At 43.1% G+C, this 144,179-nt stretch overlaps 2 protein-coding genes across 3 annotated transcripts; one reads left to right on the top strand and one right to left on the bottom strand.

The window, feature by feature from the left end:
* Nucleotides 1–35,279: 35,279 nt before the first annotated feature.
* On the bottom strand, nt 35,280–99,155 carry uri1 (URI1 prefoldin like chaperone). Of its 2 annotated transcripts, none has more exons than XM_085991550.1 (11): nt 98,697–99,155; nt 87,737–87,771; nt 85,076–85,154; nt 83,166–83,301; nt 71,707–71,795; nt 69,811–69,886; nt 65,664–65,844; nt 50,923–51,211; nt 45,828–45,970; nt 45,468–45,714; nt 35,280–35,977 (listed from the first exon to the last, which is right to left on the bottom strand). In XM_085991550.1, the coding sequence occupies exons 1-11, from the start codon at nt 98,781–98,783 to the stop codon at nt 35,783–35,785; spliced, it is 1,557 nt and encodes a 518-aa protein (XP_085847676.1). In that variant the 5' UTR covers nt 98,784–99,155; the 3' UTR covers nt 35,280–35,782. The 2 variants fall into 2 exon arrangements, with proteins under 2 accessions (XP_085847676.1, XP_085847677.1); XM_085991551.1 differs by having other exon boundaries at nt 87,737–87,833; nt 98,697–98,783.
* An 8,482-nt stretch (nt 99,156–107,637) lies between these two features.
* Nucleotides 107,638–137,501, top strand: LOC147116524 (uncharacterized). Its single transcript, XM_085991545.1, has 3 exons — nt 107,638–108,191; nt 112,293–112,381; nt 135,543–137,501. Exon 3 carries the CDS (start codon nt 135,547–135,549, stop codon nt 137,086–137,088), a length of 1,542 nt encoding a protein of 513 aa, XP_085847671.1. The 5' UTR covers nt 107,638–108,191; nt 112,293–112,381; nt 135,543–135,546; the 3' UTR covers nt 137,089–137,501.
* Nucleotides 137,502–144,179: the final 6,678 nt, after the last annotated feature.

The following is a 144,179-nucleotide window of genomic DNA, read 5'->3' as shown; positions in this document are numbered from 1 at the left end:
ATTTATGGGTTAATCAAGAAGATACATGTATGTTTGGAGAAATCTATAGGTTGAGCCATCCCACATTCTGTTTGTGGAGAGTCATAAAAATATGTGGTTCACTTTGAAGGGAAAGGTTAATGCACTCATTTTACATAATCTTCTGTAACAGTAAAGAAGACAACACTCTTGATTTGTACAAATTTGGTACGATTAGTGCTGTGTGTTGTAATTGTAAGAATACACAAGTAAAGCATACCTGATCCAAAAACAGAATTCTTATTGTCAGTCACTAAGAATTCTTTATCCAAATATAAAATGTTTCCTAATTATTCGTGTGTTCATGGTCAGCGCAACAAATAACTGTCATTCATGCATACTCATCATTTTTTGCACACTAATATCTATTTTAAAAAATATACAATACAGTGGTGTTTTGTTTGAGATTCAGTTAAAGCATGATTGATTAAATGAGTTGAAGTACATATTATAAATCTGATTCACGGTATATGCAGTGGCACAGTTCAATGTGTTGTGCCACACAGTGGAAATATATGGGTTTGCAGTCATAATCTCTAAATAGTGAGTTTCCAATCTCAGAGGTGCAGGGTGGAGGAGAAGCATTTGCACACAGAGAAAATTAGTTTGTGAGCAATCTTGGGTGATACTTGTATATTTCCTAGCAAGCAGTTACAGAGCAAGAGAAGCCTAGGAGCACATTAACTGCCTGCTACTCAAATGAGAAGTGCTGGATTTTAAATGGCACAGAATTTTTGCTGTTAATTAGACTATTTCTACAATTAGTCTATAGAAATTGTGATCCTGTATTATATTTCTTCACAAACTACTGTATGCCTTTATTAGGATTCAGCTGTATAGATCTCCCAAACACTCAATCTGCTGTTAGGTTAAGTACAGAAAATTGTTACCAGATTTTTAATGGACAATATTTCTCATTATTTTAACAGAACATATATGGAGCAGATATGTTTTGATAAAACTTAAAAGTAAACTATATAAGGTACAGCAAAATGACTGTTGTTAGATTATGGAAACTAGACAACCGGAACAGCCAAGAGATCCAAAAGTTGTTCAACAGGTGTATCTACTATGCTCTTTACACACTACAATATGATTAGCTTTATTTATATCGTATACTAGGCAAAGGTCAAGTCATTTTTAAAATAATATTCTACATAACCACTTACTAGATCTGCAAGTCTCTCTCTGAAAAGGTCAGTTGGAAGATTGCATTTTGACAACCTCAGCCGACCCAACTCTATGCTGTAGTGAGCTTACCTACAAATAACAACTTCTGGTACAAATGAGAGATAGGTGTATATGGCCTACGAAGCTAAATGCGTTTTACAATGTGGAAGCTCAGTGAAGTTAATGTAGTTTGTACTGTCACAGTTATCATTATCCATCATGGGACACTTAACTATCTGCAACTAATCTGGATCAGTATACCATCAACAACTCACACCTTTAAGGAGAGTGATCACCATCAAATCGGCTCTACTCAGAATGGGTCCAGTCTTAATGTAGCTTAACAGTCCTGTACAAGTGTGTTGACTGACTTCATAAGCATTTAAGCATAGAGTCAAGTGTGCACAAATATTTAGACTGCAGCAATAATTTCAACCATTAACAGTTATAACAGTATTCTTGCAAAAGGCTTAATTTAGTTGTTGATTTTGAAAAATTTTTAGAACCTCAGTGTGCAATTTTTCAGACCATAACTACATCAAGGAGTCATATAACGCTTTGAAAACACTAAATTAAAAATTAGGAAATTGAGTAGATAATGAGCAAGCAAAATCATGGCTGCTTTCCTCTGAACTCTATTGCCTTCAACTGACTATTAGAATGCACTCGGTCATGCTGTACACCTAATTTCACCCTCCGTCAATAATGTGAAAATATTGCAAAAATGCATATTCTTTGGCTTTTAGGTTCAGATTGGAGGTGTGAAGCAAAAGCATTGATTGGTGGTTTTATCCCAGCCTGAGCCTTTTATGCTTGAGTGCACCTTATGGTGTTGTCACTAACCTCAAACCTGCAGTAGCAGCAGTGCAACAAACCTTAGAATATAATTGTGACAGTTTACAGGAGTACAATCAAGAAGAGCATGAATGAGGCAAGAAAGGTTGCCTAGGAAACGACTCAGACTAGACAATTATTACAGTAATACATTCACATATCATGCCTAGACTGGAAATGGACAATGAATTGTGACACTGACTGGTATCTGTCGATGTTGCAGTTACCCACTGCTGCCACCTAGCAGCAAAAGGAGTAAGCTGCGGCGTTTTTAAAAATGCAGAGCAAATTAATCTTTTTAAACAGAAATATGTGTAGAAGGTTGCTGAATTGATTTTAATATATCAGTAGATTTTAATGTGGGAAATAAGGATCACACACAGTCTTGCAGTGTGTTCCATTTACAGAATGCAAGAGTGCCATAAACGACATAAGTGTCAGCTGTGGCTCAGTTGGTAGCATCCTCGCCTATGAGTCAGAAGGTTGTGGTTTCAAATCTCACTCCAGAGACTTAAGCATGAAAATCTAGGCTGACACTCCAGTATGAGCCTAGATTTTCATGCTTAAGTCTCTGGAGTGGGATTTGAACCCTCAACCTACTGAGGGAGTACTGCACTATCTGTCTTTCGGATCCAGTTGTCGTGGTCCATGTTGGTACAAACGACGTAGATAGGACAAGGAAGACGGTTCTGTTAAAGGAGTATGAGCAGCTAGGGGTCAAATTAAAAAACAGAACCTCAAGGGTAATAATCTCTGGGTTATTACCTGAGCCACAAGTGAATTTGGCTAGGATAAATAAAATTAAAGAGTTAAATGCGTGGCTCAAAGACTGGTGTGGGAGAAATAGGTTTTTCTTCCTGGGACACTGGCACCAGTACTGGGACAGGAGGGAGCTGTTCCGTTGGGATGGACTCCACTTGGCCAGTGCTGGGACTAGAGTCCTGGCGAATCATATAACTAGGGCTGTAGAGAGGGCTTTAAACTAATTAGTGGGGGGGAGGTTTCTAGAGAGCAAATAATAGAAATGACAACAGAGAAGGTCATAGACTTCGGTAGCAGTGGGGGAATTAAAAAACAGAACATGTCAGGAAGGGACAGAAGGTATGGAGTAAAAAGTAAAGTACTAAAAAGGGAAAAAACAGGAACTAAGTGTTACAAAACATATTTGAAAGTTCTTTATCTGAATGCACGTAACTTTCGTAACAAAATGAATGAGTTAACGGCACAAATAACGACATATGGATATGATCTTGTGGCCATTACAGAAACATGGCTGCAGGGTGACCATGACTGGGAATTAAACATACCAGGTTATTTAACAATCAGGAAGGACAGGCAGGAAGGGAGAGGAGGTGGGGTGGCTATGTTAATAAAGGAAGGAATCACTATAATACAGAGAAATGATATTGGGTCAAAGGAGCAGGATAGTGAAACAGTTTGGGTGGAAATAAGGAATAATAAGGGGAAAAAAACACTAGTGGGTGTAGTCTATAGGCCTCCGAACAGTTGCAACTCTGTTGGACGGAGTATTAATCAGGAAATAGTTGAGGCTTGTAATAAGGGAACAGCTATAATTATGGGGGATTTTAATTATCATATTAACTGGACAAATCAAATTGGGCAGAGCAGCCTTGAGGATGAGTTCATTGAGTGTATTAGGGATGGGTTTCTTGAGCAGTATGTAACTGAACCGACCAGGGGGCAAGCAACCTTAGATTTGGTCCTGTGTAATGAGACAGGATTAATTAAAAATGTCCTAGTAAAGGATCCCCTTGGAATGAGTGACCATAACATGGTTGAATTCCATATTCAAGTAGAGGGTGAGATGGTTGGATCTCAAACAAGCGTGCTGAGCTTGAATAAAGGAGACTATGAAGGTATGAGAGCGGAATTGATTAGAGTGGACTGGGAAAATAGATTAAAGGGTAAGACGGTACATGATCAGTGGTGTACATTTAAGGAGTTATTTTACAACTTCCAAAAAAAATATATTCCACTGAGGAAAAAAGGGTGTAAAAGAAAAGATAGCCATCCGTGGCTAAGTAAAGTAATTAAGGATAGTATCCGACTAAAAACAAGGGCATATAAGGTAGCCAAATCTAGTGGGAGGATGGAAGATTGGGAAGTCTTTAAAAGACAGCAAAAAATAACTAAAAGATTGATTAAGAAAGGGAAGATAGATTATGCAAGTAAATCAGCAAAAAATATAAAAACAGACAGCAAAAGTTTCTATAGTTATATAAAAAGAAAAAGGGTGGCTAAAGTAAATGTTGGTCCCTTAGAGGATGAGACCGGGAAATTAATGGTGGGAAACATGGAGATGGCAAAAACACTGAACAATTATTTTGTATCAGTCTTTACAGTAGAGGACACTAAGAATATCCCAACACTGGACAAACAGGGGGCTCTAGGGGGGGGAGGAACTAAATACGATTAAAATCACTAAGGAAGTGGTACTTGGTAAAATAATGGGAATCAAGGCGGATAAATCCCCTGGACCTGATGGCTTGCATCCTAGGGTCTTGAGGGAAGTGGCGGTAGGGATTGTGGATGCATTGGTAATAATTTTCCAAAATTCCCTGGACTCAGCAAAGGTCCCGGCAGATTGGAAAACTGCTAATGTAACACCCTTATTTAAAAAGGGTAGTAGGCAGAAGGCTGGAAACTATAGACCTGTTAGCCTAACATCTGTGGTTGGTAAAATGTTAGAGTCCATTATTAAGGAGACAGTAACGGGACATTTGGATAAACATAATTTAATAGGACAAACTCAGCATGGTTTCATGAAGGGGAAGTCATGTTTGACAAATTTACTTGAGTTTTTTGAGGAAGTAACATACAGGGTGGATAAAGGGGAACCAGTGGACGTAGTGTATTTAGACTTCCAAAAGGCATTTGACAAGGTGCCACACAAAAGATTATTGCTCAAGATAAAAAATCACGGGATTGGGGGTAATATTCTGGCGTGGGTGGAGGATTGGCTCTCTAACAGAAAGCAGAGAGTTGGGATAAATGGTTCGTTCTCAGATTGGCAACCAGTAACTAGTGGTGTTCCGCAGGGGTCAGTGCTGGGTCCCCAACTCTTTACAATCTATATTAACGATTTGGAGGAGGGGACCGAGTGTAACATATCAAAGTTTGCAGATGATACAAAGATGGGACGGAAAGTAGTGAGTGAGGAGGACATAAAAAACCTGCAAAGGGACATAGACAAGCTAAGTAAGTGGGCAGAGATTTGGCAGATGGAATACAATACTGGAAAGTGTGAGGTTATGCACTTTGGCAGGAAAAATCATAGAGCAAGTTATTATCTTAATGGCAAGAAACTGGAAAGTACTGTAGTACAAAGGGATCTGGGGGTCCTGGTGCATGAAACTCAAAAAGTTAGTATGCAGGTGCAGCAAGTGATCAAGAAGGCCAATGGAATGTTGGCTTTTATTGCTAGGGGGATGGAATATAAAAACAGGGAGGTATTGCTGCAGTTGTACAAGGCATTGGTGAGACCGCACCTGGAATACTGTATACAGTTTTGGTGTCCATACTTAAGAAAAGACATACTTGCTCTCGAGTCAGTACAAAGAAGGTTCACTCGGTTAATCCCAGGGATGAGGGGGTGGTCATATGAGGAGAGGTTGAGTAGATTGGGACTCTACTCATTGGAGTTCAGAAGAATGAGAGGCGATCTTATTGAAACATATAAGATTGTGAAGGGGCTTGATCGGGTAGATGCGGTGAGGATGTTCCCAATGAAGGGTGAAACTAGAACTAGGGGGCATAATCTTAAAATAAGGGGCTGCTCTTTCAAAACTGAGATGAGGAGAAACTTCTTCACTCAGAGGGTGGTAGGTTTGTGGAATTTGCTGCCCCAGAAAGCTGTGGAAGCTCCATCATTAAATAAATTTAAAACAGAAATAGATAGTTTCCTAGAAGTAAAGGGAATTAAGGGTTACGGGGAGCGGGCAGGAAATTGGACATGAGTCTAGGTTCGGAATGGTCATGGCCCTGTGGGTAGTGGAGTGGGCCCAGGGGCCGTGTAGCCTGGTTCTGCTCCTACTGTGTTCTAATTCTGTGTTAGATTTCAGGAGATGGTTTTATTCCTGTTCCTGGCTGGGGTGGAGATCGCCTTTACAGAAGGTAAGTACTGTAGAAAATATAGGGACAGAGTGATCTCCTGGAAGAATTTCGATCGCCTAGATGGGTCGGAGAGGAATTTCCCAGATTTTTTTCTCCCAAATTGGCCATTGGGTCTTTTATCTGGTTTTTCGCCTCTCCCGGGAGATCACATGGGTTCGGGTGGATGCAGAGTAATAGAAGATTTGAGGTTAGGATCAGATCAGCCATGATCTTATTGAATGGTGGAGCAGGCTCGAGGGGCCGATTGGCCTACTCCTGCTCCTATTTCTTATGTTCTTATGAGACATTAAACCAAGGACTTGTCTGCTCTCTTGATCCGTTGCAATCCGTGTGGTGAAGATGCGCTCCCACTATGCTGTTAGGTAAGTAGTTCCAGGATTTTAACCCAGCAACAATGAAGGAACAGTGAGAATTATCCAAGTCAGGATGGTGTGGAACTTGGAAGTGATGGTGTTCACATGCATCTTCTATCCTTGTCCTTCTTGGTGGTGGAGGTCACAGGGTTGGGAGCTGCTGCAGTGCATCCGGCAGATAGTAAACACTGCAGCGATGGTGGAGGAAATGAATGTTTAAGCTAGTAGATGGGGTGCTGATCAAGCAGACTGCTTTATCCTGGATAGTGTCTGTTATGTTCATTAATAAATAGACATTCTTATTATGAACACAGCTAGCTTTTGTTAATTACTTTATTGAGCCATGTGGACTTGGTACAGTATCTGTAGCGATGCAGCATTGTGCTCCTGTGTGCAGGCTGCCATCTTGACTGTTGCCTTGTGGGTAGCCTAGCCTCATGGGTAATGTAGTCTTAATGTATGTATAGCTGGGTAGTGTAGTTTTATACATATAGCTATATACAGCTCTACTGCTCCACCTAGTGTCCACCACAGAATGACATGTTATTGATCACTACATCCCCCTTTCTTTGGAGGTTTAACAAAATCAATATCAATCAACTTTCAAGAAAATAATAAAGATAATATCAGTAGCACTTTTATTAGTGCTCTATAAACAAACATTTTCAAAACAGTCAACACATTTTCAAAGCTTTACATTGTACTCAAAGATTAAGTCTATCAGGCTCTTTTACTTCACGTGTGGATCTTCTCAACACGGGTAAGTCTGATGTGTCTTCATGAGATTGTTCTGGCGGTGAATGACAAGATGCAGTTGCGGCATTGTCATCAATCTGCTCTTGTATAGATCGAGGTCTCCTTGCGATCTTTGCTTGGAGAGGGTTTCAGTGTTTCCTTCACTCTTCATGCCATAACTCTCAATGTAGTCAATGCACTCTCGAAAAACTGCTGGCAGCTGGATCCCATCATACAGCATAGTCCTCTCAGCAGCCTCGGCTAATGGAACACCAAAGATTGGCCTGAGGGAAGAAGGAGTATCCACCGGAACTGCTTTCTGCTCTGGTGCAGGCTTCTTCTTTTTCTTTTTCTCTTTCCACTGCTTAACAACATCTGCTGCGGTTATATCTTTGGACTTTTTCTCCTTGTGTTTTTCCTCTTTGTGCTTTTCTTCCTTTGGCTTCTCTTTGACCTTGAAGTCTTTTTCTTTCTTCTTGGAGAAACTAGGCTTTTTGAAGACATGGATACCCTTTGGCCTTTTCATCCTTGATGGGCTCTCTGCTTCATCACCTGAGTCATCTGGTCTGCTTATGGCACAGTTTATACGGTAGACTCTCTTGACCAGTTCTAAGTCTTCACAAGCTTTGTCACCTAGTATCGAATCAAGTCTTTCAGCCACAACAGAAAACATGAGATGATGCACTTTGTCTTTGACTGTCACTTTACGTCTGCATACACCTAAGCTATCTATTTTCTGTCCATTATAGTCCTTCAGTAGTACTGACTTTTTCTGTATTTTGGGCTTTTCTTTCATATTGTTAATGTCACTCATACTGATTAAGTTTGCTTTTGCCCCAGTGTCCAGTTTCAATGTAACTAATGCTCCATTTATCTGCAGTGGGATCATCCATTTGTCCACTTTTACTGCATTGACTTTATATTCAGCATTGTCCATTTCTGAGGGCTGCACATTTTCTGTATCTTTTTTGATATCATCACATGACACCATTCCTACAAAAAATGTCTCACTTAAATCAGTGTCCTCAATCACATTAACTCGTTGCCCTTTCGTCGTTTTTACTTTTGAAAAGCATTGTTTGGCAAAGTGATTCTTTCCATTACACTTTGTGCACATTTTTCCAAACGCTGGGCATTGTCTTAACTGGTGTTTGTAACCACAGCGTTTACAATTAAAAATTTCATCCTCCGATTGCTTTTCATTTCTGTTCTGCCCACGTTTCTTCCCCTTGTAGGACACAGCACCGACAGCAGCATTATCACTCATTACATTTGCATCATTATTGATTTCACTGAAAGTCTTCGCGTGCTTTCGAGCTAGCTCGCTGGCTTGGCATATTTTCACAGCATTTTCCAATGTTAGTTCGGTTTCTCTCAACAGACGTTCCCTGACTTTTTTATCATGAATACCAAACACAATCTGGTCACGAATCATGGATGCTTTGAGCTCAGAGAAATTACATGTCTGTGCTTTCAGTTTCAGATCAGTTATAAAGCTAACAAAAGTCTCATTTTGTTGCTGTGTCCGAGAACGGAAGATGTATCTTTCATACGTCTCATTCTTTTTGGGAGAGCAATGTGCATCAAATTTTTTTAGCACATCTTCTAATTTTTCTCTGTTCTCTGCTGGATTAAATACAAATGTATTAAATACCTCTATCACCTGTGGGCCTGCAACCGTAAGCAGCAACGCTATCTTCCTTGCGTCTGGCTTAGTACCGAATCCGATGGCTGCAATGTAGAGTTCGAATTGCTGTTTAAAAATCCGCCAATTGTAGTCGACATTTCCCTCGAGATTCAAATGCTCTGGTGGCTTCAAATTCTCCATGTCGCTTTTCACAATTTTCAGCAGATCTTCACCACCCTGGTACCATGTTATGTTCATTAATAAATAGACATTCTTATTATGAACGCAGCTAGCTTTTGCTAGACCTTTTATTGAGCCATGTGGACTTGGTACAGTATCTGTAGAGATGCAGCATTGTGCTCCTGTGTACAGGCTGCCATCTTGACTGTTGCCTTGTGGGTAGCCTAGCCTCATGGGTAATGTAGTCTTAATGTATGTATAGCTGGGTAGTGTAGTTTTATACATACAGCTATATCCAGCTCTACTGCTCCACCTAGTGTCCACCACAGAATGACATGTTATTGATCACTAGTGTCAAGCTTCTTGATTATTGTTGTTGGAGCTACAACCATCCAAGCAGGTGGAGAGTATTCCATCACACTCCTGACTTGTGTCTTGTAGGTGGTAGAGAGGCCTTGGGGGGTCAGAGGATGAGCTACTCGCTGCAGAATATCCAACCTCTGCCCTATTGTAGCTACAGCATGTGTGTGGCTGGTCCAGTTCAGTATTTGGTCAATGGTGATCCCCATTTACAGATAAATATTGGAAGTGTGAGAGGCAGAAGGGTATGTTGCGGCATCAATTAATTACCCATGCTTAAAAGATTTCTTAATGGCATGTTTGATATACATTTCAAAATGATACAATGACTGATATTGGATGATGTGGCACTTGGATTTAGGACAAACCCTAATTATAATCTCCCACCCTTAAGAGTAAAGTCAAGCTGCTTCTAACATTGTCAACAAAGAGGGCTATAATGATTGAGGGATCCTGACTCCGCTTCAACCCAGAATTGGGCATTCCTGCTGTCAAAAACAGTGGCATGTGACAGACTATTAGCTCAAATTTTGTGCAGAATACATACAGTTGGTGTAGGGGTTACGGGAATCGGGTGGGATATGTGTCGGTGTAGGCTCGATGGGCCGAAATGGCCTCTATCTGCACTGTGGGGTTTCTGTGATTACTGCCTATTACACAGAGTGGGTAAATCAGTCTGCAGTGAGATACTCATTCCACTTTGCATTAAGTCCAGACTCCTTTCTACATGACTAATGACTTTTGTCAGGTTCCAATATAAGAGCACACCTACTTGTATGTGAGTAGGAGGTACCAAGTTAATATTGATAGTTTAATATCATTAAGCATCTCTTGCCTAACATGGTACTCAAATCCATAACTGTGAGACTAAGGGAAGGATTTTACCAACCTCAGCGGGTCAGAGGTGGGCGACTTCCATGGCGAGTCTCCACCCCACAACTGTGTCGATCCGGGCCTCTGACATGATTTTACAATGATTGGGCTCGTTAAGCCCGCCCTGCGAGGTTCCCAGCCAATTAAAAGGAAGCGGGCCTGATGACATCATCATATGACTCATCAGCTGATTTCCTTAAAGGGACCATGTCCACATTCATTTCGACAGTTGTGCTGTCAGTGTTCTGCAGCATTGATGTGCTGCAAACACTGACAATAACTACACAAAGGTGCACAGCTGCACCCAGGCTCTCCCATGACTACCTCCATATGCTTATGGAGAGAGTCACAGCACGCAGGGAGGTTCTCTTCCCTTCCAATGGGCGGAAGAGACCTCCCCTCCCCAGGAGGCCAATGCAGCCTGGTTGCACATTGTATAGGACACAAGCAGGGATGTCGTCAGGAGGACCAGGTTGCAGTGGCGCAAACCTTTCAATGATCTCAGTAGATCACGAAACGTTACTGCAAAGCCACACTCAACCTCATCCTGCTGTGCCACTCATCACATCCCCATCACTCTGCCTTCCCTACCATACTCCTGCACATCCTTACTCACACCAACTTACCTTGCACCTCCACCCATCCCTCTATCTACATTATCACATCCCCATCTCACTAGCCACCCCTCACACTCACCTTCATCCTAGTGCAATCATATCAACTAACAGCACACAAGTGTAAGCACTTGGGTGTTTTATGCACTGTTCATGTAAAGTTTCTGTTAATGTGCTGTCAAACATTGAAATCTTTATTTTCAACACTTTGCCTTCTTGGACAGATCTATGTGCACCTTTGGAAGTGGCTTAGTGAGTTGCAGTGAATGATGAGACATAACAGTACCCCCGCACTGGCGATGAGTATGAAAGGAATGACTTGGGCATTGTAGGGGTGCTTTATGGTGTTGGTGTAGGGTGATGCCAACCTGGCACATCATGCAGCAGGTACAGTGTCAAGTGAATGTTATCCCTGGCAGCAATGTGCTTGGGTGCTGATGCCCTGTGTCCTGTGCAGCATCAGGTGCTGTTTTTGGTGGTGCTGGTGTTGGGGCTGAGCGTGGTGGGATTCTGAGGACCAAGATCAGATTTTTTCCAAGGGCACCGATGATGATGGAATAGATAGCAGCTGAAGTTGAGATGACTGAAGTGATCTGTCAATGGTGAGAGAGCTTGCTCCAAGGAGGTGACACTGGATAGAGAGTCTGCTCCAAACACTTCAAACCTCCATAAAGCTGAAAAGTTTATTCCACATCCTGAAGGCTCCAGTTTCTAAGACTGGAAATTGAACACTTTTGCAGCTGTCAACTATTCACAGCAATGGAGTCATTGAGAACCCGACACACTTACCAGACGTGATCCCCAAGCACCGGGAACCTCGTAAAAATCGTTAGGACCTGGTAAAGTGCTGCTTAAATACCTTTAAGCAGTTTCTTAAGTATCTCAATTGCCTGACCCGCCACTTATGCCGGGATGGCAAACTGCAGGCAGATCTGACACTGGGGAAATTTACAAGGAAGCGGGTTTTTTGATTTTGATTTTGACAGTGGATCCGCCTCCGAACCTGCCCCGAGCGCTGGCAAAATTCAGCCTAAGAGTACACTACTAACTGAGCAGGCCAAAGTGGTCAGGCACTGTGGCCTAATTACTCTGTTACAATTGATTATGAGCTAGTATGAGTCAAGAAGCAGGTTAGATCGAAAGTCTTTAGTTGGTCAAACTATATGATTCTATTTAGATCAGCTATGTAATTGGGTAAATTAATTTTAACTTTGAGAAATGTTTGTCTAAGTAAAAGGTGCTGCACTTCAAAAGGAACTATTTGTGTATGAAAAGTAATTGTGTGTGTAAAATACCTTGAGATGTTTGAATGTGATAAGGTTCTGTAATCAATGGAAGTATTATTTATTAAAGGTAAAGAACATAAAAGAAATAGGAGTAGGCCATCTGGCCCCTCGAGCCTGCTCTGCCATTCAATAAGATCATGGCTGATATTCTACCTCAACTCCAATTTCCCACCATATCCCCATATCCCTTGATTCCCTTAGCGTCCAAAAAACTATCGATCTCCATCTTGAATAAACTTAACGACTGAGCATCCACAGCCCTCTGGGCAGAAAATTCCAAAGATTCACAATCCTCTGAGTGAAGAAATTTCTCCTCATCTCAGTCCCAAATGTCAACCCCTTATCCTGAGACTACAACCTCTAATTCTAGACTCTCCAGCCAGGGGAAACCGCCTCTCAGCAGCTACATTGTCAAGCCCTCAAAATGTTATACATTTCAATGAGATCACCGCTCATTCTTCTAAACTTCATAGGTCCATTCTTACATAAAATATACGGCATAGAAACACGTCATTCGGCCGAACCAGTCCATGCCGCCGTTTATGCTCCACACGAGCCTCCTCCCATCCTCTCATCTAACATGATCAGCATAACTCTCAATTCCCCTTCTCCCTCATATGCTTATCTAGCTTCCCCTTAATTGCATCTATACTAGTTGCCTGTGGTAGCAGGTTCCATATTCTCACCACTCTGGGTGAAGAAGTTTCTTCTGAATTCCCTATTTGATTTCTTGGTGACCATCTTGTATTGATGGCCTCTAGTTTTGTTCTTCCTCACAAATGGAAACACCCTCTCTGTCTACTTTATCAAAACCTCACAATTTTAAAGACCTCTATTAGGTCACTCCTCAGACTTATCTTTTCAAGAGAAAAAGCCTGTTCATCCTTTCTACTCAATCTCTCCTCATAGGAAACCCTCTCAGCCCAGGAATCAATCTAGTGAACCTTAGCACACCGTCCAAGGCAAATTTATCGTCCCTTAGGTAAGACGACCAAAACTGTACACAGTACTCCAGGTGTGGTCTCACCTAAGCCCTATGCAATTGTAGCAAGACTTCCTTACTCTTATGCTCCAACCCCCTTGCAATAAAGGCCACTCGCCTTCCTAATTGCTTGCTGTACCTGCATGTTAACTTTCTGTGATTCGTATACAAGGACACCCAAATCTCTCTGAACACCAACATTTTACTCATTTATCACCTTTTAGAAAATATTCTGTTTTTCTATTCTTGCTACCAAAGTGGATAATTTCATATTTCCCCACATTATACTCCATCTGCCACCTTCTTACCCACTCACTTAATTTGTCTATATCCTTTTGCAGCCTCTTTGTGTCCTCCTCACAGCTTAATTTCCCACCTAGCTTTGTATTGTCAGCAAACTTGGATAAGTTACACTTGGTCCCCTCATCTAAGTCCTTGATATAGATCATAAATTGCTGAAGCCCAAGCACTGATCCTTGAGAGACCCTACTGGTTACAACCTGCCAACCTGAAAATGGCCCGTTTATTCCTACACTCTGTTTTCTGTCCGTTAACCAATCCTCAATCCAAGCTAATATATTACCCTCAATCCCATGAGCCATAATCTTGTGTAACAACCTCTTGTGGCAACTTATCGAATGCCTTTTGAAAATCTAAATACACTACATCCACTGGTTCCCCCATATCTACCCTGCTAGATACACCCTCAAAACTAATACATTTGTCAAACACGATTTCCCTTTCATCATAAATATAAACAGAAAATGCTAGAAATACTCAGCAGGCCAGACAGCAACTGTCAAATATTTCTAGCATTTTCTGTTTATATTTCAAATTTCCAGCATCCGCTGTATTTTGCCTTTCCCGTTCATAAAACTGTGTTGACTCTACCTATTATGATTTTTCAAAGTGCCCCGTTACCATGTCCCTAATAATAGATTCCAGTATTTTCCCCGTCAGGCCAACTGACCTATAGTTCTGTGTTTTTTCTCTCCCTCCTTTCTTGAATAGTGGGATTACATTTGCTACCTTCTAATCCACAGGGACCATTCCAGAATCTAGGAAATTCTGGAAGATCAAAACCAATGCATCCACTATCTCTGCAGCTAGCTTTTTTAAAAACCCTAGGATGTAGGCCATCAGGTCCAGGGGATTTGTCAGCTTTTAGTCTCATTAATTTCTCCAGTAATTTTTCTTTACTAATATTAATTACATGAATAAAAACAGAAAATACCGAGCAGGTCAGGCAGCATCTGTGGAGAGAGAAACAAAGTTAGCATTTCAGGTCGATGAAGGTCAACGACCTGAAACGTTAACTCTGTTTATCTCTCCAGAGATGCTGCCTGACCTGCTGAGTATTTTCAGCATTTTCTGTTTTTATTTCAGATTGCCAGCATCTGCAGTATTTTGCTTTTGTATTAATTACTTCAGGTTAGACCCTTGGTTCCTCACTATTTCTGGTATGTTATTTGTGTTTTTGTACTGTGAAACATAGAACATAGAAAAATAGGAGCAGGAATAAGCCATTCGGCCCTTCGAGCCTGCTCCACCATTCAATATGATTATGGCTGATCCTCTATCTCAATACCATATTCCCGCTCTCTCCCCATAACCCTTGATGCCTTTTGTGTCTAGAAATCTATCTCTCTAGCTCCTTAAATACATTCAGTGACATGGCCTCCACAGCCTTCTGTGGTAGAGAATTCCACAGGTTCACCACCCACCGAGAGAAGAATTTTCTCCTCATCTCAGTCCTAAATATCCTGCCCCGTATCCTGAGACTGTGACCCCTCGTTCTAGACCCCCCAGCCAGGGGAAACATCCTCGCTGCATCCAGTCTGTCTAGCCGTGTCAGAATTTTATACGTTTCATTGAGATCCCCTCTCATTCTTCTAAACTCTAGTGAATACAAGCCTAGTCGACCCAATTTCTCCTCATATGACAGTCCTGCCATCCCAGGAATCAGTCTGGTGAATCTTCGCTGCACTCCCTCTATGGCAAGTATATCCTTTCTTAGGTAAGGAGACCAAAACTGCACACAGTACTGAAGACAGATACAAAATATTTGTTTAATGACTCTGCCATTTCCTTATTCATCATTATAATTTCTTCTGTCTCTGCCTCTAAGAGACCCATGTTTACTTTCACTAAACCTTTTTGCATAGTTGTAGAAGCCCTTACAATCTGTTTTTATAGTTCTTGCTAGTTTACTCTCATTCTATTTTCGCCTGCTATCAAATTCTTGGTCATCCTCTGATTTCTAAAACCCTCCCAATCCTCAGGCTTACGACTCTTTTTGGCAACATTGTAAGTCTCTTCTTTTAATCTAATACTATCCCCCCTTAACTTCTCTAGTTAGCCATGGTTGGACCACTTTTCCCATGGATTTTTTATTCCTCAAGGGAAAGTACTGCATGCACATTGGTTGATAAAGTGTGCATAAGTATATAATAAATTTAATTGAAGTAACAGAAGGAAACTTAGAAAGGAACTTGAGAGTGATGGAAGACTCATCACTAACTTTTTTAGATAATGTGCAGATGAAAAAGCTGAGAGACACAACCAGAATGGTAGAGCATAAAAGGAGAATTTAACTCTCTCTGCCCAGCAGAAACTAGGTGGAGCAGGAGTTAAAATGAAGCAGGCCAATTTCTGGCTCCATTCTCACCCTGCGGTGATTTCAATGCCACTATCTTTTCAGGCGGCCATGCGCCTGCCTGAATCAGGTGGGAGCTTCGTACATTAAAGTACTTTGGGCTCCTATGGCATACATTGGACACCAACTGCATTTTAACATCTGACTGAGAGGGGGTGCCTACTGCAGCTACAGCTGCCCTGCTCAGTGAAACATGCTGGTGAAATGCAGGAGGGAGAGGTCCTGTAATGTAAGTCTTAAAAACTTTCCTTTGTGCAGCCAGAAGGAGCAGGAATGCCTCTCTGGATCTCGGAAGGAAAGACTGGTGTCCCAGGCTCCCCCCTTCCCATCCGAGACACTGCTGAAACCCGTCCCCCACAACTTACCCAAGTGCCAACGGGTGGCCTCCTGGCTACCCAATCTTCAACTACCAGCAGCCGGCCAGCGGCCTCTTCCCACTCCTTTTGGGCGGGCATCTGGCCAGCAGGATGTAAATAGGCCCGGCTACTGCCACTGTCGCCCAAAGTTAAAATTTCCCTTCAAGTCTCCAGAGGTAATGCTAAGGTTATGCAATGCTTTGCGAGACCACACTTGGGAGAAGTGTGTGTAATTCTGGTAACCATACCACAATAAAGGGTAGCCAATTGGGTTTTAAAAATGGTTAGAAGGGAGGAGTTAAGGACAGTTTCTCATAGAAACATAGAAGATAGGAGCAGGAGTAGGCCATTCGGCCCTTCGAGCCTGCTCCGCCATTCAATGAGATCATGGCTGATCATCCAAATTCAGTACCCTGTCCCTGCCTTCTCCCCATATCCCTTGACCCCTTTAGCCTTAAGAAATATATCCAACTCTTTTTTGAATATATTTAATGAACTGGCCTCCACCGCCCTCTGTGGCAGAGAATTCCACATGTTCACCACTCTCTGGGTGAAGAAATTCCTCCTCATTTCAGTCCTAAATGGCTTACCCCTTAGACTATGACCCCTGGTTCTGGACTCCCCGGCCATCATAAACATCCTTCCTGCATCTAGTCTGTCCAGGCCTGACAGAATTTTATAAGTTTCGATGAGATCCCCTCTCAATCTTCTAAACTCCAGTGAGTATCAGCCCAATCGACACAATCTCTCCTCATACGTCATTCCTGCCATCCCAGGTATCAGCCTGGTGAATCTTCGCTGCACTCCTTCCATGGCAAGAACGTCCTTCCTCAGGTAAGGCGACCAAAACTGCACACAGTACTCAAGGTGCGGTCTCACCAAGGCCCTGTACAACGGTAGCAAGACATCCTTGTTCCTGTACTCGAACCCTCTTGCTACGAAGGCCAACATACCATTTGCCTTCTTAACCGCCTGCTGCACCTGCATACTTACCTTCAGCGACTGGTGCACAAGAACACCCAGGTCTCTTTGCACTTCCCCCTTCTCCCAATCTATTGCCATTCAAATAATAATCTGCCTTCCTGTTTTTGCCACCAAAGTGGATAACCTCACATTTATCCACATTATAGTGCATTTGCCATGTTTCTGCCCAATCACCCAATCTGTCCAAATCGTACTGGAGTTTCACGACATCCTCCTCACAGCTTACCCTCCCACCCAGCTTTGTTGTCTGCAAATTTGGAGGTATTACATCCAATTCCCTCGTCCAGATCATTAATATATATTGTGAACAGCTGGGGTCCTAGGACCGATCCTTGCGGTACCCCGCTAGTCACTACCTGCCACTCGGAAAATGACCCGTTTATTCCAACTCTTTGCTTTCTGTCCGCCAACCAGTTCTCTATCCAAGTCAATACCTTGCCCCCAATCCCATGTGCCTTAATTTTGCACGCTAATCTCTTATGTGGGGCCTTATCGAAAGCCTTCTGAAAGTCCAAATACACCACATCCACTGGTTCTCCCTTATCTATTTTACCAGTTACATCCTCAAACAATTCCAGTAGGTTAGTCAAGCATGATTTACCTTTTGTAAATCCATGTCGACTTTGTCTGATCCTGTCACTGCTTACCAAGTGCTCTGCTATTACATCTTTTATAATAGATTCTAGCATTTTCTCCGTTACCGATGTCAGGCTTACCGGTCTATAATTCCCCGCTTTTTCTCGACCACCTTTTTTGAATAGTGGGGTAACATTAGCTACCCTCCAATCCATGGGTACTGTTCCAGAGTCTATCGAGTTCTGGAAGATGACCAGCAATGCATCTACTATTTCCAGGGCCACTTCCTTAAGTACCCTGGGATGTAGATTATCAGGCCCTGGGGATTTATCGGCCTTTAGTCCCATCAATTTTCCTAACACCATTTCCCTACAAATACTGATTTCTTTCAGTTCCACCCTTTCATCAGGCCCTATGTTCCCCGGCATCTCTGGGAGGTTATTTGTGTCCTCCTTTGTGAAGACAGAACCAAAGTATGAATTTAGTTGGTCTGCCATTTCTTTGTTTCCCATTATAAATTCCCCTGATTCTGACTAAGGGACCTACGCTTGACTTCACCAATCTTTTTCTCTTCACATATCTATAAAAGCTTTTACAGTCAGTTTATATGTTCCCTGCTAGCTTACTCTCATTCTATTTTCCCTTTCTTAATTAATCCCTTTGTCCTCCTTTGTTGAATCCTAAACTGCTCCCAATCCTCAGGATTATTGCTTTTTCTGGCCAATTTATATGTCGTCTCCTTGGATCTTATGCTATCCCTAATTTCCCTTGTTAGCCACAGTTGAGTCACCTTTTTTGTTTTATTTTTATGCCAAACTGGGATGAACAAATTCTGTAGCTCATCCATTCGGTCTTTGAATGTTTGCCATTGCCTATCCACCGTCAACCCTTTGAGTGCCATTCCCCAATCAATCCTACCCAACTCGCTCCTCAGACCATCGTAGTTTCCTTTATTTAAATTGAGGACCCTAGTCTCTGAGTCAACTACTTCATTCTCCATCTTAATGAAGAATTCGATCATATTATGATCACTCCGACCCAAGGGGCCTCGTACAACAAGATTGCTAATTAATCCTTTCTCGTTACATAATACCCAGTCTAAGATGGCCTGATCTCTGGTTGGTTCCTCGACATATTGGTCCAGGAAACCATCCCGTAAACACTCCAGGAATTCCTCCTCCACAGTATTGTTACTAATTTGGTTGGCCCAATCTATATGTAGATTAAAGTCACCCATGATGACTGCTGTGCCCTTATTGCACGCTTCTTTAATTTCCCTTTTAATGCCATCCCCAACCTCCGCCTTACTGTTGGGAGGTCTATATACCACTCCCACTAATGTTTTTTTCCCCTTAGTATTTCTCAATTCTACCCATAAAGATTCCACATCATCAGAGCTAATATCCTTCATTACAACTGTATTAATCCCTTCTTTAGCCAGTAATGCTACCCCACCTCCCTTTCCTTTTTGCCTATCTTTCCTGAATATCGAATACCCCTGGATGTTGAGTTCCCAGTCTTGGCCGTCCTTGAGCCACGTTTCCGTAATCCCAACCAAATCATATTCGTTTACCTCTATTTGCGCAGCCAATTCGTCCAGCTTATTACAAATGCTCCTCGCATCAAGACACAAAGCCTTGAGGCTTGTTTTTTTAACGTTCTTAGACCTATTAGAATTATTATTTACTGTGGCCACGTTTGATTTAAACCGTTGATTTCTCTGACTGCCACTTTTGTTCTTCTCCTTCCTATCTTTTGCTTTTATCCCTGTTTCCCTTTCCTCTGTCTCCCTGCTCGGGTTCCCAACCCCCTGCCATTTTAGTTTAAACCCCCCCAAACAGTGCTAGCAAACCTCCCCGCAAGGATATTTGTCCCGCTCTGGTTCAGGTGCAACCCGTCCGACTTGTACAAGTCCCACCTTTCCCAGAAGCAGGCCCAGTGAGCCAGGAAACTAAAGCCCTCCCTCCTGCACCAACTCTTTAGCCACGCATTCATCTGCTCTATCCTCCTATTCCTATACTCACTAGCACGTGGCACCGGGAGTAATCCAGAGATTACAACCTTTGAGGTCCTGCTCTTTAATCTACTACCTAGCTCCCTAAATTCTTGCTGCAGGACCTCATCCCTCTTCCTACCCATGTCATTGGTCCCAATGTGAACCACGACCTGTGACCGTTCACCCTCCCCCTTCAGAATGCCCTGCAGCCGTTCAGTGACATCCTTGACCCTGGCACCAGGGAGGCAACAAACCATCCTGGAGTCACGTCTACGGCCACAGAAACACCTATCTGTACCCCTTACGATAGAATCCCCTACCACTATTGCTCTCCCACTCTTTTTCCTCCCTTCCTGAGCAGCAGAAGCACCCCTGGTGCCAGGAAGTTGGCTGCTGGTGCCTTCCTCTGGTAAGTCATCCCTCTCAACATCCACCTCTCAGCATGGTTGGGTAGCCATGTCCTACAGGATTCTGTTCTGGGACCACTTCTCTTCACTCTGTACATCAATGATATGGATATAGAGCTAGAAGGAAAGAAGTGTGTCCAAATTTGCAGATGATACTAAAATAGAAGGCACAATATGTAATTCTGAGGGCTAAATGGGATATTGATAAGCCAGTGGAATGAGCAAAAAAGTGGTAGTGGTTGAGGGGGCCTAGAATGAGGGGACATAGATATAAGATTAAGTGTAAAAGATTTAGGAGAGCAGGAGAAACATTTTTACACAGGATTGGGAGGCTGTGTAAAAGACTACCAGAATTAATGATTGAAGCAGAGATAATGTCAACATTTAAGAACAGGTTAGATAAGTGGTTGAAAGACAGAGAGATAGAGATATTTGAACAAGGCAGGCACTTGGGTTTAGGACTAGTGCTTATGCTTGACCATGAACTGTTGACTTATGCGAGGAGGAGGAACAACTTTGTTACCATCAGCTATTCTGGGACATTGTTCCAAAAGAAAATCATAATGGACACAGATACTGCCAATGAAGGCAACAAGCCAAGGATGAATATGTAGTTTTGCTTAATTTTAACACACTTTCCTAGGACAACATAAATAGAAAATTGAAAGGTTTCACCAATCTTTACTTTTTCCCTCTAATCCCACTAAATTGTTTGACAAATTTAAATACTGAACCATCCAGCCAAGTAACAGCACAAAAAAAGGATTGCCTTTGCTTTCAGGTTATCAGATCTCAACAAATCATAACCTTTCCCTAAAGCTTCTTCAGCACAGAGCTCCTCTTCAATGATGCAAACAAGTTAGGAATATGGACTAAGCAATATATATTATATTCAATATAACTGGTCTTAATGCAAGAATCATTTAATATTTTTGTTTAACTTCTTTCAGGCTGAGGATTTCCTTCAAAGTTTAAGGAGGCCACACCAGACCTATATACTTTCACCAGCAGTTACCCTAGAATATCATTCAAAAAGAAAACATGTTGACAATATTGTTGAAGCACTCTGTGGAAGCTTCAACCATTATATGATTTTCCACTTACCTCTGATTGTTAACTTCCAGGTTAAATCATTTTTTGGTTTGCTACTTTCATGCACAAAAAAGCATTGTTATTTTAAATGTATGCCCAAAGCTATAAGATCTTGTTGTCTATTTCCAATTCTCAGTAGAATGTGATCCTCTACAAGATTGCTTACAACAGATCAGCACTAGTTTAAATGACAGTTTATTTTCACAGTACAGTACAATACTGGTTCAAATACTAGCCATTATATACATTAAGATTTTGAGTGGGTCCCTTCAGCTCTGATGAAGGTTCCCATCCAAAATTACAACCTGTCTTTCTCTCTCAAACACTTGACTGACCTGTATATTTCCAGCATTTTCTGTTTTTCGATCAGATTTCCAACACTTTTTCTTTTCTTCCCTATTTTGAGGTAGTTTTTTGTCTTCACCGTTTGGAGAATAATCTAGCAGAGCTCATTATCCACCCTTTATAAAACCAACCCCATTTTCATTCCATTGGGTGGGCTCTATGAAGGGCGGGCAATCCGCTCCACCAGATTACCACCCAGTGAATACAGAAATCTATGCCATAGGCCCCAATATTGACAGGGGTGTTGTGGGGGGGCGGAAGAGGGGGTGGAGTTCATGCGTGCGACTTTTTTTTTTTAAATAAAGAACAGGATCCCCCCCCCTCCCAAGATCAGCCTGATTTGCAGGCTTGGCTTCCAGTCGGACTACTCCAGAGCAGGCCACAGCCACAGGTAAGGAGCCTGCAGCTGCTAATTGTAGCTTGGGAGGGGGGTCTGATCCATGACTCCGGGGGGAGGAGGGGTCCGACCCCCAACCTTGGAGGGGTGGTCCAATCCTGGGGCAGGGCGGTCTTTGGATGGGCCCCATCCCAGGGAAGGAGGTAATCTTAGGGGGGCAGGGGGGAAGCAGCCCTGCTCCGCCTGGCCCACAAGCAGTGCTGTAAGGGCAATTAACTTTTCCCCGAAGCTGTCTATGCCTCCCTGGAGCTGCCGGGTTACCCAGAGTCCTAGTAAACCTGGCTGGTCAGGGTTAAACCTGTAAACCAGGTTAAATACGAGGCTCCCAGCCTCATACTTAAATGGCCAATCCGCCGACTGCGAGCGGGTTGGCTGCCCACCCTGTCCCGCCTCTGTTAAACCCGACCCCAACCTACCCGTTTTCGGGGGTTAAAATTACCTCCATAGTCTTCATGTTGCATGAATTACCATTTTGTAATTTTTGTACCGTTTATAGTCAAATTTGGTGGGAGAAACTATTGATATAGCTCCCATGGCATGTTAATTGGCATGTTATACCAATGTCATTAGCTGCTTCCTTTTGCTTGAGATTTGTCTGACTTGCTAGACAGCTACTAACTCATTTTCAGTCCTGTGGGAGACTAAGCTAAGCTAATAAAAAAAATCATGTTTTTTCTTTGGAGGTCGTACCAGTGGTTAAAATAACTGAACTGGTGCTTTGGTCTGGAACATTGCAATTTTAATATAGATTTAATAGTCAAACTTTCATACAGTTATGTCCTATTAGAAAAATTATTACTTTGTTCCTAATCCAGTATCGGAACAGTACACAGCGGGTGGAGGGAGGAATATTAACATATCCCGCCTAGCCGGAACGGTGTTTGGGAGGGGGGGGGCTTTTGAAAATGGAACATTCAGCCTTACTGTCCTGCTCCTGCTGGCCACCATTTTAACTGCTCTCTGCAGTTAGGTGGCTGAGGCGCCTGCTGAAAACTGGTGGGAGCCACATAAACTGATGCAAATTCTGGTCCCATTACATCAATGGGGCCCCAAATGTAATTTAATCTGGGCCTGAGTGGGGAAAGCCACCATGGCTTTCCAGCCAGGTGAAGGCAGATTGGTAACTGTCATGAAGACGATAGGCGCTCCAAGGCAAGTGAAAATCTTTCCTCGGCGTGACCAAGAGGAGCAATAATGCCCCAAACTACCCCCCCACCCCCCCTCCCACAAGACCTTCCCGAAACCCCTTCCCCATGACTCAGGCTGTCCAAGCTTCCACTCTCACCCAATGGTCAGCTGTTGCTTTCCACCTGCTTCAGTCACGCAAAAGAAGTCCAGGAGTTAAAATAGCCCAGGTCTCAAACTTAGGCCTGCAAATGCATTTTTCATTCACCTGCTCGCCTGATACCCACTGGGGTTAAAATTTACCATAAATTGAGCATATTTGGACCAGGAAGCCCTGCCATTGCCCTCACCTTAATCAACATCACAGCCATTCCCTGTAAATGACCTGAAAAGAGCCTTACACTTTCAATAAATGACCAATAATCACACCCAAATTATTTCCCTTTTTCTCTCAAACCCCAAATAAATTCTTATCGTACATTACTACTTTATACTATTGTACAATCTACTTTTTCTTACGTTCACCATTAATTCCATGTGCCTTGAATATATTTATGAGCCCTATACGTCAAAATGTATTCACTAACTACTGAACACCCAAGCAGGTTATTGTATATACACTAGATTGTTCTCATCAATAAACTTAGTTATTTCCTCAAGTAATTCCAATACATTGAGGCATCAATTGCTACTAGGCCTATGCTGATTATTCATAACAGTAATATTTTGAACAGAAGAACATTGGGCCACCTAGCCCACCCTTGCAAACCACACATCAGTTTCCTTACCATAATTTTGAAATGCGTAGCCTGTATCCTCTTCCTTAATAGAAATTCATCCAGTCTTAAAAAACACACCTGTCCACCACTGATCATCTATTCTGTAATTCTATCACCCTCTTATTAAAAAAAGTTGCCTAAATTTCCTATTTTCTTTTGACACCCTTAACTTTAAACTGTGTCTTCTATTCCTTGTATCTGGTGCCCGATATAACAACTTTCTTGGATTCAAATTCTCCATACATGTAAAAATCTTAAAAGATCCCTAAAGTCTCCTCTTCTCCAGAGTAAAGTCCACCGAAGACAACCTTTTCTCACAACTCAGCCTCCTTTACACTTCCCCCAATAATTCTACATCTTTTCAGTAACAAGGAGACCAAACTGAACACAGTACAGTACCCCAAAAGCAGACTCATCAAGGCCAGACACAACTTCAACATCAACTTAGATAAGGGAATATTTTTGGAGTCCTGACCTGTGATGAGGTACCTATCCAGTTGCGAACATGGATTAGAAAATCACATACATATGATCTAGCCTATAAATCATACTCTTAGCTATACATCCAAAGGTTTTATCTAATTTCATTACCACCTGCAAAATTTATGGTTTTAACAACCGATCCGCCAAAACCCCGATCTCTTTGCCGCTGTTACCTCAAGTACATTACCACTTAATATGTAATCCACATTCTCAGTTCTTCAACCTAATCTCACGTCTTTACGCTTATGCACGTTGAGCTCCATCTACCAGCTCTGCCCAATGAACTAGCCTGTGCAGCTCCCTTTGGATTCTTACACATTGGTTAGCATCATTAGCCACTGCATCCAATTAGGTGCCATCCACAAACTTAAGTCACCTAGGATAATATTCCATCTTCTCAGTCATTAAAAAAATTACATAGTACTACATAGTATTTACAGCATAGAAACAGGCCATTTGGCCCAACAGGTCCATGCTGTGTTTATGCTCCACACCCTTCTTCATCTAACCCCATCAACATATGCTTCTATTCCTTTCTCCCTCGTGTGTTTAGCATAGATGCCTTTAAGGGGAAGCTAGATAATCACCTCAGCTACTCCTTGTGGTAGCGAGTTCCACATTCTAACCACTCTCGTGTATGCGGTTTCTCCTGAATTCCCTATTAGATTTTAGTGACCATCTTATATTTAAGGCCCCTAGTTTTGGTCTCCCCCACAAGTGGAAACATCTTCTCTACGTCTACCCTATCAAACCCTTTCATAATCTTAAAGACCTCTATCAGGTCACCCCTCAGTTTTCTCTTTTCTCGAGCAAAGAGCCCCAGCTTCTTAGTTTTGGTGTCATTCCAGTAAAACTTTTTTGCATCTTCTCCACTGCCTCTATATCCTTTTTATAATATGGAGATAAGCAACAGCAGCATCAACACCAACCCATGGGACTCCACTGGCAACCGGTTTCCACTCCAACACTTCCCGTACATCACCATCCTTTAACGTCTACCTTTAGCAACATATAAATCTAGCCTGAGTTCTGATGAAGGGTCCCAGACCTAAAACGTTAACTCGGTTTCTCTCTCCACGGATGCTGCCTGGTCTGCTGAGTATTTCCAGCATTTTCTGCTGTTATTTCAGATTTCCAGCATCTGCAGTATTTTGCAATTGTATAAATCTAGCCTATTTCTTTGCCATCTATCCATGGACATACACCCTGTGAATCAGGATGGTTTGTAGGACAGGGTCAAATGTCTTCCTAAAATAAAATTCACTGCCTCACCCTGATCCACCAGATCTGTAAGCACCTCAAAAGAACTGCAATAAATCACCCCATCTGAATCCAACCCGACTCTAGAGGGATATTATATTTCCAGATGATTGCATTATTCTATAATGTCTCAATCGCTCCCCTCACAATCAGGTAAGGCTCACAGGTCTATCATTTGAAGGTTGATCCCTTGCTTTCTTGTAAAGAGGTCAGGTTAACATGTCCAGGAGGGGAATTTTAACTTCCTCAACCAACTCCACCAACACCTTTGGATGGAAATTGTCAGATCCTTGAGCCTTGATTACCTGCAGTTTCCTAAACGTTTCTATGATGCCGTGTTGGAGGCCCTGGCCCAGGCGGTGGACAGAAGGGAGAGCCTGTCTTCCTCCCACTACCCCCCCATCCAGGGGGCAGAGTCCACGAGGCAACATATCCACCGCCAGTGGAAAGAGGTCGCTGAGGAGGTCAATGCCAGGAACTTGGCTGCAATGCCAAAAGAAGTTCAATGGCCATACCAGAGCGGTCAAGTTAACAATACTGCTCTCTTACTCTCTGCTCCCACCTCCTCCATCCACACTGCTTGCAATACTCCCCTCCTTCCCTTCACTCTCCTACAATCATTGCATGACACTTCATGCTACTCCCGTCTCCTAATACTCACCATTATTGCAACCCTCACTACCCCACACCTCACATCTTACACACTGCATACCAACTGTTCTAACATGACCAGAGCATTCTCTAAACACCTCATAAGGGTGCCACTAACATATTCCCTTCTTTCTTGCAGGAGATGGTCACTTACAACTTCAGACAAGAGGCTACCACCTGAGGAGACCAAACCCGTCTGCCCATCCTTTCCCCTGTAGAAGTAAATGTGCTGGTCATCACGGACAGGGCAGAGAGTCATGGCAGAGGTGAGTGGCAATGCTGGCGGAGACTCAATAGGTAAACAGTCAGTTAAATGACTTAAAACCTAGAAGCGGACTTAAAAATCCGAGAGAAATAGTCGGTGAGAATTCCGCTCAGGGTTTCTTCACACCCTTATCCTCTTTTTTGTTTCTTACTTCTCACCCTGCACACTCTACATGACAAAGTGCAGCTGCTTTCACCATCTACTTCTTCCTCTGCGCTCTCTTCACACTAAAAGCTAACCCTTGTCCTTCTCTTTCAATTCAGGTGCTGAAAATGTGGAGACACCTCTACCATTTCAGGAAGATGGGACCACTTCAGGAAGATGAGATCACTTAATCTGATCCTAGCGAGCACCAGCTCGGAGATTGGCACCACATGTACTTGAAAGGCTAGGCAACAGGAGGGGACCTTCCACATTGTTACCTCGTGTCCCCCAAGGATCTATCCTTGGCCCCCTCCTATTTCTCATCTACATGTTGCCCCTTGGTGACATCATCCGAAAACACAGCGTCAGTTTCCACATGTACGCTGACGACACCCAGCTCTACCTCACTTCTTCTCTCGACCCCTCCACGGTGTCTAAATTGTCAGACTGCTTGTCCGACATACTGTTCTGGATGAGCAAAAATTTTCTCCAATTAAATATTGGGCAAACCGAAGCCATTGTTTTCGGTCTCCGTCACAAACTCCGTTCCCTAGCCACTGACTCCATCCCACTCCCTAACATCTGTCTGAAGCCGAACCACACTGTTCGCAATCTTATGTGTCATATTTGACCCTGAAATGAACTTCCAACCACATATCCACAGCATAACAAAGACCACCTACTTCCACCTCCGTAATATCGCCTGTCGCCGCCCTTAGAGTCATAGGCCTAGAAATTCACTGGCCTTAGCGCCGCTTTTGAGGCGCTAGAGGGCCTAGCGGCGAAGTTATGGCCAGTTTTGAAATTGACAGGGGCCCTAAATCGGCGTTAGGCCGGTAGCGCTGCGCCGGCACCGATGACGTCATCGGTGTGCGCAGCGTCCCGGTTGCCATGGTAACCCGCCCGAACTCGGAAATTGAGTTGCGGCTGCCTCGCCCGTGGCAGCCGCAAGCAACGTTCTGGCAGAGGTGCCTTACAGAACGTTGCGCCGGCACATTAAAGGCCCCGCGGCGGCCGGCCGCTTTCCCGCCGCCCGCCTGGCCGCAGCTCCCTCCCTGGACTTCCCCCCCGGAACAGAAGCAAGCCCGGCACTTGTCCGAGGTGCCGGGCTCATTTTTAAAAAGATTATCGCGGGCCGCGGCCGGGTGCAGGCAGCTCCTCCTTAAGGGAAGGAGGAGGCCTGCACTTCCCGAACCTGCCGCACCGCAGCGGGCGCCGCAGCGCCGGAATAGCGCCGAAATTCAGCGCATAGCGCCAGTTTTCAGGCGCTAACAGCTTTCAGCAGCGCCGGCAGCCGTTTGGGCGCAGAAGTAGTGAATTTTTGGCCCGCCCAGCGCGACTTAGCTCCGGCACTAACTTCCGGCGCTAAAGCCGTCGCTGCGCCAAAACCCAATTTCTAGGCCTTAGAGTAATACAGCACAGAAAGAGGTCCTTCGGCCCATCGTGTCTGCGCCGTCCATCAAGCCCTGTCCAATCTAATCCCATTTTCCAGCATTTGGTCCATAGCCTTGTATGCAATGGCATTTCAAGTGCTCATCCAAATGCTTCTTGAATGTTATGAGGGTTCCTGCCTCTACCACCCTTTCAGGCAGTGAGTTCCAGACTCCAACCACCCTCTGGGTGAAAAAGTTCCTCCTCAAATCCCCTCTAAACCTCCTGCCCCTTACCTTGAATCTATGCCCCCTTGTTATTGACCCCCCTACTAAGGGGAAAAGTTCCTCTTTATCTACCCTATCTATGCCCCTCATCATTTTGTACACCTCAATCAGGTCCCCCCTCAGCCTTCTTTGCTCCAAGGAAAACAACCCCAGCCTGTTTAGTCCTTCTTCAAAGCGGAGGCGCTTCATCCCAGGTAACATCCTGGTGAATCTTCTCTGCACCCTCTCCAAAGCAATCACATCCTTCCTATAGTGAGGCGACCAGAACTGCACAGTACTCCAGCTGTGGCCTTACCAGCGTTTTGTACAGCTCCATCATAACCTCCCTGCTCTTATATTCTATGCCTTGGCTAATGAAGGCAAGTATCCCATATGCCTTTTTAACCACCTTATCAACCTGTTCCGCTGCCTTCGGGGATCTATGTACATGTACACCAAGGTCCTTCTGACCCTCTGTACTTCCTAGGGTCCTACCACTCACTGTGTATTCCCTTGCCTTATTTGTCCGTCCAAAATGCATCACCTCGCACTTTCCAGGGTTAAATTCCATTTGCCACTTTTCCGCCCATCTGACCAACCCGTTTATATCGTCCTGTAGCCTGAGGCTTTCCTCCTCGCAATTTACCACCCCACCAATTTTCGTGTCATCTGCGAACTTACTGATCATACCTTTTACATTCTCATCCAAATCATTTATGTAGATCACAAACAGCAAGGGACCCAGCACCGATCCCTGAGGTACCCCACTGGACACAGGCTTCCAGTCACAAAAGCAACCTTCGACCATCACCCTCTGCCTCCTGCCACTCAGCCAGTTTAGGGTCCAACGTGCCAAGGCACCCTGGATCCCATGGGCTCTTACCTTCTTGACCAGTCTCCTATGCGGGACTTTGTCAAAAGCCTTACTGAAGTCCATGTATACCACATCCACAGCATTTCCCTCATCCACACACCTAGTCACCCCCTCGAAAAATTCAATCAGATTGGTCAGGCATGATTTACCCTTGACAAAGCCATGCTGACTATCCCCGATTAATCCTTGCCTCTCCAAGTGAAGACTAATTTTGTCCCTCAGAATTTTTTCCAATAATTTCTCTACCACAGATGTTAGGCTCACTGGCCTGTAATTCCCTGGTTTATCCCTGCTACCCTTCTTGAATAATGGTACTACGTTAGCTGTTCTCCAGTCCTCTGGTACATCCCCTGTGGCCAGAGAGGTTCTGAAAATTTGTGTCAGAGCCCCTGCAATCTCCTCCTTTGCCTCACACAGCAGCCTGGGATACATCTCGTCCAGGCCTGGGGATTTATCCACTTTTTGGCCTGCTAAAACAGCTAGTACCTCCTCCTTTTCGATGCTAATATGTTCAAGTATATCACAGTCCCCTTGCCCGATTTCTATGTCTACATCGTCTTTCTCCATAGTGAACACAGATGCAAAAAATTCATTTAAAACCCCGCATACATCATCTGGCTCTACACACAGATTGCCACTTTGGTCCCTAATGGGCCCTACCCTTTCCCTGGTTATCCTCTTGCCCTTAATATACTTATAAAACATCTTAGGATTTTCCTTTATTTTGCTCGCCAGTGTTATTTCGCTCGCCAGTGTTATTTCATGGCCCCTCCTCGCTCTCCTAATTTCTTTAAGTATGCCCCTGCACTTTTTATACTCCTCTAGGGCTTCCTCCGTCTTTAGTAACTGCCAAAAGCCCCCCTTTTTTTCCTAATGCATTTTTGTATATCCCTTGTCATCCAAGATTCCCTTTGCTTGTTGGTCCCACCCTTGACCTTTACGGGAATATGTTGGCGTTGTACTCTCTCTATTTCCCTTCTGAAAGTCTCCCACTGCTTTGATGTGGATTTTCCTATAAGTAGCTGCTCCCAGTCCACTTTGGCCAGATCCTGCCTTATCATATTAAAATCGGCCTTCCCCCAATTTAGAACCCTTATTTCCGGGCCGTCTTTGTCTTTTTCCATGACCACCTTAAATCTCACCGCATTACGGTCACTGTCGCCAAAATGCTCTCCTACTGACACTTCCACCACTTGCCCGGCTACATTCCCTAGAATTAGGTCCAGTACCGCCCCCTCTCTTGTAGGACTTTCTACATGTTGGCTCAAAAAGCTCTCCTGGATGCACTTTAAGAATTCTGCACCCTCTAAGCCTTTCACACTCTGACTATCCCAATTAATATTGGGGAAGTTGAAATCCCCCACTATTATTACCCTATTATTTTCGCACTTCTGAGATTTGCCTACGTATCTGTTCCTCTATCTCCCCCTGACTGTTTGGGGGCCTATAGTACACTCCCAGCAAAGTGCTTGCCCCCTTTTTGTTTTTAAGTTCTACCCATATGGCCTCATTAGAGGAACCCGCTAATAGATCATCCCTCCTTACAGCAGTAATTGACTCCTTAATTAATATTGCAACACCCCCTCCCCTTTTACACCCCCCTCTGTCTCGCCTGAAGATTCTATACCCCGGAATATTGAGCTGCCAGTCCTGACCCTCCCTCAACCATGTCTCCGTGATAGCAACAATATCGTACTCCCATGTGTTCAACAGCAACTTCAGTTCATCCATGACTCCTTGCATTAAAATAAATGCCTTCCAGCCTTGCCATATTCCCTTTTGCCTTCACATATTTGCTCTGCCTTCCCAGCTGACTTGTTTTTTCCTCCGTATTTGGCTGTAAATCACCCCCTACTATAGCTCCACTCTGTATCCCACCCCCCTGCCAAGTTAGTTTAAACCCCCCCCCAAAACAGTGCTAGCAAACCTCCCCGCAAGGATATTGGTCCCCCTCTGGTTCAGGTGTAAACCGTCCGACTTGTACAAGTCCCACCTTTCCCAGAAGCAGACCTAGTGATCCAGGAAACTAAAGCCCTCCCTCCTGCACCATCCCTTTAGCCACGCATTCATCTGTTCTATCTTCCTATTCCTATACTCACTAGCACGTGGCACCGGGAGTAATCCAGAGATTACAACCTTTGAGGTCCTGCTCTTTAATCTTCCACCTAGCTCCCTAAATTCTTGCTGCAGGACCTCATCCCTCTTTTTACCTATGTCGTTGGTACCAATGTGGACCACGACCTCTGGCTGTTCGCCCTCCCCCTCCAGAATGCCCTGCAGCCGCTCAGTGACATCCTTGACCCTGGCACCAGGGAGGCAACAAACCATCCTGGATTCACGTCTACGGCCACAGAAACACCTATCTGTTCCCCTTACTATAGAATCCCCTACCACTATTGCTCTCCCACTCTTTTTCCTCCCTTCCTGGGCAGCAGGAGCAGCCCCAGTGCCAGGAAGTTGGCTGCTGCTGCCTTCCCCTGATAAGTCATGCCCCCCCAACAGCTCATCCACTGCCAAAACCCTCAGCCATACCTGTTATCTCAAGACTTGACTATTCCAACGCACTCCTGGCTGGCCTCCCACATTCCACCCTACGTAAACTAGAGGTCATCCAAAACTTGGCTGCCCGTGTCCTAACTCGCACCAAGTCCAGTTCGCCCATCACCCCTGTGCTCGCTGACCTACATTGGCTCCCGGTTAAGCAGCGCCTCAATTTCAAAATTCTCATCCTTGTTTTCAAATCCCTCCATGGCCTCGCCCCTTCCTATCTCTGTAATCTCCTTCAGCCCCACAACCACCCCCACCCCCCGAGATATCTGCACTCCTCTAATTCTGCCCTCTTGAAGATCCCTGATTATAATCGCTCAACCTTTAGTGGCCGTGCCTTCTGTTGCCTGGGCCCTAAGCTCTGGAATTCCCTGCCTAACCTGTCCGCCTCGCTTTCCTCCTTTAAGATGCTCCTTAAAACCTAACTCTTTGACCAAGCTTTTGGTCACCAGCCCTAATTTATCCTTATGTGGATCGGTGTCAAAATTTTTGTCTTAAAATACTCCTGTGCAGCGCCTTGGGACGTTTTACTACTTTAAAAGGTGCTATATAAATACAAGTTGTTGTTGTTGTAGTAGTAAGGAAAGACAATGGCTTCAGCCTAGTCATTATTTAACTGGAGGAAACTGCAGCTCATCCAGGACTAGAGGTCAGAAAATAAGTCTCTCAACACAGATGCAGGGTAGTGCTGGAGAATGGTGGTGTAAAGATCATGCTGGGTGTCAGTGTACATGTGGAAACTGACCCGTGTCTGCCAATGATAGCGGCAAGGGGAAGCATGTAAATGAGGTGGGGGGGGGGGGGGGGGGCAAGCATAGTGAGCGACTTGAGGTAATGGTACAGGGGCAGGATAGGGACGTGTCAAACCAAGTGAAGGCAGTCCCACTGAGCTGGACAACGAAGGAGAGGCATTTAAGGAGGATAGTGTGATCGGCTGCAAAGAGGTCGAAGACAACGAGGAAGGATAATGCACCATGGTCACATGTTTTGGTGTTGCGACAGGGATGGAAACCTGATTGGAGTGATTCAAACAGAGCTGTGGGGAACATAGGCAGATTTGCAAGGTGCTGTGTTCAAGGAATTTAGAGAGGAAAGATAGGTTGGAGATGGGGCGGTAGTTTGCAATGACAGAGGCATTTTTAGAGAGGGGTTTTGAACAGGAGGGAGACCGTACTCGAGGAGAGGGAACCATTTACAATGGCAGCTAGCATGGGGGACAGGAAAGAAAGTTGGGTGGCCGGCAGTTAAGTGCAAATGGGATCAAGGGAGCAGGAAGTGAGTCTCATGAACAAGATGAGCTCTGAAGAGGACATATGGGGAGATAGGAGATAAACTACAGAAAGATGTAGGCTCATGGCTAGGACAGGGGGGACCCCGGCACCAAGTTTGGCTTGGTGGGCATGGGAAAGGGGGGGGGGGAAGGGTAAGCAGCATGGTCCCAATCTTAGTGTTTATATAAAATTAACTGCAAGAGATTTAGGACAGAGTGCAGGAGAAACTTTGCACAGATGGTTGTGAGGCAGTGGAATGCATTACTGGAGTTGGTGATTGAAGCAGAGACCATGTTAATATTTGAGAATAGGTTAGATAGGTGGTTGAAAGAAAGGGAATGAAGGGACATGGGTACAGGGCAGACACATGGGATTAGGACTACTGCTCATGTGGAGGGTTGGTTGGGCCAAATTGTTTCCATATTGCATTTTCCAAGTAATTCTATGCTACCTTACCAAATACTATGCATGTAAGGTCACACTTTCAGTTCACTGGAGGAGAGATGGCTTACTGCAATGGTCTTTAGCTGTGAGCACAAGAAACAACTGGTGCAAACCAGAAAATCATAACATGCTCCATAGTTGTACTTGACCAGAAGGCACCTCAAGCAATGGTTGTGGGCATCAGCAATTGCAAAAGCCTGATTACATATCACAGAGTGACCAGAGAATTATAGCATCAGTGCTGGGTGGAATCAATCAGGTCATGGAATGAAAACAATATTCCACAAATTTGAATTTCAAATTTGATTCTACATTGTTCAATGCAAAAACAAACAGCACCACAATAAATAAAATTCACTCTGTATTGAAAAAAGGTTTTTCATAAATTCTGAGGAGAATGCATACAAGAACAACGATAAAATATTTTCTCTATTATAGGGAACGACTAACTTACCGTTTGGGTGGCCGCTCCTTTTGCGGTGAGTAGGAATGGGAAGGATCATATGGGTGATGTTCCAGACATAACATCACATCTTAAAGGGGAACTGCTCTGTGATTTTTCTATGCCTAAATGCACTTACCAGTGGAACCAATAGCGTGGTGGAGCATCCCTGGATTAAATTTTGTTTTTAATTAAACATACGGTGGTAGAATTTCCACTGGCAGCCCCTGAACCTCAGAGAAATGGCAGAAGCGGCTGTTTTGACCATTTCTTTGAGGTTTCTGCCAATCACCCGCCGAAGTTACAGTGGGAGACTGGGGAACTCACGCAGCAATTCCACTCTATTGTTTCCACAACAATTTAATTTAAATCCTTTAGTTAATGCTTTATAGTTCTTATCAAATTCTTATAACCAAAAGAAAAAGTGGCCATTGATCATAGCAGTTTCCCAATGGCTTACGCCCATAGGAGCATTTACTAGCTGATGTGTTTACCAATCACTGAATTCCCAATTGATGGAATGAGCCCCTGACAGCAGCATTTCATTTGATGTGAACATTAAGCAATATAATTTCCAAAGAGGATGCACCTAATTAAAAGCATGTATTGGGGAAGTACTTTTTAAATAATAAAACACTTGTCGACTTTGCAATTTCAAAACAACGGATGAATCCACACGAAAAGGTACGAATACCCCAGCAAAGTTGATATAGCATTCATAATACATGGCAGACATAGAATTTCCTTGGGATTACTACAGGTTTATCAAGAATAATCTGATATCACAATCATTTAGTGCTGTATTATTAATTAACTTTTTGTTGAAGGCCATAATTCCAATTACTGTATTGCTTTAGGGCATTCTGAGGAATTCATCAATCTATTACACCACAGAAAGATGCAACACAGGTAAGCACCCGCAACTCCCTTTAAAGTGAGACCCTGATTTGAAATGCGCCACCCAACTACCCATTAGATGGTAGGCCAGTTGTTTTATTTTACCATGTTCCCCACATGGTAAAATAAAACTGGACTAAAAATTCCATTAAGATGCAGCAAGACCTATTGTCTTAACATCCCACAGCCAGGTGGTTGCGAAAGGAGACTGGAGCAGCAGCATAGATTGGGTCTTGGGGAAATGGGCCGCAAGTGACCTTTAGCTGCATTAAGAGCCTGCCACTAGTCTAATGCACTCTATGTCCAGAGTTGGCATCTCACTGGCACCTGCTACTGCTATAAAAAGCAAAACCCCACATAAAATGGGAAGAGATACAATTATATATTGTAAACAGTAGCAAATCATACCCAAGTATTCAATATGGTCTATAGTTGTAATATCTCAACAAAATAACACCCAACTATTTTTTAAATGAACCATGGTATACTTTGTCATGCAAAAATTTATTAAAATGAGACTAATGCACAACACAATTTTACAAATGTTTTTGAACATGGAAGCTTATCAATTTCCAGTGAACACTTTTACAAAGACCTTTTAAGAATTGTACACAAAATAGGACGTTTGCAGTTTGAGAAAAGATAGTTGCAGTAGTTTTTATCTATTCAGTATGTCAAAATAAACACAGCTAATTTATAAAGAAAAAAAATATGGCTGCAACTTGCTTTATTGGCCAACTAACAGAACTGAAGAATGGCTGGAAAATGTTGCATTGTGGAAATCTTATAAAATCAGTTCCACATTCAGATTTCTTTTTCTGGAAACAAACATTCAACTTATTAATGTACTGGAAAAAACACAAGTCTTAAAAAGATGTTTCAACAGGAAATCAAACAGGACTTTGTGCAAACCTGGATTGTGCAAAGATCCTGTTTATCAAGTTTTACTTCAGCCACAAAACATGAAACAGTCGGTATTGAAGAAAGTTCATTTTCTCTGCTGCATCCTGGCAGCTTTAAATTTTGAAACCCTCTTTGGAAGCTCTTGTGGAGTTTCAAGAAAACTTTCCTCCTCAGACACTTTCTTCTCAGGAATTGTGGGTAAGATAGGATGAGCAATAGTAGGATGTGGAATTAACATAGGTGAAATAGGCTCCTTTTCCACTACAGTGCCTGAAAATGCCTATCAGAAATAAGAAATATTAATTGTGTGTATATTCAATTTAGTAAGATGTTTTAATTAAGATTTTACATACAATAATTACAGCTGACTATGACATGCAACTCAAGCGCCAACTATTCAAAAGTTGAGATCATAGCTTTCATTATTCTGGTTGCAGATCTTTGCTAATGTGTGAAGGGAAAGATTCATACAGGCCAGCAATGCAAAACTATACAGGTGAACTGTGTGCCGCTAGAACAGTATGTCAGAGTTGTTGGAGGCAACTATTTAGATTTGTCTTAGTGGTACAAAAAACACTAATAATTTTGACCCATGCTTATGATGGCAGCACCATCTCCAATGGCCGCATTAGCACACAGCAGCTTGTCGGAAGAACCAAAAAACATGACCATTGATGGGCTTAAGCCCTCCTGCCAGCCTCTGTACATAGTAGCAAAGTAGCTTCACTTCTGCTTTCCCATATGGACCTTCCCCAACCACTGGATAAGGTACTGACATTAGTAGGACAATTGTTGTTTGCAACTTTAGATTGCAAGGTAGTTTTGAAGTAGAAACGATCCTGCAATATAACCTGGGTGAGTTTCAGCAATGGGACTGGAAGGGAGTATTGTGTCAGGTGGTTCAGGGTATAAATTTGCTCCTCAATATAGTAATAAGCCTTACAGATCAGGAAAGTCCCAGGCATGATCCCTGGTCTCTGTTCAGTGTTGGGTGATCGGAGTCAAAGTAATGTATGGGGCACCTTATAATTGGCTTCAAAACCTTGAGCTAGGCAGGGAGGGAGGCTGGGGGAAAAAGGTCAGCCTTTCACTCAAGATTGCTACCAAGTAAGGAAGGAAAAAAGGAAGGGTGGACAGATTACGACATGGACCGGATCAGGCTGTTATGATCCCTTCCCCACAGTTCAACAGGTAGTCACTATCTAAGTTCATACATGAAGAATGTGCCACTTGGGTGACATACCCAAGGGCTGCCAGCACTCATGAACTGTACAGCGTCTTTTCCTCAACTGGTGGTTCACAAGAGGGTATTAGTCAAGTTTGAATCTTACATGCATACAGTAATTTCTAAACTCACAGAAATCAAGATAACAGATCGCATAGAATCAGAATGATACAGCACAGAAGGTGGCCATTTAGCCCATAGTGCCTGTACTGGCTCGGTGAAAGAGCTATCCAATTAGTCCCACTCCCCTGCGCTTTCCCCATTGCCATGCAAATTTTTCCCACTGCAAGTATTTATCAAATTCCCTTTTGAAAGAAAATGCTGAATCTGCTTCCACCACTCTTTCAGGCAGTGCATTCTAGGTCATAACAGCTTGCTGCGTAATTTTTTGTTTCATCATGTTGACTCTGATTCTTTTGCTAATGACCTTAAAACAGTTACCAACCTTTCTGCCACTGGAAACAGTTTCTCCTTATTTACTCCAACAAAACCCTGCACGATTTTGAACACCTCATCATATCTTCCCTTGATTTTCTCTGCTCTAAAGAGAACAACCATAGTTTCTCTAGTCTCTCCACTTTCATCCCGGGTACCATTCTAGTAAATCTCCTCTGCAACCTCTCCAAGGCCTTGACATCCTTCCTAAAGTGTGGTGCCCAGAATTGGTCTAACCAGTGTTTTATAAAAGTTTAGTATAACTTCCTTGTTTTTGTACTTGTTTTTACTTGTACAGGAAACTTTTTGGTATCCGGCACCGACGGGACCGGCGTGTTGCCGGTTTATCAAAAATTCCGGATGACTGAGGGGGTTATCTACCCAGGCTATTTTTAACAAAGAAAAATTAAAAAATCAAGAAATGTGCAGTATACAGTAATTGGGTACTCACCTACAGAATGTTGTGTTAAATGGATGGTGAAAGATGCTTGATTAAGTACAGTACTGCCAGTTGATGGTAATCCATAACTCTTTAATTACTTAACAGTAAAACAAAACTTATAAACGATTGTACAGTACAGTATAAAGTACGGTGGTTGACTGTACACTTATTGCAAGCCAACTGGTTCATCAGGAATATCCACGTCAGCTGGGTCATCAGGATCATGCACTTCAACAGATTCTTCAGGCACTTCCACTGCTTCAACTCTTTTGGAAGCTTTCCTAAACATGTCCCGGATGTCTGCTTGCTTAGTGGACTCTTGCCTTCTTTGTAGAAAGGTGGAATGCAGAATATGGAGGTGCATAACTTCTTAGGCAGAATAGCAAGAATGGCTTTCAGCAAATTTAAGTAATGAAACAAAATCTTCTGCAGCTTTAGCCCAAGAAATCTTGTTCTCTTCAGAAATCTCATCCTCTTCAGTTTCCATCACACTTTCCTTTTCTTTCTTTGGATTCAAAACATTCTCCATTATTTCATCATCACTTAGCAAATGCACAACAGCAACTTCTCTATCTGCATCAACCCACTGCTCAATATCACGTTCACTGAGGTGACGTAGAGGGTTTGCTGGGCCTACATTTTTCACCATGCCAGCCATTTCCATTACTGTAGTCCTCCTCGGACGAAGATTGAACCCTTGAAATTCCTCCTCTGAAGAAGAACCTTCAGCAAACATTACAGAAGGCCACAATTTGCACCAGGCTTGTCTCAAAGTGTGACCTTTCACCAAGTTCCAGGAACATGCAGCATTAAAGATGGCATCTTTAAGATTGTATTCCTTCTGAAATGCGTGAATACCTAGATTGTCATCTTGGCTTATCAGTTTACGTAGGAAGTCTTTCTTGTAACGACACTTGAGATTTTGGATAACGCCCTGGTCCATGGTTTGTATGAGAGAAGTTACACTTGGTGGCAAATAAATGGTGAAAATATTTCCAGAAACCAACTCGGATTCATGCAGATGGGCTCTACAATTATCAAGCAATAAAATGCATTTGCTATCTTCAGGTTTCCCTATCCTACGGAAATGTTCCCTCACAGATGTAACAAAAATTTGATGGAACCAATTTGAAAAGATTTCCTTATCCATCCAAGCATTGCTTTGAGCTTTGTACTCAACAGGTAAGTGCCTCACATTCTTAAATGCACAGGGATTTTTATACTTCCCAATGACGAGAAGTTTAACCCGGTGTTGTGGTGTATGTGCCTTTAAGAGCAATTATGGTGTATGTGCCTTTAAGAGCCCCAGGTGTGCGTAATGCCGGTAATTGCCACTTGGGCTATATAAGCCTGTGTATTGTGTATATCCTTTAGAAACCCCCCCCAGACTTGCTTAGTAAATACCTATGAACCAACTCCTGTCTTCAGTGTCTTTATCTACACACGGGCACTACAGTGGCGACGAAGTGGAAACGGACTTATCTGCAATTCGGCAGCACCTCAAGGACATCGATTCCTCCAGCGTCCAGAAGACTCAAGGAAGTAAGAGAAACTGTGGTTTCACCAGCTGGCCAAGCTGGTGACAGGTACTGCGCTAATCCTTCCTGGGCGTCAGGCTGGCGCTCCAGCGGTGGGCTCTACAGCTGAGACAGGCAGCGAAATCGGAGGCAAGCAATAACGGACTGGGAGGGTGCACTCGAGAGACGGCCGGCGCGGCAAGCAGGTCAGCGTTTAGACCTCCGTCGGGAACGAGTCTCCAACAGTGAATAAACAGCGTTGTTATCGGTAGCAGCGGCGGGAAAGCGCGGGAAGCGCCATATCGTTACTACAGAGAAAAAAAAAGCGCGGGAAGCGCCATATCTTTTCTGAAATGCCTAAATCTGGTAATATTGAGGCTTTTGATGGCGAAATAGAAGATTGGACCACATACGTGGAAAGAGTAGAGGTTTATTGCACTGCAAATGGAATAACAGATGAAAAAAAAGCTTCAGTACTTCTGAACTTAATGGGCGCGAAGACATACGGGCCGTTACGAAATTTAATCACTCCAGCCAAACCAAAGGACAAGACTTTTAAAGAAATTGTTGATACCCTGCAGGAGCATTTAAACCCAACACCGCTGCTGATAGTGGAATGATTCAAGTTCTTCAAGAGAAATCAACACAAGAATGAAAGTAACGCTGATTACCTAACCGAATTAAGAAAGCTATCAAAGTACTGCCAATTCGGAGCAGGACTATCGGATTATCTTCGAGACAAATTTGTTTGCGGTCTCTTAAGTGAAGGAACACAAAAAAGACTGCTTTCTGAAAAAGATTTAACATTGGACAAAGCTTTCAGTATGGCTGTATCATACGAAGCAGCAGCAAAAGGAGCTGCAGAGATACAACAAGAGACACAGGACTTCGGCACCCATAAAATGACACAGGAGTTCGGAAGATGTTATCGCTGCGGCAGATCCACCCATAACCAGAGGGACTGCTGGTTCAAGGGCAAAGCATGCAGGCAATGTGGTAAGATTGGACACATTGCACGGGTATGCCAATCTGGACAAAATAAATCCACTGACAGAAAACAAAAAATCAATAGAGAAAAGTACAGGAAGGTACAAATGATGGCGGACAGTAGCTCCGAAGACCAGAATAGCGATAGCGACTCCGGAAACAAGAGACTAAGCTGTCTCAAATTATATAATGTACTTGCCAAAGAGGATTACCAAACCATTTGGGTTACCCTCACAATAGCAGGGTCCCCAGTTAAAATGGAGCTAGATACAGGATCAGCTCTAACCGTAATAAATCGACGAGATTACGAGAGGCTATTTTCGCATATACCTCTAAAAGACACATCCATTATCTTAAAAACATATACGGGGCAGAAAGTCTACCCCAAAGGAAAAATAAGGGTGCCTGTGGTATAAAACGGCAAAGAAATACAAAAGTTGTATTTATACATTCTACAAGATGGTGGTCCACCGTTGTTGGGACGTGAATGGATAAGGAAGATACGTTTAGACTGGCACTCCATTCAGGCACTGACGGTGACCAGTAAGGAAAAAAACAATGATGACATCATACCTGAACGATTAAAAGACATCTTGGCCAACGCCAAAGAAGTGTTTCAAGAGAAACTAGGAACCTTGAAAGGCATCACCGCCTCAATAAAAGTGGAAGATACAGCAATTCCAAAATTTTTTAAGGCAAGACCGGTGCCATACGCAATACGTCCGGCAGTCGAGGCAGAGCTGAAGAATTTGGAAAAGGCAGGCGTATTATCCAAAATAGATTGGAGCGAATGGGCAACACCCATCGTTCCAGTCATGAAAAAAACATTGAAAAATAACTCTGAGGAACAGAAAAAAATTCGCATCTGTGGGGACTTTAAGGTGACTGTAAACCCGGTCCTTCACACGGTACAGTATCCTCTTCCGAGGATAGAAGATATTTTCGCCTCACTATCCGGAGGGAAACGTTTCACAAAAATTGACTTGGCACAGGCATATCTACAGATGGAGGTTGAGGAGACCTCTAAAAAGTATCTCACAATAAACACACACAAAGGCCTGTACCAGTACAATCGACTGGTTTTTGGAATAGCATCAGCTCCAGCTATCTGGCAAAGAGCTATGGAGCAAGTCCTGCAAGGGATTCCGGGGACTCAATGCTACCTAGACGACATCCTTATAACAGGAGAAAACGACAACGAGCACCTTGCCAATTTGGAGCAGGTGCTCACTAGGCTGAAAGAACGGGGCCTACGAGCAAATCGCCCCAAGTGCGAATTTTTCCAAAATCAGACATCATATTGTGGCCACATAATTAATAAGGAAGGGTTGCATAAGTCACCTGAAAAAATTGAAGCAGTTATAAAAGCCCCAGCACCTGAAAATGTTTCACAATTAAGGTCATTCCTGGGATTAATAAATTACTATCATAAATTTTTACCGAACTTATCAACTATTCTACACCCTCTTAATGATCTTCTACAGACAGGAGTGATTTGGAAATGGAACGAAGACTGTAAACGTGCCTTCCATAAATGTAAAGACTTAATCACATCCGAGGAAATTTTGGCTCATTACAACCCATCACTACCAATCAGACTGGCGTGCGATGCATCCCCTTACGGCATAGGAGCGGTATTGTCCCATAGATTCCCTGATGGCTCGGAACGGCCGATAGCTTTTGCGTCACGCTCATTGAACTCAGCTGAGCGTAACTATGCCCAGATAGACAGGGAAGCACTCAGCCTGGTATGGGGAGTGAAGAAATTCAACCATTACCTACACGGACAAAAATTTACCTTGCTGACTGACCATCAACCCCTCATCTCCATATTCAACCCTAAAAAAGGTGTCCCCATTATGACGGCACAAAGACTACAGAGGTGGTCCCTTTTTCTAGGGGCACACCAATACAACATTGAATACAAAGGGTCAAAACAGCATGGGAATGCTGACGGTTTATCACGCCTACCGTTGCCAACGATAGAAGAGGCACCTACAGTAGACCCAGTAGAGACATTCCACTCTACCATAGTGGAATGTCTACCGGTGACAAATTCTGCCATTGAAAGGGAGACCAGAAATGACCCTACTCTCTCACGGGTCTACGATTTAACAATGAAGGGATGGCCAGCACATGGCGAACCACTGTTGCCAGCATTCTCGCAAAGAGGAGAACAGCTGTCAGTGTGCCGAGGAACCTTGATGTGTGGATCCAGAGTGGTGATTCCACCCAAACTCCAGGATAAAGTGCTAAAGGAGCTTCACGAGGAACATCTGGGTGGAGTGAAAATGAAGAACCTAGCTAGGGCGTTTGTATGGTGGCCAGGTATCGATGGAGACATCGAAGACATGACCAAGAGCTGCCTAGGATGTCAGAAGGTCCAAAATGCTCCGCCACAGGCCCCTCTACATCCATGGGAGTGGCCCTCATCTCCCTGGCAAAGGGTGCACATCGACTTTGCTGGTCCATTTATGGACTCAATGTTCTTAATCGCAGTTGATGCACACTCCAAGTGGCCGGAGGTAATAAAGATGTCCTCCACCACCACGGAAAAAACCATCACAGTATTAAGGACCATATTTGCCAGGAATGGGCTGCCGGAGCAGATATGTTCTGATAATGGACCGCAATTTGTGTCCGAAGAATTCAGAAAGTTCTTAAAGAACAATGGGGTAAAGCACTACACGTCCGCCCCATACCATCCCGCCACCAATGGATTGGCTGAAAGGTTTGTCCAGACCTTCAAGAAGGCCATCAAGGCCATGGGTAATGAAGACATAAAACTTCAGCAAAAGGTGGATAACTTCTTATTTGCATATAGGAATGCAACGCATATGGTTACTAACCAAACTCCCGCCATGATGTTCTACAATAGAAACCCAAGATGCCGGCTGGATTTGGTCAAGCCCAACATCCGAAGGGACGTGGAGAACCGGCAGTTTCAGGGCATGAATGAAAGGCCAACTAGGGCCTTCCAGATAGGCCAACCGGTTTTGGCCCGGGACTACTGTACCGAGAAATGGCAGCCTGGAACTATCTGCACACGATTAGGACCACTGATGTATACCGTGGACATCTGAGACAGCATAATAAGGCGCCATGCTGACCAAATCATCAAGTCATCTGAAAAGGGACAACCTACACCACCACTCTATACATCTAACGATGAAGTAGAGATACCCATATCTACCTCCGATCCGGTGATACTGGAGCCCGATGAACCCGACACTGGCCTTCAAGCCGAATCAGCCTTGCCAGAAGAACCTACTACACCACCAGAAACTACTACACCCCCGAGGCGTTATCTGGACCGAGTCAGGAAGCCTCCTGAGAGACTAACTTATAATTAATTAATACAGCAATGTATATTATTTTGCATATAACATGTAATTAATAATTACTTAAAATATGATGTACTAGTTAGCTAGAAGGGGAGGAATTGTGGTGTATGTGCCTTTAAGAGCAATTATGGTGTATGTGCCTTTAAGAGCCCCAGGTGTGCGTAATGCCGGTAATTGCCACTTGGGCTATATAAGCCTGTGTATTGTGTATATCCTTTAGAAACCCCCCCCAGACTTGCTTAGTAAATACCTATGAACCAACTCCTGTCTTCAGTATCTTTATCTACACACGGGCACTACAGGTGTGATCCAGCAGCGTTCGCACGTTAGCACGGTTACACGATCTTTATTTTTCTTGTAACCTGAAGCACTAGCCTCACTAGCCGCAGCAAGCATTGATTCTGGCAAAAACCTCCAAAATAAGCCAGTTTCATCGGCATTGTATAGCTGCGCTGGCGACAAATCATGTTGCTGCACAATCCGATTGAAATAATCGCAGTATTCTTCTGCGGCGTCGTGATCAGCTGATTTCTTCTCCCCGGAAATATCAAGTCGTCGTATCCCGTGCCGTACCTTGAAGCACGTTCGCCATCCATCAGAGAAAGCACACTTGTCAGTGAGCTCCATCTTTGCGTAGAAATCCTTCGCTTTTTCGATTAGCATGGGTCTGGAAATCGGAACACCCTCTGAACGCTTAAGAGAAAACCACTCAAAGCACGGTATCCAGCTCTTCAAGCTTAGGCTTACGAAGCGTACACCATTTCTCTACACTCTTAGATGTCTCCGAGCTTGAATAAAACTTGAGCAGCTTATCCTTCTGCGATTTGATGTCGTAGATTGTTGACGAACCGATTTTGAATTCATTCATGTTGATACGCTTCTCTCCCTTTTCTAGTCATTGGCATACATCGATTTTCTGTTTTAAAGTTAACACCACTCTCTTCCTTTTGGTTGGACCAACTTTTGGGATTTCCACAATGCAATCCAATGAGTACCAGCAGCGTGGGAGACACACAGTACTGTACCCCTGAAAAATGGCGAATCAGAAGAGACTACCGGCAGCGTGGGAGAGTCAGACTCCTGTTGCAGGGTTTTTGAGGTGTTCCGACTTCCGATAGCGCCAAGAGGCCGAGTAGTGACAGTTTGGAGAACTACCCCCACTGACTAACTCGGCCACCGCTGGAGACTCGGACTCGGCAACATTGCCGGTTATTGAGGTGTTGTTTTCGGAGCGAGAATTTTGCCGGTTAATAGAGGATTCCGGATATTTAGATGCCGTTTAAACGAAAGTTTCCTGTACCTTATTTACAAAGCCAAGGATTCCCTATTCCATTTTAACAGCCATTTTAACTTGTCCTGGCACCTTCAAAGACTTGTATACGTACACCCCCAGATCTCTGTTCCTGCACTCCCTTTAAAATTGTACCATTTTAGTTTACATTGCCTCTCCCCATTCTTCCTAACAAAATGAGTCAATTCACACTTCTCTGTGTAAAAATTTCATCTGCCATGTGTCTGTCCGTTTCACCAGTCAGTCTATGTCCTCCTGAATTCTGTTACTATCCTCCTACATTTCCGACATGGTGCTACTGGCCACTAATGTTACATATGTAACATTGCTCATTAGGAAGACCGTTGCATTACCAGATCTTTACTTATTCATGGCATAAACTCTGCAGTGAACCAGCACCTAGGGACAGCCTTTATAGATACATAAATATTGTGGTAATTAAGTTGCAGGCAAGTATACTAGTAGTAAGTTCGCCAAGAAAATTGAGCAAATCATGAAAACAAAATACAAAACAAGCATCACCTCTTACCTCAAATGAGCTAGACCAAGGAAGAGGTTTACTAGAAATATTTTCCTCTTCTTCCAAAATGCTGCATTCACTAGCATCACTGTGTATTGCTTCTTCATGACTCAGAGATCGTAAGGTACACCGCCTGTCTTCAAACTCTGTTGTGCTACTCTCACTTGTATCACTACATACACTGTTCTCTCGACTGCGTGACTTCAGAATGGATTTACGAGGAATGTATTCTCCATTTATAACATCAACAAAAAGTCTACAACAAAAATAAAGCAACTGAGCTTATGATATAAAAATGGCATAACAAATTAAGAAAAACTAGGCTAAAATGAGAACTTGGCATTTAGAAATTTGGCAAATTAGAAGTACCTGTAAATATCCGCAGGAGTTTTGATATTTGGCAGCTCTGGAGTGGAGTTTCCATTGCCAGTGCTGTTTTTCCTTTTACGCTTGGCCTCTTCCTTCTTTTCACTGAATTTTAAGGTTGTGTTCTTGCCAGTGTTTATTCTTACCTGGAAATATACAATTTCAAAAGGTACATGGCTGAGAAACCATTAAGAACATAAAAATAAGACCTCAAGGCAAAATGTAAACTTAGTGCGTCTACATGAAAGTACAACTGAATAATTAATGTTTTTAGATTTCCATTGAATTTCCTAAATATTAAATATATCTGTGTCAATAATATGGTGATAATGGTAAAGGAAACCTGTATAGAACACTTCTTTCTCTGTATTAAAAATCCAATAAAATTTACAACAATTCTCAAAGTATTAGATTATTTAAATAACTGCTATTTAGTAACTATTCTCAGACCAAAATTACAAGCAGCATTTGAACTGGCTTTACCTTAAGATAAAGAAAAAGTACAGTAAACACCTGTGGGCTACATCATACTATTTTCAAGGTTTCTGCTGTTGCTTCCCTGGCTTCCCAGTTAAAGTCACATAACAATAAATCACTGGATAAAACCAAGGAAGTAATAGACTGCAAATTTATACTGAACTTGAACTAAAAACACACTAAGCACTGACTCAATTGGCACAATTTTTGAATCGATTTTGTTTCAGATTGTGCTCGTGCTTTTTTAAGTGATAACAGAGGAAAAAATATTGGATCAGGATCTATAGTTTACAACAATTAACTGAAAAGCAAGATTTTGCTTCTTTAGAAAAAAAATCGTTATAAAATCAGAACTAAAAAATTCAAGAAGGAATTGAACAAACACTTGAAGAAAAATACAAAAAGGACATGGTGAAAAAGCAGAGAAGTGGGATTAGAGTAGATAGCTCTAATGTAAAGTTAGCACCAGCACAGACCCAATCGGCCTAAAGGCATCCTCCTGTGCCGAAACTGCTAGGATTGTATTACTATCACAATTCTTTGCATTCAACTGAGTAAATACTGGATTTATATTAACTAAACACACACTTATCTCAGGTATTTTTGAAGACTAGCACCACACAAAATGTTCTTGAACTCTCCTTAAAACAGCTTTTTTTAATGTGATGCTGGACAGGAGCATAGGTATGGCCTGGGTGGCAACCCCAGGGCAGGGCCTGGGTGGCAACCCCAGGGCAGGGCCTAGCGCTAGGAGAAGGGCACAAAATTTAAGCTTCTCGGGCCGCGGAGACTGGAGCCTTCTGGCTCTATTTGGCCGGCCCAAGAATGCGGGAATCTATGGGGCAGGCCATAAGAACATAAGAAGTAGGAGCAGGAGTAGGCCATATGGCCCCTCGGGCCTGCTCCACCATTCAATAGGATCATGGCTGATCCGAACTTAAGCTCACGTCCACTTCCCTGCCCTCTCCCCGTAACCCCTTATTCCCTTATCAGCTAGGAAACTGTCTATCTCCGTTTTAAATTTATTTAATGTCGCAGCTTCCACAACTCTCAGGTAGCAAATTCCATAGATTTACTACCCTCTCAGTGAAGTTTCTCCTCATCTCAGTTTTGAAAGGGCAGCCCCTTATTCTAAGATTATGCCCCCTAGTTCTAGTCTCACCCATCAGTGGAAACATCCTCACCACATCCACCCGATCAAGCCCCCTCACAATCTTATGTTTCGATAAGATCGCCTCTCATTCTTCTGAATTCCAATGAGTAGAGGCCCAACCTACTCAACCTTTCCTCATAAGTTAACCCCCTCATCTTCGGAATCAACCGAGTGAACCTTCTCTGAACTGCCTCGAGAGCAAGTATATCTTTTCTTAAATATGGAAACCAAAACTGTATGCAGTATTCCAGGTGTGGCCTCGCCAGTACCCTGTATAACTGCAGCAAGACTTCCCTGCTTTTATACTCCATCCCCCTTGCAATAAAAGCCAAGATTCCATTGGCCTTCCTGATCACCTGCTGTACCTGCATACTAACCTTCTGTGTTTCATGCACCAGGACCCCCAGATCCCTTTGTACTGTAGCACTTTGCAGTTTCTCTCCATTTAGATAATAACTTGCTCTTTGATTTTTTCTGCCAAAGTGCATAACCTCACACTTTCCAACATTATATTCCATCTGCCAAATTTTTGCCCACTCACCCAGCCTGTCTATGTCCTTTTGCAGGTTTTTTATGTCCTCCTCACTCACTGCTTTCCCTCCTATCTTTGTATCGTCGGCAAACTTGGATACGTTGCACTCGGTTCCTTCCTCCAAATCATTAATATAGATTGTAAAGAGTTGGGGTCCCAGCACTGACCCCTGCGGAACACCACTAGTTACTGATTGCCAACCCGAGAATGAAACATTTATCCCAACTCTGTTTTCTGTTAGATAGCCAATCTTCCACCCATGCCAGTATATTGCCCCCAATCCTGTGATTTTTTTTATCTTGTGCAGTAATCTTTTGTGTGGCACCTTGTCAAATGCCTTTTGGAAGTCCAAATACACCACATCCACTGGTTCCCCTTTATCCACCCTGTTTGTTACGTCCTCAAAGAAATCGAGCAAATTTGTCAAACATGACTTCCCCTTCGTAAAACCATGCTGACTCTGTCCGATTAAATTATGCTTATCCAAATGTCCTGTTACTGCTTCCTTAATAATGGACTCCAACATTTTACCAACCAGATGCTAGGCTAACTGGTCTATAGTTTCCAGCCTTTTGTCTGCCTCCCTTTTTAAATAAGGGCATTACATTAGCAGTTTTCCAATCTGCTGGGACCTTTCCTGAATCCAGGGAGTTTTGGAAAATTACCACCAATGCATCCACAATCCCTACTGCTACTTCTCTCAAGACCCTAGGATGTAAGCCATCAGGTCCAGGGGATTTATCCGCCTTTAGTCCCATTATCTTACCGAGTACCACCTCCTTAGTGATTTTAATCGTGTTTAGCTCCTCCCCCCATAGCCCCCTGTTTGTCCAGTGTTGGGATATTTTTAGTGTCCTCTACTGTAAAGACTGATACAAAATATTTGTTCAGCGTTTCTGCCATCTCCATGTTTCCCACCATTAATTTCCCGGTCTCGTCCTCTAAGGGACCAACATTCACTTTAGCCACCCTTTTTCTTTTATATAACTGTAGAAACTCTTGCTATCTGTTTTTATATTTTTTGCTAGTTTACTTTCATAATCTATCTTCTAGTTATTCTTTGCTGGCTTTTAAATGCTTCCCAATCTTCTATCCTCCCACTAGATTTGGCTACTTTATATGCCCTTGTTTTCAGTCGGATACTATCCTTTATTACTTTACTTAGCCACGGATAGCTCCAACGCCACCACTTAGGAAAGCCCCAGATATCCTGGGGAAATATATAGTGGGGAGACCCAGAAAATCAGGACTCTCTCCCTTTTGCCTGATCTTTGCGCCCAGGGAAATGGGAAGATTGAGGAAAATCAGCCCTATAGGATTTACTTCAACCTTTTAATTTTACTACATTTTTGATTTATGAAATTGAATGCACAAGAGAAGCCCATCCAGAAGGCTGGCATCCAATTAGTCTATACACAAGGTGCACTCGATAATGTAAAGCAAATGGAGCAGTCAACTTTCTCCTAAGCCCTCAGCTGTGTTGTTCTTTGAAGGGGAGCGTGAGCACTCTTTGGTGAATTAACTATCTTCCCTCCCATTTCTAGGAAGGTACCAACTGTTCAACTGGTGCCACTTCATTAAAGCACAGCTGAGTTCAGTAACTAACTGCGTGGGGAGTTGCAACTGCATATCCCAATCAGTGCTGATAGTTTCAATTCCAATGCACTGCACCACATTCAAAAACATTTATAATAGAGGAAGAAATTTCATGAAGCTCCATGTGAAATGTTACATGGACAGTATTTTCCCTCATAAAATAAGCTTTACTTGATATTGCGATCCAAGTAATACATGTTTCATGGGGGAAAATAAATCAAGTTGTTACTTTAATCAGTCCTCAAAGGTAGGTTTGATGAAAAAAGTGTGATGAGAAAGTTGCAGCACAGCAACCAATAAAACAGGGAAATAAAATATATTACCCTAGTCTCCAAAAACCTGCGAAACAGATGTATGTTTTTGACACCAATTGTGCTCAACTTAATGGAAATGTTGTACAGGTAAATGAGTTTTCAGCTTGGTAACAATTCTGATGCTTGAAACCATGTTCCCACTTTAGAATAAATTGTGGCATAATAAATAAATAACAGAAAGAGTGTCCTGTTTACATACAGTTCTGCTCTGTAATTTTTAAAATTCCAAATTGCTGGCTTTACCAATAGCTTAAAAAAGTGCATTCAATGAAATCATATAACGGCATGTTGGCCTTTACTGCAGGGGGTTGGAGTAGGTGAGGAAGTCTTACTACAATTGTACAGGGCTTTCGCGAGACCACACCTGGAGTACTGTGCAGTTTTGGTCGTCTTATCTGAGGAAGGATATACTTGACTTAGCGGCGGTGCAACAAAGGTTCACTAGATTGATTCCTGGGATGAGAGGGCTGTCCTACAAGGAGAGAATGAGCCTATGCTCTCTGGAGTTTAGAAGAATGAGAGGTGATCTCACTGAAACGTATAAGATTCTGAGGGGGATTGACAGGGTAGATGTGGAGAGATTATTTCCCCTGGCTGGAGAGTCTAGAACTAGGGGCATAGTCTCAGGATAAGGGGTCGGCCTTTTAGGGCTGAGATGAGTAAAAAAAATTCACTGAGGGTTGTGAATCTTTGGAATTCTCTGCCCCAGAGGGCTGTGAATGCTGAATCGTTGAGTATATTCAAGGCTGAGATAGATAGATTTTTGGACTCTAGGGGAATCAAGGGATATGGGGATCGGGCAGGTAAGTGGAGTTGAGGTCGAAGATCAGCCATATGAGGGGCCATATGGTCTACTCCTGCTCCTATTTCTTATGTTTTTATATTCTCTTATATTTCTATATTATGTTTAATGAGGCTTTTGAAAATAAATGGTACAGGCTTTTTTGAGCTTTTTAAACTGTCTAATGCTGAAATGAACACTAAAGGAGATTAAAAATTTGAGGCTGAAAAATTATAAATACTAACTCTTTTTGGTTCCACGGTGTGTGTGAAGTGTATGGTTGGAACACTGTCATCATCTCCAGTAACTTCCTCATCATAATCATCATCTTCATGACTATGCTTGTGTTCCAAGCCATTAATATGGGTAGCAGGTGGACTCAATTCTGCAGTTTCTTCATCGTCATCATTTTCATGTAGAGCTGGAAGATTCTTCCAATCAGGTCTCCCATCTATGTTGGGCTTTATGTTTCTGTCTTTCTCTTCTTCAGAGGAGCTACTTTCTTCACTATTTCCGTCAGCGGTGTCAGACATTCTGATTTAAAAATCACAGATTACTACAATAGCAATAACTGGCTTGTTCTATTGAGTTAATTTATTCAAAACTTTTGTCACAATATAGCGATAGACAGCATAGTTGACAGTACTCTCAGTTAGCGATCATTTTTTAAAAACAGTATCAGACAGCTAGTGACATCACGTACAGATGACAGTGAAGCAACAGATATCTGTGAGGATTTGCTAATGCACTAATACTGTCAAAAAGAATATAATATAAAATCAACTTTGGTTTGTTGGTCTTCAATCCCAAAGGAATTTGGACAATAAAAGGACTTTATGTTAAACATAGAGGTTTTTTCCCCCTTTGTAACCCTGCAATGGAATCAAAGTCATTTTAAATCAGGGAGTGGGCAAGGAAATAATTCTATCACACATGAAGCATCCTTATCTTTGCATAAGCTTTGAGGCTCCCTGGTCTCTAGGGATGTTTTCTTCTGAATGATGTATCAATTTTGAAAAGTTTCCCGATTGATGGTCCGTAATTTGCAGTCAGCGACGAAGCAAGGTGTTCGCCACCGGCCCCGAACTAAGCTTCCCACAAGCATCTCGCTATCTCTGTGGCGAGAGGTTCGGCTTTTCCGATGCATAATTGAAATCCATGCAAATTAATGGGGATTCCCAGCGAAGAGCTGCTGTGACGTCAACAAGCTGTCTAAGCAGCCAATCAAAATGCAGAATTGTCAGAGACAACGAACCAGGAAGTGGGTAAGCTCCTTTTATTCTGACCTTTTAAAAATGTTGAGAAAGCAAAACAAAGATTGGGGCTCTCACATGGGGAAAAGGCAAACCTGAAATAAAAGATCAACAAACTTAGAAAAAATTAATTAAAAAAAAGTTTAAATTTTTTTATTTTAAAATAGATAAATTTGAAACACCACAAAATTAAAATTAGTTTTTCAGGGCCATAATGTTTGTTCAGCAGTCAATACGCTGTTAAAACCCCAGTTACACCTAATCTAAAAGGGTCTAACTTTTAATAGGGTTTTTAAGAGCAGTGTTATTGGGGAAGAGCTGAAGTTTGTGTCAATTTCCATGATTTGACAGATTACACCAAGTGCTGGATGTGAGGCCGGGGGGGGGGGGGGCGGGCACAGGACAGCCAGTGTCGGAGCAGTGAATGACTGACCGCAACTTCATGATTTCCACGTTAGGATGCACATGTGCTACATCCTGAAGTTGCGGTCAGTTTCAAAGGGGTAATAGCGCCCACCGCAAATTCCGGGACGAATAAGTGTGAACATTAAAACTCTGTGCCCTTTAAGTTCCATGGCTTTCATACTCTTCACTGAACAATTATTTTTCATTGCAATAAGGCCATCGCTTCTGTGTTCAGCTAATATAACACATTTTGGACACTAAGGGAATCAAGGAATATGGGGATAGGGTGGGGAAAGTAAAGTTGAGGTTCAAGATCAATCACAATCTTATTGAATGGTGGAGCAGGTTTGAGGAACCGTATAGCCTACTCCTGCCCTAATTCCTTATGTTCTTATATTTCAGACCTACAGCAGTTCTCATGAAGTGATTTTGATGTATTTTATTCTTCAGTAGAGTACCTTTATTGCCAATTTCACTCCAGAACATGACATGCAGGGAATTACATTAGATGACCTTTGTTGGATTTACTGTATGAGAACTATAACAATTCCACTCAACTTTTACAAGATGGACTTTGCTCCAATAAATAAAACAAATATATAAAAAGAAAAAACACTTCTCAATGACTGACCCTATAATATTGTGACATTTTTAGCTATTTCTTAGAGGGAACTACAATACTTGCATTTGACTGATTAGGCAGCAGCACAACTGAATAAAACAGATTCAAACTTGATTAAAGATACATACATTGCATTAAAAATTGTGAGCCAACCATAAATACCAAAAATGAAAAACTGATCAGTTGTATCCACTGTGCAACTTGAATGTCAATACTTCACATTGAATATCCTCAATATTTCTGAAGATTTGATAATAAATCAGGAGTGAAGGAAACGCTCATTCATGCCTTGCCTGCAAGTCTCGATCAGCAATAATTTAACATGTCTAGGTCAAAAGTTATTTGGGTGAATGAAAGTTGAGTACTTTAATTTTACTTAAAATAATGAATACTTAACAAGTTGGCTCCACTGCAATTACAAAATCTTGTAAATCTATACCAATGGCAGATAAAGAGCAACAGATAAATGACAGTAAAGGCTGTCATTCAATCTAGACATTCAGACTTCATAAATCACAACAGCAAAAATTCGAGATTTGTGATGTGAAATTTGACAAATTTGACTCAACCCTTGAATTTCTCTCCGTGTATTTTCTTTTTCGTAGTACATGTACCCAATTGTTGTTTTAAAGCAAATTTCCTTACTGCTGACTATGATTACCAGGTGGGGCAGCATGATAAAATTTGATACTGTCTGAAGCGGTACTTGATAGGCACAGAATTACAATATTTTCTGGCCATTTACATGTTTTTATTATATACAGTATCACATTATAATGCACTGTTAAATGTACAACTGGTTTTTGACGCCAATTTTATTTCTAATTTTACCAGCATTTAAAGAGTGTCGATATGGGCAATGGGGTGGTAGACCACATCAGAGTGGCAGGATGTGGGTTGGCACCCAAGACCCTCCATTATAAAATTCTAACAGGACTAGACAGACTAGATGCAGGAAGGATGTTCCCGATGGCGGGGGAGTCCAGAACCAGGGGTCATAGTCTAAGGATAAGGGGTAAGCCATTTAGGACTGAGATGAGGAGGAATTTCTTCACCTAGAGAGTGGTGAACCTGTGGAATTCTCTACCACAGAAGGCAGTTGAGGCCAATTCATTAAATATATTCAAGAAGGAGTTAGATATATTTCTTAAGACTAAAGGGATATGGGGGAGAAAGCAGGGGAAGGGTACTGAATTTGGATGATCAGCCATGATCTCATTAAATGGCAGAACAGGCTTGAGGGGCCGAATGGCCTACTCCTGCTCCTATCTTCTATGTACCGAGTTGTCATTCAGCAATATCAGGGAAATATTGACTGGAGGACAGGCAGTTCCCCACAGATAGAGGAAGGAAACTTAATCCTAGGCTGTTCTTGCATACCTTCTTGTGGCTGGTTTCAGAGTGCCAGGGGCCTGGGAGCAGATGGTGTATTGCAGGCAAAGACATTATTTTGGGTGAGGGGAGAAGTAATAGGAGGAATTTTGCTGACAGTAACTTTATTTTGTAATATAAACTGCTTTGAGGGCTTTGACTAGGATATCTTCACAGGTTAAATTTTAGCATATAAACATAGCAGAAGGCACTTAAAATTAAATCACCCATATTATAGCCTTAGTTGCTATAGAAATGAACTGAGGGAAAAGTTGCTTTATTCTTAAAAGTCAAGTTAAATCATGGTGAATTTTTATATATATTATATTCAACTTCCCTACATTTAACTGCTGTGAATGTTTCTCAGCTATTTACCTCCTCTCAGACAGAGTATTCTGTTCCAACTTAATCAACCAGGGTTTCCATGCTACAAAAATATATGGATAAATGATACAACTATAAAGTACTAGATGTGGCAAGATTTCAAGGTGGCTTTTAATGTGTCTTTAAAACGTTTCATCTGTCTCACTTTTGTTGTGATATCCGGATTGCAGCTCAGCTTTGGGAATTCTGTAAGCAGGCATGCGAACGACGTGTCGCAACTGGACTTATTTGACCATGGCCTCAATTCTAGTTATATTGTAGTATTTGAAGAAATCAGTGTTAGGTACCCTGTCCTGCCACTTGGTGCCAAATTTACATTGTAAACAACGCAAGTGAAAATGATCAAGTTGCTTGATATGATGGCGGTAGCAGGTCCACAACTCCAATCCATATAGTAAAGGTGGTGAGGACAACAGATTGGTATACAGCAACTTTTGTTGGCGGACTAACCCCTTGTTCCTGCCAGAGTCCCTGCAACAATCTCAACACCTGGGAAGACACAGCCACCAACAGCCCATAATGCCAGCATGTGTGCCAGGTCAGTTTGAGTGAGGTTCCAAGGTTGCGAGATTTGGCTGCTGAATGCCTGGTACACAAGGCAACTCATCCAGTTGCCTCATCTGGATTTCAATGAGATAGGTGTGGCCGTATATGTGCGTCCAAGATCATGTTCTTCTCGCATCAGCGCAACCAGAAAAATGGAGACTCATCCGTCGATTCATTATCATGCACCAGAAAAACAAATCCCTCCCCCGCCCCGTTTTTCGTCGTGCTGGGTTCCTCAACCTACATGCATCATGTGAGCTGAGAACACAAAGAAATCTCACAATTGCATTTTCAACAGCAACTTAAAAAGGCGAAAAAAAGTCACTCAGATTGAATATTACTACAATTTGTTTGGACAACTTCAAATCTCACTGCCCCCCTCTACTTAGTCAAGCCATTATTTCCTAGACTTGAGCTGGAGCTCTTCTCCTCAATAGAGTATATTTAGCTCCCAAAAGGGTCACTTGAAGGCAAAATTAAATTTCACCATATAGACCAGAGGACCACAAGTTCAATTCTCAGTCTGGGTTGAGTTAGCTGATCTCAGCCAGGGTGGCAGTAGGCATCCTACAAATAGCCTCGGCCTAGGAAGTGGAAATCCATTCAGGTGCCTCTTGATACTATCCAGTGACATTTGCTGAAAAGGCGTGCACGTGTGCATGCCAGGTGAGGATTGAACTGAAGACATGTTGTTGGGCAGGTTTACGCTTCATCTGACCCAGGCTTGAAAGCATAAACTGAGTGCAAAAAGTGGAAAAGTATTCCACTCTACAAGAAAGATTACCCTTATAAAATGGACAGAAGAGGAATGTGCCCTAAAATCCATTGGGGGTGGGGGGTGGAAATGGTGCACGGCATTCCAAATTAAGTAAATAAATGCAGAGAAGCACCACCCTCAGACCTCTGTCGCTGACCTCGCCAAAGTTCGCAGGGCTGTGGTAGGCCTCTTCATTTGCCTATCATTGACGGACGCATGTGCCACTAGAAGTGCAACAGCAGTAAGGCTGGACGGTTTGGCAGAGGTAGCCTGGCTGGGAGAGGGATCGCGCCCCCACCCCCAGAAACAAGTTGCAGGTGCCACTGTGGCCCCTGTTGCAAGGAGCGTACTTTAAAAATATATACAAATTCCAGGCCATCATCCCAGCCCCACGGCTACCAGTGGTCAGGGAGATCTGTTTGGTCTAACCATGATCCCTCTGAAGGCTTGGGAACTCCTGACTTATGTCCCAGCCCTTGGCCCAGCTGTCACCATTACAATGATGACCTTATTTGGGCGAACAGAGGTTCTGCTTCCACAAGGCCATCTGGGTTTCTTGGCGCAAAGCTGGAATCTGGTGTCTCCCGGTCCAGGTCTTCTCCTACCCAAGTTATCAGAATGCTGGCTGATTTTCAAGATGCATAATCCTCATTTTTAAAACTTACACTGTTCTCCTTTCATCTACATCATTTTCACAATGTCCCAGAACACACACATCTATAACACAGGCATGGTAGCATCGTGGTTATGTTACTGGACTAGTAAGCCAGAAGCCTGGACTAATGATATGGGGAACAGGAGTTCAAATCTCACCACAGCAGCTTAAATTTAAAAAAAAATCTGGAATAGTATCAGTAATGGTGAAAATGAAACTATGAAAATGTCATAAAAACCCATCTGGAAAGGAAATCTGCCATCCTTACCTGGTCTGGCCTATATGTGATCCACAGCAATGTGGTTGACCCTTAACTGCCCTTTGCAAGTCACTCAGTTGTATAAGGCCATCATCCCAGCCCAGTGATTCCCACATCGTTCCCGAGATGTGGGCGTCACTGGCAAGGCCCAGCATTTATTGCCCATACCGAATTGCCCTCGAGAAGGTGGTGGCAAGTCGTCCTCTTGAACCACTGCAATCTGCGTGGTGGAGGTTCTCCCATAGTGCTATGAGTTCCAGGATTTTGACCCAGCGATGAAGGATCGGCGATATATTTTCAAGTCAGGATGGTGTGCAACTTGGAGGGGAACTTGCAGATGGTGTTCCCATGGGCCTGCTGCCCTTGTCATTCTAGGTGGTAGAGGTCCCGGGTTTGGGAGGTGCTGTCAAAGAAGCCTTGGCGAGTTGCTGCAGTGCATCTTGTAGCTGGTACACACTGCAGCCACAGTGTGCCAGTGGTGGAGGGCGTGAATGTTTAAAGTGGTGAATGGGGTGCCAATCAAGTGGGCTGCTTTGTCCTGTATGGTGTTGTTGGAGTTGCACTCATCCAGGCAAGTGAAGAGTATTCTATCACACTCCTTACTTGTGCCTTGTAGATGGTAGAAAGGCTTTGGGGAGTCAGAAGATGAGACAGTCACCGCAGAATACCCAGCCTCCGACCTGCTCTTGTGCCATAGTATTTATGTGGCTGGTCCAATTAAGTTTCTGGTCAATGGAGACCACCAGGATTTGATGATGGTGGGGGATTCAACGATGGTAATGCCATTGAATGTCGAGGGGTGGTGGCTAGACTCCCGCTTGTTGGAGATAGTCATTGCCTGGCACTTGTGTGGCACGAATGTTACTTGCCACTTATCAGCCCAAGCCTGAATGTCGTCCAGGTCTTACTGCATGTGGGCAAGGACTGTTTCTTTATCGGAGGAGTTGCGAATAGAACTGAACACTGTGCAATCATCAGTGAACATCCCCACTTCTGTCTTTATGATGGAGAGAAGGTCATTGATGAAGCAGCTGAAGATGGTTGGTCCTAGGACACTGCCCTGAGGATAGGTGGCCCTGAACTCCACCGAATAACTGTTGTCGCTGCTATATCTAACCCTCAACTTAACCTGTTCTCAGGAATATTCTCTTTCCATTACCAGGAACTGACTTGAGTGTTTTTAAAAAAAGCATTTAACCAACCTAATGTGCTGTTTTTAAAAGCACTTGACTAAATTTAACCCAACATTTTTTATTTTAAAAGAACCTTTGGCGAAGGGGGGGGGGAAATTATCATTCAGTTCTCCCACCCCCAGTGACACCATATTTCAAGTTCCCTCTACTGCCAATTCCCTGCTCCAATGTTCCTGTTTTTTCTGCAATCCCATGCCTTCCTGTCCTGAACAAAACATTTACCATCATGCTTTTCTCAGCAACAGCTCTTAACCCCCTTCCCACTGATCACATGTCTTTAGGACTCTCCTTCCAGGCAGAAAAAACAAACGAACTTGCATTTATATAGTACTCAATATCACACCATTTCATCACCGTCATACCCCGACATGTTACTCCCACACTTCAGAACCCCCTCTCCAGTGCTCCCCTCCCAATTCCCTCTGTTCCTGCTACTACCCCAAAATGTAGGACTACTCTCCCAAAACTGCCTAACCACATGGTTCCCACTACTGCTACATGCAGCACTTGCAACCTACCTGCATCCTCAAACATCTTTCCTACCATCTTCCTCTGCATCCTGGGCTTTAAAAATCTTAGCGATAAAATTAGCTTTATATTAAAACAGATAATAAATCAATGGTTGACAATGCCTACATGAATAAACGCATAAATGATGAAGTTAGACCTGAAAATACCAGTAACACTCCCATAATGCAGTGTAATACAATGTAACTTATTCACTCACCGTATATCAGTAACCCAGAGAACATATTGTACGTTACATGGGAGAGATATCCTTTGACTATGAGAGCAATGGCATTGATTGATCCACTAATAAGGAGGATAAAGTATGGATGTTAGTGCATGCAGGGAACGGTAGCAAAGTGGTTATGTTACTGGACTAGTAATCCAGAGGCCTGGACTAATGATCCAGAGACGTAAATCCCACCACTGCAGCTGGGGAATTTAAATTTAAATAAATCTGGAATAATGGACCAGTAATGGTGAAACTATCGGATTGTCGTAAAAACCCATCTGGTTCACTAATGTCCTTTAGGGATAGAAATCTGCCGTCCATCCTTGGTCTGGCCTACATGTGACTCCAGACCCACAGCAACGTGGTTGACTTTTAACTGCCCTCTGAAATGGCCTAGCAAGCCACTCAGTTGTACAAAAACCGCTACGACCGCCTGGCATCGACCTCAGCACAACAACGCCTGACGACTTGTGCCAAAATTGAGACAGCTGTCCCACAGAATCATACCTTTCAGCCAATGTCCCAAACTCCTCCATCACCATCCCTGGGTATGTCCTGTCCCACCAGCAGGACAAACCCAACAGTGGTATACAGTCGGGAAGGAGTAGCCCTGGGAGCCTTCAACATTCAGGTCAAGCATGGGCAAGGAAACCACCTGATGATTACCTACCTCAGCTGATGAATCAGTACTCCTCCATGTTGAACACCACAGAGAGTAGCAAGGGCACAGCATGTACTTTGGATGGGGGACTTCAATGTCCATCACCAAGAGTGGCTCGGTAGCACCACTACTGACTAAGATGGCCAAGCCCTAAAGGACATAGCTGTCAGTCTGGGCCTGCAACAGGTGGAGAGAGAACCAACACGAGGGAAAACCTGCTTGACCTCGTCCTCACCAATCTACCTGTTGCAGATGCATCTGTCCATGACAGCTTGGTAGCAGTGACCACCGCACAGTCAGTCATTCACACTGAGGACACCCTCCATTGTGTTGTGACACTACCACTGTGCTAAATGGGATAGATTCAGAACAGATCTAACAGCTCAAAACTGGGCATCCATGAGGCACTGTGGGCCATCAGCAGCAGCAAAATTGTATTCCACCACAATCTGTAACCTCATGATCCGGCATATCCCTCACTCTACCATTACCATCAAGCCAGGGGAGCAACCCTGGCTCAATAAGGAGTGTAGAAGAGCATGCCGGGAGTAGCACCAGGCATATGTAAAAATGCCTGGGGAAGCTGCAACACAGGACTACATGCATGCTAAAAAGCAGAAGCAGCATGCTATAGACAGAGCTAAGCGATCCCACAATCAACGGATCAGATCACACCTCTGCAGACCTGCCACATCCAGTAGTTAATGGTGGTGGACCATTAAACATAGGAACATAGAAGATAGGAGGAGTAGGCCATTCGGCCCTTCGAGCCTGCTCCGCCATTCAATGAGATCATGGCTGATCATCCAAATTCAGTACCCTGTCCCTGCCTTCTCCCCATATCCCTTGATCCCTTTAGCCTTAAGAAATATATCCAACTCTTTCTTGAATATACTTAATGAACTGGCCTCCACCGCCCTCTGTGGCAGAGAATTCCACAGGTTCGCCACTCTCTGGGTGAAGAAATTCCTCCTCATTTCAGTCCTAAATGGCTTACTCCTTATCTTTAGACTATGACCCCTGGTTCTGGACTCCCCAGCCATCAGAAACATCCTTTCTGCATCTAGTCTGTCCAGACCTGAGAGAATTTTATAGGTTTCGATGAGATCCCCTCTCAATCTTCTAAACTCCAGTGAGTATAAGCCCAATCGACACAATCTCTCCATGTTGATTTTGTCCGATCCTGTCACTGCTTTCCAAGTGCTCTGCTATTACATCTTTTATAATAGACTTGAGCATTTTCCCCACTACCGATGTCAGGCTTACCGGTCTATAATTTCCCGCTTTTTCTCTACCACCTTTTTTGAATAGTGGGGTAACATTAGCTACCCTCCAATCCATGGGTACTGTTCCAGAGTCTATCGAGTTCTGGAAGATGACCAGCAATGCATCTATTATCTCTAGGGCCACTTCCTTAAGTACCCTGGGATGTGGACCATCAGGCCCTGGGGATTTATCGGCCTTCAGTCCCATCAATTTTCCTAACACCATTTCCCTACAAATACTGATTTCTTTCAGTTCCTCCCTCTCATTAGACCCTATGAGCCCCGGCATCTCTGGGAGGTTATTTGCGTCCTCCTTTGTGAAGACAGAACCAAAGTATGTATTTAGTTGGTCTGCCATTTCCTTGTTTCCCATTATAAATTCCCCTGATTCTGACTGTAAGGGACCTACGCTTGACTTCACCAATCTTTTTCTCTTCACATATCTATAAAAGCTTTTAGTCAGTTTTTATGTTCCCTGCTAGCTTACTCTCATTCTATTTTCCCTTTCTTAATGAATCCCTTTCTCCTCCTTTGTTGACTCCTAAACTGCTCCCAATCCTCAGGATTATTGCTTTTTCTAGCCAATTTATATGTCCTCTCCTTGGATCTTATGCTATCCCTAATTTCCACGGTTGAGTCACCTTTTTTGTTTTATTTTTATGCCAAGCTGGGATGAACAAATTCTGTAGCTCATCCATTCGGTCTTTGAATGTTTGCCATTGCCTATCCACCGTCAACCCTTTGAGTGCCATTCCCCAATCAATCCTACCCAACTCGCTCCTCAGACCATCGTAGTTTCCTTTATTTAAATTGAGGACCCTAATATCTGAGTCAACTACTTCATTCTCCATCTTAATGAAGAATTCGATCATATTATGATCACTCCGACCCAAGGGGCCTCGTACAACAAGATTGCTAATTAATCCTTTCTCGTTACATAATACCCAGTCTAAGATGGCCTGATCTCTGGTTGGTTCCTCGACATATTGGTCCAGGAAACCATCCCGTAAACACTCCAGGAATTCTCCTCCACAGTATTGTTACTAATTTGGTTGGCCCAATCTATATGTAGATTAAAGTCACCCATGATGACTGCTGTGCCCTTATTGCACGCTTCTTTAATTTCCCTTTTAATGCCATCCCCAACCTCTGCCTTACTGTTTGGAGGTCTATATACCACTCCCACTAATGTTTTTTTCCCCTTAGTATTTCTCAATTCTACCCATACAGATTCCACATCATCAGAGCTAATATCCTTCATTACAATTGTATTAATCCCTTCTTTAACCAGTAATGCTACCCCACCAACAGGAGAAGGAGAAGGAAGCTCCATGAATATCCCCATCCTCAAAGATGGAGCCCAGTACGTGAGTGCAAAAGACAAAGCTGAAGCGTTGGCAACCATCTTCAGCCAGAAGTGCCGAGTGGATGATCCATATCAGCCTACTCCTGACGTCCCCCCACCACAGAAGCCAATCTTCGGCCAATTTGATTCACTCCACGCATTATCAAGCAATGGATGAGCGCACTGGATACAGCAAAGGCTGTGGGCCCCGACAACATGCCGGCTGTCGTGCTGAAGACTTGTGCTCCAGAACTAGCCGGGCCTCTAGCCAAGCTGTTCCAGTACAACTATAACACTGGCATCAATCCGACAATGTGGAAAACTGCCCAGGTATGTCCTGTCCACAAAAAGCAGGACAAATCCAATCCAGCCAATTACCGCCCCATCAGTCTACTCTCATCAGCAAAGTGATGCAAGGTGTCGACGACACCTTCCATCAAGCAGCACTTACTCACCAACAAACTGCTCAATGATGCCCAGTTTGGGTTCCGCCAGGACCACTCGGCTCCAGACCTTATTACAGCCTTGGTCCAAACATGGACAAAAGAGCTGAATTCCAGAGGTGAGGTGAGAGTGGCTTCCTTGATGTCAAGGGCGCTATTTGACCGAGTGTGGCATCAAGGAGCCCTAGCAAAAATATCTATAGATTTCTAGATGCAAAAGGCATCAAGGGGTATGGGGAGAGAGCAGGAATATGGTATTGAGATAGAGGATCAGCCATGATCATACTGAATGACGGAGCAGGCTCGAAGGGCTGAATGGCCTACTCCTGCTCCTTTTTTTCTATGTTTCTAACGGAAGTCAATGGGAATCAGGGGGAAAACTCTCCCCTGGCTGGAGTCATACCTAGCACAAAGGAAGATGGTTGTGGTGGTTGGAGGTCAATCATCACAGCCCCAGGACATCGCTGCAGGAGCTCCTCAGGGCAGTGTCCTAGGCCCAACCATCTTCAGCTGCTTCATCAATGACCTTCCCTCCATCATAAGGTCAGAAGTGGGGATGTTCGCTGATGACTGCACAGAGTTCAGTGCCATTCACAACTCCTCAGATAATGCAGTCCATGCCCACATGCAGCAAGACCTGGACGACATTCAGGCTTGGGCTGATAAGTGGCAGGTAACATTCGTGCCACACAAGTGCCAGACAATGACTATCTCCAACAAGCAAACATCTAACCACCGCCCCTTGACATTCAATGGCATTACCATCGCTAAATCCCCCACCATCAACATCCTGGGGGGTCACCATTGACGAGAAACTTAACTGGACCAGCCACATAAATACTGTGGCAACAAGAGCAGGTCAGAGGTTAGGTATTCTGCGGCGAGTGTCTCACCTCCCGACTCCCCAAAGCTTTTCCACCATCTACATGGCACAAGTCAGGAGAGTGATGGAATACTCTCCACTTGCCTGGACGAGTGAAGTTCCAACAATGCTCAAGAAGCTTGTAGGGGTTTTGCAAAATCCCCTATTTCCCTGAAGATTGAAAATATTGGTCCACATCGTGGACGAAGAATTGGGTGATGTGACTTGTCTACAGTGTTTTAAAATGTGCCTAGAACCGCAAAGGACTGCTCAGAGCTGGGCTGCGCATGGACTACAACACGGAATCGAGGAGGTTTGTGGAGGTGTTCACACACATATCTTAATATAAAATCGTTCCCTGGAGTTTGGGCAATCACAAAAGGTTTTAAAATGGCCACAGAAAGCTTGGCCAAAAGGACAAAGCAGCAAAACAGCTCGCAGCGAGTTGTCTGTGAAAAAGTGGGAGGATACAGGGGCTGTGAGTCAGACCTGCCATCAAAGGGAGGTTCCCTTCGAAGCACTTGAAGTTGTTTATTGACTTAAGCAATTGCCCACTTGAGAATTGACCGCAGGACAATCGATTTGAAACTGCTTCTGTTTACACAGCCATTCAGAGCTCTCTCACAGACAATGAGAGACTGAAACCCTGAAATGGACTTTTGAAAGGCAACAGTTTAAGCATTGAATGTGTTTAAATCACCCATCATTCTGGACAATAGGGCTGTTGCATTCTCTTTTGTTTTAGCCCAGGTGAGCTCTGGATGTGGGCGGGAACATTTCGGCCCCACAGTGCAGACACACTAACCCAGTCCAACCACTTTGAGTTAGCCAATCACAGCTTTTCTCTTGTGAATTTGAACTTTTTGGGCACGAATCTTCCAAACAGGCAAACAGCAAGGGGGGGCTTACCAGGTATATATGATAGCTCCTGAGAAGCTATCGCTCTTTACTTCCTGGGACCACAGGGGAGCCTCTCTCACTTCGCTGGCCCACATGTGAGCAGAGTTTCTGACTCCTCAGCAAAGCAACCTAGTAAGGAGTTGGGGGATGGTAATTAAGGGGATATTGCTAAGATTGTTTAATCAACATTGTAGCCACTTACCCCTCGTTTTTGCCGTCTGCATTCCCCCATTTAAGCAATTTCACTAATTTACTGTGTTCGTGTGGTATAGTTTTATATTTGATTATAGTTTCTTTTAGTTAATAAAGCTTGATTTTTCTCTCATCCAGACTACTTGTCCATTTTAATATCATTAATTATAAGTCCTTCGGTCAGAACTGGAAGGTGGGGTAGCGATTCGAAACCGCGGTTTTAAAATTGGTTTATTGGAAATTGGTTTACAGTGTAGCAGCAGGCTGCCTGACCAGGTGAATTACTGTAAACCAGGTAAAAGATTGGAATTGGTCAGAATGCAGGCAAAGGCTGCAGACCAGGTGAATTACCTTAAACCAGTTAAAAGAAGCCCCTCTACAAGCTCAACACCATCCAAGACAAAGCAGCCCACTTGATTGGCACTCCATCCACCACCTTAAACATTCACTCCCTCCACCACCGGCGTACCATGGTTACAGTGTGTACCATCTACACGATGCACTGCAGCAACTCGCCAAAGCTTCTTCGGCAGCACCTCCCAAACCCGCAACCTCTACCATCTAGAAGGACAAGGGCAGCAGGCGCATGGGAACACCACCACCTCCAAGTTCCCCTCCAATTCACATACCACTCTGACTTGGAAATATATCTCTGTTCCTTCATCGTCGCTGGGTCAAAATCCTAGAACTCCCTCCCTAACAGCACTGTGGGAGTACCTTCACCACACGGACTGCAGCGGTTCAAAGCGGCGGCTCACCACCACCTTCTCAAGGGCAATTACGGATGGGCAATAAATGCTGGCCTTGCCAGCGACGCCCACATCCCATGAACAAATTTTTAAAAGGCTCACCATTTCATGAAATGAAAAAGGTGGCAATTACATTTTTTGCATAATTTCTTTCCCAATATAGCAGATATTCTATGGCGTTGAACCATGCAGAACAGGTGGCATTACTGAAAGAATAGGAAACATTTAGCGATAATGAAAACACTGATAATATGAATAAAGAAATGACCATGGCCTTACTGCCTTTGGTTAAAAAAATGAATTAGATTCAAAATGCTTAAAAAAGCTTTCAATGTTTGTGACAGTAAAATTTCAGTCACCATTATTTAATCTGTGAACAGATTACCTATCGATTTCGTCCTGTATCTCTTCCTGTTGCTCCAGCTCATCCAGCCTGGCCCACAATTCCTCCTCCGTTAGCATACTTGACTTGCAGTCACCGCCACCGTCACCACCCTCCAAATCTACCACAAAAACCTCTTTGGGCTTGGGGTTTTCTTTTCGCTTGTGAGCTTTTCTGTGTTTCACTGCAATATCAGCAAGATTTTAAAATATGTTGACAATTGAAAATTTTAATTTTGATCAAGTATTTACTTAAAACCACTGTAAATGCTTCTTCACTGCAACAATGGACCAATGCACTTTAGGCAACATAAACGCTTCAGTGATTAAGGCTTGCACATAGACCTTGAAATAATTGTTCCACGAAGAATAAACATACAAGGAAAGTAGGCCATTTTCACATTCAGTTCTATTTTTAAATAGTTTAGATTGATGGCTATAATCAATGCATCAACAGACAATGAAAATATATTTTGAGCTATGCAAATATATAGGAAACAATTCCAAAGTTAATTCAAAGTGTGCATAACTTGAATGTAGCACTGCAGATACGTTAAAAATTAAAGGATGCAAGTTGTAATCAGAAATTTAAATCAGATATTCTTGACTGAAAGGTCTCCACTCCCTTGACTCAGAAATCACCAGTATTTCCATCATTTTTAATGGGGATTTTACAAAGTGGGAAAGGGTTAATGCAATTACTGAAAGATTCTGTGCATTACAAGGGCTTGAGGATACAGGCTGATGCTGACGACGAGTTTTGAAAAAAGGTTAAAAAGTTATGAACCATGAGAAAGAGATTACGATGTAGAGCCTAGGTTAAAACAAAATCACCATTTAACTTTGGAATCTGTGGTGCAAAATAGGTGCTTCAGGTGCATTTCTTCTGATTGGTAGTGGCATCACAGGAGTTGTTGCCCAAATACAAGGTTACTATAACATTAACTTTTTCTGGGGGGTGAAGAGGAGGAAATCAAATTTGGAGTTACACCAGTAAACAACAGTCACTATCAGTTCATAGTGTCTAAGCATGTGATTTATTTTCCTGTCAACTTCATTCAATCATTCGAACATAATTAAATTAACTACAAAAAATGAGTATAAAATGCTTCCCCCTCACCTCAAGAGCATGTGCAGTCCGTTATTTTTTTTTATTCGTTCATGGGATGTGGGCGTCGCTGGCAAAGCCAGCATTTATTGCCCATCCATAGTTGCCCTTGAGAAAGTGGTGGTGAGCCGCCTTCTTGAACCGTTGCAGTCTGTGTGGTGAAGGTACTCCCAACAGTGCTGTTAGGGAGAGAGTTCCAGAATTTTGACCCAGCGACGATGAAGGAACGGCAATATAATTCCAAGTCAGGATGGTGTGTGACTTGAAGGGGAACTTGGTGGTGGTGGTTTTCCCATGCGCCTCCTGCCCTTGTCCTTCTAGATGGTAGAGGTCGTGGGTTTGGGAGGTGCTGCCGAAGAAGCCTTGGTGAGTTGCTGCAGTGCATCTTGTAGATGGTACACACTGCAGCCATGGTACACCAGTGGTGGAGGGAGGGAATGTTGAAGGTGGTGGATGGGGTGCCAATCAAGCGGGCTGCTTTGTCCTGGATGGTGCTGAGCTTCTTGAGTGTTGTTAGAGCTGCACTCATCCAGGCAAGTGGAGAGTATTCCATCACACTCCTGACTTTTGCCTTGTAGATGGTGGAAAGGCTTTGGGGAGGCAGGAGGTGAGACACTCCGAATACCCAGCCTCTGACCAGTATTTATGTGGCTGGTGCAGTTAAGTTTCTAGTCAAATGATGACCCCCCAAGGATATTGATGGTGGGGGATTCGGCAATGGTAATACCGTTGAATGTCAAGGGGCAGTGGTTAGACGCTCGCTTTTTGGAGATAGTCATTGCCTGGCACTTGTGTGGCGCGAATGTTACCTGCCACTTATCAGCCCATGTCTGAATGTCATCCAGGTCTCTCTGTATGCAGGCATGGACTGCTTCATTATCTGAGGAGTTGCGAATGGAACTGAACACTGTGCAGTCATCAGCAAACATCCCCACTTCTGACCTTATGATGAGGTGAAGGTCATTGATGAAGCAGCTGATGATGGTTGGGCCGAGGACACTGCCCTGAGGAACTCCTGCAGCGCTGTCCTGGGGCTGTGATGATTGACCTCCAACCACCACAATCATCTTCCTTTGTGCTAGGTATGACTCCAGCCAGTGGAGTGTTTCCTCTCACCCAATTCCCAATGACTTCAGTTTTACTAGGGCTCCTTGATGCCACACTGTCAAATGCGGCCTTGCTGTCGAGGACAGTCACTCTCACCTCACCTCTGGAATTCAACTCTTTTGTCCATGTTTGGACAAAGGCTGTAATGAGGTCTGGAGCCGAGTGGTCCTGGCGGAACCCAAACTGGGCATCAGTGAGCAGGTGAGCAAGTGCAGCTTAATAGCACTGTCAACGACACCTTCCATTGCTTTGCTGTTGATTGAAGTAGACTGATGGGGTGGTAATTGGCCGATTGGATTTGTCCTGCTTTTTGTTGACAGGACATACCTGGGCAGTTTTTCCACATTGTCGGATCGATGCCAGTGTTATAGCTGTACTGGAACAGCTTGGCTAGAGGTGTGGCTAGTTCTGGAGCACAAGTCTTCAGCACCACAGCTGGGATGTTGTCGGGTCCCACAGCCTTCGCTGTATCCACTGCACCCAGCCATTTCTGGATATCACATGGAGTGCATCGAATTGGCTGAAGACTGGCTTCTGTGGTGGTGGGGACCTCAGGAGGAGGCTGATATGGATCATCAACTCGGCACTTCTGGCTGAAGATGGTTGCAAACACTTCAGCTTCGTCTTTTGCACTCATGTGCTGGGCTCCACCATCAATGAGGATAGGGATATTCATGGAGCCGCCGCCTCCCGTTAGTTGTTTAATGGTCCACCGCCATTCACGACTGGATGTGGCAGGACTGCAGAGCTTTGATCGGATCCGTTGATTGTGAGATCGCTTAGCTCTGTCTATTGCATGCTGCTTCCACTTTTTAAGCATGCATGCAAGTCCTGTGTTGCAGCTTCCCCAGGTTGTCACTGCATTTTTAGGTACACCTGGTGCTACTCCTGGCATGCTCTTCTATACTTATTATTGAACCATGGTTGGTCCTCTGGCTTGATGGTAATGGTAGAGAGGGGGATATGCCAGGCCATGAGGTTACAGATTGTGGTGGAATACAATTCTGCTGCTGGTCCACAGAGCCTCATGGATTCCCAGTTTTGAGCTGCTAGATCTGTTCTGAATCTATCCCACTTAGCACAGTGGTAGTGCCACACAACACGATGGAGGGTGTCCTCAGTGTGAAGACGGGACTTCGTCTCCACAATGACTGTGCGATGGTCACTGCTACCAATGCAGTCATGGACAGATGCATCTGCGACAGGTAGATTGGTGAGGACAAGATCAAGTAGGTTTTCCCTCGTGTTGGTTCTCTCACCACCTGTCGCAGGCCCAGACTGGCAGCTATGTCCTTCAGGACTCAGGCAGCTTGGTCAGTAATGGTGCTACCAAGCCACTCTTGGTGATGGACATTGAAGTCCCCCACCCAGAGTAAATTCTGTGCCCCTGCTACTCTCAGTGCTTCGTCCAAGTGGTGTTCAACATGGAGGAGTACTGATTCATCAGCTGAGGGAGGGCGGTAGGTGGTAATCAGGAGGTTTCCTTGCCCATGCTTGACCTGAAGCCATGAGACTTCATGGGGTCCGGAGTCAATGTTGAGGAATCCCAGAGACACTTCTTCCATACTGTATATACCATGTGCCACCACCCGTGGTAGGTTTGTCCTGCTTGTGAGACAGGACATACCCAGGGATGATGATGATGGAGGAGTTTGGGATACTGGCTGAAAGGTACAATTCTGTGAGTCTGACTAGGTCAGGTTGTTGCTTGACTAGTCTGTGGGACAGCTCTCCCAATTTTGGCACCAGTTCCCAGATGCTGGCGAGGAGGACCTTGCAGGGTCGACTGGGCCATGTCAACCACATTGCTGTGGGTCTGGAGTCACATATTAGGCCAGACCAGGTAAGGGCGGCAGATTTCCTTCCCTAAAGGACATAAATTTAATCTCAGGTAAATACTTATGAAAAATAAACAGCAGAAACAGATGCTAAATACCTTCAGAATTTAAATCTTTAATTTCTAGGTCTTCAGTCTGAATTTTCTCGTGTATTTCTACAGTATCTTCCTTTTCCTAATTAGAAAAGAATGCAGTATATAATAAAAGTTCAGTTTGATTTATATGCTCATTTTACTCAAATATTTTGAGGAAAATAAATAATTATACAATAGATTAATTGTAGTCTATTTATACATTCCCCTTCAGTGGTTCTAGCCATTACATGCAAGCTACAACAGCTGGAAAGCAAGACAATCTGTACTGCGTACCTCTCTACAGATGGCATCAATAGCAGGAGGATGAACTGTTTGCAAATTCCATTCTACAAAAAAAGGATGTGGCTCATAGAACTCAAAAGTTCCCATTGTAATGAAGATGAGATACAACAGTTACCCAGTGTGAAGAAAGCATATTGGCAAGCAAGTTGTTATCTTTTACCTGCGAACAACCGGATACATTTTGTGGGCACCAGTTCACAGTTCTATTGAGAACAATATCGAGTATTTTGCAAAAGCAGAAAAAAATGACCATTTCCCTCCTGCATTCATCCTATGGTTACAAGCAAGTACTCATTACAGTTTAGGATTCAGGAATAACACTTGCTTCTGGGATGGGCGTGCTTATGAGATTGGCAGTAAGTAACAAGTGGCTACATCATCACATTAGTGGCCAAACTATTTCTGTAAAGTGTTGTACTTTTCAAAGTCTGAGCCAAGTGAAAATTTTGGACGACTTATTTGTAGAAAACAGAAATGTTTAGAGGCTGAGCCCTGAACTAAAGCAATTAGGCAACACAAGGAAACAAAATTAAAGCCTTCTGAAACACCAGAACATGAAAAGTCCAGCATATTTCAGAACTAACATACTTTGTACAGTTCCTCCCATAATCTACATAAAATGGGAAAATGCCATCTTTAAATATATGGTGCTTTTAAAATATATACACACATTTTGATTATATAATGCACCAGCAGAAACTTAATATTTCTAATAACATTAGAATGGACAATATGCATCTGCAGTCCTTCAAGAGTTGTATCTTGTTAAAAATTATAATTCCTCGTGTGTATTTCCCCACCACACAGGACTGGGCAGCATATAAAGAATCAGGAACCATAAAAAGTAATTCGACCCACCTTGTTAATCTTGTCATTTAGATTCACAGCCAGTTCAGGCCTCAGCCTCAAATCTGTATCCTTGTACTCCTTTTTGATTCAGGATCTATCAATTTATTTTAAATATTCCACCAATATTCATTCATTATCCAGGTAGTTATCTATTCCATAAATTGGCAGCTCCATGTCACTACTTCTTAGGTCACGTTGATGAATCCCTAACTCCTAGTCAAGTTGTTTCCCACATACATCTCACCAATTCTCATGATTTTAAACTTTTCCACCCACCAAGGTGATTAGAACAAATATCTCCACTTCTGAGTCAAAGCCACTGTACAATTAGCCACCAAAAAGGGACAATTCAAATTCAGATTAATTTAACTTTCTTTTTGAATTTGAAAACCACTAATTGTTTCAATTCATTATTGCTACATTAGATGACCAAATATTGCCTTGAAGATGCTTTACCAGTTTAGGTTTGCTTGCACAAATTTTTCCAGATCAGAAATTCACCGAAAGAAATATAGCCAATCGCTTCACAATGCCCTCACTCAGCATGGAGATTAATGCATTAATACATGAATACGTTGCTTCACCTTGCTCTAAAACACTAGCTGTAATTCACTTCCGTGTTTCAGACCTGGCCGCTCAACATCACTGCTTATTTATAATATAACCATGCTGGGCTCTCTTACAATGCAGAATATATCCTTGTAGATAGGTTCAACAACGTATTTGTAGTTAACTGGGCCAAAACAAAAATTGCAAAAAATCACATACATCAACCAGTTTCTCCATATCAGTGAACTCAACCCTGGATTCAAAGTCGTTCATAACTTTGTGAAGATCATCCAGTGCTTTTTGTACATCTGAAATAAAAATATGATTGAATAATAAACATTAAATCCACTAAGAAAACTAGTGATTTTTTTAAATCTATGGAAGGCTGGTTAAAAATTTAGAAGATACACAGTGATTTATGAAAATGATCATCCAAGTAATGGGGCCCTGGCTTAAATGACAGAGGTTAGCATGTTACAAAGTTAGTAGCTCCAAGGTTTTTATGTACACCACTTGCCAACTACATAGAATTGCAAAGCATGTACAGCACAGAAACCGATCACTTGGCCCAATCCAGTGTTTATGCTCCACACAAGCCTCCTCCCACCCCTCTTCATCTAACCCGATCAAGATAACCTTGTTCTATTCCTTTCTTTCTCGCGTGTTTATCTAGCTTCAATTTAAATGCATCTATGCTATTCGCCTCAACTACTCCCGACAGCGAGTTCGACATTCTATCCACTCTCTGGATAAAGAGGTTTATCCTGAATTCCCTTTTGGATTTATTTTATATTGATGATCAATGTTCCCGCTAATTTTTCTTCCCTGCGCAGGCCCTTTAAATTTGCTGCACGGCCGTATCTCTTCCAGCAGCAGCAGTTGGTGAGCGGCCTGTGCGTGATCTCGTGATTGATGTGTTGCGCACCTTAGGGGGAACATTGTTTATGACTAATGTTCCCTGTAATTTCTTTTTGGGGGGGGGGGGGGGGGTGGGGGCGGCCCCTTTAAGTGGCTGCACGGCCCATTCATATCTTTGCGCATGCGCGGTTTCTCCCTTGCAAAAGCCGGTGAACGGCCTGCGCAAGATCTCCAGACCGCTGTGCGGCTGTCCAGCTTAACGGGAATGTTGTTTATGGCCCCTAGTTTTGGTCTCCCCACAAGTGGAAACATCTTCTCTGTCTACCCTATCAAACGCTTTCATAATCTTAAAGGCCTCCAACAGGTCACCACTCTGCCTTCTCTTTTCTAGAGAAAGAGAGCCCCAGCCATTCTATCCTTCCCGATAGGTAGAACCTCTCAGTTCTGATGATATCCTTGTAAATCTTTTTTGCACCTTCTCCAATATCTTTTATAATATGGAGATCAGAACCGTTCACAGTACTCCAAGTGTAGTCTAAACAAGGTTCTATAAAAGTTTAACATAACTTCTCTGATTTTCAATTCAATCCCTCCAGAAATGAACCCGTGTTTTTTTTTTATGGCCTTACTAACCTCACTATTACTTACCAAACTATAAGCTGTGGGAGAACAACAATCCACTACAAGTTCATAAATAATATTTACACAACAGGCTAAGCTTCATTTATAACCACATTAACCTTTAGACTTGAAATAATTTACTGTTGGAAATTAATAAATAATTTAGGTAGAGGCCACTTTCAGCTATGACCAGTATTTTCAGTAACATGAAGACTCTAATTGACTAAATTTTATCTGAGGAATAAAACCGCTTTATTAGCACTATTTTAACAGGGCATTGGCGAGTAATAGGAACAGGAGTAGGCCATTCAGCCCTTAAGCCTGTACCGCCAGGCAATTACATCATGGCTGATCTGTACCTCAACTCAATTTACCCACCTTTGTTCCACACCCTTTGATACCCTTACCTAACAAAAATCTATCAACCTCATTCTTGAAAGTTTTAATTGACCCAGTATCCACAGCCTTTTTTGAGAATAAGTTTTAGATTTCCACTACATTTTGTGAAAATGTGCTTCCTGATTTCACTCCTGAATGGCCTAGCTCTAATATTTAAATTATGGCCTTTTGTTCTGGATTCCCCCACCAGAGAAAACAGTTTCTGTATCTACCAAACAAATCCCTTAATCGTTTTAAATACCTCAATTGGATCACTCCTCAACCTTCTAAACTCAAGAGAATACAAGCCAAGTTTATGCAACCTGTCCTCATAATTTAACCCTTTAAGCCCCGGTATCATTCTGGTGAATCTGCGCTGTACCCCTTCCATGATCAATATATCTTTCCTGATGTTCGGTGCTTAAAACTGCACGCAGTACTGCTCACTTTTGAACTGCAGCTCCATTGAGATAAAGGCCAACATTCTATTAGCCTGTTGATTACTTTTTGTACCCGTGCATTGTTTTTTTTTTTAATCACTGGATATGGGCGTCGCTAGCAAGGCCAGCATTTATTGCCCATCCCTAGTTGCCCTTGAGGTGGCGGTGATCCCTTTTCTTGAACCGCTGCAGTCCATGTGGTGAAGGGATACCCACAGTGCTGTTAGATAGGGAGTTCCAGGATTTTGACCCAGCAACGATGAAGGAACGGTGATATATGTCCATGCTGGGATGGTGTGAGGTGCTGTCGAAAAAGCCTTAGTGAGTTGTTGCAGTGCATCTTGTAGATCGTACACACTGCAGCCACGGTGCGCCGATGGCGGAGGGAGTGGATGTTTAAGGTAGTGGATGGGCTGCCGATCAAGCGGACTGCTTTGTCCTGGATGGCGTCAAGATTCTTGAGTGCTGTTGGAGCTGCACTCATCTAGGCAAGTCAAGAACAAACCATCACACTCAGGACGTGCCTTGTAGATAGTGGAAATGCTTTGGGGAGTCAGGAGGTGAGCCACTCGCTGTAGAATACCTAGCCTCTGACCTATTCTAGTAGCACGGCATTTATGTGGCTGGTCGAGTTGAGTTTCTGGGGGATTCGGCGAATGTCATGGGGAGGTGATTAGACTCTCTCTTGTGAGATAGTCATGGCCTGCATTTGTGTGGCACGAATATTCCTTGCAACTTATCAGCCCAAGCCTGGATTTAGTGAACTGTGTACATGGACATCTAATGATATTATTGGCCATCTATTGCTTAAATGAATTACAGCTTCCTATAAACCATAGTCAGGCAATAAATCTACTAACAGGTTTAAGTTTAGTTTGTATGTCCAATACTCTCCAGTGAAAGAGTCTGCTTGAGAAGTACAGCACTTATCTAGATTACTTACCAGACAATGCTTGATGAGACAGTGAATTTGACTCTACTGTATACAGCACAAATATAGACAAACCTATACCAGGTAGAAACAGTCAAACTACTAAGTAAACTCAATTTTCTATAGATTGATATCATGAATGCTATATCTGGGATAAACTGATCGTTAGAGTTTAATATACACATTATCAATCCAATACAAGATTACTTCTTTTAAATGGTACAGTACATCATTTCCATTTCAAGACACTTTCCCTTCCAAGGTTCTAGGGAGTCCATGTCATGCTCAAGTTCTTTTCAACTAACAGACCATGGTTTGCAAACAGCTTCACTGTAACCTTGCTCTCCCCTGTAGAAGGTGGTCAGTTTGGTCAGACAATAGCCTTGCTCCAGAGGCATAAGTTATACAAATATTTATACAAATAAAATGCAAAGCACTGCAAATGCAGAACATCTGGAAACATGTATCAGGTCAGTAAGCATCTTTAGAGAGAACAGGTAAGTTAACATTTCGAGCATACACCCTTCATCAACGTTCTGATGAAGTGCTGCATGCCCAAGACATTAATTTGTCTGAAATAAAAACAGAAAATGCTGGAAACACTCGGCAGGTAAGGCAGTATCTGTAAAGAGAGAAACATAGGGTTAACATTTCAGATTGATGACCTTGCTCGTTACATTAACTTATCTGTTCTGTCCACAGATGCTGAATGACCTGCTGCGTGTTTCAAGTATTTTCTTATTTTTATCCAAAAGCTTGTTGTAGTATCTACTCTCCACCCACAATAATTATCAGGTATAGTTGCCAGGAGGCATTCAGCTATCTTCTTATTGAAGGATGTTGATTGGGATAAGAGTTCCTTCCTTTCATATCTGTATTTTGCATTGGCATCAGGTGGAGATAGCTGTTTCCTTCTTCAAAATAAGCAACATGTACACCTGGAATCTGCAACACAACAGTGCCCTCGAGACAGCTGTGGTGGAGACTGTTGTCCGCCTCCTTTTGGAATGTTCATTTGTAAAGTCAGAAAAAGGTTCAGTGGTGATTGTTGAGGTTCTTCCCTGGCAGCTCAGTAACACAGGGCTCTGCGTCATAGACTGCTCCCAGGGACACAGAGACAAAAAGCAATTGCTTTTGGAAAGTCATCAACTTAGGTTCACCAGAAACATCTGGTTTTCCAAAGCATAGACTTATTCGAGACAGTCTTGCAAATTCTAACATCCAGGGCTATGTACTAAGGAATATACTGAAGCTTAGTGCAGCTGCTGCCAGGGGAAAAAGGGGGAATGAGCACGATACGTGGCCCTCCTGTAAATACACTAGTGTATTGAAATCCTACATATAGATGCAGCATCCTTGCCAATTGAACATTTACATAGGAATCAAATGCATTAGTGGAAGTACATTATTTTATCTCAAAGGCAAATGCAGCATCGTTTCTAGTAAAATATTTGCACAGAAACCAAATGTATTACTGCCAACACTACCTGAAACTGTAACTCAAAATACTGAGATATCTGCGCTCCTCTAATTCTGCCCTCTTGAGCATCCCTGATTATAATCACTCAACCATTGGTGGCCGTGCCTTCTGTTGCCTAGGTCCCAAGCTCTGGAATTCCCTGCCTAAACCTCTCTGCCTCTCTCTCCTCCTTTAAGATGCTCCTTAAAACCTACCTCTTTGACCAAGCTTTTGGTCGCCTGCCCTCATTTTCTCCTTATGTGGCTCGGTGTCAAATTTTGTGTCTTGTAACACTCCTGTGAAGCGCCTTGGGACGTTTTACTATGTTACAGGCGCTATATAAATACAAGTTGTTGTATGCAGTGAATTACACTGCAACTTGTTACTGTATGGAGTGTTTTTAGACGATGCATACATTGGTGTGATCAATGAATAAAGCTTAGAAAATAAGGACCAATTCGGTTAAGGAAAACCAGGTGCAGAGGGAATATCATTTCTCATCACTTTATGTCGACAGGGAAACATTTTGCATTAGACTATTTCATCTGTGGTCTCACGCTTGGGAGTCTGGTAGCATCCCCACTGTGCAGTAGGCTTAAAGAGAGCATATACTGCAGAAAGGAAATTCCTAGACAAAGTGTTTTGCATTCTGTTTAATTTGATCAGAAATGACTTGACAAACAGAATTTGAGGTAGTACTCTAATGCAGCTTATGCTTCCTAGTACCTGAACCTTCTGACATGATTGAAAAGCCTTTCATTCAAATTTTAAAGGCAAGGCATGCATGGGATGCATACATAAATTTAAGATTAATAAAAACAAGAAAAATTCAAACTAAAATTTAGTACTCATCATGTCCATTGATTGAAACCTGGCAAAATGCAATACCAAAGAGCTGATTCTTTTTTAACTCTCGCAAAAGTAGGGTAAATATAACTGTATAAGACAGTGAGGAAATAAACTGGAAGAAAAAAATCTGAGGTCCTATATATGGTGCAGAGAAGAAGAGTATTGCTGTACAATGAAATGAAGTATTTGCTCTTCAAATAGCCTGAAATCCCTCCCATGGGCTTCAGAATATTTAGTCTGGTATATGGAGAATGAAGGAACATTCAAAGGTTAAAATAGTTTAAGTGGACCCCAGTGCATTTATTCCAACAGAATTGCAACAGATTTCTTACTGTAGATAGATGCTCATTGAAACATCTAAGAAAAGCTACAGTACGTCAGCAGATCGCCCATGGTGCTGCTCATGGTAGGACAGGAGCATTATACCAATCTGTTAAATTGCAGATGTGTGCACTTTTTTATGTTCCTTTAAGCCATGATGTATAATTGTTATGCCTTCTTGGATCAAATTAGAGACTAATTGTTTTAAGCACAATCCTCCAGTCAGAGGTCAGACCAACATTCTCTTTTTTTAAAAACTTAATTTGGAAGCCCTGAAATTAGTTCGAAGGCATTTTTGTTGCTGTGGGATTTTCTCTGTACATTTAATAACTGACTTGCTTCTTTTTTTTTTTATAAATCGCACACAAATTTGCATGTACAGGGTACATCTCGAGTGTAACGACACATTTCAAAACTATACACACAAAGCATAGGGCACTCGTAGCACTGATCATGGGTGAGTCAGAGGATATTCTATTTTGGAAGGACAGGAGCATTATATCCTGTAACACACAATGTAGTAATATATTTGACTTTCCGTAGCGTTCCATATGGGCAAAAAACAAATGAATCTCCTCTCTTTTGTCTGGGTGGCTCTCATTTATTTTATTCATGTACTCAAATCTATCCCTCACCTTTTTTGGTTAAGACATGGGGTGTACAGCAAAATGGGAGGCAATGCATACCAGGTTGGAGATGTGGGTAGGGAAGACACTGTGGAAGAGGTGCTATAATACATGTGGTTGTGAGAGAAGGTGGGGCTAATGGTCAGACCGAACAGTACTACAGCCAGAAGGGCAGAATTGAAGTTGGAGCAAGGGAGGGCATCATGGACCTGGACGTAATCATGGGGGATGCTGGTTGGGGAACGTATGGATGAATTTACAGTCTAGACCTGGAAGGACTTGAGGGTGATTGAGCTCTGGCAGCAGTCACCAGAAGGGGCTGAGATACACACTCAAAGTGGTAGACTGACAAGTGGGAGGACTCAGTAGGTTTGGAGCCTGGTCAGCATGAAACAATGAGGGGTGGGGAACCTGGAAAGGTGGTTGGGGGTGGAAGGGAGAAATGGAAGAGAAGGACCGGGACTAAAAGCAATCCGGGAAACATAGCCACACCAAACACATAGGCCCAGGTGTAGAAATGGCTGAGCGGGGAATGTGGCATAGGTAACAACTGGCAGTACAATGGGATTGTCATGCTGGATTTTAACAGAGCTGGCATTGATAGCAAGAAGCAGAAGTTATAGCTATGAGAAAGAGGATCCACAGAGAAGGCACAGCTAAAGAAACACCAATGGTATTTTTGGATGAGAGCAAGCGAGATTAAAAGGTGTGGTCAACGCATCAATTGAGAGGGGCCAAGGGCAGGCATACCTACTTTTGCTGGAGGAAAGTATCTTGTTTTTATATTTGTGAGCTGACTTTGCATACAGCTCACTCAATCAACATATCCAAACATGACAATAAATATCACAAAATTCTCTAATCCAGTACATTAAGCCCTATCTGAATACATTTTCTTGACCGTTTATCCTCTAGCTAAGGACGTGACAATTCTATCCCAAGTCACTTCTATGCTTCTCTCTGTGGCTCTCCCACTGCATTTATATCATTTCATTCTTCTATCGCTCGGTGCATCTTTTTCACATCAAAGAGGCCAGGAAGCACCCGTTCAGACAAGTGATTGGAAGAACTTGGGACATCTGTGCAGCCATGCCAGCAAACTGGTGGGTTGGGAAGCCCTTGGGGTAGGCAGGCTATAACTGTTCGGGGTTGAGCTGGCAGATGAGCTAGGAAGCACTCAAACTAAGCCAGCAACCACTCTGGAAAGCAGCGGAGGTGGGTGAGTAAGGGGAAATGGGCAGGAAAGTGTTTGGGACCAGGTGAACAAACAAGTGGGCCAGAAAGTCTTCTGTATGGGCTGCTGAGGCAGTAAGAAACGGGAGCAGGATGAGATGGTGAGCGAACAAACAGGCTGGCCAAGAAGCATTTATTCAAAATAAGTATTTTATTCAGAATTATTAATTTTTGTTTTACTAGCTTATTTTATTATAACTAATTATTTTTACAGGTTAAATTTCAGATGGGGATATTCAAGATTGCAACTCAAACCAACGTTACACAATGTTGGTGTGATTTCATTGGTTGTTCTTGCCACTTGCCAGGTTGGAATTGGTATTTTCTGCTACTTGCAGCGCTGCATTGGTTGCTCTCAAAATAAAAGGATCAATTTGATTGCTCAATTCTAACCGGATTACTAATTCCTCATTGGTACTTGCTGACAATTTGATCTGTAATTTAAGAGGCAAGTTCTAATGTCAGCCAATCACTCATTTTTACCCCATGGACTTGATGGACATATGCTACATATTATACACACACACATACATATTTAGACACAAAATGGAACTGCTAAATGGCTAGCATTTGTGTCTACAATATAAACATGTTGAAAAAAAAACGACTTGAAAATCCTATTTCTAACACTCAGTAAAGAAACTTCTAGTGCTGTAAAAGAAAATAAAGTTTCATTTGCAATCAGGAAATTGAAAATGCAGCATTATAATGACTGCATAAACAAAGGAAAATGACAGGGCAAACATTTCATAAAATCATACAGCCTTGAAGTTTGCTCTAGATCATTAAATTTCTGCAACAATTAGGCCTTTTTACACAGCAGCAAATTGGTATGGTTGCCATAGCAAGCCTGAGCCTTGAAGTCATATATCTCAGATTCTGGAAAGGTCAGACATAGACAGTCTAATAACTCAAGAGCTGTTTGACAGATTTCAACCAAGCATGGTCAAATAATAATATAAAACCATGTCTGTGGTTGTTAAACGCTGGAGGTCAGGGAAAAGGTTAAGGTTCTGGAATATTTTTGCTCAATTCAAAAGATAATATGAATAACTATATCTGGATCTAAAGAACAGCTTTAGGTGGGAGGTTAAAGTTATTGAGAAATGCTATGCCTTTAATAAATGTTAAACAGCCAAATCACTGACAAAAACACAACAAAAATCCATATTAAACCAAATCTGAACATGAACAAAAGTATAACTGCAACTAGACAAATTTGATTAATATAAAACTAGAAAAATGCTGAAATTATAGATGATTTACACCAATCTATAAGTTATCTCTAAAAAAGCTTACTATTCAGCACAAAACCACTTTCGAGAAACTGCTATGCTGGGTAGTTTGAGAAAGCTGTATATTTCTGAATGTTGCACAATTTAGATGGTATACATGTTTAAGACCATGAAATAATGGTACTCCCTTATACACCAATGAGCATTCCTGTACATAGGAACAGCTGTAGGCCATTCAACCCCATAAACCTGTTCCGCCATTCAATTAGATCATGGCTGATCTGTACCTCAACTCCATTTACCCACCTTTTTTCCATATCCCTTGATACACTTACCTAACAAAATCTATTGATATCGATCATGAAAATTTCAATTGACCCAGCATCCACAGACTTTTGGGGCATAGAGTTCCTGATCTCCATTACCCTTTGCATGAAAAAATGCTTCCCGATTTCACTCCTAACTGGCCTGGCTTTCATTTTAAGGTTATGTCCCCTTATTCTGGATTCCCCGCTAGTTGAAAGTTTCTCTGTATCTACCCGATCAAATCCCTTTATCGTTTTAACACCTTGATTAGATTATCCCTCAACTTTCTAAACTCAAGTGAATACAAACCATATTTATGCAACCTGTCCTCATAATTTAACCCTTTAAACCCAGGTATCATTCTGGTGAATCTGTGCTGTGCCTCCAAGGGTAATACATCTTTCCTACGGTACGGTACCCAGAACTGAATGCAGTAACCTGGATAGGGTCTGACCAAGGCTCTGCACAACTGAAGCGTCATTGTTTTTGAATATGTTTTGTACCTGTGCACTAGCATTTAGTGATTTGTGTACATGGACACCTAACTCCCTTTGCTCCTTATCCCTCACCATTATAATATTCCAATTTGTCTGTCAGAACCAAAGTGTATAACCTCACACTCCCCACCTTGAACTCCATCTGCCATCGTTTTTCCCACTCACTTAGTCTATGTTCCTTTCTAACTTCCTGCTGCCATCTATACAACTTACTGTGCCTCCTAACTGGTGTCATTTGCAAACTTTCATGTACAACTCTCTATTCCTTCATCCAAGTCATTAATATATATGGTGAAAAGTCAAGGCCCCAGAACATATCCCTGGGGAACATCACTTGTCACATCCCGCTAATCAGAGAACATTCCCTTTACCCCTACTCTCTGTTTCCGACCACCCAACCAATTACCAACCCACGACACAAGGTTAACACCAATTCTGTGCACTTTCATTTGTTAATAATCTTACGTGAAACCATATCAAATGCCTTCGGAAGTCCATATAAGCAGCCATAAACATACCACTATCCACCATGCTAGTGACCTCCTCAAAAAATTCAACTACATTAGTCAGACATGACCCATCTTTCACAAATCCATGCTGACTCTCTTTGATCAGCTCATACTTGTCCAAGTACTCAATCACTCTGTCCCTAATGATAGATTCCAGTAACTTTGCCACAACTATTGTCAAACCGACAATTTTGTAGTTACAGGTACCTGGTTTCTCCCCCTGTTCCTTCTTGAATAATGGAGTTACATTTGCTATTCTACATATACATGCCCACTTCATTTTCCTGTAACTGAACTATGACTCAAGTCTCCTTACAACCCAACTCCCCTACAAATGCAGTCAGTGAATTGTTGAGTGGACGAAATCCAATGAAATAGTTGTCAATGGAAGATTTTACAAACCTGGACAACATTGCATAAGGGATGAATACTCCACTGAGCTAATTCAGTGGTAAACTGAATTTAATTGATTGGAACGTATTACTCTGCAGTAAGATTGCTTTAATTCTAATGAAATTGTATATGTAGCATTGCAAATATAGTTGCATGTGAAGTGTGATGGTACAAGTGCAGTACTTCTCAATATGTTTTGGACTAAAATGTGTTTTGTTCCACAGCTGTGTTCTTGTTATTTCAAAACAATAAACTATCTGACTAAACATCAGAGCATAATAAGCAGATCGTTCCCCTCAGTGGAAGAGCAAGGAGTTGAGCAAAATCTCAACACTGTCCCTGGGGGTAGGTGGAACTCAAACTATTCGGAGCATGACCGCAGAAACTAATGTGCTCGGAGCCCATCCTCAGAAGCACTTGGATTGGCTATCTGGAATCAGGTATATCTTAGAATTGGGATTTCTTTTTTTTAAATCTCAAATATTACAGCATGAAAAACATGGTCTTAAAGAAAAATTGGAATTAATTTACTTTAAAAGTTCCTACTTTCCCATGTTATTTACATTGCTTAAATCAAATTCCTGTGTAATTCAAAATTTTCAGTGCAAAAAACTATTTTGAATTATCAGGAGTACAGTGTATTTCCTTTGAAGACTCATCAAGAATGCTCAGTTAGCCATATGCCCAGCTAAAGGCATTTGTGAGTTATTCCGCAACCTCAAAAAAAGACTTTACCACTGAGTAGCACTTGAAGACCACTAGGCTCATGTCAGACCAAACAGCAATATACTAGCACTAGTAGTTCACTCTGCCAATGTTAAACCAAGCAGTAAGTGAGATTTCTTTATCCCTAAATGTCCTCAAGATCAATTACTGTTAGCCAGTTACCTGCATGGATCGCCTGTTTGATATTCTTCCCTAGAAAGGTCCTGTGACTAATATGACAAAACATCGGAAACATTGTCCCTGCAACTACATTCAAAAAGAACAAAATTAAAGTTTTAAAATTTAAAGTAACTCACGTTTTTTCCTGTGCTCCACCAGACCAATAGCTTGCTTTGCAGAGCACTTGGCAAACCAATTGTCACCTAGTAAAACCTTGACTTCGTTTGTGTGGATTAGCTGTCCTGGCATAAATGCAAGTGGGCCAAATGGCACCTGTCACAAAAACAATTATGAAATAAAAAAGTTTACATCAACAAGACTATATTGTAACCAGCTGAATGGTCTGTATTCATTTTGTAAATTGTATTTCAACATTTTTAAGAATAAAACAAGGCTACAATGTAAATCCTTTATTATAATAACCACTTAAAAAGACCTTTTACTCACCAGAGTTTTGTGCTAGTAAAGTAATTATCTATATATTATATAAAAGTTTTGAGGGCATCCATCACACTTCAAAGTGTCAAATGTATACAAAGAATACAAGGCTGTTTTTCTAACTGGGAGCTGAAAATTTGTAAGCACATAGCAATTCCCCAAAGATTTGTTTTCCTCCTCTTAGATTTGAGCTACTCAAAACTATACAACCAAAAATGGTACTTCTACGTCAAAATTAATTAGATTAACACTAACAATCCAGAAAACACGCGTTCAAACCCTGTCATGGCAGTTTGAGAATGTGAATTCCATTCAAAGAGAAAAGTCTGGAAATAAAATACTGGTGTCAGTATAAGTGACCATGATTGTTGTAAAAATCCAACTGGTTCACTAATATCCTTCAGGGAAGGAAACCTGCCATCCTTACCTGGTCTGGCCTATATGTAACTCCAAGTCCCACCCCTTCGCTCTTAACTGACCTCTGGCCTAGCAAGCCACCCAGTTGTATCAGGGCAACTAGAGATGGGTAATAAATGCCAGCAATGCCCACATCAGGAATTTTTTTTATATAGGGCACAAGGAGGACTCTTGGAGACATCTTAATTGAAATATTTCAAAGACAAATTTATCCAAAACACAATAAAAATACATTTGCACAAACTTAAGTATTCTGTAGAAAACAAGACAAAACTAAATGCTTTGACATAATCACTTCAAATGACAAATTGAGAACAATTGTTTGCTGATCTCACAAATTAGGTAGGGAATTAGTATGAGGTTTTGGCCAAAGAGGTAACATCTCAACTATATCAATCATGTTAAAACCAAATAGCTGGGCTTCCCTGATGACTCACTGTTAAAGCGGTGAATAATTCAGCCAAACAGGCCAGGAAGGTCCTGTGTTTAATCCCTGGTTTGTGGCAAGTTAGTTCTCATTCCTGATTACTATCTAGCAGCCTCATGTGGGCAAGATCATGCTCATCTTTGACACATACTGCACTTGAATAGCCTGAAGTAGCTCACCATCTATGCTCATGCATGAGTAATCTCCACCCGAGTGAGGCACTGGAAGGCACTGTCAAACCATAACTCAGCAAGGAGCCCACATCTTCAGTGAGCAGAGAAAACAAAACAGCCAGCCAGAGCCCATAGCTTCACTGTCAAAACACCATGAATGATGCCAATATAAATATGGCTTAGGCCAACTCCAAAAGGAGAAAACAAAATCTGAGACTGGAAATGATGGTAGATTCTGCAACTTAACATTAAATATTTTATAGGAACCAATCAAAAATGTGCTTTATTATCTTTGGGTAGAAATCCCAATATGGAATGCTCTTTTCACTGGAGATGTGCACCCTCTCTCACCTCTATACTTCAAGAAATCCTCTGCCCTCCACAATAGCATAACTTGACCCATCGTGAACAATGTCACTGGGGAAAATCAATGATGGTTGGCTGTTAACCCCAATTTACAAGAAGCTTAGCGAAAGTCAAATAGGAGCTCGCAGAAGGAAACATGCTGATTTTTCAATTCATATGGGAAAAAACAGAACACATCTACATAATTTCCCTGGGGAAATCTTTTTCAGGAAGATTTCATACTCACCATAACATCGTAAGACACTTTGTCAGGCAAAGTTTTAAGCCTATCTTGAAGTGCTTCATAGCCATTTTGTACTTTAACCCTAAATATTGAAATGTTAACATTTGAATTTTTACATTTCTCACATAAACAAATGAATTATGCATGTACAAGTTAATTATGTATCCTGTATGCTTTCGAGAAGTACATAATTTTGACTTTTAATATTATTCCAGTTTAGAGATTGCTAACAGAGCTTATACTCAATGTGCCTTCAGAGGGGTCTTTAAAAAAGAAAGCATTTCATACCTTTATATAAAAGCATAGAGTAAACAGTAACTGGGATACAATGGTGATAATGTTCAATTTAACACTATTATTTGAAACAGCTGAAGACAGCATTTATACAATTCCAAAGTTCCTACAGAAAGTTCTCTAGCAATATACACAATTAGAAAATTGTTATTTGACTACTTTAGAAAATTGTAAGTGATATATATATATAAAATATAATATATGAAAAATGTATTCGTGTGTGCAACACCTCCTAGAACTTACTGCACTGTCTAGGAACATCACATAAAAAAACAACTAGGTGGTAAACTATTAAACAATCTGTTAAAGGAGAGCAAATGTAACCCCTAGTTCCCAATGGATCAGTGGGTAAGTGAATTGCAATACGAACTAGTGAATGTCAATTTCAATCCCTGTTCTGTACAAAGTTGGCCAATTTCAACTGGGCTGATGAAGGCACAGTTGAGCTCAGTGTCCTTGGACTATAGGGCTGTGTCGGAGAATAATCAAATAAGCCAGGGCAAGTGCATAGAAATCAGCAGCAGGAATCCTGACCAATTTCCTCCCATCCCTAATCTAGAAGCGAGAAGGACAATTAAAGCCTCACTCACCCCCTACCACTGCCTTGCTGATATCAGTTAATTCAGTAGTTGGGATCTTGCTAGTCAATGATGCATCACCCTGCATTTAAAGGAAGAACGAACGTGCATTTATATAGTGCTGTTCACATCCTCAGGATGTCCTAAAGCATGTCACAGCCAATGGATTACTTTTATAGTACAGTAACTGTTGTAATGCAGGCAAATGTGAGACAATTTACACACTGCAAGGTCCAACAAACATCAATGAAATAAATGATGTTTTAATGATGTTGGTAGAAGGATAAGTGTTCGCCAGGACACCAGGAAATGCCTCTGCTCCTCAAATGTGACATGGGGGTGAAATTGGTCAATGCCAGCAACGCAAATCGAGCCAATAGTGAATCGGCAGCCTGTTGAGCATGGTGTAAAACGGGCTGCCGATTCGCACTACTGGCATTGACCAATTCCTTACAGTTTATGTCTACTTGAGCAGGCAGGCGCACCTTGGTTTAATGTCTCATCTGAAAAATGGCACCTAAAAGTGCAGCATTCCCTCAGTACCACACTTAAGTGGCAGTCTAAATCACTTGGTCAACTCTGAAGTGGGGCTTGAATCCATGACCTGCTAACTCAGAGGTGAGTTCTACCACCTAACCATCTGGGAGGTGGCGGTGGTGGTGGGGAGGGGGGTGAGGATTTCTACAATATCTTAAATTTTAACAGGTATTCCCTCCATTAACCTCATGAGAAAACCAGCTGTTTCATAGCATAAAAATTGAGTGACCGTGGATTAAAATTTGACAAGACCAAGTGTACTTACATCATTAATACTAACATAGTATTTCATCTTCCCCATAGGTAATACTGTTCAATAAATTTATTATACGAAGAAGTTGTGTTCACCTCACTGGTATGTTGAGCACATGACACAGTATCTGCTAAGCTGGCCAGTAGGTTTTACTGCTATGCATCTTTCCCAGAATACTTGATCATTTTTCCCAGTAAACCTGTTACAGTCATCAGTGTGAAGTGGTAGCTTGGTTAAAGCTAGGATACGTCTGTGCAAGTATCTGATAGTAACCCAATGTTCTGACTCCTCTCGAAGTTGTGTAGAACGGGCTTATAAACGGATAGCCTTTGTATATGGAGTGAGACAGGGAAACGATACCTCTATGTGATAACCAGATGGCTTTGTGATTCTGGTTAGGCCAGGTCACCAATGTAATATAAAGAGAGATAGAATAGCTGGGGTCTGGCAGAACAAGCCGAGGATCACAGAAGCTCCAAACCATAACATTTCTGTTCTCTAGGTCAAGGTACTATTGCTTGGTCTGCAAATAAAGATTTTTGAATTTAACCTCTCTCAAGTGCAGTTATTTCTGGTGTCCGAAGTGGAAACAAAACTGCTCATCTCGATGAACAGTCTCGAAACTTAATTTATGCAATTTGCAAAGCATGGGACATTCATTAATGTTTGGACTGGGAATACCAAGTTGAGTTATTATTGATAAAGAAAGTGCTGAGTTATATATTCTTCTATATAGATATCACTTGTTTACTGTAAAGCACAGCAAGGAAGGAAGTTACATTTTCTTTCCTAGTTTCTCACTGGTAAAAGTAATGTACAACTGCTGAGCTGTATAGAATGTAGAGTGTTTTTCATACATTTTTCACTTTCTATTAAAAGAGGTCCATTTACTTATTGGTGGGATTACATCATTCATAGTATTTGACAAGCAAAATGATCGGAAAAATGCTAAGAGAACTTAATACTTAGAGTAAGCATGTTCACTGAAATGTTTGGACTTACCAGTGCTGGATTTTTTCCTTGCAGCTTGAGACCACCTGTTATTAAAATAGACAACTGCTCATGAAAAGCAATGTCAAGAATTCCAAGATTGTTCATACTGTAAACAAAAATACAGCATACAGCTGCAACTTAATTGATCAAAAAATAAAAGTATCTGAAACAAATCCACTTTTCCATGGGACTTCACGGTTTGGTGACAAGCAGCATTACAATATCTGAAGGCAGTTTCTTGTTGATTTCACAAACTTTCACCATGAACTTTAGTTTATCTCCCTCAATCATTATTAAAAAAAAAGATACAAATATACTTATATTTGATATAACTGCATATATTTAGCATGCCTGAACAAATTTGTTTGAGATGAATGCCTGTCTTTTTTCCTGAGGCACTGAAAATTATTTTGAGGAACTGTTTTTCCTCCTTATTTCACAATAGCTTGATCGCAACATGTAAAGCTATTAACACCACTTCATTTGAGCGAATTTTAAGCAAAACAGTTAGGTCATTACAGATTACTGTAAACAAGCTCAACCTGTAGGTATAAACACGATCACATAAAAAAATATAATAATTTGTAATACAATTTCCTCCTCCACAATAAAAATTCTACTGCATATTTTGTAAATAATGTACTTTTATAGATAATCCAGACTGGGGAGGGGGAAATCAGTCAATAAAAAGATGACAGCCTAAACACATTGATATAATCCAGGAGCTTTATCTGACAACGAATAGATTAGAAACATATTTTGACACATATTTACAAACTGGAAAATGTGTCTTTGGATGAAAACTCTTTGTCTCCAAGTATATTAGCAAATAAATTCTATATAAATTGTAACAGATTTATAAAAGTACAACTCAGAACAGTTTATGTTAATTTTACATAATTCTTCTGTACAGAAAAGAATCAGAGTAGGATACACATGAACTTCCAAGAGACAGACAGAAAACAAACTGACAAGGCTATGCGTGGACGAAGAGGCTTCAGAGCTTGAGCTGGATGCCACTGGTTAGGGAAGAATAAAAATGTGCTAGAACAGAACCAAACAACATCCTTGGTTATGCTTGAAATTATTTTAAAACCAATTCACCTCCATAAATGCTCCTTCAGCCACAAGATTTGGGTGCAATGTCAAAGCTTTTGTGCACATCTGTTAATTAGATCCTTGTTCACATGATTAAAAATGTACTGGTTAATAAACACGGGGCATCAACGTGAAGACATAGACCATGCTGTGCCATTTCTTAATTTTGTATGAAATACTATCTTGTTCAATCACTGGTCTGTTGTGAATTAACGGACTCAGCTGGAGCAGCAGTAGGAGAGCTATAATTGCCCTCAACACCCCTGGAGCGGGGCTGGGGATTAAAAAAAAAAATCAACCCCAGTTCTAATCGCCATCCAACAAACCCTACTAGCAGTGTGCATATGTAGAAACTAGGTTATGCCAGGTTAGGTTCAGCTGCAACACCTTCTTTGGTTAAATAGCCTACATCACTGTCTAGGCTCTTGTATGAACACTGGCCACTTGAGCAAGGTACTGGGGGTTGCCCCCAACAAGGAATCAATACTTTCTAGAGAGCAAGAAAAAATGATCAGAAGAAGAGGTAGAAAAAGATAAATGCCATTAACACAATGTTGCACTGATTTTACTTGGGGTTTCACAAAAAGAAATAGGGGAAAAATTATCTTCCAAGTACAAGTTTTCCCCACCCCCACTCCCAAAATCTAGTTTAAAAGGAAAAGAGAAGCATGTACTTATATCCTCATCCTCCCCACCTCGCTAATTTTCTCCCTTCTCTCCTCAGAGTCGACTTCTTCCTGGCCACTGGTCCATGTAAAGCCTTCATCTGCATTCACTTGCAGGAGCATGTTGGCCACCACAGTGGACCCAAGAACTCCTCTCTTTCTCAGTCAACAATGCTCTGCTCTCCATCTCCAGTCCAAAACAAATATATTACAGTAAGTAGAGACAACAGTCCAGTAAAACAAAGAATCAAAAATTCAGTCATGGCATTACATTTCAAAAAGTACTTCATTGGCTATGAAGTGCTTTGGGATAATTACGAGATCATGAAAGTTATTATATAAATGCATTTTTTTCTTTCTTTCTATTATAGTTGAATCTGAAAAAAGCATCACTGTCATAAGTTGCCACAAGAATGTTGGGGGGGGGGAAGTTTATCAGTTTTTCTAATATAATAAACAGGTAGAGTTAATTGGAACTTTATTCTCAAACTTGATTTCTGCTTATCCCTAGCATGTATAATATATCATTTGTATAATATTATGTAGTATTGTATTGTGCTATTAGTACAGATTTGGATTTGTTTTCTATATATGATTTTTTTTTTTAATTCCACCACTTGCCTCTAAGGAGCGCCAATGCACAATCTTTCTATGAGACATTATTTAGCAATACATTTTGTTACTGTAAACTCCATTTTGAGCAACAACTTTACATAAAGGCAGTATGAAGTCCACTATATAACATATTGATAACCAGAACTGTAATTCACCTCTTGCTTAGAGTTTAATACTACTTTCACAATGTACCTTTTAAGATACCTGCTGGTCACCTGCTCTGTACCTATAGCACTTGACTTTTGTGCAGTCCTTCTGAATGTACCCAAAGTGACCTAAAAGCTTTATTAGTATTTCATCAACATTGATGTTTGTACAAGTAGTGTGCTGCCTTCAATGACATATCACATCATCCAGTAGTGACAGCATAGTACATAATGTAAATTTGGAAAAAATATCTTGTGCGCTTGGCTTTTCTGCATAAGCACTAGTGAAGAAAGTTACAATGCAAACAGTGCCAGTTCTGATCAGAACGTCAGGAGTTAAACCTTGCTGTGCACAATTAGGCCACCACATTGCACTTCAAAAAGTAATTAATTGGCTGTGAAGTGCTCCAAGATATCCTGAGTTAAGGTGCTATATAAATTGAAGTTCTTACTACAAGACCTTTACAATAAAGGTCAGCATCTGAATGAAGCTGGAAAAGGAAAGGATCTTTCTGTGATTATTGATCATGCTCCAGTCAATAGGACATTACCAAAACAAATAACTCGGACCTATCTGAACACAAACGGGACCAACATCCTTGCGGGGAGCTTTGCTGGTACTGTTGGGGGGGGGGGGGGGGGGGGGGGGGGGGGGGTAAACTAACTTGGCAGGGGAATGGGATACAGAGTGGAGCTATAGTAGGGGGTGATGCACAGCCAAATATAGAGGAAAAAACAAGTCAGCCTGGAAGGCAGAGCAAATATGTAACGGCACAAGGGAGTGTGGCAAGGCTGGATGGCATTTCTTTTAATGCAAGGAGTCTTGCGAGTAAGGCAGATGAATTGAAGGTGTTGATGAACACATGGGAGTATGATATCGTTGCTATTACAGAGACATGGTTGAGGGAGGGGCAGCTCAATATTCCGGGGTATAGAATCTTCAGGCGAGACAGAGGGGGGTGTAAAAGAGGAGGGGGTGTCGCAACATTAATCAAGGAGTCAATTACTGCTGTAAGGAGGGATGATATCTTAGCAGGCTCCTCTAATGAGGCCATATGGGTAGAACTTAAAATCAAAAAAGGGGGCAAGCACTTTGCTGGAAGTGTACTGTAGGCCCCCAGTCAGGGGGAGATATAGGAACAGATATGTAGGTAAATCTCAGAGAAGTGCAGAAATAATAGGGTAATAATAGTAGGGGATTTCAACTTCCCCAATATTAACTGGGATAGTCAGAGTGTGAAAGGCTTAGAGGGTGCAGAATTCTTAAAGTGCATCCAGGAAAGCTTTTTGAGCCAGCATGTAGTAAGTCCTACAAGAGAGGGGGCGGTACTGGACCTAATTCTAGGGAATGTAGCCGGGCAAGTGGTAGAAGTGTCAGTAGGAGAGCATTTTGGTGACAGTGACCATAATTCGGTGAGATTTAAGGTAGTCATGGAAAAGACAAAGATGGACCGGAAATAAAGGTTCTAAATTGGGGGAAGGCCAATTTTAATATAAGGCAGGATCTGGCCAAAGTGGACTGGGATCAGCTACTTGTAGGAAAATCCACATCTGAGCAGTGGGAGTCTGTCAGAAAGGAAATAGAGAGAGTACAATGGCAACATGTTCCCGTAAAGGTCAAGGGTGGGACCAACAAGCCCAGGGAACCCTGGATGTCAAGGGATATACGAGAATGGATTAGGGAAAAAAAGGGAGGCTTTTGGCAGATACAAAGGACTAAAAACAGTGGAAGCCCTAGAGGAGTATAGAAAGTACAGGGGGGTACTTAAAAAGGAAATTAGGAGAGCGAAGAGGGGGCATAAAATAACACTGGCGGGCAAAATAAAGGAAAATCCCAAGGTGTTTTTTTAAGTATATTAAGGGCAAGAGGATAACCAGGGAAAGAGTAGGGCCCATTAGGGACCAAAGTGACAATCTGTGTGTAGAGCCAGAAGATGTAGGTGGGGTTTTAAATAAATATTTTGCATCTGTGTTCACTATGGAGAAGGACAATGTAGGCATAGAAATCAGGCAGGGGGATTGTGATATACCTGAACAAATTAGTATTGAGAGGGAGGAGGTACTAGCGGTTTTAGCAGGCTTAAAAGTGAATAAATACCCAGGCCCAGACGAGATGTATCCCAGGCTGCTGTGAGGGGCAAGGGAGGAGATTGCAGGGGCTCTGACACAAATTTTCAGAACCTCTCTGGCCACAGGCGAGGTGCCAGAGGACTGGAGAACAGCTAACGTAGTACCATTATTCAAGAAAGGTAGTAGAGATAAACCAGGGAATTACAGGCCAGTGAGCCCAACATCGGTGGTAGGGAAATTATTGGAAAAAATTCTGAGGGACAGAATTAGTCTCCACTTGGGGAGGCAAGGATTAATCAAGGATAGCCTGCATGGCTTTGTCAGGGGGAGATCATGTCTAACCAATTTGATTGAATTTTGAGAGAGGGTGACTAGGTGTGTGGATGAGGGTAGTGCAGTTGATGTAGTCTACATGGACTTCAGTAAGGCTTTTGACAAAGTCCCACATGGGAGACTGATCAAGAAGGTAAGAGCCCATGGGATCCAGGGCAACTTGGCACATTGGATCCAAAATTGGCTTAGTGGCAGGAGGCAGAGGGTGATGGTTGAAGGTTGTTTGTGACTGGAAGCCTGTGTCCAGTGGTGTACCGCAGGGGTCGGTGCTGGGTCCTTTGCTGTTTGTAGTGTACATTAATGATTTAGATATGAATATAGGAGGTATGATCAGTAAGTTCGCAGATGACACGAAAATTGGTGGGGTGATAAATAGCGAGGAGGGAAGCCTCAGGCTACAGGACGATATAAACGGGTTGGTCAGATGGGCAGATCAGTGGCCAATGGAATTTAACCCTGAAAAGTGTGAGGTGAGGACTAACAAGGCAAGGGAATACACAATGAATGTTAGGACCCTTGGAAGGACAGAGGATCAGAGGGACCTTGGCGTGCATGTACATAGATCCCTGAATGCATCAGGGCAGGTAGATAAGGTGGTTAAAAAGGCATATGGGATACTTGCCTTCATTAGCCGAGGCATAGAATATAAGAGCAGGGAGGTTATGATGGAGCTGTACAAAACGCTAGTTAGGCCACAGCTGGAATACTGTGCGCAGTTCTGGTCGCCACACTATAGGAAGGATGTGATTGCATTGGAGAGGGTGCAGAGGAGATTCACCAGGATGTTACCTGGGCTGCAGCACTTCAGCTATGAAGAGAGACTGGACAGGCTGGGGTTGTTTTCCTTAGAGCAGAGAAGGCTGAGGGGGGACCTGATTGAGGTGTACAAAATTATGAGGGGCATAGATAGGGTAGATAGAAAGGAACTTTTCCCCTTAGTAGAGGGGTCAATAACTAGGGGGCATAGTTTCCAGGTAAGGAGCAGGAGGTTTAGAGGGGATTGGAGGAAAAACTTTTTCATCCAGAGGGTGGTTGGAATCTGGAATTCACTGCCTGAAAGGGTGGTAGAGGCAGGAACCCTCAACATTCAAGAAGCATTTAGGTGAGCACTTGAAACGCCATAGCATACAAGGCTACGGACCAAGTGCTGGAAAATGGGATTAGAATAGACAGGGCTTGATGGCCGGCGTGGACACGATGGGCCTCTTTCTGTGCTGTATGACTCTATGATATTTAAGAACTGGTTAAGTCAAATTATAACATTTTGTAGTTTTCTGTTAAAATCACATTTGAAATGTAATATGCGATCCATAGCAACTTATTATCTTCAAATGCAAGAGTTCAGAGAAATGATTCCAGAACTTATTGTAATACAGTCACGAGACACATTTTAAAAATGCTACAGAGAGCAAAACAAAGACTTGGGCTCTCACATGGGCATAAGGTCGAACCTGAAATATTAACAAACTATAAAAAAAAAATTAAAGTTTCTTAAAAATTGTAATTATCATAATGGAGAAATTTGACACGCCACAAAGATTAAAAATTAGTTTTTCAGGGCCATAACATTTGTTTAGCAGTCAATACACAGTTAAAACCCCAGTTACACCTAATCCAACAAGGCTGAACATTTAATGGGGTATTTTAACATCGAGATTACCACGGAAAAGCCCAAGTTTTCATCAGTTTCACTGATTTCCCTGATTGCCAGCTATTTGGGGGGCGGTCACAGCGCAGACAGCGTCGGAGCAGTAGATGACTGACTATAACTTCAGAATTTTTGCATTTAGATGCGCGTGCACTACATCCTGAAGTTGCGGTCAGTTTCAAAGAGGTAATAGCGGTGAACGCTGTTAGTTCGCCGTTATTACCCACAGTAAATTCCGGCTTCATGTTTTCAAGGATCCAACACATTTAAAGGACATCATGATGGCTCAATCTCAGAGGGAAGGAAATATGAAGTTATATCCCAAATACAAAAAAAATTCTGACAGATGGGGTCACATTGATACAGGTTAAACAGCATCTTTGGACATAATAGATTGAGCACTCCTAGCTGAACGAGGCTGCATGACCAACCACATTCTGTTGTTAAGAACCACCAAAGCTAGTCAACACACATTGTAAAGCTCAAGTGCCTTAATAGATTTCAGGTGCTTTATACGAGCACAATGAATTTGCAGCACATACCCTGGATGTGAAAGAAATATAGACATTACCCACTGCAGGCTACAAGCACACTTACTTTCAGTCAAGAACAGAGGGACATCAGTAGCAGTCACAAAGTTACCTTTGGCATAAACCCCTATTCTTTAACTGAAGGAGACATTTTGAAGGCAATTAGCAAATTTTAAGAAAACTGCAAGATAAAGCAAATAAATCTTGAAAATAAAGTAACTGAATTTTAATCTGTTAACTTCTTAAAACAGACAAATAGCTGGGGCAAATAGTAACATAGCTGCAGGCTATGTTTAAATTGGAATTATACTTCCAGCACACACAAAAAGTCATTAACATGTAACTGCAGTAATAATCAAATAAATATACAGACCGGTGAACTTCAAAGTACTATACATCATACTCTTTGAACACCAGAATAAACCCAAATATCTTCTACAATATGTGTTTGATTATTCACTGCAAATATGTCAAATCTGCATTTCAAACACAGCTGACAAACAAAAACTCTTAGCAAAGGAGTTTTATACTGAAATAAATTCTGAGACAGCTCAGCGTTTACAAAATATATTTGGTTTCCACACCAACAGCTTCACCACTGGTATTATCTGCCGTAGAGACATACCCACATATGCAGAATGCTGCAGTGTGGGTGTGTACTTGTTTTGGTCAAACCATTAAGTTCGAAGTTCAATGTCACCAAAACAACTGCAAGGTCACCACTAAAATGCCTGAATGACCTGCGCACATTAAAAATGCATGTTGCTATATTTAAATGATGAAGTTGGCAGACTGAATCAATTTTTAAAAAATGATGTTCTGCAGTGCCCAGGTGTGCATATACATCAATGTGCAAGTAAATCAAGGAATGTACTTGTCTGGATACTACTGGAGAGACTCCACAGAGAAATTACAATGTAAGCAGTGAATTGAGGTCCATCTTGAATTCAAACATCAAATTTAAATCGAGGTCCAGCATAAACAAGGTATTAGATCCTAATAATACATGAGCTTAGATACAACAAAAGGAAGTAAATAACTGTTGTTAATTGCTTTAATATGTTACAAGAAAGAATTGATTATCTGGGTAACACATCAAGTTCTGAAGTAGACCATTCAATATTTACTGAAATTGAATTTTGTGCCCCTTTTTGCTTGTTTTCTGTTGATCACTTTACACATTTTTACTTGTACAATAGTTCATCAATTGAACTTGATACAGTATCACAATATACCCTGTGTTATAATCTGGTCCTAGCAATGAAATAGGCAACAGCAGAGAGAGTAGAATTACCTCCTTTATGTAGGTAGACACTGCAATTCATTTGCTTCTATTTAGAAAAATGCCATGAATGTTTGACAATTTCAGATTAAACTTCTACTTGCAACATGTAAGAAAAATTGTCAGTTATTAATCTAAGTTTTTTCAGTTTTCATGTGATTTTCACTTCGCTCGTCAACTCCCCTATATTAGTTTGGCTCAACAACACCTTGAAATCAGTTTTCTCTTATGTCAGTCATCAACGCTCACTAAAATAAAAATTATTATACAAAATGCATAAATGCAATTTTGTTGTTTAAAGTGTGACCCATGGAATGACTCCCTCTTAAAGCATAATTATCGACTGGACTTCTATTTCTACGCGTTGGATCTACTGCCAGTGATTTTCTACTGTGTACTTTTGACAGAGCAAATCAACCAACCAATACCTATTTTCAATATTAGACCAATTAGTCAAATAATTAAACTGAAAACGTGTCCCCAGTGGTTCAGAGAGTTTATCTAGGCATTAGCTTAGCCTTACAGATCAGGACATACCCAAGTTTGGGTATGCTGAGTTAGCTAAGCTCAATGGAACCGTGTAGACATGCTACAATTGGTTACAGTGCCAATTTTGGGCTATGAAGTGTAAAATCAACTCGAGTTCCAGCTCCTGGTTGTTATTCAGCATTCCCTGCTGAGCGCGAGCACAGAAGAGGAGAAATAGGTATGCCAGTGATGTCTCCGCCAGCTGACAGTCACAGTCAGGCTCATACATGAATAATTACTACTTGGAAAAGTTATGAGGGTAACTGGAACCTATAGCTCCATACTCAAGCACGAGTCTATGGGCCAGACTTTGCTGTGAAAATAACGGTGAGGCTAACAGCAACTTCCAGCGACCGCACAGGTGCAATTAAATGCGGAAATCCAGAAGCTGCTGTCTGAGATGTGACGTTACTGTGTAAGCTTCCCGAAATCAGCATCTCGCTGTCTGACTCACCATTCAAATGTATTGAACGACGTGAAGTTCCTGTACTTACCTCAGATACAGACTAAACTTGCCAGAGAGAGTCAGGGCTTGTTCATTCCAGTCTAAGTACCCATTTAATGGCAATGTAAGTCTTAATTGCTGCCAAACCTCTTTGGCATTGAAAATTAACTTTTACAAGTGTCAATTCTCATTGCTTCAGCTTTTAATTGTTGTTGGAGATTAAAAAATTATAATTTAAAATATTTTGTTTTACTTTTTCTTTGTCTCTTGTTTCTCTCTTTTAATCCAATCTTTCTTTCCTTCTCTTGATTTCACATTGATTTAACTATTCTGACACTTCCTGGTTCAGACTGTGCACGACTTCAATCTGATTGGTTAAGGAGATACACAGTTGCTTGTCCTGTTCACATGGGTCCCAGATGCCAGGGCACTGTGCTGTTTGGATGGTTAGTGACAGCAAGTTGCTGTGTGAAACCCCATAGAAAGTCGATGGGCAAGTGCAAGTCGAATGAACGGCTCACAGCAAAATCCAAGAAAGAGAAGTGATAAAAAGCTGGCAAATAAAATTGGAGGGAACCGTACAGAAAAACCAGCTAAGAACATGAGAGTCAGAATCGACCTACATTTAACGTTGGGTGTTGCATGTAAATTTATGTCGAAAATGTAAAACTTTCAAACTACTTTTTTTCATTAAAACTTTTCACTACTGGATTATTATATTGTATAACTGCTTTGATTAGCTAACAAGGGGAGGAGGCGGTTAGTTTATTTTATTTTGGGAAATTAAGTCTCATGTTGCTGCTCACTGATGCGAAGAGTAAACTAAAGAAAGTTCCAGAAGGATTTAATCAACGTGACATCAGAAGGCTTTAAAGTCCCGCCCTTCCGCGGCCATGTTCGCGCCCGGGTGGCCCTGGAGATGGAGCACGCGGTCTCCGCCGGCACACTCGAGCAATTTCGTGACCGGTGGGCGCCGCGGGGACTGGAGTGCATAATAGGTCCAAATGACCAAATTTTAATTTAATTTCTGATTTGAGTTTTTAAAAGTTACTGGTTTTTTAGTTATATTTGTTTTTTGATTTGATTTAACACAAGAGGAGAAGGCTTTAAAGGTGCAACCCAATTAGTGCGTATTACTTTCAGTTTCGATTCTTTTGTAATTCGAAACTCTAAATGTACTTGATTTTGTGAGGCACACCACTTTTTAATCAAATGCCCGGTTCCTTTCCCTCTGGCAAAACATACCCGCGACGCTAAGCGGAGATTTCTAACCGAACGGGGTCAAAGCCCATGAAATCGGTACAAAGCCCAGACCCGGAAGAGACAAAATACAGTAGCAAACTCCCCGCCGCACCCGGGGGTAAAGGGATGACGGAGCTGCGCTGAGTTAGCCGGCAGTGAACAACTTGCAGCGGGTTTGCGGGGACCCGGGACATTTTAAGCAAGGCGGCGCGATCCTTTTAAAGAAAAGCTCGGCTCAAGGGCGCGCGCCCGAGGAGCCCATTCCAGCCGAGGCCGCGAGTCCAACGGCTCCGTCTCCTCATTCTTCAAACTCTCCGCCCGACTTTAACACAACGGCCGCCGCCGGCCTCTTATTTACGGCCTTTACCTTTCCGTGCTCTTCTCGGAGCCGCGCGAGTCGCTGCGAGCGGGGCGGCTTGCCGGCGGCGCAGGGCCGCTGCTGCGAGTCCGCCATCTCCTTCAGACCGAGCCGAGCGTGTGTTCAACAGACACTCGAGAGCTGGGAGTCCTAAAGAAATGTTTATGAATGTGATAGCTGCAGCCGCGGAGCTCCTCACTCCTCGTGCACATAGAGGGAGCAGGCGTTTTCATCCAGAATGTCGGCGCGGGAAACATTTCACACTCGCATTATTATCCCACCGGCTTCAGCCCAGCTTTTACAAGGAAGCCGCTCGGTCTCCGCACCGCCTGCCGCTCGGCGCCATCTTCCTCGCCCGCAGCATTCTGGGAGCACAGGCACCAAAACAAGCGGCGGCTCGCACATGGGCACTGGGAGCGCAGCAATGTGAGGCTGCACCCGGAGCCCGCGTCCCCCGGTACCAGCACTGGGAGCGCAGCAATGTGAGGCTGCACCCGGAGCCCGTGTCTCCCGGCACCAGCACTGGGAGCGCAGCAATGTGAGGCTGCAGCCCGGAGCCCGTGTCCCCCGGCACCAGCACTGGGAGCGCAGCAATGTGAGGCTGCACCCGGAGCCCGCGTCCCCCGGTACCAGCACTGGGAGCGCAGCAATGTGAGGCTGCACCCGGAGCCCGGGTCTCCCGGCACCAGCACTGGGAGCGCAGCAATGTGAGGCTGCACCAGGAGCCCACGTCCCCCGGTACCAGCACAGCAATGTGAAGCTGGAGCCCGTGTCCCCCGGCACCTAACACTGGGAGCGCAGCTATGTGAGGCCGCGTCCCCCGGCCCACTGGGAGCGCAGCAATGTGAGGCTGCAGCCCGGAGCCCGCGTACCCCGGCACCAGCACTGGTCCTTGGGGAAATGGGTGTACCTCACTGCTGAAAGCAACACGAATAGTCGTGCCGTATAAATATTCCTCCCCCCCCGCCAAATGTCTCGTATTAATTTAAAACTACTTTTAAGTGTCTTCGTTTCAAATTTCGCATTGTCCTTGTAATAACTGCATACATCCTCCTGTTAAAACCTGGTGTCTAAGGTCGGTGTACTCTTGGGTACCAACAATAAACAAATAGACTAACTTAAAACATTAAAGAAAACTTAACAACTTCAATTAAAATGTTGTTGCTTGGGGTAATTATGCACTCTAAGTCGGTGTACTCTTTTGAGCAACTCATAAACCAATAGACTAAGTAAACTTAAAACATTAAAGGAAACCTATATCAATGATTTGGATGAGGGGACTAAGTGTAACATTTCCAAATTTGCTGATGACACAAAGCTAGGTGGCAGTGTCAGTTGCGAAGAGGATGTGAAGAGGCTTCAAGGGGATCTCGACAGGCTCAGTGAGTGGGCGAGAACATGGCAGATTGAATATAATGTGGATAAATGCGAGTTATCCACTTTGGTAGAAAAAAACAGGCAGAGTATTTCCTAAATGGTGAAAGATTGGGGAATGCAGATGCTCAAAGGGACCTGGGTGTCCTTGTACATGAGTCACTGAAAGTGAATGTGCAGGTGCAGCAAGCCATTAGGAAGGCAAATGGTATACTGGCCTTCATTACAAGAGGATTTGAGTACAGGAGTAAAGAAGTCTTACTCCAATTATATAGGGCCTTGGTGAGACCACACCTGGGGTACTGTGTACAATTTTGTTCTCCTTACCTAAGGAAGGATATACTTGCCATAGAGGGAGTGCAACGAAGATTCACGAGATTGATTCCTGGGATGGCAGGACTGTCGTACGAGAAGAGATTGAGTAAACTAGGCCTGTATTCTCTTGAATTCAGAAGAATGAGAGGGGATCTCATTGAAGCATACAAAATTATTACAGGGCTTGATAGGGTGGATGCTGGGAGAATGTTTCCCTTGGCTGGGGAGTCTAGAACCAGGGGCCACAGCCTCAGGATAAAGGGTAGGCCAATCAGGACTGAGATGAGAAGAAATTTCTTCACACAGAGGGTTGTGAATCTTTGGAATTCTCTACCCCAGAGGGCTGTGGAGGCTCAGTCACTGGGCATATTCAAAACAGATGTCGACAGATTTCTGGCTAGTAAGGGCATCAAGGGATATGGCGATAGGGCCGGTGAATGGAGTTGAGGCAGAAGACCAGTCATGATCTCATTGAATGGCAGAGCAGGCTCGAAGGGCCGAATGGCCTACTCCTGCTCCTACTTCTTATGTTCTTACAAAACTTCACAACTTAAATTAAAATTTGGTTGCCGGGGGTAATTATGCACTCTAGTCTAAGGTCGTGTATTACCAGAGGAGCGCCGTATAAATGCACGTTGAATGATTTCAAGTGGAGTGGTTTAAAACTGCTACGGGGTCAGTCTATGCTCTGTGGTAAATTGGATGATGTCAGCTGGGTGGTGTGGGAGGGGTTTTAGAGGCAGTACATTTGGCTTCAGAGTTCAAGAGGCTTCCGGCAATCCTAAATGGAAAATAGGCTTTTAACATCACCCACACATACCGCAAAATATATTTGTTTGAAAACATTTGCAGTCTGTCTCCATTTGTCCCACCCCCAACATTGTTTCCAATAGTTAGTACCAATCATGGCTATGGATAACAGGTTGAGCATATAAAATTATGTTAGTACGGGCTACTTGAAAGTGTTATTTTAAAGCTCTGCTTCCATGAAAAAAAATTGTCAAATCTATTTCTGTTTGACGAGCTGTCTTATTTTAATAATGATATACGCTAATGATGTGATGCTGCATTTCAACGTGATTTGTTATCCTGTCGACAAAACAAGAGGATGCTCATTAAGTTCATGACTGAAATTTTTTTTTTTTTTTTTTTAATTGTTCCAACTTCCCTTTAACGTAGCGAAACGTCCCAAGGCGCTTAACATGAGCGATATCAATAAGAACATTTCTGACACCGAGCCACAGGAGATATCAGGGCAGATGACCAAAAGGTTGGTCATAGAGATAGGTTTTAAGGAGCATCTTAAAACCTGAGAGGTAAAGAGTTGGAGAGATTTAAGGAGGGAATTCCAGAGCTTAGGGCCCAGGCAGCTGAAAGCACGGCGGCCAGTGGTGGACTGATTAAAATCGGGGCTATGCAAGAGGCCAGAATTGGAGGAGCGCAGAGATCTCAAAAGCTTGTAGGGCTGGAGGAGGTTACAGAGCTAGGGAGCGGCGAGGCCATGGAGGGATTTGAAAACAAAGATGAGGATTTTTAAATTGAGACATTGTCGGACTGGGAGCCAGTGTAAGTCAGCAAGCACGGGGGTGATGGATGAACGAGACTTGGAGCGAGTTAAGATACGGGCAGCCGAGTTTTGGATGAGCACAAGTTTATGTAGGGTGGACGATGGGAGGCTGGCCAGGAGAGCATTGGAAAAGTCAAGTCTAGAGGTAACAAAAACATGGATGAGGGTTTCAGCAGCAGATGAGCTGAGGCAGGGCCGGAGTTGGGTGATGTTATGGAGGTGGAAGTAGGCAGTCTTGGTGATGGAGCAGATATGTGGTCGGAAGCTCATCTCGGGGTCAAAGACAAGACCAAGGTTGAGAACGGTCTGGCTCAGCTTCAGACAGTTGCCAGGGATGGAAACGGTGGCCAGGGAACAGAAAAGGGCATAAACTTGTCTCCATTTTTGTCCCATTGACACATCTCATCTGGGCTACAAGTTTCTGCAGTTGAGTTGCAGCCTGGTCCTAGGCCACCTTCAGTGCTACTTTTTGCCAGCTGCTCGGAGGTAAACCAGAACAATGAGCTGAGACACTCTATACAAATGTTCACTGACCTTTGCACAACACCCCCCCTTTCAATGGAGCTGACATCCTTCCATTCTGTGTCACTGCATTATCTACCCATGACTAAAATAAAGGTTTAAAATCTATCTGCAGTGTTGCTGACCTTCTGATTCTCCATTTCTAAAAAGGCTTTAGTAAGGGATCCTAAGCTGCATGAGTACAGCTCTACCTTCTGACGAATACTGCAGCCAGAGTCCATGTGGCTAGGTAATGAGCCTTGCCACAATTCTGTGCCTCTCAGCAGTTAAAAGGGTACATTTCACCATCAATTCGATTTTAGAAAATAAATCATTCTATGGGCTCTAGTGAAAGAATGAACTGCACAAAAGTCACAAAAAGTAATTCTTTGTAATACAACAGCACATTCTCTACTACTTGTTATAGGAGTACTGGACGCATCCAGTGTGTCCTCTCTACCCCTAGTCACTATTGCAGTACAAGTGTGAAATTGATCCAACTTTTGTTGCCAGGTTGCTATTCACAGTGCTTTTTTCTAAAAAAAAGTTACTCTTGAAATAAGTAGTGGGAATATTAAATACCTACATTAAGCATTTACCCCTGGATATACTTTCCATGTAATCATTTAATTTTTATTATTTTATTTTAGTATTATTTACCTGCGCAAAAAATTGAATATATGGGCTTTGCCATAGGGCCTTAAATGTATTGGGTTATTGTGATTAAAAAATTAAGTGGATATGCTGTGATGCTATCAGCCAAGGCAATCCAAAGAAATATTATTAATCTCCTTTTGTGCTGCATATTAACTGGGTCATTTACTGAAGGTTGAATTGATGTTGTTTGCCAATGCCATACCATATACTACCCAAAAATTTGGGAGGGTGAGGGTTTATTAATTTAAAATATACTTACCTGAGAATATTACCAAAATTATCTACAGAAATAAAAGTTAAAACATTTAAAAATAAAAACATTATTGCTGATGGGCTGAACTAACTATTCTCATTTCCATGTTTTCATGTGTTCTTCCGTACTTCCACAGGGATAATTTTCATAACCTGGCAAATTAGCATAAAGTATGTATATTGATTTGAATTATAAATAGAGACAGGTAGTATTATATAATGTGGGAAATTAAAAGAGACACAGAAACAAATACCGCAATACTAACAAACATGATTCAGAAGAACAAAACACAATTTTAAAACTGAAACAGAATTTCAGAAAGAATCTTAATCTCTAATCAATTTTAAAAATACGATCTTGCTACAATAGAAACATAGAAGATAGGAGCAGGAGTAGGCCATTCGGCCCCTCGAGCCTGCTCCGCCATTCAATGAGATCATGGTTGATCATCCAAACTCAGTACCTCTGTCCCTGCCTTCTCCCCATATCCCTTGATCCCTTTAGCCTTAAGAAATATATCTAACTCCTTCTTGAATATATTTAATGAATTGGCCTCAACTGCCTTCTGTGGTAGAGAATTCCACAAGTTCACCACTCTCTGGGTGAAGAAATTCCTCCTCATCTCTGTCCTAAATGGCTTACCCCTTATCTTTAGACTGTGACCCCTGGTTCTGGACTCCCTCGCCATCGGGAACATCCTTCCTGCATCTAGTCTGTCTAGTCCTGTTAGAATTTTATAAGTTTCAATGAGATCCCCTCTCATTCTTCTAAACTCCAGCGAGTATAAGCCCAATCGACCCAATCTCTCCTCATACGTCATTCCTGCCATCCCAGGTATCAGTCTGGTGAATCTTCGCTGCACTCCCTCCATGGCATGAATATCCTTCCTCAGATAAGGCGACCAAAACTGCACACAATACTCAAGGTGCGGTCTCACCAAGGCCCTGTACAACTGCAGCAAGACATCCTTGTTCCTGTACTCGAATCCTCTCGCTACGAAGGCCAACATACCATTTGCCTTCTTAACCGCCTGCTGCACCTGCATGCTTACCTTCAGCGACTGGTGCACAAGGACACCCAGGTCTCGTTGCACTTCCCCTTCTCCCAATCTATTGCCGTTCAGATAATAATCTGCCTTCCTGTTTTTGCCACCAAAGTGGATCACCTCGCATTTATCCACATTATACTGCATCTGCCCAATCACCCAACCTGTCCAAATCATACTGGAGTTTCTCGGCATCCTCCTCACAGCACACACGCCCTCCCAGCTTTGTGTCGCCTGCAAACTTGGAGATATTACATCTAGTTCCCTCGTCTAGATCACTAATATATATTGTGATGAATAGCTGGGGTCCTAGGACCGATCCCTGCGGTACCCCACTAGTCACTGCCTGCCACTCGGAAAAAGAGCCGTTTATTCCAACTCTTTGCTTCCTGTCTGCCAGCCAGTTCTCTATCCAAGTCAGTACCTTGCCCCCAATCCCACGTGTTTTAACCTTACACGCTAATCTCTTATGCGGGACCTTATCGAAAGCCTTCTGAAAGTCCAAATACACCACATCCACTGGTTCTCCCTTATCTATTCTACCAGTTACATTCTCAAAAAATTCCAGTAGATTAGTCAAGTACGATTTACCTTTTGTAAATCCATGTTGACTTTGTCCGATCCGGTCACTGTTTTCCAAGTGCTCTGCTATTACGTCTTTTATAATGGACTCTAGCATTTTCCCCACTACTGATGTCAGGCTTACCGGTCTGTAATTCCCCGTTTTTCTCTACCACCTTTTTTGAATAGTGGGGTTACATTAGCTACCCTCCAATCCATGGGAACTGTTCCAGAGTCTATAGAATTTTGGAAGATGACCAGCAATGCATCTACTATTTCTAGGGCCACTTCCTTAAGTACCCTAGGATGTAGATTATCAGGCCCTGGGGATTTATCGGCCTTCAATCCCGTCAATTTCCTTAACACCATTTCCCTACAAATACTGATTTCATTCCGTTCCCCCCTCTCGTTAGACCCTATGTTCCCTGACATCTCTGGGAGGTTATTTGTGTCCTCCTTTGTGAAGACAGAACCAAAGTACAGGTAGACTATCCTTTATCCGAAAACCTCGGGACCAGCCGAGTTTCGGATAAAGGAGAATTTCGGATTTCGGAAGGTGGGTCGGCGGGGGGTCGTGCGCACGACTTACGCTGACGCTCAGCGTAAGTCAGTTGGGGTCGGTGGGGTACGCGGGGGGGGGGTTGTCGGGGCTGGCAGGGTCCGCGGGGGGGGTCGGCGGTTGTCGGGGCTGGCGGTTGTCGGGGCTGGCGGGGTCCGCGGGGGGGTCGGCGGTTGTCGGGGCTGGCGGGGTCGGCGGTTGTCGCGGCTGGCGGGGTCGCCGGTTGTCGGGGCTGGCGGTTGGCGGGGGGGTGTGCGCACGACTTACCCTTTATCCGAACTTCCGCAACCGGAACCCTCTAAAAACCTTCGGTTTTTTCGTTCAGCGTAAGTCGTACGCACGACTTACGCTGAACGAAAAAACCGAAGGTTTTTAGAGGGTTTCGGTTTTCAGAAGTCCGGATAAAGGGTAGTCTACCTGTATGTATTTAATTGGTCTGCCATTTCTTTGTTCCCCATTATAAATTCCCCTGATTCTGACTGCAAGGGACCTACGTTTGACTTTACCAATCTTTTTCTCTTCACATATCTATAGATCAATCTTTTTCTCTTCACATATCTATAGAGATCAATAGAATATTCCTGTGGAAAGCTGACAGACTCTTGCTACTTCCCAATGCAAAGTAAGTTTAATTAATTTATGCATTTAAATCCCTTATTTTAAATGCATTTAATGGAGGATATTAAAACTTAAGTTAGTACTCTTTCATTAATCTTTCCTGCACTGGAAAAGATGAAATTTAACACGTAGTCGGTCTCCTGGTCATTCACTGTCTTCATTTACATTAACTGTATAGAAATTGTAACCCAGTAATATTTTTTTCCTTTGTAGAGAAGACACATGAAAGAACACAAAGAACAAAAACATTTTGATCAAAGCTTAGAAATAAGACCTGCAACCTACTACAGTGCTTATTTCTCCCTCTGTTATTTTTTTTACTGTGTTTCTTTCTTTTTCTCTGCCTCTTTTTGTTGCTCACGAACACTGTCATTTCTGCATGCCAGTCTGGTACCACGTTATGTGTATGCACCTGCAATTGATGTAAATATATTCCCTGCATGTTCAATGAGTACTGGATGTGTGACAAGTAACACACATTGCAAAATTAATCTCTGCTGTCATTTTAAAATCCATTAGAGTACAGCCATATCCCCATTTCCATCATCCATGGAACACAGCAAATCTGGGAATAGAATTAAAAATATATAACCTTGACATTTATAGCCTCCAGAGGGATTATGACTTTAATCATTGCTTGGGAAGAAAAAAAGCAAATTTAAAAAATGCTGTATATGCCATAGCCCAATTTTATACGTAGCTGTGCTTTGGTAGAAATATAGAAAATCTCAAGTCTCCATCTAGTCCTCCTACCTGTTGTTGCATCCTTTAATTGTTCTAAATGTTATTACACCCTTTAATCTGACTATTGGAGCGTCTACTTTGTTCTACTCCTATGACCCTTTTTCTCATAATTAGTGAACCAAAAATCTTTTAACTTTTTTGGTTATGTACACATCTTCACGAGCCTTGACACCTACATCTGTAGCTAATGTCCTGTACTAGTGTATCCCCCTTTCCCTATTCCTCTCTGATTTAGCTTTAATGTTTTAATTTCCTCGGCAATTCTAATTTCATATGCTTGCTTTGCAAATATATGGATATTAATGATTAGTGCAAGGAAAAACTCAGCATCCTTTTACATACTTCAGTGTATCCATACACTGATCCATAACAACCTCTGTAGCAGACCGCTTAAAAACACTCCACTTGAAAGGACTTAAAATCATTCAACTTGCGCTCCTCTGGTAATACACCAACCTTAGAAAAGCTGTATTAGGTACAGATTATTTGTTTAAGAGTGCATCACAAGAGTACACCAACCTTAGACACCAGGTATTAACAGGAGGATATATGCAGTCATTACAAGGACAATGTGAAATTTGAAACGAAGACATTGAAGAATAGTGAGTGGTACCAGGGGGACGCGGGCTCCTCTCTTTTCATTCGACCAAAAACAAGTTCACAAATAACCAATAACCCTTTTAAACAGCCCTCCACCAATCAAATTAAAATTTGGTTGTCCAGATTAATTATGCACTCCAGGCCCCGCGGGGGACGCGGGCTCCGGGCTGCAGCCTCACATTGCTGCGCTCCCAGTGTTCGGTGTCGGGAGACCCGGGCTCCGGCTGCAGCCTCACATTGCTGCGCTCCCAGTGTTCGGTGCCGGGAGACCCGGGCTCCGGGTGCAGCCTCACATTGCTGCGCTCCCAGTGCCCATGTGCGAGCTGCCGCTTGTTTTGGTGCCTGTGCTCCCAGAATGCTGCGGGCGAGGAAGATGGCGCCGAGCGGCAGGCGGTGTGGAGACCGAGCGGCTTCCTTGTAAAAGCTGGGCTGAAGCCGGTGGGATAATAATGCGAGTGTGAAATGTTTCCTGCGCCGACATTCTGGATGAAAACGCCTGCTCCCTCTATGTGCACGAGGAGTGAGGAGCTCCGCGGCTGCAGCTATCACATTCATAAACATTTCTTTAGGACTCCCAGCTCTCGAGTGTCTGTTGAACACACGCTCGGCTCGGTCTGAAGGAGATGGCGGACTCGCAGCAGCGGCCCTGCGCCGCCGACAAGCCGCCCCGCTCGCAGCGACTCACGCGGCTCCGAGAAGAGCACGGAAAGGTAAAGGCCGTTGTGTTAAAGTCGGGCGGAGAGTTTGAAGAATGAGGAGACGGAGAGTTTGAAGAATGAGGAGACGGAGCCGTTGGACTCGCGGCCTCGGCTGGAATGGGCTCCTCGGGCGCGCGCCCTTGAGCCGAGCTTTTCTTTAAAATGTCCCGGGTCCCCGCAAACCCGCTGCAAGTTGTTCACTGCCGGCTAACTCAGCGCAGCTCCGTCACCCCTTTACCCCCGGGTGCGGCGGGGAGTTTGCTGCTGTATTTTGTCTCTGTTCCGGGTCTGGGCTTCGTACCGATTTCATGGGCTTTGACCCCGTTCGGTTAGAAATCTCCGCTTAGCGTCGCGGGTATGTTTTGCCAGAGAGAAAGGGAACCGGGCATTTGATTAAAAAGTGGTGTGTCTCTCAAAATCAAGTATTGAGTCGAAACGGGAAATTAAAAAAAAAAGGAATTGTCAATTGTCCCTTTAAATCCTTGCACTTAAATTATTGTCATCATATCATTCCCTGCCAATCAGGAGAGCCATTTTACAGAGTCCGAGTTCAAAGAGTGCTCCTGGAGCTCCGAAGATCTTTTACAATATCAGCACACTCAATTATTATTATATCATATATATGGGATGTCCGAGAGAGAGAATTTGTGTATCTGTATGGGTAGATGGTGGAGGAGAGAGGGAAATTGATTGTAGAATAGCGTCTGATCCCGTTGAAAAAAGACTTTCACGACCACTGGACGTCCCAAAGCGCTTTACAGCCAATTAAGTTTTTTTTAAGTGTAGTCACTATTGTAATGTAGGAAACACCAATTTGCACGCAAGCTCCCACAAGCAGCAATGTGTTAATGACTAGATAATCTGTTTGAGATGTTGATTTGAGAGATAAATATTGGCTAGGACACCGGGATAACTCGATAGCAAAATACTGCAGATGTTGGAAATCCGAAATAACAACAGAACAGAACGTCTAGCTTCTAATCTCTTTTACTTCTTTTGTTTCTTTTATTCTTTTGTCCGATCGCAGCCCTGCCTTCGATCTAGTTTCTTTTCTTTCCCGTTTTGAAGAAGGGTCCAACCCGAAACGTCAACTCAAATTTCTCTCCACGGATGTTGCCTGACCTGCTGAGTTTTTCCAGCATTTTCTGTTGTTATACCGGGATAACTCCCCTGCTCTTTTTCGAAATAGTGCCATAGGATCGTTTACGTCCACCTGAGGGTGCAGACAGGGCCTTGGTTTAACAGCTCATCCGAAAGATGGCACCTCCGACAGTGCAGCATTCCCTCAGTACTGCACTTGAGTGTCAGCCTAGATTTTTGTGCTCAAGTCCCTGGTGTGGGATTTGAACCCACAACCATCTGACTCAGAGGCGAGGGTGCTACTAACTGCGCCATGGCTGAAACACCAAACTGACGCTGTTTATTACATTTTCACTCTTTGGTTCCCAGTGCCTTGTCCGTTCTGTCTTGTAGTTTTGTTTGATATTGAATAAATGTATCTCGGCTTGATGTTTTAAATCAGAATGTCAGTGTTATGCAAAACGTTGTCACGTTTTCCTGCTTGCATATGTTCTACAGGAGCTAGAAGAAGAAAGTGGTATAGTGCTGACTAGCCATTCCTATATGATCGGTAGTAACAGTTGCACTCCTCCATTTGTACTTGACTTAAGAAACAGTCCACATCAACATAAGAACATAAGAAGTAGGAGCAGGAGTAGGCCATACGGCCCCTCGGGCCTGCTCTGCCATTCAATAGGATCATGGCTGATCCGAATCTAGACTCACGTCCACTTCCCTGCCCTCTCCCCGTAACCCCTAATTCCCTTATCTGCTAGGAAACTGTCTATCTCCATTTTAAATTTATTTAATGTTGCAGCTTCCACAGCTCTCTGGGGTAGCAAATTCCATAGATTTACTACCCTCTGAGTGAAGAAGTTTCTCCTCATCTCAGTTTTGAAAGGGCAGCCCCTTATTCTTAGATTATGCCCCCTAGTTCTAGTCTCGCCCATCAGTGGAAACATCCTCACCGCATCCACCCGATCAAGCCCCCTCACAATCTTATATGTTTCGATAAGATCGCCTCTCATTCTTCTGAACTCCAATGAGTAGAGGCCCAACCTACTCAACCTTTCCTCATACGTCAACCCCCTCATCTCCAGAATCAACCAAGTGAACCTTCTCTGAACCGCCTCGAGAGCAAGTATACCTTTTCTTAAATATGGAAACCAAAACTGCACGCAGTATTCCAGGTGTGGCCTCACCAATACCCTGTATAACTGCAGCAAGACTTCCCTGTTTTTATACTCCATCCCCCTTGCAATAAAAGCCAAGATTCCATTGGCCTTCCTGATCACCTGCTGCACCTGCATACTAACTTTTTGTGTTTCATGCACCAGGACCCCCAAATCCCTTTGTACTGTAGCACTTTGCAGTTTCTCTCCATTTAGATAATAACTTGCTCTTTGATTTTTTCTGCCAAAGTGCATAACCTCACACTTTCCAACATTATATTGCATCTGCCAAATCTCTGCCCACTCACTTAGCCTGTCTATGTCCTTTTGCAGGTTTTTTATGTCATCCTCATTGCTTTCCCTCCCATCTTTGTATCGTCTGCAAACTTGGATATGTTGCACTCGGTCCCTTCCTCCAAATCGTTAATATAGATTGTAAACAGTTGGGGTCCCAGCACTGACCCCTGCGGAACACCACTAGTTACTGATTGCCAGCCCGAGAATGAACCATTTATCCCAACTCTTTGTTTTCTGTTAGATAGCCAATCTTCCACCCATGCCAGTATATTACCCCCAATCCCGTGATTTCTTATCTTGATCAGTAATCTTTTATGTGGAACCTTGTCAAATGCCTTTTGGAAGTCCAAATACACTACATCCACTGGTTCCCCTTTATCCACCCTGTATGTTACATCCTCAAAGAATTCGAGCAAATTTGTCAAACATGACTTCCCCTTCATAAAACCATGCTGACTCTGTCCTATTAAATTATGTTTATCCAAATGCTCTGTTACTGTTTCCTTAATAATGGACTCCAACATTTTGCCAACCACAGATGTTAGGCTAACTGGTCTATAGTTTCCAGCTTTTTGTCTACTTCCCTTCTTAAATAAGGGTGTTACATTAGCAGTTTTCCAATCTGCCGGGACCTTTCCTGAGTCCAGGGAGTTCTGGAAAATAATCACCAATGCATCCACAATCCCTACCGCCACTTCTCTCAAGACCCTAGGATGTAGGCTATCAGGTCCGGGGGATTTATCCGCCTTAAGTCCCATTATTTTACTGAGTACCATCTCCTTAGTGATTTTAATTGTCTTTAGCTCCTCCCCCCCCCCCCCCCCCCCCCCCATTGCCCCCTGTTTGTCCAGTGTTGAGATATTTTTAGTGTCCTCTACTGTAAAGACTGATACAAAATATTTGTTCAGCGTCTTTGCCATCTCCATGTTCCCCACCACTAGTTTCCCGGTCCCATCCTCTAAGGGACCAATGTTCACTTTAGCCACCCTTTTTCTTTTTATATAGCTGTAGAAACTCTTGCTATCTGTTTTTATATTTTTTGCTAGTTTACTTTCATAATCTATCTTCCCTTTCTTAATTAATCTTTTAGTTATTGTTTGCTGGCTTTTCAATGCTTCCCAATCTTCTATCCTCCCACTAGATTGGGCTACTTTATATGCCCATTACTGTATTTGTTCCTAGTTTTCCTTGGAAAATATTTCCTGCTTATACATTTTTATAAGTTTATACAGAAATGTTTTGATGTTCTGTACTTAGATTTTTAAAAAGAGTTGTAACTGTAATTTGGGTTTGTAACTGGATATATAGGAATTGTTGATGTGGCTGAACCTGAATAGTCATGAGTAAAACCTCCCTGCTTGAATTATCTGAAAATAGTAATTTTAAATAAGTTGTCAGAGATGGGTTACATTATTAACTGACTTGATCACTTAGGTTTTTAAAAAATATATGCTGCTCAGTTTGTTTTTAATGTTTTTATTGACATTATTTTGATGTAGCATTATTGCTATTCACTTTTTTGGGGATACAGTTATATAAAGCACTCTTTGGCATTTAATAATACATGTTTTATTGTTTTTTGCAGCTTGTGCAGCACAAATTCAAGCTCTACACATTCATCAACTTCACATGGTTTGTATAATACAGCGGACAGCTAGAAAGCATAAACTACTGGTGAGTTACTAGGTAACATTGTGTAGTTTCTGATCTTGTTTGAGAATAAGTCTCTAGTTTATTAATTTCGGAAGTCCTTTCTCTTATACAATAATGGAACACAGTTTTATGAATAACTTACAGCACTGTTACGCTATCACTTTCACATCAGTGCACAGAATGCAATATGCGTGACACCACTTTGGATTGTTTGTCCAGTTGATGCAAGACTTCACATTGAGTAGAGGATAGGGTTTGCGATCCTGTATCTAAGGACCCAAGCCATTTTAATGCTCCCCATGTCCCAGGATTCGCAGCCTAAAATCTCCAGGATTTGGGAATTGGGAGATAACATAATAGTAAGTTCACCCAATCGCTAGGAATAATGCTGCCTTGCTAGTCCTAGTGATTAATGAAGATGAGTCAGAGAGGAAAACAAAGGAGAGAGCCACAAGTTAATGAGAAAGGAAAATAAACTTGGGTAAGGGAGAGAAAGAGGAGTCCGAACAAGAGAGAGGTCGACGTGAGAGAAATACTGCTGATTGAGGGAGAGGCTAGGAGGAGCAAGAATTTAAAAGGCAGATACCTACTGGTGAGTGTGAGTAGGAGCCAGGACAGTACTATATGCATCACAGGCTTTAGAAGCAAGTCAGACAGGTTATTAGTGCGACGGCCTTAAATAGTTGTTGAATTCTACTGGCTCAATATTGGAGAGACCTGTTTAATAATGAAAGAAGCTGGTTTACATTAAAGGAAGAAACATGGAGAGGCAGAGATCTGGATAAAAGTAAAATTACAATCTTGATCCCAACATGGGATATGCAAGATTGATTTTTGAAATCCCTGGATCACTGTAGACAGCAGGATTGCAAACCTTAGCTTGGTATAACTCCAGCTCAGTGCAAAGCTGTGTTTCAAAAGTGTCATCAGACCTTCTGGGCACTTTCTAATTTTATTTTTGAGTTATATTAGTATTATCCATCCACACATTCTTAACATAAAAAATTAATGACTGAAGAACTGACTACTGCTCGTGTGCAGATATGCATGCACAGGTCTGTTTCTTCACTGAGCAGTGTGAATTCCATCCAGTATTGTAATTGGGTTTGTTGGCTGCACATTGGACTTTACAGATTCTAATCTTGGAATGTTATCTGTGATATAATACCCTAAAATCTTATGATCTTTCATCATGTATGCTACTATTTATCACATTAGCTCCATTTTGTGCACCATTCTCAGTTTCTAACTCACAGGATCGGTATTTTAGACCTAGTGGTTGATTCCTAATGCCCTCTGAAGTGGCTTAGCAAACCACGCAGTTGTAAATAAGTGCTACAAAATTCAGTAATGCAAACACAACAGACATTGTATCGGGATAAGACTATGGCAATCTTGGCCCAGACAACCCTGCAAAGTCCTTCTCACTCATATCTTGGGGATAGTGCCCAATGTGGGAGAACTGTCTCAGACTAGTCAAGCAACAGCCTGACATAGTCATACTGGTAGTTATATCTATTATCTAACAGTTATATCTATTATCCAATATCAACATCCTTGGGTATGTCCTGTCCCACCGGCAGGATAGGTGGCAACACTGATATATAGTTGGTTAGGAGTGGTCCTGGGAGTCCTTAACATTGATTGCGGACTCCCATGAAGTCTCATGGCTTTACGTCAAGCAAGGTCAAAGAAGCTTCTTGCTAATTACCACTGCACAGTCCTTGTGAAGACAAAGTTATATGTCTCCAGTGTGAGGACATCCTCCATTTTGTAGTGTGGCACAATCGTAAGTGGGACAGATTAAGGAAAAAGCTAGCAGCCCAAAACTGGCCAGCTACGAGGTGCTGTAGGCCATCAGCAGCAGAATTGCATACCACCACAATTTGTAACACCATGATGTAGCGCATCAGTCACTCCCTGATCACCATCAAGCCAGGAGATCAACCCTGGTTCAATGCCGAGTGTCGAAGGGTGTTCCAGGGGCAGCACCAGGTATTGCTTTGAATGAGATACAAACTTGGTGAAGCTACTACTCCAGTACCTGCAGGCTAAATGCCAAAAGCAGCAGATTACAGACCGAGCTAAGCAGACCCAACAACCAACAAATGAGAACACCGTTCCGTAGCACTACCACACCCATTTGAGAGTGGTGATGGACAATCGGGCACCTAACAGGAAGAGGAGGCTCCTTAAACATCCGCATCCTCAAACATGGTGGAGACTAGACTGAAGTGTTTTTAGCCAAAAATAGCAATTGGATGACCCTCCGTAGCCTCCTCCCAACGTCCCCATCATCTTCGATACCAGTGTTCATCGAATTTGGTTTACTCTGTGACACTAAGAAATGGCTGAGTGCATTGAACGTACACTGCATTGAGTGCACTGAGTCCTTGATAACATCTTGGGTGTAGTGCTGAAGCCCTGTGGACCAGAGCTAGCTAGCTTGCCACCCCCTCCCCCCCCCAGCAGTTTCAGTACAGATATGATACTGGCATATACCCGACATTATGGAAGATTACCCAGATATATCCTATCCACACAAAAAACACGATAAATGTAATTTACAATCCTATCAGACTCCTCCCAATCATCAGCAAAAGTAATTAAAGGAGTTGTCAGTATGCCATCAAGCAACACCTACTCCCCAATAACATGCTCATCCATGCTCAGTTTGGATTTTGCCAAAAGCTCTTGGCTCTACATCTCATCGCAACCTTGATCCAGACATGGACGCCAGAGAATAAATGTCAGAAGAGAGGTGAAAGTCGCTGCTCTTAATATCAAGTCACAAGTGTGGGACCAAGGATCCCGAGCAAAACTGAACTCCATGGGAGTCAAAGGAAAACACATTCAGTGGCTAGAGTTATGCCTGACACAAAGGAAGATGGTTGTGATTGTTAGAGGCCAGTCACCAAAGCCCAAAGGACATCACTGCAGGAGTTCTTCAGAAAAGGGTGTCTGACTTAACCATCTTCAGCTGCTTAATCAATAACCTTTCTTCCATTATAAGGCCAGAAATGGGGCTGTTTGCTGAAGTGGTCAGCTTATTTCACAACTCCTTTGATAATGAAGCAACTCGTGCTGGCCTACAGCAGGACCTGGATAACATCCAAGCTTGGGCTGACAATTGGCAGGTCACATTTGTGACACAAAAGTGCCAGGTCATGACCATCTCAAACACGAGAAAGCCCAGTTATCTCCACTTGACCATCAATGCTTCAATGGTATGACCATCGCCAAGGCCCCCACCATCATCATTTAAGCTGCACTGAACCAGCTGTATCAATGCCATGGCAGGGCAGGGTAGAGGCAGGCTATGCTGACGAGTGGCATATCCCCTCCATCACAGACTGCAGTAAATACAATCTACAGGATGCACTGGAGCAACTCACCAAGGTTACTTCAACAGCACACCTCCTTTGTGACCTCTACCACCAAGAAGGACCAGAGCAGAAATGTTGTGGAAATACTGTTATGCCCAAGTTGCACGCCATCCTGACCTGGACATATAGTCTTGCTATTTTTAAAAAAAAACTTGTCTTTAGACAGGGCTTTAGAAGTTGTAAGGCTTTTATTAAAGAGCTACAGTTTTAAAGCATAATCAGATATTACATATGGTTTAAACTTGTCTTTTTTTTAAAAGCTATAATGTCATATGCTACATTAAATGGGCTTGTCAGGAAAATGCCCAGGATTTATTGTAAATTCACTTTACTTCATGGCTAGTAGTAAATGATTATGTGGCCAGACATAAAATTGGGAGTGAGTTCAAGACTCTTGTGTACACACACTAGATTTGGCAATTAGATGGCATGTGAAAAAGGGACCTAGAATGATCTTGAGCTTCATTTTAATGTCCCTTCACATGGGAAAGTGCCTGGGGGCTCGACTTTTTACAGCAAAGTTTGGGAACTGGTGTAAGATTAGGATCACAGGCTCACACAGATTACCCAACAGGGCTTTAGAAGTTGTAAGGCTTTTATTAAAGAGCTACAGTTTTAAAGCATAATCAGATATTACATATGGTTTAAGCCGAGTATAATAGACATACAACCCGTGACAGTAGGAGCGATCTACGACTCCCGAATCGGAATGCCACGACCGGATGGACGGGGAGGCAGTACGGTGGTCTCGGATTAGATGGATTGCTGCAGTGGTCACTTCCGTTGGGTCATCTCTCAAGCTGTTGGAGGTATGAGGCCATCAGCCACCTCAGAGGCTAAACTTAACCAAGGTGTTAGGCCATAGCCACCTTGGGGAAGCCTTCGCCCCTGACTGCCTGATTTCCCCTCTCGGTCGTCTATATTTATAGTTATTTCGGTGGGCTGGTAATCACCTGGTGTCAATCATTTGATCCCCCATCCTATTGTCCAATTGTGAAGTGGGAAGGCATCCCTCGCCGTCCCTTTCTGCATGGCTGATGACGCCTCCCTCTTATCTTTCTGAGGAATGTGTTATGTTTCTTTAAGGACATTTTATGACTTTTCGGCTCCATTTTTGTTTATTATCCCACCACCTTGTGATGTTTTGTATTTTACGATTCCCTTATCACTTCTATTTGTCTTTTGATGCTTGATATTCGACCTTGCTGGCGTTTCTGCTCTCTCTTCCCGGCTGCATGTTGTCAATCTCTGTTCTAAGAATTAAAACCCATCTTTGAAGCTATTTCTTACACTGGCTGTGTGATTTTATTCAAATTCCATGGCTCTGAAATTATCGACTGGAGCAGTTAAAATTGCATTAACTCAACAGATTTTCCTTTGACACTGGATGGCAGCTCTATGCCAAATACCCCGTAATGCACTATCTCCATCAAATTGTCTCTTAAAGCAGAGGTGGATATTCCTGTGACTTGCAATTAACCCCTAATATTGAGTTGCTGGTTCCAGAAGTCCTTCTCAGTGTAGTTATGCAATTCAGTTATTAATTTCTACAAGTGGCATGTTAAGATACTACATATAATACATTTTAAATGTTTTATGTCTGACTTGCAATCATTTCGACCATGGGAGCTTGCTAGTTTTTTTTAGTGAAATTTCACAATGCTATTTTGTGGTAAAATCCTGGTAGAAAATTAGATGTCTCGCCATGTGAGGTATGTCTGGGTGACATTTTGTGAATTACTTTCTCCTGTTGTGAGGTGCAAGACTTTCTGATGTGTTACCCAACTGATGAGTATCTAACTTAGCTGCATTCTAAGAGCTTCTGTGTTACCCAAGATCAGGTACAATACATTAATGGTCTCGTATTATTCCTCAACGGTCAGATGAATAATGTAGGGTGTAAGGCCAATACAAAAATTTTTGATCAGTAGGCCTCCAGTCAAACTAATTGTGTACCCCTGTTGTGTACTGTAAACTAATTAGTAACTAGAAAACAATGGCTGATCTTGGACCAGATCGTTGTATTTAATGTGGAGCACTGCCTGCATTTGCACGAATCAATTGTATATAGTTTGTTCCATAATTGTATATGTTCCTACCTAATTCAAGTTTGAGTTATGGTCAGTTACAAAAGAGATTGATATGTCAGAAGTTCGTATATCATAAGCGTTTCATGAGTTTCTGATCATAGAACTTATGGATCTAATATCTATTGTGGAAAAGGAAATATGTATCTGTTTCTACAGTAAAACTGTTTGAGTGCTCAATCTCAAATATATATCAATTTTGATTTTGTGCTGTTGGCTAGAAAATACATTTTCTTAGTCACTCTTATTTTTCAGGTTGAAATATGAATCTACCTTAATTCAACAACTAGACTTTACAATTTCCTTACTTGCACAGAAAAACTATCTGCAAATGTGGAAATTTTTTAGAAACCAGAGGTGAAACACTAGTGCTGAGTAAATGGATTAAGCAATTGCAGCAGAAGTATACTGCCCATTAATTGATGATTCTTTCAGTGAAAACTAATGGCATGCCTGGTTGTTCAAACCTGCTGCTTGCTCTGTATCTATCATTGGAACTCCTTTTCTGTTGCATTGTGGGTAACTTGTTTTTGAATACAAGAACCGCAGTGTGTTTGGAGCTGCTTTCTATGTATGTGTATGCAGTTAGTACTGAAGAACTATGGTTATATGGATACCTGTATTTGGCAGTTAGCCAAAACTTGGAGTTCCATTCAAAATCTAGAGCCTTGAAATTCTTATGCAAGATTGGGATATGCACTGAGGTTGTGAATAGTCTTGAAAGTTATTCATCACATTGTACAGAATTACTAATTAATGCCAAGTGGTTTAGTGGATTACTGATAGAACTCTGGATGCTAAAATTTGATTTTCAGTTAGCACAACTACCCACTTAATCACTAAACACCAGAATTCTCAGACCAACACTGAAGACGTCCGTTTTCTTTACTTGGTAATGCTGTACATGTTGGATCTAATTTCATTAATGAACCTGTTATAACAAGTTGCTGTGAAACAGAAAACTGGGGTTTTCTTTGTTTTACTTCTGACAAACTGAGTTTAAAAAATGTATGGAGCTCTCTCCTGAAATATATTGTCAATTTTCCACCGTTTTTCCAGTTGAATATTAATGTTTTTTTTAAATTGGTAATCTGCCCTGTCTGGAAAATACATCACATATTAAAGTCTTTAGTTGGGTCGCATCATTCCATTGGTATTGTGTCTGTAGGTGGTGCTGTGAGGTAATGTTACGTGCTAGCCAACTACTATATACTTCCAAGTCCTCCCAGAACTCCACTGTGAAAACGTTGCCACCATTCCACTATTCTACCTCCCCCCCCCCCCCCCCCCCCCCCCCCCCCAGCATCAAGGCGTATTGCCATACACCTGCTTTGAACCATTTTTCCAACCCCCTCCACCATGGAAGTACTTTTGTTGTACCCCCTCCCCCAAGCGGAAGTTCTTTTTTCCTATTCTGGCCCTACTAAGGTTGTTTACTATCTCCCCTATCCTCCCTGATTAAATGATAACTCGGCCCTCTAACCCTGCTTGACCTGAAGACAGCACTTGGTCTTGACTCACTGTAATGACATGGGAGATTGACTTGTAACTTAAAAAGGTGGTGCAGGAATTTTTATTATTTATTCTTGGGCTGTGGGAGTCATTGGCAAGACCAGCATTTATTGCCCATCCCTAGTTGCCCTTGATAGGGTGATGGGGTGCCGTCCTCTTGAATTGCTGCAGTCCGTGTGGTGAAGGTGCTCCCGCAATGCTGTTAGGTAGGGAGTGCCAGGATTATGACCCAGCAATGATGAAGGAACAGCAATGCATGTCCATGTCAGGATGGTGTGTGACTTGGAAGGGAATGTGGAGGCGATGGTGTTCCCATGCACACTGCCCTTTAGGTGGTGGCGGTTGTGGGTTTGGGAGGTGCTGCTGAAACTCAACTTCTCTGCTTCATTTGTGATTGTTGCGGATTAGCTGACTTCAACTGGGGCCACAGTAAGATTGCAACAATTTATCTTTGTTGTTTCTATGCTAGGAAAGGGAGAAGAAAAAGAGCCTGCTACACTCTGTCTAGCCATTCACCTTTCACATTAATTATTCTGGGATGAGGTACTGAACAGCTGCTGACATCTGTGCTTCTGTACTCCAGCATAATGGGAATTTAGTCCAGGTTTTTTTTTTTTGGGGGGGGGGGGGGAAGAGAGAGAAAGAAAATGTGTTTACTAGTTAATTTCAAAATGGCTGCTCTAGTTAATTGCCCCTGTGTGGGTTTTATTCCCCCTACAAATTTCATTTTCATAACTTAAACTGTGTGTATGTATATGTAGGTATATTAAATACAATTTATTCCTCTAAATTTGAAATTACTTAACTTGAATTCTGTTAATTGAATTTTGATTTCAATCATTTATTTAAATTGCTTAATTCAAAAATGATTATGAATTAATAGACTGTATACTTATCTAATCATTGCCATTGTGTTTGGTCACCCATAGTTGGTGGTTTGGTGTGCTGGAATGCCAGTGCAGTGGAGTTTGGGATGCATGTCTCTGCCTTCCTCCTACCGCCACCGCCCCCCCCCGGGGCCAAAAAAACCCTGGACTAAATTCCCATTCTGTTTCGCTGCTGTGGGGTGGCACTGAAGAAAGGCCAGCTGTCTCCAGAGGTGGAAGGAATATTGTCCCCCTTTATTCACAGGCTGAAGGAAACTTTGGTGGCAGCTTGGGAACAGGTCACCTGCCTGCTCCCCTGAAGGAGGTATAGAGAACGTGAAACGAGATGGCAAAATAACCTTACTACCATTGAACAAATTCTGAAAAATAAAATGCTAGCTCATGTCTAATCATTGTTTTTGCCGTGTTTCTTTTAAATTTATGAATCCTACTCTTTCATCGGCCCTTCAAAATAATAAATGTTGTAGCGATTTTAGGAACAAGGTTAACTAGTAAATCTGATAGCAAAATACTGCGGATGCTGGAAATCTGAAATAACAACAGAAAATGCTGGAAATACTCAGCAGGCCAGGCAGCGTCCGTGGCGAGAGAAACCGAGTTGTCCCAGAACTGAAACGTTAACTCTGTTTCTCTCTCCACGGATGCTGCCTGGCCTGCTGAGTATTTCCAGCATTTTCTGTTGTACAGTAACTAGTAAATCTGCTTCTTCTGGTAATTACTTAAAAAAAATAAAAAAGTTTGTTGACTTTGTTATACTAAATTATTGTGCCATCTCCGTGTTTTCAGATGTGTACAAAAATCAACAGAGCCAGTTGACACCATATTGTATTGAAGATATGGCCTAAACTTGAAATAGCTTCTATTGTTCCTGCTGTATTTTAATGAAAATGGCCCTTTCATTCAGGGGGACGTGGAGAATGAAAGAAAGACTTGCATTTGTATAGTGCCATTCCTGACTTCAGGACGTCCTAAAGTGCTTTACAACCAATTTAGTACTTTAAGTGTAGTCACTGTTGTAATGTAGGAAAAACAGCAGCCAATTTGTGCACAGCAAGGTCCCAAAAACAGCAATTAAATAAATGACCAGATCATTAGGTTTAGATTGAGGGATAATTGTTAGCCAGGTCACCGGGGGAGCTGTCCTGCTCTTTGACTACTGCCATGGGACCTTTTTATGCCCACTTGAGAGGGCAGACAGGAAAACCATTGTGCTTTATGATCCTGTTTTTGTTTTATTCTGTTTCTTTAGCTCTGACATGCCCTCAAAAAATTATACTATGTTGTAGGAACGAAGGTTCCTATCTGAATAAGGTATTCGACTCGATGAATCAAATCAACAGGTTTTAATGAACAACGAAGTTAACGGAAACTACAGGAGAAACGGTACACAGGTCTAATCAGCTTGCTGGGCACTCGACGACTACTGGAAGATTCTGGAAGCTGACGTCATGGCGTCATCGCGTTCTTCGCGCCACTGGTGGTCACAATACAGTACAGTTAACAGGCAGTTTAAAGGTGCAGTCCGCGGCTGCACTACACTGTAGTTAAAGGGATTATTACTAATTGTTCTGAGACCCTTGGTGTCTCCGCCACAGGCGCCCCCCCCCCCCCGAATCCACTTTAACGGACATTGTCAACCGAGTAGGAGGCTTAATGATCCTGGCCGAACGGCGACGAAACTCAGGCAGCGGAAACGGGGCGTTCGTAGACGAACCAGTGCTGGATTGCGGCAGAAGCGGCGTCTCGGGCGAGGCAGAAACGGTAGTCAGAGGTGCAGGCGCGTCTGAGGCCGAATCGGGCTGTTCGACGGTGGGCTGGTGCACGGCTGGTCTAGCGGCCAACGCCGGTTGGCCGCGGCAAGGCGGTTGGGCAGCCACGACAGGCTCACTCCGATCCAGGTGGGCTGGTTTGAGCCAGTCGATAGAGATGGTATCGGACTTTCCACCGACTTCGACTGTGAAAAACTTTTCCCCTGATGAGATGACACGAAAAGGTCGTGTATACGGCGGCTTGAGCGGGTCTCTGTGACCGTCCTGTCTAATAAAGACATAGTCCGAACTCATGAGCTCTGTCGGGACGTGAGGCCTCTGCAGGTCATGCTGCGAGGTTGGGATGGGCAGGAAATTCCTAGCCGCCTCCTGATGTAGCAGGAGCTGTTGAGCTGCAGACCATGGTTCGGTGTGTGGAGGGAGAAAGTCACCTGGCACTCTGAGTGTCTGGCCATAAACCAGCTCAGCCAATGAAGATCCTCCTTTGGGGCTGTCCGGAGGCCCAGCATCACCTATGGGAGCCTGTCCACCCAGTTGGGTCCCCTCAAGCTGGCACGGAGGGACGCTTTGAGAGACCAATGGAACCTTTCGCACAGACCATTCGCCTGCGGATGGTACGCGGTGGTACGGTGCAGCTTGGTACCCAGGCCTTGTGCCACTGCGTTCCACAGCTCTGATGTGAATTGCGGACCGCGGTCCAAGGAGATGTCCGATGGCACCCCGAACCGAGCCACCCACGACGAAAGAAACGCCCTGGCGACGTCTGCTGCGGTGGTAGTGGCCAAGGGAATCGCCTCTGGCCACCTGGTGGTCCGGTCTACCACCGTCAGGAGGTGTGTGAATCCACGTGACCCGGGAAGGGGACCTACTAAATCCACGTGAACGTGGTCGAAATGGCGCTCAGGCACCGGGAAGTTGGCCACCGGAGCCTTGACGTGACGGTGGACTTTGGATTTTTGACAATCGACGCAATTGTTTGTCCAGTCCCGGACGTCCAAATGCATGCCTTTCCAAACAAATTTGCGGGACATTAGCCATTGAGAAGCCCGCATCCCCGGGTGAGATAACCCGTGGATTGCCTGGAATACTTTCTTGCGCCATTCGACTGGCACAATGGGCCGGGGCACTCCCATGGATGTGTCGCACAAGAGCGTGGTTCCTGCCGCTTGAAACGGCACGTCTGCAACTGGAAGGCGTGGTCCTAAACGCTTGTACCTCTGGGTCTGCCGGTTGATCCTCTGCCAGTCCGACGAAATCGATGCCCAGGTGGACTGCCTGGACTGGAACCCGGGAAAGGCAATCTGCCATGAGATTATCCTTGCCTGACACGTGCCGCAAATCCGTTGTGAATTCGGATATAAACGTGAGGTGGCGCTGCTGCCGAGCTGACCAAGGTTCCGCCGTTTTGGCCATGGCGAAGGTGAGCGGCTTGTGGTCCACGAATGCAGTGAACGGACGGCCTTCTAGAAGGAAACGGAAATGCCGGATGGCCAAAAACAGGGCTAGCAACTCTGTCAAAAGTGCTATACTTTCGCTCGTTCTTGCGCAGTTGGCGGCTGAAAAAGGCTAACGGCTGCCAACCCCCGTCGACCCACTGCTCTTGAACTGCTCCGATGGCGTAGTCGGAGGCATCCGTAGTGAGGACAACAGTCGCGCCCGGGAGTGGGTGTGCTAGCATAGTTGCATCCGCCAACGCCGCCTTGGTATCGCGGAACGCCTGGTCCATTTGCGGTGTCCAAGTGAGAACATCCTTGCCCGACTTTCCTTTTAGTGCTTCGTACAGAGGTTGCATTAACCGGGCCGCCTTGGGGACGAAACGATGATAAAAATTTACCATCCCCAAGAACTCTTGCAGGGGTTTGACAGTGTGAGGCCGTGGGAATGCGGTAACTGCCTCTACCTTGGTGGCTAGCGGGACGGCGCCTTCTGGGGTAATCCTGTGTCCCAGGAAATCAATACTGGATACTCCAAATGTGCATTTGGCCGGATTGACAATAAGGCCGTGTTGGCTGAGCCGGGCGAAAAGTGTACGAAAATGGGCCATGTGAGCTGTCGTATCCTTGCTGGCTATTAGGATGTCGTCCAAATATACAAAAATGAAGGGCAGGTCCCGTAAGACAGAGTCCATCAACCGCTGGAATGCTTGAGCGTTTTTCAGACCGAATGGCATGCGGAGGAACTCAAAAAGACCGAACGGAGTGATGACTGCCGTTTTGGGGACGTCTGGAGGGTGCACCGGAAGTGGTGATATCCACGAACGAGATCCACTTTAGAAAATATAGAGTTGGCAGCCAGATGTGACACAAAATCTTGGATGTGGGCAATAGGATACCTGTCCGGTGTCGTGGCGTCGTTTAAGCGTCTGTAATCCCCGCAAGGTCGCCATCCGCCGCCTGGTTTGGGTACTATATGCAGTGGGGAGGACCAAGGGCTGTCCGAACGCCGGATGACCCCGAGGCGCTCCATGGTCTGGAACTCAGCCTTTGCGGCTGCCAGCTTGCCGGCTTCTAATCGCCGCGCCTGAGCGTAAACGGGTGCTCTGGTCGTGGAGATATGGTGCTCCACCCCATGCCGTGTGCCTGCAGCCGAAAAAGTAGGCCTGGTGAGCTCCGGGAATTCGCCGAGCAGGCGCGTAAACCCGTCTTGCGACGGAACCGCACAGGCCACCGACCAGGACACGGCGGTGCTGCGGTGGCAGGGCACTGCGTGGAAAGTGGACGCATTAATGAGTCGGCAGTGTTGGACGTCGACCAGCAGACCGTTGGCACAGAAAGAATCAGCCCCCAGGATGGCCTGTGAGACCTTAGCTGTAATAAAGTCGCAGACAAAACGCTGACTGGCGAAGGTTAAGTTTACCGTCCGTTTACCGAACGTACGCATGGCAGCGCCGTTTATTGCCACGAGGGAAGGCCCCTGGCCGCCGGATAGTAGGTCCAGCTTTGAAGCTGGCCGGATGCTGCACTGTGAACCAGTGTCGCACAGGAATCGTCGGCCCATAATGGAATCCGTAACGTAAATGAGTTTGCCCGCTGAGCCCGCCGCCATAGCTAACTTGCCGTGCTTTTCAGACCTTGTCGTCCATCCGGGAGGACGCGGGCTTGGAGTTTTTTTTTCTTGAGGGAAACTGCAAGGAGGCTGGCAGCATCGAGCTTTGGTGCCAAAACGGGCGTGGTACGCGCACCATCCTGCTGGGGGAGGGCTGGGCTTCGCTCGCGTGGGGGAAAAGCGCCTCGTGGCTGCACAACATTGCTGAGTAACAGTAAATATCTTGTCTGCCTCTGCAGCGAGTTCAGCACCGTCTGTGATGGCAGTGTTGGCCAAGGCCGCCTGAACCGGTTCGGGTAGCTGGCAGAGGAAAAGCTCACGGAATAAAAAACATTGGGGTTCCGCACCCAACAGTGTGAGCATTTGACTCATCAGCTCTGACGGTTTTGAGTCCCCGAGGCCGGGCATGGAAATAAGCTTGCGTGCCTGCTCCGACTTATTAAGATCAAATACCTGTAGCAAACGGGCTTTAAGCGCTTCATACTTGCCCTCCGGTGGGCTGCCAAGGATGCTGACGACCCGCGAGGCCGTGGCACTGTCGAGAGCGGCAACCACATAATAATAACTGGTCGAATCCGCTGTGACCTCCCGGAGAGCGAACTGTGCTTCTGCCTGGAAAAACCATGCTGCTGGCTGCTGTTTCCAGAACTGCGGCAGTTTAAGGGCGACGGCGTTCGTGTTCATCCTCGACGAAAGTTGTCCGACGAGATCGGGGTCACCAATGTAGGAATGGAGGTTCCTATCTGAATAAGGTATTCGACTCGATGAATCAAATCAACAGGTTTTAATGAACAACGAAGTTAACAGGGAAACTACAGGAGAAACGGTACACAGGTCTAATCAGCTTGCTGGGCACTCGACGACTACTGGAAGATTCTGGAAGCTGACATCATGACGTCATCGTGTTCTTCGCGCCACTGGTGGTTACGTGATCGGCGTCATGACGTCATCACGTGGAGTGCAGGAAAACACAATACAGTACAGTTAACAGGCAGTTTAAAGGTGCAGTCCGCTGCTGCACTACACTGTAGTTAAAGGGATTATTACTAATTGTTCTGAGACCCTTGGTGGCTCCGCCACAATGTCACCTTAATGCCATATACCTAATGGTCCTACGTCACTCTCATTTTTATTGCTCTCTTTTGGCTGGCACCATTGTCTTAACAACCCAGTTGGTTCACTAGTGCCCTTCAGGGGAGGGTACTTGTCACCCATATGTAACTCCAGTCCCACACTGTGTGGTTGAGTCTTAATGCAAGTAAGGATGGGCAATCACTGCTGTTCACATCTTAAGCACAACATTTAAAAAAAAAACTCCCTACTCCTCCAACAGCATCTTTACATTGCCTTTCCATATATTTTTTGTCATTCAGAATGCAACTTATATTAAATATCCATTGTATAAAAACGTTAATGTACATATGTAAATTCTATATATTTTGATATTCATATACTTCATTTGTTTCCTTTAATTCCAAAACAGCTACAATTATAAAAAATAAAAAAAATCCACTGTACAATTTCACCTTATTTTACAAGCAAATTGGTGTTTAATCATGGAATTCAAACCTGAAAAGGCAATTTGGCATATTCAATCCCTCCTCTGTCGTCTTCCCTGCCTCCCCCTCACAAAATGGGGTGAGGTATCAGTGTACCAACTTCACCCCATTTAAACTCTGGATTAGATTCCTAGCACTAACAGCAACACTGGACAAACTGCACAAGACTTTCACTTGGACTGTTGCTCAGAAGTGAATATTAGTCAATTTACACTTTTTTTTGCCTGCAGACCTTTTCATATCAGGGGGAAATCAATGTGAAAATGAAATTGCTGGCATTGACTGGAGGGCTTGGACACCAAAAAGGCAGCCCTGCCATTTAGTAGCCATTTATGTTTGCTGCCACCAGCACTTTGTTTCCAGAGGCAGGAAGCAAAACTGCCTCGAGGTGATGTATGCTTTGTGCCTCCTGAGGCAGATACACTTCCTCTCGTATCATAGCTTTAGTCCTGGAGGTGGAACTGTAGCATAAACTGATTAGACTGAACAAAAGAGGTTTGTTTCAGTATCCCTTAGTTTTGCTTTAAAGCTTACTTTTTCTCACTTCCTCCCCAACCCTCCAGCCTTCTTGATTGGTAGAAACATAGAAGATAGGAGCAGGAGTAGGCCATTCAGCCCTTCGAGCCTGCTCCACCATTCAATGAGATCATGGCTGATCATCCAAATTCAGTACCCTGTCCCTGCCTTCTCCCCATATCCCTTGATCCCTTTAGCCTTAAGAAATATATCCAACTCTTTTTTGAATATATTTAATGAACTGGCCTCCACTGCCCTCTGTGGCAGAGAATTCTACAGGTTCACCACTCTCTGGGTGAAGAAATTCCTCCTCATTTCAGTCCTAAATGGCTTTCCCCTTATCCTTAGACTATGACCTCTGGTTCTGGACTCCCTGGCCATCGGGAACATCCTTCCTGCATCTAGTCTGTCCAGGCCTGACAGAATTTTATAGGTTTTGATGAGATCCCCTCTCAATCTTCTAAACTCCAGTGAGTATAAGCCCAATCGACACAATCTCTCCTCATACGTCATTCCTGCCATCCCAGGTATCAGCCTGGTGAATCTTCGCTGCACTCCTTCCATGGCAAGAATGTCCTTCCTCAGGTAAGGCGACCAAAACTGCACACAATACTCAAGGTGCGGTCTCACCAAGGCCCTGTACAACTGTAGCAAGACATCCTTGTTCCTGTACTCAAACCCTCTTGCTACGAAGGCCAACATACCATTTGCCTTCTTAACCGCCTGCTGCACCTGGTTGCTTACCTTCAGCGACTGGTGCACAAGAACACCCAGGTCTCTTTGCACTTCCCCCTTCTCCCAATCTATTGCCATTCAAATAATAATCTGCCTTCCTGTTTTTGCCACCAAAGTGGATAACCTCACATTTATCCACATTATAGTGCATTTGCCATGTTTCTGCCCAATCACCCAACCTGTCCAAATCGTACTGGAGTTTCACGACATCCTCGTCACAGCTTAACCTCCCACCCAGCTTTGTGTTGTCTGCAAATTTGGAGATATTACATCCAATTCCCTCGTCCAGATCATTAATATATATTGTGAACAGCTGGGGTCCGAGGACCGATCCTTGCGGTACCCCACTAGTCACTGCCTGCCACTCGGAAAACGACCCGTTTATTCCAACTCTTTGCTTTCTGTCCGCCAACCAGTTCACTATCCAAGTCAATACCTTGCCCCCAATCCCATGTGCCTTAATTTTGCACGCTAATCTTTTTGTGGGACCTTATCGAAAGCCTTCTGAAAGTCCAAATACACCACATCCACTGGTTCTCCCTTATCTATTTTACCAGTTACATCCTCAAAAAATTCCAGTAGATTAGTCAAGCATGATTTACCTTTTGTAAATCCATGTTGACTTTGTCCGATCCTGTCACTGCTTACCAAGTGCTCTGCTATTACATCTTTTATAATAGATTCTAGCATTTTCCCCACTACTGATATATGTCGTCTCCTTGGATCTTATGCTATCCCTAATTTCCCTTGTTAGCCACGGTTGAGTCACCTTTTTTGTTTTATTTTTATGCCAAACTGGGATGAACAAATTCTGTAGCTCATCCATTCGGTCTTTGAATGTTTGCCATTGCCTATCCACCGTCAACCCTTTGAGTGCCATTCCCCAATCAATCCTACCCAACTCGCTCCTCAGACCATCGTAGTTTCCTTTATTTAAATTGAGGACCCTAGTCTCTGAGTCAACTACTTCATTCTCCATCTTAATGAAGAATTCGATCATCATATGATCGCTCTGACCCAAGGGGCCTCGTACAACAAGATTGCTAATTAATCCTTTCTCGTTACATAATACCCAGTCTAAGATGGCCTGATCTCTGGTTGGTTCCTCGACATATTGGTCCAGGAAACCATCCCATAAACACTCCAGGAATTCCTCCTCCACAGTATTGTTACTAATTTGGTTGGCCCAATCTATATGTAGATTAAAGTCACCCATGATGACTGCTGTGCCCTTATTGCACGCTTCTTTAATTTCCCTTTTAATGCCATCCCCAACCTCCGCCTTACTGTTGGGAGGTCTATATACCACTCCCACTAATGTTTTTTTCCTCTTAGTATTTCTCAATTCTACCCATACAGATTCCACATCATCCGAGCTAATATCCTTCATTACAATTGTATTAATCCCTTCTTTAACCAGTAATGCTACCCCACCTCCCTTTCCTTTTTGCCTATCTTTCCTGAATATCGAATACCCCTGGATGTTGAGTTCCCAGTCTTGGCCATCCTTGAGCCACATTTCCGTAATCCCAACCAAATCATATTCGTTTACCTCTATTTGCGCAGCCAATTCGTCCACCTTATTACAAATGCTCCTCTCATTAAGACACAAAGCCGCCTTGTTTTTTTAATGCTCTTAGACCTATCAGAATTATTATTTACTGTGGCCACGTTTGATTTAAACCGTTGATTTCTCTGACTGCCACTTTTGTTTTTCTCCTTCCTATCTTTTGCTTTTATCCCTGTTTCCCATTTCTCTGTCTCCCTGCTCAGGTTCCCAACCCCCTGCCATTTTAGTTTAAACCCCCCCCCCCCCGAACAGTGCTAGCAAACCTCCCTGCAAGGATATTTGTCCCGCTCTGGTTCAGGTGCAGCCCGTCCGACTTGTACAAGTCCCACCTTCCCCAGAAGTAGGCCCAGTGATCCAGGAAACTAAAGCCCTCCCTCCTGCACCAATTCTTTAGCCACGCATTCATCTGCTCTATCCTCCTATTCCTATACTCACTAGCAATCCAGAGATTACAACCTTTGAGGTCCTGTTCTTTAATCTGCTACCTAGCTCCCTAAATTCTTGCTGCAGGACCTCTTCCCTCTTCCTACCCATGTCATTGGTCCCAATGTGAACCACGACCTGTGACTGTTCACCCTCCCCCTTCAGAATGCCCTGCAGCCGTTCAGTGACATCCTTGACCCTGGCACCAGGGAGGCAACAAACCATCCTGGAGTCACGTCTACGGCCACAGAAACGCCTATCTATTCCCCTTACGATAGAATCCCCTACCACTATTGCTCTCCCACTCTTTTTCCCCCCTTCCTGAGCAGCAGAAGCACCTCTGGTGCCGGGAAGTTGGCTGCTGCTGCCTTCCTCTGGTAAGTCATCCCCCTCAACAGTATCCAAATCGGTATACCTGTTTGAGAGGGGGATGGCCACAGGGGTCCCCTGCACTACCTGCCTGCCTCTACTGCTCTGCCTGATGGTCACCCATTTCCCTTCTGCCTGTGCAGCCCTTGCCTGCGGTGTGACCACCTCACTAAACGTGTTATCCACGACCCTCTCAGCATCGTGAATGCTCCAAAACTCATCCATCCACAGCTCCAGCCCCGCAATGTGGTCTACTAGTAGCTGCAGCTAGATGCATTTCTGGCACACGTGGTCATCAGGGACACCGGCAGTGTCCCTGAATTCCCACATAGAGCAAGAGGAGCATAACACGGGGCTGGGCTCTCCTGGCATGACTTACCCTTTAATTAATTAATTTAAATTAATTCACTATCACCAATTAAAGATAAACTCTAAGGCGCTTGTATGGTTTACCAATAGTCCCCGCTACACCAGAAAAGACCTTAGCAACTATAAACCACAGAGTCAAAGTTTAAAAAAGAGAAATACTCACCAACCAATCACTTACCTGCTCCCTGGTGACGTCACACTCTGATTACTTTTTACCTCTCTCCCCGCTGCTGAGTTGGTGTGCCTCACTGCTCCCTGGAACTGGTCGGGCCTCGGTGCTCGCGCCGGTTTTTATACCGGGCTCCTCCTTGCCTCACTGCTCCCTGGAACTGGTCGGGCCTCGGTAAGATGGTCTGCTCGCAGGTAAGACTCACCATAGCCAGGTTAGCACAACCAGCACCTGTTGCTGCCACCTATATATGCTAACAGAACAAAAGCCCATTGAAAGACCAACAGCTGCTGTGCCAGTTCTAAACTAAGCAGGGGGCCAACCTCAGGGTTTGTGTCTATGGGTGGGGGAAGGAAAGGCTCCTCTAATTTAAGCAGCAACTGCCTTCTGTTGTGTTATTGTATTACAAATAGAGAAGCGGTCATTGCCACTGTTTGTATTACCAAAGAAGTGCTAACTTGAGTTTCATTTAGAAGTTATTGCACAAGGTACAGAGAAAATTTAATCATCTTTTATACAAGTATTATAATTAGTCTGAACTGTTCCCATATAATGCCCAGATACATATAATGTCAGTGACATCAGGATATTATTGATATCTTAATAAGATGGAGCTTTCAATCTGAATTCACTTTTCCATTTTTTTTTTTTTAAAAGCTTGTTTACTTACAGTTCAAAGTATGTAAGATGTTGTATTTGTAGATTTTGAGCTGCTTTGACCTACTGAAACAATTGCAGAGGACATTTAGCTTTTCCTGCTATTTAGAATGCAAGTTTTCATGGCTTGTAAGAAAAAAAACTTTCACTGTTATTAGGATGGATACTACATTTTTGTAAGCATTACAAATTCCAAGTGGTACAGTAACAAATTGTAATCCTAATTATTTCATGTTTAGCATTTAATTATGTTGCAAAACTTCAGTTCTACACTGGTGATTGGGGGTGGGGAAAGTGTTTTCAGATCTGTAACAATTGAATGTCATAAAATAGCTGAATCGAATATAAATTGCTGGTAGGTATGTTAAATTTGTTTGACTGCCTGCTAGTGTTGGTATAGGTATTTGTACATCCTATCTGTCTGTCGGTGCACAAACCTAATGAGATTATATTATGTTCCAGTTCATGAAAAGCTTCGATTTTAGTCCTCCCAGGTAATCGAAGACAGACTACAGGTAAAGTTGAGGGTGAAAAACAAGAATGAGTAATGAAAATAAAGTGGAGTACAAAAGCAAATTATAATTGAGTAAACTTTTAACTCGCCTTTGCCTTCTGTACCCCCCTCCCCCAACCCCATGTTCATGTCCGTTTACAGCATTACAAAATTATGTTTTGGTGTATCTATATGTAATGTGTCCAGTGTATGTCTTTCAATCTCCAAGCATCACAATTCCACCCGATTGCCTGAAATATTTGTATAGATCACAACTGAAAGAAGTGGAAATGAAACCAACCAGTCAAAAATCAGCAGTCAGGAATCAGCAACCAGCTTTAAAAAGGGCAATTAACGTAATCGCTCAAATTATAAAAAAAAAAAAAAAAATATCATTATGGTTGCCATCTTGGTTAGTCATCTCGGGCCAAAGTCATCACTAAGATTTCTAGTAGAAGAATGTTTTATAAATCATATTAAACTTACTATACAGTTGACTTCTGTGTGTTTTGAATGTTTTCATCAACATTTTTGTTCAGGGAATGACCTAATATTAGCCAATGTGGATTCTATCCTTCCCCAGGACCTTGCAGGAAAAGACTTGAGCAGAATAGTAGATTCCTAGAAACTACCAGTGTCAATATGGATCCCACTCTGGATAGACAACTCACTGAATGTAGATTAGAATGCATGTTTTTCTCCATTTTACTGGATAATACAGAACTGGATGAGGGGGTACAGGAAAAGGCTTTTTGATGGCCAGACTTGGCTGTTATCTTAGTCATACAGCACAGAAAGAGGCCCTTCGGCCCATCGTGTCTGCGCCAGCCATCAAGCCCTGTCTATTCTAATCCCATTTTCCAGCACTTGGTCCGTAGCCTTGTATGCTATGGCATTTCAAATGCTCATCTAAATGCTGCTTGAATGTTGTGAGGGTTCCTGCCTCTACCACCCTTTCAGGCAGTGAATTCCAGATTCCAACCACCCTCTGGGTGAAAAAGTTTTTCCTCAAATCCCCTCTAAACCTCCTGCCCCTTACCTTGAAACTATGCCCCCTGGTTATTGACCCCTCTACATAAGAACATAAGAAATAGGAGCAGGAGTAAGCCAATCGGCCCCTCGAGCCTGCTCCGCCATTCAATAAGATCATGGCTGATCTGACCCTAACCTCAAATCTACTTTCACTCTCCATCCCACCCGAACCCATGTGATCTCCTGGGAGAGGTAAAAAACCCAATGTGCCAATTTGGGAGAAAAAATCTGGGAAATTCCTCTCCGACCCATCTAGGCGATCGAAACTCATCCAGGAGACCACTCTGTCCCTGTATTTCCTACAGTACTTACCTTCTGTAAGAGGTGATCTCCACCCCAGCCAGGAACAGGCCCAATTTACTCTTGAAGGACTCTTAGCTGGCAGCCTGTTCCCGAGGTCTCCACTAATCCCTGTGAATAGAACCATCTCCTGAAATCTAACACAGAATTAGAACACAAGAAGTAGGAGCAGGACCAGGCTCCTGGGCCCACTCCGCCACCCACAGGGCCATGACCGATCTGAACCTAGCCTCATGTCCGATTTCCTGCCCGCTCCCCGTAACCACTAATTCCCCTTACTTCTAGGAAACTGTCTATTTCTGTTTTAAATTTATTTAAAGATGTAGCTTCCATAGCTCTCTGGGGCAGCAAATTCCACAGACCTACCACCCTCTGAGTGAAGAAGTTTCTCCTCATCTCAGTTTTGAAAGAGCAGCCCCTTATTCTAAGATTATGCCCCCTAGTTCTAGTTTCACCCATCATTGGGAACATCCTCACCGCATCCACCCGATCAAGCCCCTTCACAATTTTATATGTTTCAATAAGATCGCTTCTCATTCTTCTGAACTCCAATGAGTAGAGTCCCAATCTACTCAACCTCTCCTCATATGTCAACCCCCTCATCCCCGGGATTAACTGAGTGAACCTTCTTTGTACTGCCTCGAGAGCAAGTATGTCTTTTCTTAAGTATGGACACCAAAACTGTATGCAGTATTCCAGGTGTGGTCTCACCAATACCTTGTACAACTGCAGCAATACCACCCTGTTTTTATATTCCATCCCCCTAGCAATAAAAGCCAACATTCCATTGGCCATCTTGATCACCTGCATACTAACTTTTTGAGTTTTGTGCACCAGGACCCCCAGATCCCTTTGTACTGCAGTACTTTCCAGTTTCTTGCCATTAAGATAATAACTTGCTCTATGATTTTTCCTGCCAAAGTGCATAACTTCACACTTTCCAGTATTATATTCCATCTGCCAAATCTCTGCCCACTTACTTAGCCTATCTATGTCCCTTTGCAGGTTTTTTTATATCCTCCTCACTCACTACTTTCCCTCCCATCTTTGTATCATCTGCAAACTTTGATATGTTGCACTCGGTCCCTTCCTCCAAATCGTTAATATAGATTGTAAAGAGTTGGGGACCCAGCACTGACCCCTGCGGAACACCACTAATTACTGATTGCCAGTCTGAGAATGAACCATTTATCCCAACTCTCTGCTTTCTATTAGATAGCCAATCCTCCACCCATGCCAGAATATTACCCCCAATCCCGTGATTTTTTATCTTGAGCAATAGTCTTGTGTGGCACCTTGTCAAATGCCTTTTGGAAGTCTAAATACACTACGTCCACTGGTTCCCCTTTATCCACCCTATATGTTACTTCCTCAAAGAACTCCAGCAAATTTGTCAAACATGACTTCCCCTTCGTAAAACCATGCTGACTTTGTCCTATTAAATTATGTTTATCCAAATGTCCCGTTACTGTCTCCTTAATAATCGACTCTAAAATTTTACCAACCACAGATGTTAGGCTAACTGGTCTATAGTTTCCAGCCTTCTGTCTATTATTACCCTTTTTAAATAAGGGTGTTACATTAGCAGTTTTCCAATCTGCCGGGACCTTTGCTGAGTCCAGGGAGTTTTAGAAAATTATTACCAATTAGGGTTGCAAAGGGGTGGAAAGTTTCCGGGAAATTTCCGGAAATTTTCCACGGGAAGTTTAGCTTGGGAATTTTGCCCAAAAAAGCACATGCTAGCGTAATATTGTTTTTTTTTGTATTTCTTTTTTTTCCCACAGGTCCTCTCTTAAAATTACTAACAGAGATGGAATCTTAATTATTAAGGAATTTCTTAATCAATATATGTTTATCTTACTTGGCTTGTTTTAATAATTACAAGTTTTGTGTGTGACTGTGAACAAATGTGTGCTGATTGGTTGGATGAGCGATTAGCTCCCTCTATTTGTAATATTTGCATATCGAATTGTGATTGGCCTGCAGGCATCTGTAAGACTGCTATAGTTTTTTTAAGGTCCAGGTTAGGGGTCCTGAGGGAAGTAATTTTGTTTTCTGCTGATGTTGTGATGATGCAGTAAGTAAATCAGACTTTATACCAAATAAACCAGTTACTTGTTGAACTCTGTTGTCCTTCAATTTAAAATATACAAAATAATACACTATTGGTGATGTAGCGTCGTGTGTGTACAGGTCATGCTTCCATCACATGGAGCATCAGCAAAAATGTACTCACCCTGTTGCAATCGTGCTGATCGACTGCAGTTCGACACAGAGATGAATGCCCTTTATTTCTCTGCATAGAACAATGCCACGTTTACCGTCGGATGTGTGGAAGCATTTTACCCCAGGCATTAAAGATGGAAAGACTGTGTACATGTGCAAACACTGTAGAAAGCCATATGTAAAGAATGCCACAAAGATGCAGCAGCATTTATCCAAATGCAACAACTTCACTCAAAGCTCACAGCAGTCAGCTCAGAGTTCCTCTGCTTCCATTCAAGAAGATGATGGTTCTCATTCAGCATCAGGCTCCTTATCAGCAACCCCTGGCCCACTTGGAAGGTTCTTTGATACAATGGATAACCATAGCCAGAAGAATGCAGATGATTGCCTTGCTCGAGCTGTATATGCAACAGGCTCACCCCTCATGCTCACAGCCAATGTGTACTGGAAGAGATTTTTCAATGTTATTCGCCCTGCATACTGTCCTCCCACCAGACATGCTTTGTCTACTTATTTGCTGGAGGCGGAGTATAACAGAGTCCAAGGAAAGCTCAAAGAAACGATAGCGATGGCAGACTGTGTTGCAGTTATCTCAGATGGGTGGTCAAATGTACGAGGGGAGGGCATCATAAACTACATCGTCTCCACCCTTCTAGTGTTCTTCAAGAGCACAGACACGAAGGACAACAGACACACAGGCACATACATTGCTGATGAGCTGAAAGCGGTCATCAACGATCTTGGATCACAAAAGGTCTTTGCAGTAGTTACTGACAATGCTGCGAATATGAAGGCTGCTTGGGCTCAAGTGGAGGAGGCCTACCCTCATGTTACGTCTATTGGGTGCGCAGCTCATGGGCTTAACCTGCTCCTCAAGGACATCATGGGTTTGAGAACCATGGAAGCACTGTACAAGAGAGCCAAGCAAGTTGTTAAGTATGTCAGGGAAAAACAGGTAGTTGCAGCAACCTACAACTCCAAGCAAATGACAAAGAACAAGAACACCACACTGAAGCTGCCCAACAACACTAGATGGGGTGGTGTCATAATGTACAACAACCTTCTGGAGGGTAAAGAGTCGCTGCAAGAAATGGCAATACCCCAGTCTGGGGATATGGAAACCACCATCAAGAAAATACTGCTGGATGATGTGTTTTGGGAGAGAGTGGTTAGTAGCCTTAAACTACTCTCACCAGTAGCATCTGCAATTGCTCAGATTGAAGGAGATGACGCTGTCTTGTCAGATGTTCTCAGGCTTTTTACTGATTTTAAAAGAACAAATCAGCATTGCCCTACCCACATCCCTGCTGCTCAAAGCAGAGGAGAAGGCAATTGTTCAATTCATACAGACGCGTCAAGAATTTTGTGTCAAGCCGATTCATGCTGCAGCATACATGCTGGACCCAAAGCATGTTGGGAGACCAATACTTTCTGGAGAACAGATCAACAGCGCTTACAGTGTGATTTCTACCCTCTCACACCATCTCAATCTGGATGTGGGCAAAGTTCTGGGAAGTCTGGCAAAGTTCTCTACCAAGCAAGGTCTTTGGAATGGGGATGGGATATGGGAATCATGCAAGCATATCAGTGCACATACCTGGTGGAAGGGACTTTGTGCATCTGAGGCCCTGTCACCTATTGCATCGGTGATACTCCAAATCCCACCTTCATCAGCGGCCTCTGAACGAAACTGGTCACTTTTTGGGAATACGCATACAAAGGTGCACAACAGGCTGACTAACGAGAGTGGAGAAACTGGTGGCTATCCGGGCGAACCTACAACTTATTGAGCCAGATGCAGAAGTGTCCACCACACAGCTAGACACTGACACAGAGGAGGAAATGGACACGTCAGAGCCAGAGTCAGAGAATCAGGAGGAGCAATGAGGAGTCGAAGATTCAGAAGACTCATCAGTAGAAGACTCAAAGGGACAAAATAAGGACAAATTACAGGCTAAATAAGCTGACGCTCTTTTTATTTTAGATGAGTCTTTTTTGTGGGGGTTCAATAAAGTTCAAAATTATAACCTAAATAAAGTTTTGAAAGCCTGTTTTTATTTGTATGGAACAGTATGTCTATTTTGATGACAAAGATAATATAAGGGACAGAGACAAATACCATCAGTGTGCAAAAAAAACTCTAAATTCCCGAAAATTCCCATGGAAAGTTTCCTCTTTTTTAAAAAATTCCCAGAATTTTGCAACCCTATTACCAATGCATCCACAATCCCTACCGCCACTTCCCTCAAGACCCTAGGATGTAAGCCATCAGGTCCAGGGGATTTATCCGCCTTAAGTCCCATTATTTTACCGAGTACCACTTCCTTAGTGATTTTAATCGTATTTAGCTCCTCCCCCCCCCCCCCCCCCCCCAGAGCCCCCTGTTTGCCCAGTGTTGGGATATTCTTAGTGTCCTCTACTGTAAAGACTGATACAAAATATTTGTTCAGCGTTTTTGCCATCTCCATGTTTCCCACCATTAATTTCCTGGTCTCATCCTCTAAGGGACCAACATTTACTTTAGCCACCCTTTTTCTTTTTATATAACTATAAGAAACTCTTGCTATCTGTTTTTATATTTTTAGCTCATTTACTTTCATAATCTATTTTCCCTTTCTTAATCAATCTTTGAGTTATTTTTTGCTGTCTTTTAAAGACTTCCCAATCTGCTATCCTCCCACTAGATTTGGCTACCTTATATGCCCTTGTTTTTAGTCGGATACTATCCTTTATTACTTTACTTAGCCACGGATGGCTGTCTTCTTTTACACCCTTTTTTCCTCAGTGGAATATATATTTTTTGAAAGTTGTAAAATAACTCCTTGAATGTACACCACTGATCATGTACCATCTTACCCTTTAATCTATTTTCCCAGTCCACTCTAATCAATTCCGCTCTCATACCTTTATAGTCTCCTTTATTATTCAAGCTCAGTAAGTTTGTTTGAGATCCAACCTTCTCACCCTCTAATTGAATATGGAATTCAACCATGTTATGGTCACTCATTCCAAGGGGATCCTTTACTAGGACATTTTTTATTAATCCTGTCTCATTACACAGGACCAGATCTAAGATTGCCTGCCCCCTGGTCGGTTCAGTTACATACTGCTCAAGAAACCCATCCCTAATGCACTCAATGAACTCTTCCTCAAGGCTGCCCTGCCCAATTTGATTTGTCCAGTTAATATGAAAGTTAAAATCCCCCATAATTATAGCGGTTCCCTTATTACAAGCCCCAACTATTTCCTGATTAATACTCCGTCCAACAGAGTTGCAACTGTTAGGAGGCCTATAGACTACGCCCACTAGTGTTTTTTTCCCCTTATTATTCCTTATCTCCACCCAAACTGTTTCATTATCCTGATCCTTTGACCCAATATCATTTCTCTGTATTGCAGTGATTCCTTCCTTTATTAACATAGCCACCCCACCTCCCCTACCTTCCTGCCTGTCCTTCCTGATTGTTAAATACCCTCGTATGTTTAATTCCCAGTCATGTTCACCCTGCAGCCATGTTTCTGTAACCACAAGATCATACCCATATGTAGTTATTTGTGCCGTCAACTCGTCCATTTTGTTACGAATGCTACGTGCATTCAGATTAAGAACTTTCAAATGTTTTGTGACACTTAGTTCCTGCTTTTTCCCCTTTTACTACTTTACCTTTTACTCCATACATTCTGTCCCTTCCTGACACTCTCTGGTTTTTAATTCCCCCAAATCTACCTAGGTCTATGACCTTCTCTGTTGTCATTTTTATTATTTGCTCTCTAGAAACCCCCCCCCCCCCCCCCCCACTAATTAGTTTAAAGCCCTCTCTACAGCCCTAGTTATATGATTCGCCAGGATTTTAGTCCCAGCACTGGCCAGGTGAAGTCCGTCCCAACGGAACAGCTCTCTCCTGTCCCAGTACTGGTGCCAGTGTCCCAGGAAGCAAAACCCATTTCTCCCACACCAGTCTTTGAGCCACGCATTTAACACTCTCTCATTTTATTTATCCTAGCCAAATTCGCTCGTGGCTCGGGTAATAATCCAGAGATTATTACTCTTGAGGTTCTGTTTTTTAATTTGATCCCTAGCTGCTCATACTCCTTTAACAGAACCCCCTTCCTTGTTCTATCTACGTCATTGGTACCAACATGGATCACGACAACTGGATCCTCCCACTCCAAGTTTCTCTCCAACCCAGAAGAGATGTCCTTGACCCTGGCACCGGGCAGGCAACACAGCCTTCGGGACTCCCGCTCTCGACTGCAGAGAACCCTATCTATCCCCCTAATGATACTATCCCCTACAACATTTCTATTTACTCCCCCCTCTTGAATGGCCCCCTGTTCCACGGTGCTGTGGCCAGGTTGTTCATCCTCCCTGCAGTCGCCGCTCCCACCCCCACAGGGAGTAAGAACCTCAAACCTGTTTGACGAGAGCAAGGGCTGCGGCTCCTTCAACACTACCTCCTGGATCCCCGTACCTGCCTCACTCATAGTCACACCGTCCTGTCCCTGGCCACTGACTACATCTGGATTAATTAATTTCATAGGTGTGACTACCTTCTGAAACATAGAGTCCAGGTACTTCTCCCCCTCCCTGATGTGTCGCAGTGTCTGAAGCTCGGTCTCAAGCACATCTACTAAGGGGAAAAGTTCCTTTCTATTTACCCTATCTATGCCCCTCATAATTTTGTACACCTCAATCAGGTCCCCCCTCAGCCTTCTCTGCTCTAAGGAAAACAACCCCAGCCTGTCCAGTCTCTCTTCATAGCTGAAGCGCTCCAGCCCAGGTAACATCCTGGTGAATCTCCTCTGCACCCTCTGCAATGCAATCACATCCCTCCTATAGTGTGGCAACCAGAACTGCACACAGTATTCCAGCTGTGGCCTAACTAGTGTTTTGTACAGCTCCATCATAACCTCCCTGCTCTTATATTCTATGCCTCGGCTAATGAAGGCAAGTATCCCATTTTAACCACCTTATCTACCTGTCCTGCTGCCTTCAGGGATCTATGTACATGCACACCAAGGTCCCTCTGATCCTCTATCCTTCCTAGGGTCCTACCATTCATTGTGTATTCCCTTGCCTTTAGTCCTCCCAAAATGCATCACTTCACACTTTTCAGGGTTAAATTCCATTTGCCACTGTTCTGCCCATCTAACCATCCCGTCTATATCATATTTCACAACTTTCAAGAAAAATATATTCCACTGAGGAAAAAGGGGCGTAAAAGAAGCCATCCGTGGCTAAGTACCGTAATAAAGGATAGTATCCGACTGAAAACAAGGGCATATAAAGTAGCCAAATCTAGTGGGAGGATAGAAGATTGGGAAGCATTTAAAAGCCAGCAAAGAATAACTAGAAGATAGATTATGAAAGTAAACTAGCAAAAAATATAAAAACAGATAGCAAGAGTTTCTACAGTTATATAAAAAGAAAAAGGGTGGCTAAAGTGAATGTTGGTCCCTTAGAGGACGAGACCGGGAAATTAATGGTAGGAAACATGGAGATGACAAATACGCTGAATAAATATTTTGTATCAGTCTTTACAGTAGAGGACACTAAAAATATCCCAACACTGGACAAACGGGGCTATGGGGGGGGGGGGGGGGGGAGGAGCTAAACACGATTAAAATCACTAAGGAGATGGTACTCGGTAAGATAATGGGACTTAAGGCGGATAAATCCCCTGGACCTGATGGCTTACATCCTAGGGTCTTGAGAGAAGTAGCGGTAGGGATTGCGGATGCATTGGTGGTAATTTTCCAAAACTCCTTGGATTCAGGAAAGGTCCCAGCAGATTGGAAAACTGCTAATGTAACGCCCTTATTTAAAAAGGGAGGTAGACAAAAGGCTGGAAACTATAAACCAGTTAGCCTAACGTCTGTGGTTGGTAAAATGTTGGAGTCCATTATTAAGGAAGCAGTAACAGGACATTTGGATAAGCATAATTTAATCGGACAGAGTCAGCATGGTTTTATGAAGGGGAAATCATGCTTGACAAATTTGCTCGAATTCTTTGAGGACGTAACAAACAGGGTGGATAAAGGGGAACCAGTGGCTGTGGTGTATTTGGACTTCCAAAAGGCATTTGACAAGGTGCCACACAAAAGATTACTGCACAAGATAAAAAATCACGAGATTGGGGGTAATATACTGGCATAGGTGGAAGATTGGCTATCTAACAGAAAACAGAGAGTTGGGATAAATGGTTCATTCTCAGGTTGGCAATCAGTAACTAGTGGTGTTCCGCGGGGGTCAGTGCTGGGAGCCCAACTCTTTACAATCTATATTAACGATTTGGAGGAGGAGGAGGAGACCAAGTGCAACGTATCCAAGTTTGCTGACGATACAAAGATGGGAGGGAAAGCAGTGAGTGAGGAGGACATAAAAAACCTGCAAAAGGACATAGACAGGCTAAGTGAGTGGGCAGAAATTTGGCAGATGGAATATAATGTTGGAAAGTGTGAGGTTATGCACTTTGGCAGAAAAAAATCAAAGAGCAAGTTATTATCTAAATGGAAAGAAACTGCAAAGTGCTACAGTACAAAGGGATCTGGGGGTCCTGGTGCATGAAACACAGCAGGTGATCAGGAAGGCCAATGGAATCTTGGCTTTTATTGCAAGGGGGATGGAGTATAAAAGCAGGGAAGTCTTGCTTCAGTTATACAGGGTACTGGTGAGGCCACACCTGGAATACTGCATACAGTTTTGGTTTCCATATTTAAGAAAAGATATACTTGCTCTCGAGGCAGTTCAGAGAAGGTTCACTCGGTTGATTCCGGAGATGAGGGGGTTGACTTATGAGGAAAGGTTGAGTAGGTTGGGCCCCTACTCATTGGAATTCAGAAGAATGAGAGGCAATCTTATCGAAACATATAAAAGATTGTGAGGGGGCTTGATCGGGTGGATGCGGGGAGGATGTTTCCACTGATGGGTGAGACTAGAACTAGGGGGCATAATCTTAGAATAAGGGGCTGCTGTTTCAAAACTGAGATGAGGAGAAACTTCTTCACTCAGAGGGTAGTAAATCTATGGAATTTGCTACCTCAGAGCTGTGGAAGCTGCGACATTAATTAAATAAATTTAAAACGGAGATAGACTGTTTCCTAGCTGATAAGGGAATTAAGGGTTATGGGGAGCGGGCAGGGAAGTGGACGTGAGTCTAGGTTCGGAGCAGGCCCGAGGGGCCGTATGGCCTGCTCCTACTTATGTTCTTATCATCCTGTAGCCTGAGGCTTCCCTCCTCACTATTTACCACTCCACCAATTTGTGTCATCTGCGAACTTACTGATTATGCCTCCTACATTCATCTCTAAATCATTAATGTACACTACAAACAGCAAAGGACCCAGCCGCGATCCGTGTGCTACACCACTCAACACAGGCTTCCAGTCACAAAAACAACCTTCGACCATTGCCTCCTGCCACTATCTGATTTGTACGGACACCGATATCATCTCTTCAAGTACTGCTGCAGCTTAGTGTTTTTTTTCTTCCCTTTCATTCTCTTTCCCTCCCCCACAAAAAAAGCCTTATCTCCTCCCCTTAAGTAGGTGCCTTATGCTGAGACATGGCCACTGGGAGCCCAATTGCCTTCTCTAAGCATAGTGAATGGTGCCTGGCTATTCAGACATGGGTGGGGCTTTACATTTGAACTGATGTCCATATGCATTTTCCAGTAGGAATTGCTAGTCAGGAATTTGGATTGATTTTTTTTTTCTCCCCCAACCTGCCTTTACACAAGGACACTGAGGCCAATTATAACATCCCACTGCTGCCCTTTTGTTTATGTGCTAACTTACAGTCCAGGAATCCCATTTGGAAGGGATTCCTAGTCTGTCTGGTTCAATCCTATGCTCTGCAGTACATTTACTCAAACATTGCAGTTTTATCTTCAGCTCTCCAGAAGGTGCTGACTCATGTTTGGATATGATTCCAAAAACGGTAGTTGCGCCAAATGACCATTCTTCATTTGAGCCTAGACAGTAGTTATTAGGCTATTTGTCTCTTGGGTGGGGGGGAAAAGAGAGAGATCAGCACCATTGATGTGATGCACTTTCCAGCCAGAGTCACTGGGTGAACAAACACAAGTTAAGAATCCAATGGGTAATAAGGTAGCAAGAAAGACAAAACACTGGAGATTATTTGAGGGAAGAAATGCAGCAAGCACAACTCAACCATTAGGGATGTTGTTTGTTCCAGCACCAGCTCACTTTCTGGGCAATTTGGGCCATAATTTACCATCAACGTAACAGTGAGGCTAATGACATTTGCTGGTATTTATGCACAAATGCTACAGCAACTTCAGGCAAGGGCAGATGTGCGGTTAATGGTGGAAATCCAAAAGTTGCAGTCCGAGATGCGCCGCTCCACTGAACAGTGAAGTTGTTGTACTTGTGTGGTAATGTGAACTAAACACTCCACAGAAAGTTAAGGGCCATAATTGGCTGTGGCAGGGTGTCAGTTAAAGTTGCCCTTGCATGTTTAGATCTTTAAATTTTTTGCATAGCGAGTTGCTGACAATGCCGCAGGGAGGGAAACAGGGTAGCTGGGACCAGAGTTCATTTGCTCCACCATTGATGGTCCTGCCTTCACCTTCTGAGATAATATTAAATGCTTTCTGAATATCTATATATTTTATATCCATTTAATCACAATTGTTCAAAAAGTAACAATTTGTTAAACATAACTTGCTTTTAACAAGTTTATGCTGGCTGACT

The sequence above is a fragment of the Somniosus microcephalus genome, chromosome 6 (genome assembly GCF_052327205.1).
Source record: "Somniosus microcephalus isolate GS21.2 chromosome 6, FLI_Smic_1.0, whole genome shotgun sequence".
NCBI classification, from domain to species: Eukaryota; Metazoa; Chordata; class Chondrichthyes; order Squaliformes; family Somniosidae; genus Somniosus; species Somniosus microcephalus.
The sequence above is the reverse complement of the archived record's forward strand: the minus strand, read 5'-3'. Positions and strand labels throughout refer to the sequence as shown.

What these genes read in the sequence shown, in the direction of transcription:
- uri1 (XM_085991550.1), bottom strand. Translation starts at nt 98,783, where the DNA reads ATGGCGGACTCGCAGCAGCGGCCCTGCGCCGCCGGCAAGCCGCCCCGC. An exon ending in AAGGAAAAAATCCAGCACTG is followed by an intron (nt 85,155 to 87,736) that starts GTAAGTCCAAAC and finishes TTCAATATTTAG; the next exon opens with GGTTAAAGTACAAAATGGCT. An exon ending in ACTCCTGCGGATATTTACAG is followed by an intron (nt 45,715 to 45,827) that starts GTACTTCTAATT and finishes TTTTTGTTGTAG; the next exon opens with ACTTTTTGTTGATGTTATAA.
- LOC147116524 (XM_085991545.1), top strand. Translation starts at nt 135,547, where the DNA reads ATGCCACGTTTACCGTCGGATGTGTGGAAGCATTTTACCCCAGGCATT.